Source organism: Sander lucioperca, chromosome 21 (assembly GCF_008315115.2).
Source record: "Sander lucioperca isolate FBNREF2018 chromosome 21, SLUC_FBN_1.2, whole genome shotgun sequence".
Classification (NCBI taxonomy): domain Eukaryota; kingdom Metazoa; phylum Chordata; class Actinopteri; order Perciformes; family Percidae; genus Sander; species Sander lucioperca.
The window spans coordinates 6,244,788-6,387,828 of NC_050193.1; the positions used below are offsets into that span (position 1 = coordinate 6,244,788).

The 143,041-nt window shown below is 41.4% G+C and overlaps 7 protein-coding genes and 2 long non-coding RNA genes across 27 annotated transcripts; 1 reads left to right on the top strand and 8 right to left on the bottom strand.

Annotated features, from left to right (window-relative positions):
• Window positions 1–1,281: 1,281 nt before the first annotated feature.
• pde4a (phosphodiesterase 4A, cAMP-specific) lies at window positions 1,282–52,566 on the bottom strand. 3 transcript variants are annotated; one of them, XM_031312413.2, is made up of 15 exons: window positions 51,350–52,566; window positions 19,382–19,567; window positions 18,891–18,927; window positions 18,671–18,741; window positions 17,825–17,874; window positions 16,199–16,311; window positions 10,920–11,013; window positions 10,656–10,819; window positions 9,874–9,972; window positions 9,613–9,777; window positions 9,353–9,452; window positions 7,793–7,947; window positions 7,554–7,676; window positions 3,302–3,484; window positions 1,282–3,089 (listed from the first exon to the last, which is right to left on the bottom strand). In XM_031312413.2, the coding sequence occupies exons 1-15, from the start codon at window positions 51,643–51,645 to the stop codon at window positions 2,571–2,573; spliced, it is 2,355 nt and encodes a 784-aa protein (XP_031168273.1). In that variant the 5' UTR covers window positions 51,646–52,566; the 3' UTR covers window positions 1,282–2,570. The 3 variants fall into 3 exon arrangements, with proteins under 3 accessions (XP_031168273.1, XP_031168274.1, XP_031168275.1); XM_031312414.2 differs by lacking the exon at window positions 51,350–52,566 and adding an exon at window positions 20,961–21,803; XM_031312415.2 differs by lacking the exons at window positions 16,199–16,311; window positions 17,825–17,874; window positions 18,671–18,741; ... (1 more) ...; window positions 19,382–19,567; window positions 51,350–52,566 and adding an exon at window positions 13,419–15,017.
• On the top strand, window positions 5,300–23,215 carry LOC116059378. Its single transcript, XR_004107293.2, has 3 exons — window positions 5,300–5,487; window positions 21,529–21,532; window positions 23,205–23,215. It is a non-coding gene; the product is annotated as an uncharacterized LOC116059378 (long non-coding RNA).
• Window positions 52,567–62,558: 9,992 nt separating the features above from the next.
• Window positions 62,559–73,512, bottom strand: raver1 (ribonucleoprotein, PTB-binding 1). 10 transcript variants are annotated; one of them, XM_031312814.2, is made up of 15 exons: window positions 73,095–73,511; window positions 72,027–72,093; window positions 70,070–70,539; window positions 68,882–69,073; window positions 68,669–68,789; window positions 68,476–68,576; window positions 68,272–68,343; window positions 67,839–67,917; window positions 67,359–67,561; window positions 67,169–67,250; window positions 66,209–66,351; window positions 65,946–66,020; window positions 65,730–65,864; window positions 65,499–65,564; window positions 62,559–64,396 (listed from the first exon to the last, which is right to left on the bottom strand). In XM_031312814.2, exons 1-15 carry the CDS (start codon window positions 73,419–73,421, stop codon window positions 64,250–64,252), a joined length of 2,280 nt encoding a protein of 759 aa, XP_031168674.1. In that variant the 5' UTR covers window positions 73,422–73,511; the 3' UTR covers window positions 62,559–64,249. The 10 variants fall into 10 exon arrangements, 7 of the variants coding, with proteins under 7 accessions (XP_031168674.1, XP_031168673.1, XP_031168672.1 ...); XM_031312813.2 differs by having other exon boundaries at window positions 65,730–65,867; XM_031312812.2 differs by having other exon boundaries at window positions 67,839–67,920.
• A 1,453-nt stretch (window positions 73,513–74,965) lies between these two features.
• On the bottom strand, window positions 74,966–89,388 carry tyk2 (tyrosine kinase 2). 3 transcript variants are annotated; one of them, XM_031312618.2, is made up of 24 exons: window positions 89,187–89,388; window positions 84,613–84,815; window positions 84,342–84,462; window positions 84,122–84,254; window positions 83,851–84,014; window positions 82,592–82,970; window positions 82,305–82,490; window positions 81,822–81,979; window positions 81,613–81,730; window positions 81,344–81,527; window positions 81,116–81,222; window positions 80,843–81,013; window positions 80,648–80,735; window positions 80,262–80,389; window positions 79,735–79,870; window positions 78,326–78,477; window positions 78,076–78,226; window positions 77,894–77,985; window positions 77,622–77,811; window positions 77,174–77,292; window positions 76,109–76,281; window positions 75,906–76,023; window positions 75,674–75,784; window positions 74,966–75,595 (listed from the first exon to the last, which is right to left on the bottom strand). In XM_031312618.2, exons 2-24 carry the CDS (start codon window positions 84,794–84,796, stop codon window positions 75,452–75,454), a joined length of 3,507 nt encoding a protein of 1,168 aa, XP_031168478.1. In that variant the 5' UTR covers window positions 84,797–84,815; window positions 89,187–89,388; the 3' UTR covers window positions 74,966–75,451. The 3 variants fall into 3 exon arrangements, with proteins under 3 accessions (XP_031168478.1, XP_035852723.1, XP_035852724.1); XM_035996830.1 differs by having other exon boundaries at window positions 77,894–78,226; XM_035996831.1 differs by having other exon boundaries at window positions 77,894–78,226; window positions 84,613–84,839; window positions 89,187–89,353.
• On the bottom strand, window positions 83,320–83,842 carry LOC116059501. Its single transcript, XR_004107318.1, has 2 exons — window positions 83,587–83,842; window positions 83,320–83,544 (listed from the first exon to the last, which is right to left on the bottom strand). It is a non-coding gene; the product is annotated as an uncharacterized LOC116059501 (long non-coding RNA).
• A 1,319-nt stretch (window positions 89,389–90,707) lies between the features above and the next one.
• Window positions 90,708–95,694, bottom strand: LOC116059315 (hsp90 co-chaperone Cdc37). The gene is made up of 8 exons (XM_031312320.2): window positions 95,284–95,694; window positions 94,507–94,788; window positions 93,253–93,358; window positions 93,042–93,157; window positions 92,746–92,868; window positions 91,703–91,885; window positions 91,542–91,613; window positions 90,708–91,333 (listed from the first exon to the last, which is right to left on the bottom strand). The coding sequence occupies exons 1-8, from the start codon at window positions 95,389–95,391 to the stop codon at window positions 91,193–91,195; spliced, it is 1,131 nt and encodes a 376-aa protein (XP_031168180.1). The 5' UTR covers window positions 95,392–95,694; the 3' UTR covers window positions 90,708–91,192.
• A 1,753-nt stretch (window positions 95,695–97,447) lies between these two features.
• Window positions 97,448–98,717, bottom strand: cmc4 (C-x(9)-C motif containing 4 homolog (S. cerevisiae)). Of its 4 annotated transcripts, none has more exons than XM_031312324.2 (4): window positions 98,620–98,717; window positions 98,540–98,575; window positions 98,386–98,452; window positions 97,448–98,288 (listed from the first exon to the last, which is right to left on the bottom strand). In XM_031312324.2, exons 3-4 carry the CDS (start codon window positions 98,441–98,443, stop codon window positions 98,065–98,067), a joined length of 282 nt encoding a protein of 93 aa, XP_031168184.1. In that variant the 5' UTR covers window positions 98,444–98,452; window positions 98,540–98,575; window positions 98,620–98,717; the 3' UTR covers window positions 97,448–98,064. The 4 variants fall into 4 exon arrangements, with proteins under 4 accessions (XP_031168184.1, XP_031168183.1, XP_031168182.1 ...); XM_031312323.2 differs by having other exon boundaries at window positions 98,386–98,444; window positions 98,538–98,575; XM_031312322.2 differs by having other exon boundaries at window positions 98,386–98,444; window positions 98,538–98,632.
• Window positions 98,718–98,945: 228 nt separating this feature from the next.
• Window positions 98,946–106,105, bottom strand: LOC116059630 (hemicentin-1). The gene is made up of 8 exons (XM_035997044.1): window positions 105,700–106,105; window positions 105,060–105,338; window positions 104,614–104,940; window positions 104,202–104,462; window positions 100,304–100,570; window positions 99,881–100,213; window positions 99,536–99,790; window positions 98,946–99,457 (listed from the first exon to the last, which is right to left on the bottom strand). Exons 1-8 carry the CDS (start codon window positions 105,740–105,742, stop codon window positions 99,450–99,452), a joined length of 1,773 nt encoding a protein of 590 aa, XP_035852937.1. The 5' UTR covers window positions 105,743–106,105; the 3' UTR covers window positions 98,946–99,449.
• A 709-nt stretch (window positions 106,106–106,814) lies between these two features.
• LOC116059314 (hemicentin-2-like) lies at window positions 106,815–118,637 on the bottom strand. Of its 3 annotated transcripts, XR_004896148.1 has the most exons (12): window positions 118,393–118,636; window positions 117,008–117,280; window positions 116,607–116,933; window positions 115,717–115,947; window positions 114,806–115,033; window positions 114,445–114,708; window positions 112,263–112,520; window positions 112,003–112,164; window positions 111,117–111,335; window positions 110,674–110,916; window positions 107,937–108,211; window positions 106,815–107,892 (listed from the first exon to the last, which is right to left on the bottom strand). XR_004896148.1 is itself a non-coding variant. In XM_031312319.2 (11 exons), the coding sequence occupies exons 1-11, from the start codon at window positions 118,448–118,450 to the stop codon at window positions 108,009–108,011; spliced, it is 2,454 nt and encodes an 817-aa protein (XP_031168179.1). In that variant the 5' UTR covers window positions 118,451–118,637; the 3' UTR covers window positions 106,815–108,008. The 3 variants fall into 3 exon arrangements, 2 of the variants coding, with proteins under 2 accessions (XP_031168179.1, XP_031168178.1); XM_031312319.2 differs by having other exon boundaries at window positions 106,815–108,211; window positions 111,117–111,323; window positions 118,393–118,637; XM_031312318.2 differs by having other exon boundaries at window positions 106,815–108,211.
• Window positions 118,638–143,041: the final 24,404 nt, after the last annotated feature.

Here is a 143,041-nt window from a genome sequence, read left to right on the forward strand (position 1 = left end):
GGTTATTTGTCAACCATTATGACTTGGATAAATTTATAATTTACAATCCAATATTACAATATATACAAGAATGATAATGCTTATAGCTATATCATCAATACGTGATTCATTTTCCAGACCATCCACCAGAATGATATAAAAATAAACTGTACACAAACTGTTCAAAGAAAACACTACCCATGGTTTTCTTTTCATCATTTAAAAAGAATGGCAGCAATCAATCAATTGAATAATTTTCTTTTAAGAAACAATTGCTACAGTATCGTGTTTGTATGGCAAGTAAATATTAACGTTTTTATAGCTTATGACATAACAAGAAGCCACAAAAACAAAGCAACATATTTAAAGCAAAATGCCGATGCAAATGGGAATCTTTTATTTAAATCACTGCAATAGTAATCCTGGATTCCCATTCCACAAGATGAAAGCCTGTGTGGTGGCCCGGCAGCTCTGCTCCATCCTGCGACAGAGCAGGTCAAACACACAGGCTTGGGTTGCACCGAGCTGTGGTGTCTTCAGATAAGCTCAGTTACTGACCTGCAGAAACTTGCTCTTACCCTTCAAAAGAACCACACTCATGTTGTTTTTAATTATTTTTTTACCCTGTGAAAAACAAACACCTAAACAAACTGTGACTTATTTAAGCTGTGCTGATCGTATCCTGAACAGCATTCAACAACATGGTGATGCCAGTGAGGGACCAGTGACATATATGACAACATCTTTAGCATATACCCTCTGTTTCTGTTACTCACTCACTTACTCATGACCACACAATAAGCCATGCAAACAAATACACGCATCAACTCCATCATGTCAACAAATCAATATCTGGTCAGATTCAAACAAAGGACATCCATATTCATTCTCTTAACTCCCATTCTTACTTCCTCTGCATGCCTCCAGGTAGCTATAAGATAGTCCTTTTTCCGTCCTGATAAAAAACAACACTTTCTTTCTGTTGGTCCGAGCACAGCAACAACATAATAACTAATTGGCAGCAATGTTTCCCTTTTCCCCTCCAAATGCAATGCTGAATACATTGTGTATAGACACACTGATACTCACAGAAATAAGCATACAGACATGATATAAATATACTAGGATATCTATTATATATCTTATAAATCTACGTACTGGCAGGTATGTATCCTGCATCTGATATTAAGGCAAAAAAGCATCAAACATAACAAGGATGATTAGGGACTGCCAGAACACCTTAGGTCACACTTCTTTCTACTGACATTCTGCCACTCTATTCTTATTCATCTATGTTCCTTCAAATCACTTCACCCACTGAAGTTTCTCATCCTTTACTTTGGTGAGAATCATTGTTCATGAGGAGACATAACCACACAGTGCAAGTGGGTGTGAGATGGCGAGTGGAAATTCGTTCTGCTGATAAAATAATGATGTATCCCTTCAACATTTTTAGCAACTGTTAAATAGAAAATAGGCAAAACTTATGCTTCAAAGCATTACATGGCTTATTCTCAGAAAGTTAAAAAAAAAAGCATTCTAATAAGAAAAAACATAAGCTGGAAAGAGTCCACTGGTGGTGTGGTGGTGGTGGTGGTAGTGATTGCTCTGCATCTACAGTTCTGAGTTATTAGATTACCAGAAGAGCAACAAAGGAAGACTTACAGCTTAAAACATATCACCACAGAAAATGTACGTGTGAGATACACACCACAATACCATGAACAGTAAAGAGAGACAATCAAAAATGATAACAAAATCAGACACTCCTGTACCACAATGCATTGCTTCACGACAGCTCCATTCAGGAAGCTGGTGTTTCAGAAAGGCACAGAGCCATCTTGCACCAGTAGCACTCTCCTCGTAAAGGGAAAAAGGGTAAGGGACCTGGCGGCCCCTTCGTCGCAGCATCTTATTTTCCTTCGATATCTTCCTCTCTCCTCCTCAAACTCTGTGGATGTTCTTATTTTTCTTTCCGACAGAAATGGAAAAAAAAAAGTCACTCAGATGTGTAGCTTTTCTGAGGAGAACAATTTCTGTTGAGGTTTTAAGAAACATGAATTACTAATACTGACTGAACACAAGTTAATACTCCATTAAGAGATGGCTTTTTCCAAAGAGATTCATTACTGGTCAACGTCCTCATATACATGCACACATACAAACATACTCTGTGTGTGTGTGTGTGTGTGTGTGTGTGTGTGTGTGTGTGTGTGTGTGTGTGTGTGTGTGTGTGTGTGTGTGTGCGTGTGTGTGTGCGTGTGTGTGTGTGTGTCACTTTCTGTGTGTTTGTGTGTGTGCATCCAGTCTCAGAGTGCTACGCTTTCTGCAGTTGCCCATCACTCATGCTCTCCTAAATTCCTCTTAAGTCTAAAGTTCGTTATGGAATCAGTCGGAGGACTTGTCACCACTCCAAATCTACAGTTGCTGTGTAATTACCTTCTCTTTAGGCAAGTTTAATTTATTCCCTTTTTGAAAAATATATTTAAAGGTCTGTATTGTCATTGCAGTCTTATTTGTTCTTGGTTTGGCCATTGAAAGGATGAACAAGATAATGTGTGCAAGTGAAGAGGGAGATACGGGAGTAAAACTCATGTATCTTCAGCTTGTGAAGAAGAGTCTTCCTCTTCCTCTACAGGACTTGTGTCAGAAAGTCTCTCCTTTTCTGATCTCACCTCTAACTGAGCTTTCAGCTCCTCCTCCTGCTCCTCCTCCACCTCCTCTTCCTCCATTGCCACCTCATCTTCCTCTTCTATTATGTCCTCATTTTCCTCCTCTACCATTATGTCTTCCTCTTCCTCTTTTTTACCCTCTTCTTCCTCCCCCTGACTGCAGTCCTGTGCCACATGGTTCAGCGTAGGCTTGTCCCCCTCATCTCCCTGTTCTCTCTGAGAGCTGTCTTCGAGGGTGAGCTCAAACTGAAACTTGTCCATGCAGGCATTTAGATCCTTATCCTGACACACAGGAGGTGGCGAGGGGCTTTGTGGGATAGTGCTCTGGTACCAGTCCCTGTTGTCCTCCAGAGTGTCCAAGATGTCCTGGGCATCAGGGTGCACAAGGTCCCCCCATGTCTCCCACAGCGGGTGGACAATATAGTCAATAAAGCCCACCTGCGTCCAGAAAGAAAGTATGATGGACATCATATAAATCACAGTGGTGTAATTTCGCAACAAATCTGCATTAAAAATGTATGAGGATGACTGCTGTGATCAGAGATGACAGATTACTCTGCACTTTGCTTATCACCCTTCTGGAAGCATTAACACACAGTTGTGCACAGAATCATATTCATGCATTGTATATTTCAGGGCTGGTCATTTACCTGGCTCTTTTCCACAGATGCAGTGTGTTTGTCGCACATGGGACTGATCTCCATCCCTCGCTCTCTCTCCTTATCTCCCTGCCTGAAGAACTCCTCCATGATTCTCTCCGTCCATTGTCGATACACAGCCAGGGGTTTCGTCGGATTGCTCAGGTCAGCACAGTGCACCATGTTCCTCAACACCTGCACAAACACACAGGCACATGTCACACACTATATTATATACATGCAAAGTTTTAAGCACTGAATTTAGATATGCATAGGGGTCATCTGCCAACAAATGTTTTAGCAGCTGAAAGGAGGTGGTGCACAACCAGCTTTCTAATTATCCTCTTTCATTTTGACTTTATTCTCATTTCCTTTGCTCTTCTATTAATTGCTAGTACAACTCCGAAATCTAGTCCCCCTGCTTAGAAACCTGGAAAGCTTTATCAACTTGTATCCTCTTTTCACCTGCTCCTCCCTTTTCCATTTCCTTTTGCAAAGATTTGTTTTTATTGAAAGATGCTCAGTTGACAGTGGAATTGCAATATGTAAGACACATAAACATTTCCATTTGTGCATGCCCTTTTTCCATTTCTGCTCACGATTTTGTCACCTACCATGTATATCATATTTAAAATGCTCCACTTATGTCAGGGTTCTGGTGTTTGTTTGGTCTTATTTTGGTAGTCTTGTTTTTCTGTTATGTTCTGTTTCCTGTTTTATTTTGTAGTCTGTCTTGTCTCCCTTGTCTTGTCTAGCTTTCTTCCTGTCTTTGTTCGTTTCCCGCCTTTTTTGATTGTTCTGCCCCACCCTGATTTGTTTCACCTGTTGTGTCACCTGTCCAGTGTTAGTCCTCGTTACTTGGTGTATTTAGTTCCTGTTCTGTCTTTGTCTCTTGTCAGATCATTTCACTCTGTCTGCCATGTAATCTGTTTCTGTGTGTTCTGTCCTTGTTAATCCTTGTCAGTGGATTGTTTGCCACTGTTCTGTGTTTTTTCCTGTTCCTGTTTTTGGGATTCTGCTTGTACCTGTTTTTATATTTGCCTGCCAACCTCTGGACTAGTGATGGGCGAATGAAGCCTTGTGAAGCCTCTGAAGCTTCTTCCTGATTGTATCGCAAAATGATCCGAAGCATCAAAGCATCAAAAACAACACAGTGACATCTGGTGGTCAGTCAGCAGAAATGACAGCGGCTATGAACTCGACACATTCGAACGAAGCTACAACATGAACATAGGAGAGACAGAATGGACACATGCATATGGCATGACATGACTGAACTTGAATTAAATGACATGAACAGGACATGACTGAATTAAAAATATAAAGCCTATGTTTGAATATAACATAATATAATAATATAAATTACTGTGATCAGGATTTGAATGTAAGTATGTTTAATTAGGCTAAATATGGATTCAATAAACTGCAGCAACAATTCCATCTTCTACCGCTACGTAGAATTATGTACAGGTGTATGTAAGTAGGCTAATTTCCATTAAAAGGCTAATCAAATAAATTGCAAGCCACACTCATAAACCCCGCGATGTTCCAGTGAATTGTAACGGGCCGTTGGTAAGCACGCAGCGACATGAATCCAGCCAACCCTTCCGGAGTTTCAGTGACGTTCGAAGCTTCGGACGTCATCAGTCACGTGGTTATTTCAATTCGATACAAGCTCCAACACTGCTTCGAACCAGTGTGCTTTGCGGGAGTGATACAAGCTTCGGTGCCTCGGTGTCAAACGTCCCATCACTACTCTGGACGCCTTTTGTAAGTTTTGCCATTAAATTCCTTATTCCATATTACTGCATTTGGGTCCTGCATTTCCTGTATCCCGTGACAGACTGTGACAACTTATTAGTGTATTCAGTCTTAACTTCATTGGCCCTGCTTTCACCTGGTATTAAAATTTATATTTGATTTCACCTGGTATTAAAATCAATTTGAAATTTGATGATTTGGTGTTCGGATCACAAGTGGACAGTGTGAAGTACAGGTGAAAGGACACATTGAGGATGCATTGAGATCCGATCACTCAAACCACATTCGGAAGTGGTCCATGCCACATGTGTCCACATTCGTGAAAACGGGTATGTGTCCTCGGCCACATTAAGGACCGCCTACTCAACTGTGAGCGGAACTACGTACTCATTCAAAGTATTTCTCATGTCACAGAAATCAATGAGAGTGAATCATGTGTTCTGGTGCAGCCTGCTCTTATATCCCCGGCTGTCTGGAGCTCTGTGCCCCACAGTTGCCTGGAAAAGGCAGCCTCTGGTACACAATAAATCTTATTTTAGTTTCATAAAACGTCCTCGAATTCACCAATATGTAAGAAATCATTACAAACATTCCTGCTCTTGTCGTCTCCTTTTGTTAGATTAGTCTCACATTGCCAGACCTATCTCCACAGCGCTGTTTAGAGTAAGCCGGCGAACTGAGTGGTCAAAGCAATGGCTGCGAAACGGTTTCATTTCCTATAAATTCCTTACAATAAAACTATTTAAATGTGTTTATTATAAAGCAGCAAAATAAGGAAATATTGGGTCTTAATCGGCAGTAACAAGAACTTTAGTTAGAAGCTACAAATGTACTGAGAGCTGAACACACACCACAAGTCTTTTAAAAACCTATTTCTCTCCTGCACAGGTCCCGCCGCCCGTCAGTAGATATCCTTATGTCAGCACACGGACAGCGTTTTTTCATTGTTAGTCATGGCACTTTTCTAATTAATGATTTATGAGAGTAACAACTGACATTAAAACCAGGTCAAAACAGGCCCATTCTTTCCTCTTCCTACCAAAAGGTGCAGAAGCTTTTATGTTTTAGCACAGCAACTGTACCTGCACTATTAACCCCATCCTCCTCACTCCCTCTTTTAATGTCAATCATCAATTCTTTTGTGACATTTGGCTATGTGCCTTCAAGTCACCTAGTTTCTCCAATGGTCATGAAGAACTCTTCATCCATCTAATATCAACAACTAACAAACTAGTATTTCTTTAATAATTTCCCAAACTCTTGAATAAAGAATTGTCATAGAAACACAAGTTGTACCCCAGTCAGTCAGGATTTAAGCTGGCATACTTAACCAACACTGCACTCCTCCGTGTTTCTGAGTTTCCTCCTGACCTCAGTTTAGATGGCAACAGCAACCTCCTCCTTTAGAACTCTTATGCCGCTTAGTAAGCCTTGACTCTACTCTACTCTTCTCAACTCACTTATTTTAGTACTTCCTCGGTCAAGGTTCCAAGGGAGCAGAGCCGATACAAGAACGGAATTTTCACGCAGCGAAGCTGTGACTATCAGCTGAGAATCCTGCCTACACTGAGGGAGTACTAATGGAGTACTATCTGCAGTGGAAAACAAAAACAAAGTACATGGTACTAACAAAAGTGAGTTGAGTCAACAGAGCCATACCATGTAATGATAACACAGCTATACAGACACTGGGATCGCTGGGTATGTTTCTCTTCCTGCCTTTCCATGGTCCTCTCAATGAAAACCCAGATTCACTGTATCAAATATTTTACACAAATTAGGTCAAATATATTCATGCATTACTACTAAAACATACTTTAAAGAAGAGACTACATAACCTTTCTTAAGTCGGCTCCATGTTGTCTTAACTATCAACAAACGTTACCAGCACTGGAAACTAGAGGTGTTGAAATTAATCAAATATTCGATGCATCGAATCGTGGACGATGCATCAATAATCGGCCAGGCCATAATCGATTATTTATGTTTACAATTTAATGTATGCTTAACAACCTTTCTGTTTACATATTCTGTTATGTTTTGCACATTCAGGAAGTGCCATGTGGTCAGTGCTGTAGTTTTATGTATCCAATTTATTTAGTATTAGAGCACTGCAGAATGTTGTTTTTGAAGCTCGAAAAGCTACGAATTAAATATCCTATATGGCTTTAATAGAAAAATGTATTTGATGCATCAAGATATCAAATCGAATCACTGACATGATAATCGTAATCGAATCAGGAGATCAGTGAAGATTCACACCTCTACTGGAAACACGGAGAGAATACAAAAGCCCAGACAGACAAATTACAGTTCTGGTTGGTGTCCATGTACACAGTATTACCTCTACATGCCATGACATTTTAAGGAAATTGAGGAAAGGAATTAAATGTCAATGCTTCAGTAAATGCTCAGTTCTTTTGTAACAGGCTCAGAACATCTGCTAAATGGCTAAATTGTTAATTGAAGTTTCTTGTAAATGAACTGGAAGATGACGTCTCACCTGTATCCGGTCAGTGTAATGGTCAAGCAGCAGTACTCCAGAACTTGTCACTTTCTTGGTTTCCACCATAGTCTTAAGGTCTGCCAGCAAACTCATGTGTTTAGACATATCTGTTGCCAAAACCTAGAAAGAAAATTCATATGAATGCATTAGAGAAAACCATAGAACGATGGAGAATAGAAAGGTGGTAGGAGACAAGTGAGAGCTTCATGATACAGAATGAGTGTGTTGACACTTACCATATCAATGACAAGTTTCCTTAGGCTCTGTCTCTGCCTCTTGCTAAGGTTCTGGAAGATGTCACAGTTGTCCTCGTGAAGCAGCTTGAAGCCCACAGCTAGGTGATGGTTCTCCAACACAGACTCATCATTGTACATCAGAGCTAGCTCGGAGTCTGAGGAAAGCACCATACAACACATACGAGTCAAAAACACATACGGTATTTGCATCACCATGTTCCCACCATCAGTGTTAGGATCAGACTGTGGTGGCATTGTGTCAAAATGTACAACAGCTTAGTTGATTTAAAGAAGCACAGTGCAAATAAAGCTTTAGATACAAATATCTCCATTTAGAACAACTAAAAGCACACAAAGCAAAGACTAAACAGATTAATGTAGTAAGAACAACAAGCAAACTGAGGATGACTGCAGTACCAAAGGTAAAAAATATAGGAGAATTTCAACTTAAGTGAATGAATGTATACACAACAGAAACATAACTTAAATAACTACATAGACTAAATCTATGTCTCTAAATGTATTTCCCAAAACTTTGCAGCATAATGATAAGTAATAATTTGATTTAGAAGACAAATACATTTTATCATGAGGAAACAAACAAAACTGTCAAAATGTACATGAAAAACTGACATTTAAAATAAGAGTTTAAAAACAATATTTAAGACCTTTACTGGATCGAAAGAAATTGAATACCAGGTATTATCAGAACAGCTGACCTAGAAAAGTGGAATCTAAGGCTGGAACTAACGATTATTTTCATTGATGATTTAATCTGTCAATTATTTTCTCGATTAATTGATAAGTCTATAAAATGTCAGAAAATGGTGAATCATGCTGATCAGTGTTTTCCAAAGCCCAATATGACATCTTCAAATGTATTGTTTTGTCCACAATTCAAAGATATTCAGTTTGTCATAGAGAAGTGCAGAAACTAGAAAATATTCACATTTAAAGGACAATTCCGGCACAAAATGAACCTAGGGGTTAATAACATATGTGTACCGAGTCGAACGCTCTCTGGGACATGTTTTCATGCTAATCGAATGTGTCTGTAGCTTGAAACTAGCTACCGCAAACCAGGGGTTAGCTGCTAACGCTAGCTTTTGGGGCACAGGGTAAATCATTATTTCTACACCACTAACAAGGCTCAAAATAGCACAACACTTAAACGGTAGCATAATGAGGGTTCCTACATGGAAACCGAAGCATTGAAAACTTTGTAAGTGTACAGACAGTTCATTTCAAAGATAGAACGCCATGCAACCAGTAACATAGCTCAAACACAGCGTTCATGATTCCTAAAATCAGAGACTTTCACGAAGTTGGCAAACGACGAGACCTGTCATTAGTACACTGGTTCTTTTATAGCTTTCCTCCCTTTTTTGGGACTTACTAGTTTTGGTCATATACAACACGTATCAGGGGTATTCAATCCTGAACCAAAAGTAGCTTTTTGTTTGTCCTTGCCATCCTTTGTTTTTCCCATTGTATTTTACATATTGTTTTTTATAATTTATATAGGTTTGCGTGTCATATCTTAATCTTATTTCAACTCACTTGTGTTTATGAGGAATTGGTTGGACACTCCTGGATGGTCCACATCGTGGATGGCAGCGGCAAATAACGCAGCTAGTATCTCTAAATCAGTGAACACAGCCTGTCAGAGAAATAAGAAAAAGACAGAAAAATAAGCAGTTAATGCTGTTTACAAATTGCCTATGACTACTATATTCTATATAGATGGCCTGGTATTTCTGAAAGTCTGTGCATGTGAAGTTAGATGTGTATTGGCAGTATTGACGAGTAGAGGTATTTACATCTAAAGCCGGTGTGGATAGCAATACATGAGTAGACTGAGTGACATCTGCAGCGTGGAGGCTGTTGTGGTAGGCCACATTGGCATGGTAGTGGTCCTCCAGGGTCATCACATAGGTGACAAACGTATCCACAGGGATCCGAAAGGTCTTCAGTAGATCTCTTTCCTACAGCCACAGGGATCATCATAGTCACAGATAAGTAATGCTACATGATAAACTATATAATCCATTGTTAGTTAAAGCTCAGTCTTCCTGTCTCACCTGGAAGATGGCAAACATTATGCAGCTGAGGGGTCGGTTATTAGAGAACTCTGCCACACTAAAGATATTAAGGCCCCATATGTTCAAGTCGTTCAATTCCTAAAGGCACAACAGACCACATTAACACACATCAGTACAACAATCTAGCAGTTTTCCATCTAAATCCACCCATAAAGGTGCATGATACTACAGTTGTGTGTTCTGTAGATTAGATTACAATTAGGTTGCATGAAACTTGCAACATGTTTTGTAGCAACATGTCTTTGTGTTGCTATTGGTTTCTCCTCTACTTCAAAACATTTTTCCACAATGAGAAATAAAAAAAGCACTTGCACAGACTCTGATGGACCAATGCCAAAAAAATGTTTACAGGTAAAGTTTTAAGTTGTGGAAACGTTTTCTGCTTTTAAATTCCTTTGCAGTTGTGATATCACATCATGTGCATTTTCCCTTTAACTGTTCACATAATCAGGTATACAGATGGTCAAAGAAAGCTACGGAAATGTGAACTGAAATGCATGTGTGCATAACAAATTATATTTACGTAAAGAGGTAGACTATGTAGAGAAGAGTGACGGGAAATACGGTTTTCCTTCTTTTGTGTTCTTTTGTTATCTCCTGTGTGGTTTTATATGTGCGTATCTATGCAATAACTTGCTTATCAGCTGCTTTTTCATCCATTTATAAGCTCTTTATGGTCACACAGCTCTTTATGGTCACACAGCAGCAAAAAAACAAATCATGAACACAATAAAAACACAGTAAGATAATGATGTATTTACCCTGGCTAACGCATCCTCGTGTTCAGTCTTCACGCCGAATCGAGGCATGGTGGAGTTTGAAAGGCTGGAACTGTGTGTGAGCTTCTTCACACCGCTGATGTGACACATGGGCTTCTCCCTCTCCCTCAAAGTCGGGGATGGGATCTCCACCTCATTCTGCTTATCTGGGGGGGGGGGGGGGGTCGGGTCAGAGGTCAGCCAGGATGGGTCAAAGCTATAAAGGACTTGCTATCGAGGTTGGTCACAATTGGATGTTTTCTTTACCTAGAAAGGTAGTGGAGATGTATTCTGACACCTGGTTCCCTGAGCGACTCATCTCTGACAAATGGGACAGCTCCCTGTTCAACATCCTCTTGAACTGAGGGGAGGACAGACAGATACAGGAAGTGAGTGATTTGAACACTACAAAGTAGAAGAAAGGGTTACTGACATATCCAACAATGTAGAGCCTTGTAGATTGGTAAACCCTCAGAATTATTACCATTGACCTTTAGATTCCATTTGTACCGATACATGCCAACAAAGCATTCCTCTGAGTCCAATATTAAAAAATAAATGATCACCCTCATTCTGGCTTAATTCACTAAAGGGTGAGAAAATCAATGATGTATCATGCCTCCTTTTTTTGAGAACATACTGTTCAAAACCCCTATATCAGTGTGCTTGCATTTTGATTGCCATGTATTTATACGCTGTAGCAATGTGGCATTTTAATACGTATTCTTCTCCAGACATCTACAGTGGCAATCATGAACAACTTGTCTGCAGGTCCTCGCATTACAGGCACAATAAACGAATGCATTGTCGCTGCAGACAGAAAATACTGAATATTCTCTCAGCTTGAGCATGTGATTATTTTATTTCTATAGATAAAGGTGGTGTTTGGAGGCTTGATAGTTACCTGTTGCACAAGTCATGTGAAGGTACAATACGATACAGACAAGACCCCCTTGGTCTGTGTCCTACCAACTGATCTTTCACACCTAACAGTCTCCATGGCAACCAAAGTGGTTGCCGTGGCAACTGCCTCCTCACAGTCAGTCCTTCAGCTTGATGTGAGAGTGGTGGCTGCTTGGGTGACAAACTGAGGGAGTAGGCAGGTGTCTCTAACCTTTACCAAGGTCACCCCTTAGCTCCTCTGCTGTCTTCCTCTCCACACCTCTCTGTTCCTTAAATCTGCTTCTCCCTCCCTCTCCAGGTAAACAACACTCTCCACTACTGCCCTTGAGTCCCAAAACCCTTCTCTATCACAGGCTCCACTTTGCCTTCCTGCCATTTCCCACAAGCATTCCCTCCATCTTTCACTCTTTTCCTCTCAGTTATCGCTCTTTTTCCACCCAGCCTTGCGCTCATTACATGATAGGCCAAGCAAATAGGTATACTCTGACAACAAAATCATTGAAGCAGTTGGGCAGAATCAGTCACCAGGAGCCAGGGAAGCAAGTCAAGCCCTGTGACACATTTAGGCAACAGGCTCAGCCCAAACCTCCTCTTCTCTTTCTCGCTTTCTCTCGTTCTTTCCTTCCCTAATGCTGTACTGCTGAGTCATAGCTGCCAACCAACACTTCCACGGTGCCAGTCCGAGTGCCAGGACAAACAACACTCTTCCTCTGACACTGACTAATGAAGCAAACATGCAAACTCTGCACAGACATGACCACCAATACACACACACACACACACACACACACACACACACACGCTTATACACTCGCATATGTGAGGGACCCAGGAGGGCTTTATTTTTTCTTACTGTACATGATTAACAATAACAATAACCGAATAACACACGTGCTAAATGTGACCCTTCTCTGAACTAAAACCTGTACCGTTTATTGACTCAGACTGTAAAAATATCGACAGAGAAGAAACTCACGTATCCTAATGTGCCCAATGTCTTTCAACAAAACAATAAAAACAAAACCAGAATTTGTTTTGGTAACACAGTGCTAGGATACCACATCTAATAGAAACCTGACATTCTCAAACAATGTAAAAATATTTTTTTTAATGTATGTAACATGTTGGCACACCTGATGACAAAAGAAATATCTACTGAGTCTTGAAACAATAAGCATTGTCCTTCACTGACAATACGCTTGGCTTCCTTGAGGTCTGTAATGAGGCCAGCCTCAGGGTAGCAGGAGAGAGACACAGAGGGATGTGGGACGCAGGTGTGGAGGATGGAAATGGACATTATGTGACACTGCAATGTACCTGCAGTAAAGACGGCTAGACTACTTATCACAAAGTCCCAAAGCTATTTCTTAGATTTGAAGCATCTCAGTGTATTCTCAAAGGACAGAAATGTAGACCAGATATAGAAGGATGAAGAATGAGAGTGAAATTGTCTTTTTGTTTACAATGCTGCTGCAATGTAGGAACACTGAGCAGAGTTATTAAACTTTCTGCCTTTATCCCTGTTCCCCTTCAGTGGATCATGTATAAAATATGTACAGGAACACACTGCCTTACAGTTACTCACAAAGCCATTGTCAGACCCACAAAACCTTTTTTCACCACGTAAATTCAGTATATAATGTCCCCATGTAGCACCGTATAAGATTCTCCTATATAAACACATAAGATTCACACATTTTTAAACCATAACTGCTGGTTTAAAAAAAGACATAAGAGCATGGAGTAAGCAAATAAGAGTTGTTAATGCATGCTGAGATGCAACAACTTGAAGAGTTCACAGCATCTATCCAAGATGGCCACTGCCAGGCCTTGTTTGCCCTCTGCAAGCTCTCTGAGCCCTACCTGGTCCCACCAGCCGATGAGCCAGGGCCTGGAGCAGGTCTCACAGAACAGGTCCACGAAGGGCGTCCTGCGCTCCGCCGCCGTCCCACTCCCCTCCAGAACCCCTCCAGCAGCTGCACCAAGATCCAGCTCTGCCCCTGCCCTCCCCTGCAGGGGGCTGTAGCTGGAGGAGCGGGGCAGCCTGTAGCCCCCTGGTACAGGCGAGGGGCAGGGGGATGGCACTGGCTCAATGGCCTCTACCACACCCATGTTGAGGGTGACAGGGGGTTTGGGCCGATGGCACAGGCAGGATGTGCGGTAGTGGAGTGGAGTAGGGGCACTGCGGGTGCCCCAGTGGCATGAGGGCGTCGTCAGGTTGTGTGAGGAGATGCCACAGCCAGTCAAGCCGGGACACTCCAGAGTGACGGCTGCCCCGAGAGGGGTCGAAGGAACGGGGGAAGGGGGTGAGGGTAGGGGCTGCTGGTGCAGACTGTCTTTGCCTACATACAGCACCCCGAAGCAGGCCCCCCAGTCAGTCCAGAGTCAGGCTCCAGCCTCAGTGTGGTCCGAAGATGAGGATCCCCCTGATGGGCAGACCAGGAGCCCCCTGGATCCGGCTGCTGTAGAGACTACATCTCATCCCATTTGCTGAGCAGACTGACCCAAATCTACAGTCACTGCAGGGTAGAGGTGGATGGGAGCTGAAAGAGGGAAGATGGAGGGGAAAAGAGAGGGAGCGAGGGACCGTCTGAAGGGCACAGAGAAGAGCCGATGAAGGAGATCAGTGGGAATGGGAGAGAGATGTAAACAAAAAAATTATGTTGCGAGAGCTAAGCTTCTTGACAAACAGTAATAAAAGATTTAGATGATGAAGGGGAGAGAGATTGGAGTGATTATGACGGCAGGACGGAAAGATGACCATAGAAGCGAATGATGGAGGTAAAGGGTAAGGATGACAGCAGGAACATCGGGGAAGGAATAAGGCAGAAACAAATGACAAAAGCAAGAGAAAAACAAGGATGGAGAGGATGAGAGAGGGAGAGAGAGAAAGAGACAGAGAGGGATGCAGCAGGCAGGCCTGAAGCTGACGGCCAGGCTGAAGAATCACACCAGAGCTGTGGTCTGGAAAAACAGGCTCCCTCTCCCTGCGTCGACTGCCCCTCCCCCACGGTACAGATCCAGAGGCCCGGCCCAGTCCTACCGGTGCATCAGCCCGCCTGTGCCGTCTCACACAGATCCCAGCAACACACAGTCAGTCCACAGTCAGTCAGGCTGCCTCCTGATAGCTCCGTATCCCAGTCCCCTGCTCCGTGTCAATCCATGCCTCAGCTGGCAAAATTGCCAGAGGTCTAATCCTGCCGCTTTGGGCTGCTGTTCCTCCTCCAATGCTCTGCCTCTTGCGCCATTTCCCTGGATGCTGTAGACAGCTCTCGCAAGCTAATCAGGCAGTGTGGCTGCAGGCGCATGCATGTGTGTGTGTGTGTGTGTGTGTGTGTGTGTCTGTGCTTGCTTCTGCTTTGAGCCTGAGTGCGCATGTGCGACAAGGCAGCATGTACGTCTGTCGAAAATATGTGTGTGTGCAAGGCTGTGAGTAAGAGTGAGAGACTGAGTGGGAATATTCATGTGTACCTCCATGTTGGCACAGTGCGGAGGATTTCTGTGACTTAGTTGCAGCTCTGAAAAGGCAGTAACATATTCACAGAGACTCTGTTTACCCCAGGAAACTGTATTTGCACACACATACATGATGTGCTTTAAGCACTCTCCTGGTATCTCTCCCTCAGTCCTTTCATCATAAGCCTGACTGATTCTAAACATTAAGAACCTTGGCATTCATGAATAGTGATGTGCAACATGGGAAGAAAATCTGGAATGAAACAAACCATGTACACGATGCTGTCTCTTTAAGACAGAACACTATTAAAGAAGCATCACCTCTATTTCATTGGTTCTTGCCTTAACCACATGGCTTGTGGTCAGAGTGGCAAGCCAATGACTAAAAGGGAAGGGCAGACCCTGCTGCTGTTCGATAGCAACCCATAGCCAAGGTTACAGCAGAGACATCAGCATCAGGGCCCATTCCCCCTCCCTCTCATGTCCTCCATACCCACAGACTGTCATCCTCCCTTCCGTCAATCTTTCCCTCTGCCCCCGTGCCCCCACAAATACAAATGCACACCTAAGAAGTCTGCATACATCGAGCATGTAGATGTGGTAATGCAAATTGCACATCAAAATTTAATGCAACCTGGCTGCATCTCTTGCAGTTGTAACCACAAAAGCTTAACTATACATAATCAGTGTGTTTAGTCTAACAAATGCCATAAAGCCCATAGATGCTACATAGGAAAATGTATGAAGGTTCAATGTGACGGGTGTTAGGGGAGGCTGGACAAGCCAGATGAAGGATTTTACAACCAAATGCAGTGTTCTTAAAAGTATTTTTAATGAGTTAATTTTACAAACTATTCCTGCATATTGTTGTTGTTGTTGTTGCTGTTGCTGTTGTTGTTGTTGTTTTCAGTTCATTTTAATAATTGACCTTGGTGGAGCTGCATTGTTTGTATTTATTTGTAGAATGGAAGCTTGAACAGAAGGTTAGCCATAATGTTTTTTGTACACTGAGTGATACAGCTGCAACTCAATAGTAATCAGTTCTCATGAAGTGATTAAATGTCCTTGTGAACCATGAAATACACAGTTCATAGGTTGTTCCTCAAAAAGCTTGGCACCATACTGAGTTAATGTTCAGGCCGACGGACAGTGAAAGTGAACATGTTTGTGTGTGGACAGGTGTGCACCTTGTTGGAGGCCATCTCGCTGACTGAGCGGTGGGTCTGAATGGTCTCCAGCTGGTCCAGACACCAGTCCAGTTCCTCCAGAGTCTCCCGAGCCATCTGCTGGTATGTCTCCTCTGGGAAAGACAGACAATATACAAACAGTGATGACCTGATAGAATATCCTCTATTTAAAATGGCCTGTGGCTGTAAAGGCCCTGTAGCTCAGCAAGTTAGTTGACACAAATGATAAAACGTGTATGCATTTACATGCTTCAACTAGTAATCCAAATATGTAAAAATAACACTTGACAACAACTGAATCAAAGTTATTTGTGTTTTCTGATGCAGTCACATTGTTTTTAATCAGTATGTTTGTAAACAGAGTAAAACGTCAATATTTTAAATTATGATCAGCTGAACACAGATTCAAAACATATCACTCTAAACTTGATTGACAGCTCTAAATATATGTATTCCCATTAGACAACAATCGTATTTGTGTTTTCTAGGGCTGTAGAAATGATTTCATATCAGTAATATGTATTAACACAGTAAAGTGGGCCTATAAGATAATTTTTGGGCATTTTAGGCCTTCATTTGACAGGACAGCTGAAGACATGAAAGGGGAGAGAGAGGGGGAATGACATGCAGCAAAGGGCCGAGGTCGGAGTCAAACCCGGGGCCGCTGCGTCGAGGAGTAAACCTCTATATATGGGTGCCCGCTCTACCAACTGAGCTATCTGGGCGCCCGAGTGGGCCTATATTTCAATTATGATTAGCTGAGTTACATAAAAAGTACAGGTCATTCAGAAATATTTATAAACTGATTTATTTCTGCTTCCTAAATACTCACAAAATTGTAGAATGCTCCCTTTAAATTTAAATTAAATTTTTTTAAACTTTATTTTATACAAACAGAAATCACCGTACATTTGTGGGAATAGCATCCAGGCAAGAAAGATGTACGTGTGTTCTGTACACTGATTGCACTTTGTATAAACACAGTAAAACAGGGCTAAATTTGAAATTCTGATTTCAGAAATCAACTTAGTAACAAAATATGTATAATGTATACACACATATCTATTGGACAGATTCTGCGATTGTGCCTCTAATATTAATTGTTTAGTTAAAACTAAATGCAAATGTTCATGTCAGACATGTTACAGTTGAAGCATCAAATTCTGCAGTGTAAATTAAAAGAGTTTGTGGTCTTGCAATGCTGGTTGCCCAACATTTTTACTACATTTCTTTACTTTAATTATTTTAACTGCATACAAGGTAAAAGGGAACTGTACAGTGAAAATGAAGCTTTGCATTCATGTCCTTTATACATCTAGGAGTAAAAAGGGATTCAACTCTCTCAGCATCAGCTTTGGGTATTTCATAACACACATATCTTTAGTAGCTTTAGCATCATATGTTGAGTAATTTAAGATCTATACAATCTCATGAAATGTAGCCTATGCAGCACAGTTAATTAAAAAATCAGCCATAATAGCCACATGATGTTCTGTAGTGTTCTGCAGTAATTTTCATTACTGATGATGCATTCGGGGAGTGTTGGAGCCTTAGTGTGTCCATACAGCCGTGTAAGGGGACTGTGGGACTCTTTGGACTAAGAGGTTTAATTAGCTGACAACATACCAGAGAGTGTAGCTTGGGGAACAGTGGGTTGGCTTGTCACTGGTGACCTCCTGTGGACAAACACATCATTACATCAGAGTGAGAACCACACGCTGCTGCCCCCTGCTGGGGTTCAACACACATTCGGCATTACAGGATAAGGCAACAAAGGCTTGGCTCACAGAGGGGGTATACATATTTTTATGTACAGTATGTTATTCATTTATATGCCCCTAAAAAGAGACCAATGGAGGAGTGCATGTCAAGATTAAAATGTCTTTGAATATTGAATAAAACTGCAATGTGGGAATTGTTTAAAGTGCATAAAAATACACTTATATTCAAGTATCCAAAAATAGTCAAAGACAAAGCCTTAGCTCTGCTCTCCTTTCAAGAAGCCTTCGTGGTTTCATAATTGTGTAGTGAGGGAGGCATTTTCAGGGCACAACACTGAATAATTATAGATGCTGATAATTCTGTGGTGCATTGCTTTATATATCATATTGACATGGTGCTAAAAGCATGCCAACTCAAGCTCCTTCTATGTGCTGCATTACAAAGGAGAATAATTTTAGTGTTATTGACTGTCTCCATCGTCTGTGTACAGAGACAGAGTCAGGGACATACATCTGAGGCATGATGTTCTCTGCACTCAGTCCTCAGCCAGCAAGTTGGAGAGATGCCAAATAATGCAGATCATATTTTCCTTGAGCACAGCTTGATAATCACAAACTGGTTAATCATAATGACAAAAGTGTTTCCCCACGGGAGCAAGGAGACATTAGCAAACACACACACTGCAAACTAAGCAGACAGTCGTGACGAGTGTAAGTGGAGGGAAGGGGTGTTTGACAGCATGATACTGACTTGTTAGTGGGTGTTGTGACATTGGCGAGGATGGTGAAGTTGCTTCTTACAGTTCGTAGGCTGGCCAACACCTGGGGGATGGATGGACAGCGTAGGAGGGAGAGAAGGAGGGGGGAGGGAACAGGAAGGAGGGGGACAAGTTCACTGCACTAATTAACCACCTTTTCTAGTCATTTACAGCAATTAAACATGTCAGAAAAGTAGCACAAGGAAAACATACCTGAGCAAAAGGGGTAACGATCATATCTTCGGCGTGCCTGCAGGAAAACAGAAAACAGCAGAATGAGATGAATGTGAGGGGTTTTGGCAGCTGAGGCACTCTTTATTAGTGTTTATATGAGAAGCTGTATCTGTGAGCTGGATGTTTACAATGACCTATGTGGATCTAAACAGAGAACTAGTCCTGAGATACACCAATGGAAGGTTTTGTCTGTGTTAAACTTACTGAAAGACAAGCCAGGAAACAGAGAACAACAGTTAATGTTAGAAGGATTCATCATGATTTTATTAGCATAATCATTGCATAATTATAATCATCTGTTGATTGGGATAATGTGCAGTTACTGTGGTGTGTGTGTGTGTGTGTGTGTGTGTGTGTGTGCGTGCGTGTGTGCATGTGTGCATGTGTGGACACTGCAGGTTTAAGAAACATTTTAAATGCTGTTCATGTTCTTCTATGTGATGGATTCAGGATGATGGCCTCATGCTTACCCCTCACTGTTGATGGAGGAGTTGCGTGACATGGTTTTGGGGGATGTGTCGTAGTCTGAGTCTGAGCGGTACAGGAAGGACTCCCTGCGCTGGCTCTGGGGGAAAGAAGGGTGGAGCACCAACCCAGGACTCGCCTGCGAATCCATGGGACTGCGGCCTGGCGAGGGACCATTCTCTGAATCGAAGCTGAATAGTTTGAGAGGACAGGAAGGAAACTGGTTTTACATTTGTTAGCTACATTTATGTTTGTTTTGCAGCTGCTTCTCTTGTCTCACAGACAAGATGAGCCTTAACATCCAAACACAAGCCACAGAGTCCATCCTCCTGTAGTGTTTCTAGTTTCTGAGAGATGAAGTTGAAGAACGAGAGATGTGACAGATGCTATAGCATGAACCTATGCAGCTTTGACTCTGATGTGCCATTGGATTGGCAGACTGCCACTGGGCTGCCCTGAGAATTACACTTTACTGACAAGTCATTTTATTTTAAGTGAGCAAAATTAGCCACATCAACTGCAGTGTCTCTCTGGGCCCAAGTTGTCTGTCTGAAGATGTGAGTGATAACAGAAAGTGCACTTACACATTTTAAGACTGCTTATACTTATCATCCGGAAACATCAGCAATAAAGAAAAAAAAGACAAAGATATACAGTATAACATCAAACCCAAAAGTATTCTGCCAGCAGATCGCTGATTAACATTAAACCGAAAACACACGGCTGAAACTAATCTCTTTTCAAAGACGAGCATAGCCAAAGGTGACAGGGCAACATGTTTAATAACTGTACTGTTACTAAAGCATTGTCCATAATGTTTTTTTCAGATACCAATTTATCTGACAATATTGAATTTTTTATTAGGCTTGTTATACACTAAAACTGCTACAAGACTTCAGATATACTTCAGATATAAGATATATAATAGTGTGAATCTATCATTGTCTCTTTCAGACTGCAGTCACATGTTGGGATGACAAGAACAGATGGGGAAGCAGGTTGCAGTGTAGCTACAAAATCTATTTTTAATGTTGGATAACTTTTATCTCCACAACACCACCCCACTTCTCCTAAACTTCTCAAACTTTGTCATCAACATAGTTGTGTACGGTTTTCAGTTTGACTTCTAAAATTAAGCGTGAAGTGTGATATTTTTAGAATTTACTTATAAATTGGCCAACTCCTCTTCCCCAGAAGGCTTTGTGAATGTGGCTACAGATCAAATTATCATTAAACAAGTTTCCCCGGTAATGAAAAACACATCAAAAACGTCTGCCAGGGGGACCCTCTGCAAGCTGCACGCGCTAATCCCCGTTTGTTTTTGTTTTTTGCAAACTTTGAGAGTAATTATGAGACATTCTGAATTTTAGCAAATCCCAAAATCTAATCCATCTGACTATGGTTATTAGAGTGTCTGCATGGAATAATTTACTCTGACATCTTCTTTTGGAAGTTGCATTACAAACATCTGTCTATAATGCTCACATCTCATCTGAACTGATGCAGAACAATCACAAATCACTACAGCTTCTTAGAGAGGACTTGGTCAAATTATAGATCAGCAGCTGTGATGCGGAACTGTACCTGCAAATACAGTGAGATGAGCGTCTACGCTCCTGAATACTCCGGTTCAGTTTCATGCGTCGAAACAGAACAGAGCCCCCGTGTCCTCGAGATTGATCGCCCGGTGACACAGGTGAGGTGAGAGAGGGCGCAGGAGGTGGACCCTCAGGACTCTCCCACAACCTCAGCTGTCGTGTCAGCTTCCTGTGACTCATTGCTGCCAGCTCTGGCCCTGGTGGAGCCGACCAGTTAAAGAAAACTCCCCCAGCCTCCACTTAAATCTGTCTGTCTCGCTCTGTTTGGCTGTCTTCCTCCCACGCAGTCCCCCTCGTCGACTTTTTTGTGCGTCGACTCACGTCTCAGGCAGACAGAACCACAGCACCTGAGATGTGCCGTACGTGGTGCAAAGTGTTCTCAATCCAGAGCTGGTATATTAACACAGGCCTGATCGTCCCTTTAGTCCTGCTCTCCCACGTGTCTCATGCCTGAAGAGTCAAAGTGTATCAACATGCATATCCTGCCCTGTGATCCTCATGCCATGGATGCTTGAACTCCATTTTCCCCCTTCTCACATCCTCAGCCTGTGCAGGTTTGTTTGAGGTTTGTCTGTTCCTCCCAGACGAGAGCTCTTCTGATATTTCACCACCTCAGCTCTGTTTGCTGCTGCTGGGACCAGCCAGCCCAAACTGGACCTCTGTCCCCATCTGGCCTCCAGGTTGCTGTGGCTGCCGTCTCACATTCACAAACTCTTGAGACACCCGGGGTGCAAAAACAACTGTGATGATCTTTGTTAATACCCTAATTAGCCAGCCTTTTGCCCTTCACGTTGTATCTGTTACTTTTTATCTCTTCCTCTCCTCCCGCCCCCCCGCCTCCCTCTGCAAACATGTGCTGTCACTGTCCTTATCTTACTGCTCACAGTTCCTCTGCAGCAACAGGAAGGCTGATCAGTAAGAGTAACCTACAACAGGGGCTAGAGTAGCGCAACACACAGAGGCTGTGTAATGAGGATTTGAAGAGAAGATAGAAACAACCCAGAAAGAGGAGGAGAGAGGAGAGAGAAAAAATCAGGGGGAAACAGGTTGACTCAAAGCCCTGTGTAAATGTTTACATGTTCTACCAAAGAGCGTGCAAGGTTTGCACCCAAAACATTTCTTATTTTGACATCAACAGCCTTGCTCACCAACACCACTTTCCATGGACTTTAAATGTAAGAAGACACAGTGCTACCTTAATATTCTCCATGAGCAACAATTAGACCATGAAAAAGCTTCCATACAAGATGCATCAGGTCAACCACAAGTAAATCAGTTAGACAGCCTCAAGCCCGATTTTTTTTGTTTTGTTTTTACACTCAGTCTACATGGTTTCTCAACAACACACTGCAACTCAAAAATGCAGAAATATTTGACTGCAGTGTTAATAAAAACTATGTTGGATCTATACCACTGTCATGTCACTATCATGTTTGCTGGCAGCCCCTGAGGTGTTATTATTATTAGGTGGGTTATTACTTTAATAATAGAAGGTATAGATTACCAGCATTGCCACCAATATATTACTGTAACCCACGAAATTACCAAATTGGCATTTCGAAACAACACTGTTGCCAAGTGTGGCAATTTCCTTTAAAGAGAGAACTAAAGTAGTAGTGAGCAAGGTATACATGAGAATTTCTCAGTAATGATAGCACAGCTTACCACATCACATTCTTGTGGCACTGTCTAATATTCCACATCTTCACATAGTTATTGTAGAGACATGGATATATATATATATATATATATATACTCGTACCACATTGGCCTGTAGTATTTTCTCTACTACTGCAGTACTTTTACAGGGATGTATTTACATGTAGTACCATAATGAAACATGTATCACCTATTGTGTACTACAATATTTAATGATTGTACGAACAATGACACAGTGAAACTATCGGTAGCTTGTGTGTGGGTGATCTAAATTAACGTTTCAATGGTATTTCACAATCAATTAGTTTTTTGAACCAATGATTGTGCAAGTGCAAGATTTATTTAAAGATATGAATGCACAATGCAATGTTTTGAACACTGGACAGTCTGTGTTACAAGTGCTGACCGTTTTGAGTTTTGTGTCTAGAGTTTTGAAAAATGACATCAAGGTTCTGAAGTTAGTAGCAAAGTGATTGTAAAAAACTGTAATGAAGAGAAATGCCTTTTAAGATTTTCTAGTCATTTTAATGCCTGTACTGTAGGTGAAAGTTAGAAAAATCAATAAGAACAGATCATACTTTCCAGCATCACATCTTTATTGCTTGTCTGAGTTGAAAACTTACTCCAAACACTTTTTGATTTTGGTGTGTTGGCTAACCTTTAGTGAGTGTTTGGAATACAGATGGGACATTTTAAATTGTGTGTGTGTGTGTGTGTCTGTGTGTGTGTGTGTGTGTGTGTGTGTGTGTGTGTGTGTGTGTGTGTGTGTGTGTGTGTGTGTGTGAGTGAGAGAGAGAGAGAGAGAAAGAAATATTGTGTCGGCCTGTCTGCTGCATTTGTGTATTTATTTGCGACTATCACAAAACACAAAAACACAAAAAGGAAAGATACTGTATTTAAACTTTGCGTGTCCCAATTTGAATATACACTCTGCACATACCAAATGAGAGCACAAATGAGATGACTTGTAAATAGTGTCTGTTTTTCCCTCAGCCTCTTTCTGCAAGAGCAGCTCTCAAACAAAAAAGCCAAGCAAAACCTGCTGCATGAATTCAATGTTCCACCTTTCAGCAATTCGAGCACAGCAAAGAACACAGTAAAAGATAAGATTCCTTGTCAAGCTGTTTCCTCCTCTTCTCCTGCCTTCCACATTCAGTGTCTTACCCTTTCTTCTGAGTCTCACTTTTCCCTCCCTTCTTTTCCTGGTAGTGAGTAACTATCGTTTATTTAGGACGCAATGGGAATGGATGGTGGCACTTGTCTTGGAAAGTCGATTATATAAAGGCCTCACATACAGCCTGTTTGAACAGTGCCTTTCAAAGACAGACTTTGGAAAAATGTCAAGAATTCTAATTCACATGACACTATTGTAATCCCTGGAGAGCTGATGAGGAGACAATTATTCTATCTACTATTAAATACATGAGTCCCAGCTCAATAATAACTGGTGAAACCTCTCAAAGTGGTGACTCATTCGAACATGCAGACATGCACACACGCACACACACGCACACACACAAACACAAACACACACACACACACACACACACAGACAGGCACACTGGCAAAAACACCCCATGTTGCACTTAAGTGCACACACAAAGATGAGCATTAACTCTGAAGCTCTTTTGTTTTCACTGAAACACTATAAAAAGGCAAACTAGATGCACATGCACACACAGACACACACAGTATGTACACAGGGTGATTATAAGCTGAGCTGTGGGCAGCTCTCTTGGTTTCATTATGTGGAAGCAGAGTCCTTGGAGTGTATCGCTGAGGACAATGACATGATGATCAGAGGTTTCAGAGGGAAGGGGATTTGTGTCAGCTGAGTGACTCCTTCTTATGGAAGATAACAAACTGTCTCTGTCAGGATGGAGAGGAGCACACTAAAGCTGCTGTCTCTCATTCAGCCCTGCTACCTGAACTGCTTCACTCTGTTAACTCACCGGAGCTCTGTGACGCATGCCAGAGACAAACCTATGGTAATTGTTAACAACGCGACTCATTTTGCAAGACAGAGAGATATGGACGCTGACTTGGAAAATGTAAAGCTCATTTATCACATGTGCAGTAGCTGTGTAACATCAAGCTGAATTGGATTTTAAGAAAGAAAACTGACACACATGTATTACTGTGGTACTAATGTGGTTATTAAATTAGAACAGTTTTTTCTCTTCTCTGCACATTTCTGCAACAAAAGGGGGAGCTTGATTTCATGTCATTAATACAGCAGGCTTCAAAGGGCTTTGGAGCTCTGAGTCAATGCAGCGATTAGTTTAATTAAACCTATAAGTCTACATGAGAGTGTAGAGGAGATTCACCTACAGCCCCTCCATTGACCCTCTCTTTCAATCCATTATTCATTAACAGTCATCACAAGGAAGCCCCCGGATGGTAGCATGTTGTGACATCAACATTTTCCAAACAGTCTGGTTGGTGTCAGCTCTCCTTTCCCTCCATCACACTGTATGGTGCTGTTAATCAGGCCACTCTGAGGGGATAAGCCAACTCTCATTAATTTAAAGCAACACTAGAGAACTTGTCCCGCTTCAGTCCCCCTACAGGTTGGAAGCGGAATTGTCCATTACATTACATTATGCAAGTTTGCCAGAACGGGTAGCAGATCTGTAGTTCAAATGAACTGGACAATGTAATGTAATGGACAATTCCGCTTCCAACCTGTAGGGGGACCGAAGCGGGAAAAGTTACATAGTGTTGCTTTAAGCTACTTAAAAAAACAATAACACTCCCAGTCAATCTCTCCCCCCACCCCCTTTTCTTCATCCTCTTCAGTTCACTAAGTTAATGATTAACCAGCCTGAGTCCATCACCCTCTCTCTCACACACACACACACACACACACACACACACACACACACACACACACACCGAGTCCGTACTCTCAGCTCAGTGAAGAATGACAGTTATTTCCTGCCTCCGCTTCCTCCTCTGCCAAGCAAGCACAGATGCTTATTTCCACGTGCAATTTCACCTCCCCCCCCACCCACCCATGAGCTGTGCCTCACCCAGGCATTTAGCACCTGGCTGATTGCTACCAGTGTGGGGGTGGTAGTGGGGGGAGATGAAGGGAACAGAAGCGGCCTCTTGCAAATTGGGAAAGGGTGATACTTTTATAGGCTGACCATATAATCACAGTTGTACTCTATTTCTGCGGTTGAATCATCCACGGATCTATGGAGCGCATTATTTTTTTTTATTATGAAGCACTCTCAGGCTGGGGCATGCTTTTAGGGCAACATGCCCGTAACTGACATGTCTCAAATGACATGTCCAGAGCAGGCTTGCCATCTCTTGCCTCGGCTTGCCCTTTGTGCCTCTCAGGCAATCACAAGAAAGATAGAAAAACAGAGGCACGCTCAAGTCTGCTTACATTTTAATGTTGACATTTACAGTACGATGCACAAGAAGCAGAAGCTCTGAAGGGAACGTGCTGGCACCACGCCACATGGGCAAAAAGAGGGCATCTGGCCACTGTAGCTTCACAGAGCCAGGATGAGAATAATATGACATACATGCAGGAGGGGAAAATACAATAGGCAGCACACTGGAGCAGAAATTAACAGTGTGACAGTGATATGTTGGTCAGTAGTCACACTGTAAAATGTGATTTTCTTTTTACTAACTCAATGGAATTAGATCAAATATTAGTCATCCCAATCACAACCATATCATCTGTGTAACATCAAGCTGAATTGGATTTTAAGAAATAAATCTTACACACATGTATTACTGTGGTACTAATGTGGTTATTGAATCAGAACGATGCATCTTCTTACAGAGAGTCCTTAAAGCCCATGTTGCAGGGTTTATTTTCTAATGAATTTGCACAATTTGCTTGTTGGTAATAAACATTTAAACTGTTACCCAACAACATCAAATACAATGGATATCACAAAACGGAATAAAATACGAAAAAGTAGTACTATTTTACAGCTGTTTGCAATGATTCTCTTTTCCCCCACAATGCATTGCATTACGTCACGTTGGGGAGATGACAGACAAAAGCTTCGTCTCTGTTCACTGTCTATGGTCTCGGTCTCTGCCACTGGTGTTGCAAAATATGGCTTTTGGTCTCGACCGAGTCCATGTGTCTTTATTATGTGTATAATAATATTGGAGGGAAAGTGAAACACAGCTTGAATGGGGATGCTGTTCGGCTTTTCACAAGTTTAGACAGCTAGCTACGCCGACGTTTGCTAACGTTAGCGCAACAGCGTTTGCCTAGACTGCTAGCTAGGTAAATATTACGACTGCCTTCGGAGTTTCCTATATCTGCATCCACGTTGTTAACATAAGACATGTTGTGTTAGTGCTCCTTTTGTACCATAATTTTATTGAATGGAACGTTAAGCTTCGCTCCTACGAGATGGGTGGGTTTTTGTTACATACAAAGCTAACTGGCTATAGTTAGCCTGTATGTATGCTAACGGAATTAGCTAACGTTGTGTAACCAGCCAGCAACTTCGGCAATCGGCAGTAGTTTCGGTGAGCTAACCACGACAGTATTGTCGCCCACAATCAACCTCTGCTGCTAAAAGCAGTCAACCTGCAGTGATGATTGAAATAGAGACGCTTGTGGATGTATTAGCTGTCGTGGTTAGCTCGCTGGAACTACTGCCGAAGCTGCTGGCTGGCTACGCAACGTTAGCTAATTCTGCTAGCATACGCACAGGCTAACTATAGCCAGTTAGCCTTGTGTGTAACGTAACAAATATCCACCCATCTCATAGGAGCGAAGCTTAACATTTCATTCAATACAATTATGGTACAAAAAGAGCACTAACGCCACAGGTCTTATGTTGACAACGGGGACGCAGATATAGGAAACTCCGAAGGCAGTCGTAATATTTACCTAGCCGTCTAGGCTAACGCTGTTGCGCTAACGTTAGCAAAACGTCAGCGTAGCGTTAGCTAGCTGTCTAAACTTGTGAAAAGCCGAACAGCATCCCCATCCAAATAATAAATAAACACTAGGCAAATATGTTGTTACTGGAGTTATTAGGCTACCATCAAAACGTGAGATATCTAATCGAAAATGTGTTTACAATGTCGGGGGATTTCACAGGTGGGACTGACTGGCAAGTTAGCCCATAGCTAGCATGATGCCTTCTATTTCTAGATCTAGCTAGATTACCAGTACTTATCTGAACTAACGACATGATCACCGTCACTAGATATAAAGAAAACATTGACTTTCACTCGGTGCTATTCACTGACAGTAAAAACACCTCTTCCTCATCCCAGTCAGTCACCATAGTTCTAGTACTAGGCTGAGGCACGTCTCCCCAACGTGACGTCATCACCGAATTGCGTTAAAAAACCCACTAAACGACTAAAACGACAAAAACTGGCCTTTAACACTATTTGGAGACATTTTTAACAATGATATACATATGTTGAGTGCTTTATGTACCCATTAATCAACAGTGGTGGTTAACCTGCAACATGGACTTTAAGTGCAGAATAAGCTGGGAAAATTGAACTCAAGCTTCGTGACTTCTTGCAACCTGGCGACTGAAACTCATTAAACTCATCAATTATGTTATCCAAGAAACCGCCCGCTTGGAAGAGAAGGTCTCTGCATATGGGGAGAGGCCATGGCTCTCCTGCCAGGAGCTGTAATATCTCTGCTACCCAATGCTTGGATGACCACCGTGGCGGTATCAGGATTAGCGACAGGCCCAGTCCTCTCACCCTCGTCATGGTGGGGGAGATCAGACTGAGGAGGGGAAACATCATTATCTTACTAGCATATTTCCCAGCATACATTGCATTTGAGTTAAAGCTCTCCAGAAACCTTTAGTTTACTTAACGTAACCCCGGTTCTTTGATAACAGAGTGAGGTGTTTCACTATGGGAATCGCCTCGGCGTGACCAACTATGGAAGCTCCAATGACACCACGTCTGTCCGTGACAGACAGGTCGAACTGTGCTAGGGCCACGCCCCTCATATAATCACAGTCGACCAGCTCCACAAATCATTCCAGATAGGTTTCTTTCCGTGTCTCTGCAAGGAGGGACGTGCTGGTGAAACACCTCACTCTGTTATCAAAGAACGGGGTTACATTAAGTAACCTAAAGTTCTTTTTCTAACTTTGTTTGGTGTTTCACTATGGGAGATCTAGACCACTCTTGGATTGCATGAATCTCCTGAAGCCAAAATCATATTGAACCGAGAGTCACACTGACCCCGGAGCCTCCAGCACAGCCTGTGCCAAGGACGATCTGGAAACATCCAGCCTGTAAAACCTCACAAATTTCTTTTACACAAATTTCTGACACACCCCTGAAAAGGGCCCATGATGTGGCCATGCCCCTTGTGGAATGAGCTCTCAGGCCCTGGGGGGCCTGCAAACTTTTACACTCATAGGCCAATGATATGGCCTCCACAATCCAGTGGGATAGCCTCTGGCGGGACAACGGCTTGCCCTTATGGGGAGTAGCCCAGGACACGAACAGCTGATCCGTTTTTCTGAACCCAGCCGTCCGACTCACATACATGTGCAGAGCCCGGACAGGGCATAACATGTGAAGTCTTTGCTCCTCTCCTGAGGAGAAAGGAAGCGGGTGAAAAGCCAAGAACTCCACCGAGGGACACCTGTAGGCTGACTCCACCACCTTAGGCACAAAGGCTGGGTTGGGCCGCAAAAAGACTTTAGAGAGCCCTGGGGCAAACTGCAGACAGATAGGGTGACTAGACCAAGCCTGTAGGTCACTTACGCGCTTTGCAGTGGTTAAAGCCAAGAGCAAAGCTGTTTTAAGAGAGACAACCTTCATCCCTACTGCCTCCCTAGGCTCAAACGGGTGATGAGAGAGGGCGTCTGACACGACCAACAAATCCCACAAAGGAACCAGGGGCCTGGAAACTGAGAGCTTGCGGCATGCCCCTTTCATAAAACGACAAACTAAGGGATGTTGCCCCGCCGGCTTATCCCCGAAACCCACGTGACAAGCTGAGACAGCAGCTAAGTACACCTTAATTGTTGAAAAAGCCTTCCCTTTATCCATCAGGTACTACAGGAAACACAACAGGTCCAACCACAGAACACTGAAAAGGGATGGTATCCCTATGTTCGCACCACTCCTCAAAAGCCCGCTACTTGACTATAAAGAGAGTGGGTGGATGTGGCCCTTGCACTCTGAATGGTGTCAATGACCTGCTCTGGCAGGACTGATGCATTCAGGTTCCACCTCTCACGGGCCAAGCCCAGAGCGCTATGCGGTCTGGGTGAGGGTGGTAGATCTCCCCGCCCGCTTGGGAGAGAAGGTCTCTGCGTATGGAGAGAGGCCATGGCTCTCCTGCCAGGAGCTGTATTATCTCTGCTACCCAATGCTTGGATGACCACTGTGGCGCTATCAGGATTAGTGATAGGCCCTGTCCTCTCACCCTCGTTATGGTGGGGGAGATCAGACTGAGGGGGGGAAATGCATAGAGTAACGTTTGACCATGGGTGGGCTAGAGCATCCACACACAGTGGTGCATTTACGCCTGACAGAGAGAAGAACACTGGACACTGAAGTTTTCCTGCGAGGCGAAGGCTGCCTGACCGTATCTCTGCCAGATTTGTGAGTGGAGAGTCCACTCTCTCAGATCTCCTGTCCATTCCCCCGTGACAGAAGATCTGTACCCCTGTTTAGAACGCCTGCCACGTGTGTTGTTCGAAGAGACAGCAGTCTCCTGCTGCTCCACAAAATCACTGTGCGAGCTAACTTGTGCAACTGCAGTGAGCGAGTGCCGCCCTGGCGGTTGATGTATGCAACCGCAGTGGAATTGTCTGTTTTCACTAAAACATGACGACCTTGGAGAAAGTGCAGAAAATGTTTCAGAGCCAGAAACCGCCATAAGCTCCAAGACATTTATGTGAGCCTGGGCTAACCTCCGGTTCCATGTGCCATTCACTGTTCTCCCTAACAGCGTCGCTCCCCATTCTGACAGGGACACGTCCGTTGTCATGGTTACTTTGGATGATATCTCCCCTAGCGGGATGCCTGATGCGAGAGCCGGCGTGTCTCTCCATGGGTGGAGGGCTGCTATGCACGCCAGAGTTATTTTCACCCTTCGGTTGAGATGATGGCGTGGACACAGGCGTAATGCTGCAACCCAATGCTTAAAATCCCCATTAAAAGCCCCAAATGTACCACAGACACTACTGATGCCATAATGCCGAGCAGGCGCAGGCATATTCTGAACGACACGGCTTTGCTCAGCCGGAAAAGGGAGAGACATTGTACCAGAGACGCTAATCTTCCCTCCGATAGCGTGACACAGTAGGAGAGGGAGTTTATTTCCGTACATTGCGCAGGTTCTACTCGGCTCTTTGCCCAGTTTATGTTGAACCCCAAATCCCTGAGATGATTTATCACCATAGTGGAATCTCGGACTGCCTGCTCCCGTGAGTGGGAGCAGACCAGATAGTCGTCTATGTACGAAAATATTCTGATACCGCTGTTCCTTAACGGAGACAGCGCTGCCTCCACACACTTGGTGAACACCCTTGGTGCTAAGGACAGCCTGAATGGGATGGCTTGGTATTCGTAGGCTCTGCCCCGATATGCAAACCTAAGAAATTTTCTGTGTGCGGGATAAATGGCGATGTGGAAATATGCATCTGAAAGATCTATTGTCACAAACTGGTCCCCCGGGCGGATTGAACGACAGAGCACTTTGTGTGTTAACATCCTGAACGTGTATTTTCATAGGTGTCTGTTTAACACACAGAGATCTAAAATCGGGCGGGGGGTGTTTTTGGGGCAGGCAGAGGTCAAAGGCAGCACAAGGTCGTTCACCACAAAGATTTTGTCTCAGAGGACCGGGTTAGGTGGGCCGTCCAGCTGATGACCCATCTCCTAGAGGATTGCAGCCTGGTATGCAGCCAGCAGTGTCATTGCATTTAGAGAGCACACTGACTATGCTGCATATCTGTACATCCTCTGAAACATGGAGGCGGTGAGGCGCTCCATTTTGTTATGGAATAGAAATGCTGTGGGAGGCTGAGAGAGAGCGGCAGTTTAGGTGCAGGTGATGAACCACTGAAGGCTCCACCACTGGGGGTTCGGCCAGCCCCAGTGCCCCCATCCCGTGGATCTCAAGCTTAGAGTAACCCTTGGTTGGGAGCTTACTTTTAAACGAGCAGGACCAGTACCGGCTCATTTCCTTCATACAGGCAGGCACTGCCAGCAGAAGCTGTTTCGCATGCTGGGCTGGTGGGAGCCTCTTGCTGCCGTACAGGTCTCTCTCTGCCCCCTCGATGACCTGGGCTGCCGGCCACTGTATCCCCAATTCGGCAGCTGCCCAATTACAGACCTCGTACAAGTTGCTGTCAGCTGGGGGAGCAGCGTTGAATGCACTAGGAGGCCTTGACTGTTGAACGGGGAACGTGGAGTCCTCTTCCTCGTCCTCCAGTCCATCCATGTCGAGGAGATCAGAGATGGCATCGCTCTCTGCGTCCTCACAGCCCAGTACCACTTCGAGGAGGTCCTCGAAAAGTGGATGCATGTCCAGGGACTCCTCGTCCATCATGTCCGCCCAGCTAGGTGTAGCTTGCGGCTGATGGGTACTGTTTGTGGCTTTTGGGGTGGTTCCCAACAGACATGGGTCATGACTTTTGGCCACCACCACCCTCAGTCGCCTTTTCAGTATTTTTTCTGGCATTAACGCACAGTGGGTGCATGACTGAGAGTCAGCCAGCGCTGCCTGAGCGCATTTAGCGCCCATGCAGGCTATGCACGTCGGGTGAGGGTCCCTGCCCAAGATGGATGCCCCACATGACGCGGGGCACAGGCGGGATACAGTCTCACTAGCCTTCGCTTCCGACCCTTTGGCAGGGGCCGCTGCTGTGGACATGGTGACTGGAAAGGAAGAAAAACGGCGTAAATATACAACCTTAGCAGGCGCGTCGTGACAGCTTGTCTGCAAGATTAGCAAACGGGGTTTAGCCCAATCTAACGTTAACCATGTACCGAAAGAGTTAGCCCGTCGTAACACGTTAGCTCACTCCAGGTACCCGATCCGGCTAACAAACGAAAGCTAACCAAACCCAGGGAGGCTCGCTGTAATGCGTTAGCCAGAGGGTAAAAGAGTTACACAGCTAAACAAATACCGACTAGCCGACAGAAGAGCAATTCGCCTTGACGTGGACACTGCTTTCAAACTGTGTAACCACAAGGTAAAAACTTCTTGCGAAGTACAGCAAATCCAGACTAGGTCGGGAACTGTGTTTGGCGACGTAGTCCTTAACGGTCCGTCTGTGAACTGTTTAGCAGATAAGCAACCAAGCTAGCCTAGAAGCGCTAAGGGAGCTTAGTATAGTTTCTTCATGGGAAGAAAGCGAGAATGATTTGTAAGGAGCTGGTCGACTGTGCTTATATGAGGCGTGGCCCTAGCACAGTTCGACCTGTCTGTCACGGACAGACGTGGTGTCATTGGAGCTTCCACAGTTGGTCACACCAAGGCAATTCCCATAGTGAAACACAGAAGAAGTTAGAAAAAGAACCTTCCTTTCCCCAGTTTGAATACAGTTGCATGATGGAGGTTAAGTCTTTTCATGCATGCATGAAAACTCAGATGAGTGAGTCAGAGATATTTTCTCAGATAAAAATAAAACCAGTGCTAACCCCGATGAAAATTCAAATCCACTTCAGCCCCTACCCCCACACTCAGTTTATAAATCAGCAGAGCTGCAGAGAGATCTATATTTCAATACTAATACTGGACTGAATGTCGCTGTGCACAGTATCAGAAAAACTGTACTTATTACCGTTCATGGAGTATTACAACAAAGTCAAATAACCAAGCCAATTAAAACCGAAAAAGTTGTCTTGTCTGCTTCAGGCCTAGCCTCTCCCACCTATCCACCTCTCTGCTGCGCTGTGGTCAGATCACAGAGCTGGGGATTACAGCAGATTATCCTGCCCACAGGATCACCAACCCAACTCCGCCCGGCCGAACACAGAGAGCCGGCCTCAGCCTCTGAAAGTGCAGAACACATATGCCTTTCAGGAAGAACCTGGAGGGATTGGCCGCAATCACACACCTGGCAAATGCCACAGGAAAGGGATTTATTTGATGGTCTACACTAGACAGGATAATCAGCCTTTATTCCGCTCAGCAACAGGCCCTCCACATTATGAAAGGACAGCCACTGCCAGCCCTTTTAATCTATTAATGCACTGTACAAAATAAATTCTACCCGGATTGAGTAGTTCACATTAGACACACAAAGCTCTTAGCGCAGTGTTTTCTTTCACCTGAGGAATTTGGGCTCCGTCACTCTGTGGATTGTCTTACACTCTATATTCTTCGAAACCCACCAGAGGCGTCACCATACATCACCATCAGCAGATCTCTGAATTCCCGCAAACTCACAGGAGTCTCTCCTCAGGTCTCCACTGACTCCTTCTGCCACCGTCGTGTCTGCTTCACGGGTTTGCTCCACTTTCAACTCTGTTTAGATGCAACTTTGTGACATGGCCTACAGCACAGCACATGGCTGTTGTATGTTACATTTCAATTGCAACAATACAGTGGAGTAAGAAAATATTGTAGGCCAATCACACATTTTTTGTTGTGCTGGTTCTGTATCTCGAGCACATAGGATTTGATTTGAAACAGTGAGGTTAAAAACACGGCTCCTAGCTTTAATATCAGGGTGTTTACATAGACATCAGGCAAACGGTGTAGAAAATTGCCTTTTCTTTGGTCAGAGGACAGAAAGTAATTCAACCAGTCAGAATTAACATTCATGTTTTACATTTGGATGCAAACCCTTGCAGATCATAGTGTAAATCTCTGCCAGGCCTGTACTGCAGCCATCTTTACTTCTTGCTTGTTTTGCGGCCTTTTTGCCTTCAATCTGGTCTTCAGGAAGTCAAACACATGCTCAGTTGAACTGAGTTCAGATGACTGTCCTGGCCAGTCAAGATTAGTTCACTATTTGGACATAAACAATCATTGGTTGTCTTGTCTGCATGTTTAGGGTCATTTTCCTGCTGTAGTGTCAGAAAATTAGGTGACTTTGTATGCAAGGAAATCTTAACAGACACTGTCTTGGAGTAAAGCCAAAGAAATGAAAAACCTCTTTCCAACTGCTCTGTGTCTCTGCAAACTATATTTTGCTGTTGTGTGCTGCATTTTTGCAGCATGTATTAGAAACAGGGGGCCACAAGTTCAGCACAGCTTGTATTTATTTCAGTTGCTTTCTCGTTCTGTCTCTCTTGTGTCTTCTATCCATCAGTGTTTCTGCCTGTCAGAGTGTCTTTCTCACTTTCTCTCCTTTCTAAACTGCAAAATGATTAATTACAACTGAGATTGGGCACACCCAACACCAGCAGGAACTCATCTTTCTCCTGCTTCTTCCTCTTCTCTTCACTCTTTATCCTTGCCCCTACAAGTGCTCCCTGCTCTTTTATATGTAAATCCCCCTTGTGATCCCAGAGGCCGTTTACTGTGAAAGGTAAGTATTTAAGAATCACGACTCCCAACAAACATCCAGCTCTTTTTATAACCAGTTTCGATTCCCAAATATCAGGGGGTTAACCAGAGGAACTGTACTCTCAAAAAGCAGTGGTAGGTTTGTGTTACAGGAGCTCCATTGTATTTCTCCACCCCTCTGCTGTTGTAGAGACTGAGCTGGGCTAAACAGATGGATCCACTGACACAGAGAACCATCCTGAGAGATAACAGATGGAGAGACGTGTTCAATTGGTGCTCTGTTTAGTTTCCTTCCACTCTCATCCAGATAAATTAGGAGTTGAGAGACAAACTCCTCGACGCGGAGAGTAACTGTTCTGCAGCAGCGAGAGCAATAGAACGATATGGATTTGCTTTTGATGTTTAATGGAGTTTCTCAGAGAGGAGACTCTAGCAGACAGGCGTGTGATGGAAAAAAGGAATAGGGGTCAACAAGATCAAAGCCAGCTGAATTATGCTCAATGAACAAGATTTTAGTTGCACTGACCAGCATTCCTAAAAAGTGGAAGAGTGCTCTTACAAAACCCAATTAGTGCACATTGTGGAGCAGAAATGATGAGGAAAGAAACGGCTGAGAGAAGCTGGAAATGTGATCGAGCTGGACTATAGAAAGTAGTGATAGCCCTGGCGTCTATACCACCAAATCCATAAACCTCCCTCCCCATGCTGTGGCCCCCCCTCCCTCCCCAACAAGCCCACACAAGGAGTGGTATTTTTAGTGCATCACCCTATCTCTGAGATGGAGCGTGTAACTCCCTCTCTGCAGGCTGGGGCTGCTGGGCCTCTTTTATTTTAATCCAGACTAGAGAGATGAAGCGCGAGAGAGAAAAGTGTGAGTCATCCAGAGCTACCTTTGTGTCACCATCTATCTACTGTATCTATCTATCTATCTATCTATCTAACACTGTGCGTTTCATAGCCTGAAAATCAACATATTTATTCTTTAATTTTAAATTCTGTCATATTTAATCCAATCTTGAAGTGAAATACAGACTAATAAGCAGTCTTGGCATCCAATTCGTTATACATATTCCGCAGCACAAAGATGGTTGGCTGCGTATTACCCTGGAATGATAGATAATTACCGATATAATGTGAGGCAAAAACAAATGCTGGGCAGGGTGCAGCTGAGTGAGAAAGCGTACAAGGTTGATTTGCACACAGTGAAATGGTCCATTTAGCTTGATGCTCTGGCTCTGACTCTGTACTATAATGCATTCATGGCGTGGCTGAACAAAAGTGAGTGCACCGTGGAATTGCTTCCCCCTTGTTCACTTTGTTGTTTTGTCCTTCATATTTAACCCCATGTAAAGCAGTGCTATACAGTAAGAAAGTGGATTAAAAAGTAAGGCACTCTTAAGTTAGTCCCAGCTGATGAATATGACTAGAAAAACAACCAGCACTATGAAGCAAAACCAATTCTACTTTTACAAAAGCCCATAGCTATGGTCATAAGCTTTGGGTAGGGACCGAAAGAATATGATCGCGGATACAAGCAGCCGAGATTAGATTCCCCTGTAGGGTGGCTGGGCTCACACTTAGAGAGCTCAGACGTCCGGATGGAGCTCGGACAAGAGCCACTGTGTCAAAAGGAGCATGGTGAGGTGGTTTGAGCATCTGATTAATATGCTTCCTCCCTTTGGAGGTCTGCAACAGGTAGGAGACCCCGGGGTAGACCCAGAACATGCTGGAGAGATTGTATCTTTCATCTGGCTTGGGAGTGCATTGGGATCTGTTTTCTGTTCTTACAACACTAGAGTTATTTTTTGGTGAGGTTCTATTAATTACTTGTTTAGGGAAAGATCATATAATATTGTCAAGGTTACAACAGTAACTATGTGGGTACGTAAGGAATGATTGTGGTCATGATTACTGTAAAAGAAACCAACGTTAACTGTTAGTAGGTAATGGGCGGTCTCTCATGTTAAAGTCGAAAGTAGAAGTTTTGTTGACCCATGATATTCATGACAGACTACAATCTTAATTACTGCGGCCACTAAAGGGGTTTGTCACTTGATTTGTAAACACAATGTTCTTTTTGGGCATTTGCTGAAACGACTGACTTCCCTTGTTTTTTTTGGGGAAGACAGTCCTGCACATTAACTTAGTCTAGTTAACTAGTCTGCCACTTGGTCCTGGGAAGGTAACACACTGGTGATTTTTTGAGCTTTTAGAGCAACTTACGTGAAATAATGCTCTGAGAGCAGTGAGAGTGAACCAAACCAGGAAACCCAAAACAGTGAGCTGAAAAATGCAATAAAGCAGAGTCAAGAGATAATTTTCAAGCAACCCCTTTCACATCACACAGTCATTTTATTCATTGTTATTCATATTAATTATAGCTGCTTAAATTACTTTATTAGTTTTTGATAACACATACTAAAATGCATAGGAATTTATATAACTAAGGATTATACCCTAAAAAAGTAAATAACAACTCTTTAGCAAAATGAAATGTGTTTAGGTATATTACATCACTGGAGACCAAATATAGCTACCATAGATTTAACAAGGACAATTAGCAAAACTGTACTCCAATTATTGCTGTTATAATAGGCATTAACTAGGAGAATAATGTTAGCAAGAGAACAATAAGAAAATCAGTGATATCATCCTGGAGATAGCAGTTAGATCATTAGTGACGACAGGAAGGCAGGATTATCCATGTGGATTTATTTGTCCTAAAACTGCCCCAGGGCCATTGCCTTGCAGCGGGGCAGCGAATGTGACATCCTTGTCTGATGAGTCATACTGTACAGTATGTCTTTCATTTTTATTCATGTGTCATTTAATTGCTTGCCGTCCCTTGTATTCACTTCCTTTCCTCACATTACGTCACGCCTTTTCAGCATCTGTCTGACTCTATTCTGTCACACTTTAGTGGTCAGACTGGAGAGGTTGCTGTTTTGACTATGCTAAATAAAAGCTAAGAGACATGTCCACGAAACTGTAAAAGATGGATACATTTCGCTTTTAGTTGCGGTACTGTTTATCTGTGCTCCTGTTGTCTTTTTTCATCCCCTTCTTCATTTGTTTTTCTGTTCCATTGACCACTGAAGAATGTGTTCTTATAATGAGTCTTAGAGGTGCAGATGATGTTGATAATGTTGTGTTCTCCTACTAATGGGAACAGAAGCAGGAGATGAATAACAGATTTTGAACAGAAAATTGAGTGAACCTGGGGAGCCAAGTGCTCCCTAACTGATGGAGGAAGAAGCTGTGATTGGGTAATGGGGCCTAAACGGCGTGGTAGCAAAGGCAGTCTGAGTCTAGCAAACCGTTTTCAAAACGTCAGAGTCTGGGAATATGGGCTGTGAAAATCAGCAGTATGTCCAAACAGAATGGATGTCTCCCACTCTGCATGTCCCCAGACACTTTCCGTCTCACAAAAGCTTTCGCACAAGCACATGCTCACATAAAGATGTTCATCCACGCTAGCTGTGCCAGTGCGGCTCTTCAGTGAGGCTCCTTTCACAGATCAGAATTCGACAAAAGTGTTGCACAAGTGGTGTGCACTGCGGTTAACTATCACTTTTCCACTGGCAGCTACAGAAGGCCTCGCATGCATAATATGGAAACTGCTGGAAAAGTCAGGAAGCAAAGTGGGGGGAATTCATGAGGATTTCAAGCCAGCGGTTGCTGGAGCTTTGTGACGGCACAACATTATGGTGACAAACACTTTACCATCATGATGAACACATCTTTAGGAGATGTGCCATGCCCTGCGGGGTGCAAAATGAGGACATTACACACACACACACACACACACACACACACACACACACACACACACACACACACATACACACACACACACACACACACACACACACACACACACACACATCTTTCACATTATTTCTCACTCTTGCTGCCTTCACATAAACACACATACAGTACATGTACACAAACACACACTGACATACTGATGCTCAACCAAATGTAGAAGCTGCCACACTCAATATCTTCCTTATACATATTGAAATACAGAATGGAAACTGAAATAAAGCTCAATAAAACACTGGGGGCTGGTTTGGTTTAATCTCATTACACTGAAAGCCTGAGGCCTCTCTTCCTCTATTTATAGCAACCTGAGAGAGAGGAGGGCCGACATTCATGTACACAACATCACTGGCTTGTGCAACTGCGGCCACGAGTGGCAAGGGACACGACCAATCGCAGACAGGTCTTGCGTCAAATTTGATGTGACAAAATACACAATTGCCTATGATCTGTAAAGACAACTGCGTTCATTATCTATTCTCCAAACACATGCGCGCTTCCTCGTTTGCCACATTTACCTTCTGTTCCTCTCCGCTCTGCTTATCTTCACACCTTCTCCCTGGTGTCGGCGCCCCACCTGTTTGATGCAAAGGAATGGGCTCAGGGGTTGTCTATTAAAGCAGGCAGCATCTATGTGCAGGGGAGCACCCGCTTCTTCGTCTTGTTCTTTTTCTTCTGCATCTTTGATTACACCCATATGTTTCTCTGGTATTTTCTGGTACTCAGACTGAAGATAAGGTTGAAAGTTCGTGGATGGATTCAGCTGGTTTTAGTCACTTTCAAGTATGTGCTTTAAGAATATGCTGATGCAAACATCGAAATGATTAGGTCCTCTTGCTTAGGGACACTTTGAAACTTTTGCTGGGCACTGTCAGTACTTTGGATTGCACCGTCCACCTTTCATGTTCTTCAAAAATGCCAGCAACAACAACAATGAAAAAGCTCGAGAGAAAAGCTGCATGGAGTGAGAGAAGACTCAATTCTGATCTTTTTTAAGGAAACCTTTCACAACAAAACCCCCAATTCACACAAGTAATCACACTATAAGCCCCTTGATACACACACACAACAAAAAGACAGAGAGAACTCGGACTAGGGCCTCACTGGTGTTAATTACTTTGCCTTTGTTGGGGGTAAAATACACTTCCCAGTCTGCGTCAACATCATTAGAAACCCCATATAATGGAGAATGTTACTTCCAGTAAGGAACATGCTGTCTTCACTTAGAGGCTCTTTTTACATAGGAGTACAAAGGACTGATACATGGTGCAACGACAATCACCTGAGACTCAATATGCGCTCAATAGCAGCAAAACCAATGAGCTTGTGGTGGACTACCAGAGGAACAGGACAGAACACAAGCTGTATGACAGTAGACAATGTTTTAAATATGGATGTTGCTGCAAAGAAGCTAAAAATTCCAAAACATGGGTGCTTCACACACATCTTTTACCCAGCAGCATAAAAGAACACACAATCACCACAGTTTGAAGGTGGGCATCCAAGATTACCATACTGTCACCAACTCAGTATCCAACCAAATGTGAAATATGGTCACAATCTCCCCTTCTGCTCCTGAGTTATGGCATTGAATAATGGCCAGAATAGCTTTTTTGCAGAACATTATGATGTTATGATGTCAAAGTCAAGTTCACCTTTTTTTTCAATTTGTCATAATTAGCGTATTAATTCTTGAATTATGTCCCAAAATGTGTTTTTGTGAGGTGACCTTGACCTTTGACCACCAAAATCTAATCAGTTCATTCTTGAGTCCAAATGGACGTTTCTGCAAATTTATTGAAATTCCCTTGAGGCGTTCTTGAGATTCACGAGAATGGGACGCACAGAGAAGTCGAAAACATTATGCCTCCAGCCACCACGGCTGTCACCAGCGCAGAGGCATAAAAACATCCAGATCTCAAACTGAAAAGTAGAGCATCAAATGAAAATGCCATCCTGAACCCTCGGGCCATGCTTCTTCTTTTCCACTCTCTGCCCTCCAACAGCCTGCATGTTGAGTGTTAATGTGTGAACATGAACATGACCTACAAGAAATAGGCTCACTGCTCTGACAAAACAGGTTACGCTCCCACGTTGATCTAGGAGCGCTCAGGAGTTGGAACAGCAGCTCTTTTTCTGTCAGAGGTGTGCATCAACATCACACCACACCTTCATCAGTCGGCTATACATCATAAGCTGCTTCATGCATTATGTAAAGTTCTCAAGTGTGCCCACAAACCTTGTTGCAGTTGCACAGATTGCCAGTGTTTTTTATATCTATAGTCCTCACACAGACCTATTGCATCTGTTTTGTTTTCATGGGTTTCTGAATCATTCTGTGTCAGTGACGATAAAAAATTATTTTGCCCAGACTTAGACAGGAAGCAACAAGCATTATGTATTCCTAAGCAGAAGCCTCAGCTGGCATCAACACATCAACAGCGACATACTGTAAAAATACACTGTAGTGTGCACACAGGTACCAAGCACTGCACCTCGTTACATATTAGTAGGCAATAATACATGAAGCCTTCACAGTGTCACATATTTTGAAAAAATTAATAATTTCAGTAACGGAAAAAGAAAAGTCAACAATTTGGAGTAATTCTCCCAACTCTTATACAAATTGTCTGGATTGTTTCAAGACTGCTTCGTCATAAAGCTAAAAGGAAGCCTTTTATTGACTTATCTGTTATCCTATAATCTCTCACTTAAATGCCGTTTGGACTAAAGTGGCCCGGCTGTTTGAACTGGATCCATCTCTAAATACTTTATCAAGTGTTTGGTGAAATCCAAAGTTATGTATTGGTAGATCTCCTCTTTTTTGGAGGAATTGGTTGAAAAATGGAATTGTCACAATGGGGGATCTGTATCTCTGTGGCATATTGAAATCCCTTGAGGATGTTGTAAAGCAATTTGGAATCCCTAGGTCTCAATTTAAAAAAAATGTTTAGATATTTGCAACTTCGCCATCTGTTGCTGGAGATTTTTGGATCCAGTTCTTCAGCCTCGAAGGCACCAGAATGTTTAAATACGGTGTTATCTACATTTGCTGCGTGGACAAATGTTGTCCACATAGCAATTTAAAAGGAGACTGAATGTGATTTAGAGCCTAATGTTCAATCAGAATTACAACACAGCTATCAATGTTCAGTTCAGTTCAGTTCAATTTTATTTATATAGCACGTTTAAAAACAACCATAGTTGACCAAAGTGCTTAATAAGCTAAAAAAATAAATAAAAAATGACAATATACACAAACAGTAGAAAAAAAGACAAGATGTCAAAGCTCAACTTGAAATGAAAGCCAACGAATAGTAGTGGGTCTTAAGCAAGGACTTGAATGTTTCACCGGTCCGAGCTGTTCTTATATGAATAGGTAAACTATTTCAGAGGTTTGGAGCAGCCACTGCAAAGGCTCGGTCACCTTTATTTTTTAACCTGGATCTGGGAACATCGAGGAGCATCTGATTGGAAGACCTCAGTGCTTTGTAGGGGTGTGCATTGGCACTGCCCTCACAATTCGATTTGATTACGATTCACCAGGTAACGATTCGATTCAATTCGATTCTACGATGCATTGCGATGCATCAAAATTCTACTGCACACAACAAGGCAAATTTTTCATCAGTCATGAGGCAATACAAGCAGTCAGATATTGAACAACAGTTTTGCTATGTGTGTATTTTCACTCTCCTGTATCTTTGACATAAATGCCATTAAATAAAATAAAATTGAATGGTACAGTGTATTGGATATGGCATTTTCAAACCTGAAAAAGAAAACATAAATCACTGCTTTCAGTGCTTTGAATGAGTGATGATTTGTTGTTGTTGAAGCCAACTCAGGATGCCAACGATCAACATGGTTCGTGAAGTTAGTTGTATTGCCAACGTGCTTGATTTTAGTGTGGCAGGTTTTAGTGACATAATCGATTATGGCACTTTGCCGCATCGATGATGAATCGTGCATGCCCGATGCATTGCCGAATTGATTATTGTTGACACCACTAGTGCTTTGACAGGTGTGTGGACATGTAAAAGCTCTGATAAATAAGAACGCGACAACCCATTTAAAATCTTTAAAACAAGCAATACAATTTTAAAATAATTTCTGAAACGGACAGGAAGGCAGTGGAGCGTGGCCAAAACTGGTGTAATATGGTCACGCTTTTTGGTCCCGGTTAAAAGTCGAGCTGCTGCGTTCTGGACTAACTGTAACCGACGAAGGGATGACTGATCCAATCCAACATATAAAGAGTTACAGTAGTCTAATCGAGATGTAATAAATGCATGTATGACTCTTTCGAAGTCTTTGCGTAGCCTTAGCCAAAAGTCTCAGCTGGAAGAAACTGGTTTTAATAACAGAACTAATCTGTTTATCAAATTTAAAAGCACTGTCAAAAATCACACCCAGATTCTTGGTAAAAGAATGAATATGGGAACCTAGAGTACCAAGAGCATCTACACAGGCACTAAAATGTTCAGCACAACCAAACACGACCATTTCAGTCTTATTGTGATTGAGACAGAGAAAATTCTGATCCAACCATATTTTGAGATCTCTCAAGCAGTTAAGCAAAGGCTGAAGTGTGTCCTTATCATTGTTTTTTTACAGGCAAATAGATTTGTACATCGTCTGCAAAACAATGGAACGAAATGTTATGTTTTTTTTTAAAATGTGTGGACTATTGAAGTTTATCTTCATGGAAATGGTCATGAGGCTTCTGGGTATTATTCTATGCTTATGCAGAACCTGGGGGATGGAGCCTGGTCAGCCCTCAAGAAGACATGGGAAAGGGATCTGAGTATTACACTGGATGATGAGGAGTGGGACAGAAATATTAAAGGAATATTAAAACTACAGTCAGAGGGTGCACCTCATTCAATTCAAGATTATGCATTGCTTCTATTGGACTCCCTCCAGATTGTTTAGAATTGGTCTAAAAGACACACTAAATTGTTGGAAATGTAAGACAGAGAACAGCCAATTACTTCATGTCCTATGGTCCTGTGATTAGGGGGTTCAGGCGGGGATGGGAAATGTTCATGTTGTAAAGTGTATGTTTTGTATGTTGTTTCAAAAACAAACATAAACTAAAAAGCGTTGAGCATAAAAAAAAAAAAAAACAGTAATAATATAATATATAATAGTATAACACTCACAGGAGCCAAGTACTTTTACTTTTGATATTTAAAATACATTTTATTGGTTGCATACTTTTACTTAAGTAAAGGATTGAACTGCTTGCAAGATACAAGTTTTTCATCCAACAGCTCAAATGACAATACATATTTGCTGGCTGATTTTGTTTTTTTGCTTTCCAAATCAGCACACTATGAAACATTTAGTGTCACATTAAGTGACATTAAGTGTTATTGTGCAGCATTTTTTTTCCAATCAAGATTACACAACAATGGTGGAGCTGAGTCAGACCAAAGGACAGAAACAAACCATTGCTATATTCCTGTCTCAGACGTACTTTATATCAGTCAACATTGTCTTATCATAGAATGATATATAGGCATATACGAGTATGATTTAGAGAAGAATTATGAACTTCTGAACAAAGCTTTGGTCATACTATCTGGGACTGGGCCACAGTGTGGAAGTCTGTGACATGGTACGCCACTATTAATGCCATCTGTCCCTCTTCTCTAAGCAGGACTGACACTCTTTCATAATCATCCAGTGAATCTGATAATATGCCAGTAATTTTGGGCAACAACACAGTCCTGGGGCAAGAGGTCTGGAAGTGATACCTCAGAAGAGACGTTGGCATCAGCAGGCAGTTGAACGAGCATGCAGTCTTCATCTGTGTCTGCCTGTGCCAAGCATGGTCTCCAGGTGCACTCCTCCATCCCTATTTTTGCTCTGATTCATTGTGAGCTCTTTTTGTGAACTAGGCTCTCTCAGCGCTCCCCTAACGTACCTCACATTAGTCTGATATGGCGCCCTGCTTGACAGGTGTACGCTACATGTTCTTTCTGCTCCACTGTGTGTGTTTGTGTGTGTGTGTGTGTGTGTGTGTGTGTGTGTGTGTGTGTGTGTGTGTGTGTGTGTGTGTGTGTGTGCGTGTGTGTGTGCGTGTGTGTGTGTGCGTGTGTGTGTGTGTGTGTGTGCTGACACACAGCTGACAGAGGGGTTGTCAGTCTCAGTTATTCAGACAGCTCTGTGCTAAGACAGCAGCCTAAAGCACATTTCAGCGGGGTCGTCCTCTCCTCTCAGTGCTTTCACTCTGTGCCACAGATGCAGAGACCGCCAACTGTGTCTGGATTGTGGTCTGTCTCACCTGGTGGGACGCGACATGGACTGAATATCCTTGTTCACATGTCTGCTTTGTAAAGAAATCTCACACAGAACGACCATCATATAACTAAGTATAATAAATTGAATACGCCGCACATTTTGACATTTAAATTCTCCTGAGTCTCAGCAGTTTGAAGTGGATGACTTGATTACACTAAAAAGGTTTTTCCTTTTAGTTCCTCTTAGCACCTATGGGCTTGAAGAATAAATTACTATTACTACTACGAAAAAGCTAAATTTAATTTTGCGACATGAGAAAAATAAATCCAAGGAAAAAGTTAATTCTGAATTCACACAGGATGGTTTTTAGTTTGTATTTTTGTTTTTCCTTCAAATATGCTGCTCTTTGATGCACGGCTCTGTTTGAACTCCCTCTTTAACGGCAGCTGATTGCTAGCCATATAATGAAGGTGTTTGTGTCTAATGTGTCTACTATGCCCTTGAAGTCTGTGATTTTTCAGGTAACAACTGGATCATGAAAAATTAAAAATGACATCAGTGTAAATTACCTTTAAGGAGAAGAATATAGAAAGAGATGAGGCACTGCACACTGTCAGTGGTGGGCAGTTCATTCCACCACTGGGGATATGAAGGTTTAAGATTCTGATAAGGCTTCAAGGGGGGAGAGACTCTGCAAGCAGCTGATGATCTCAATGGACAAGAGAGGGAGAGTGGGATGAAATGATAGATAGATGTATGATAGAGAAACTGTGTGCTTAATGCCGCTGTAAGCAAGAACAAGACTAACAGAGAGAATTTCATAAGCTACAGGGAACCAGTGAGATGGGCCACACAATAGAGAGACAAAGCGGAGAACAGAAATAGAGATGGAATCAATGCTCCCCATTTACACTGGGGTGAAATGAAGCACTGGGAGGATAGAGGATCAAAAAGAGAAAAATGCAGCAATCAAAGGCTGTAATTTTTATGGACAAAAGAGTGATTCAAGAAATATTAAATGGCCAGCATGAGGTTTAGCACAATCACACTAGACATCTTGAGAGAGAGGAAACTGTTGCATAATAAACTGTGGCCAAAAGTTCCATTAAGGGGGTTTAATGGACATGACAAACGTGATGAAAAGGAGTTAAGGACTTGGTGCTGTTTCAGACTAAATGTAAGCAGACTAGCTGCACCAAAACTGGGTGATATTTGTTGGTCACAGGTGGACTTGTTGTGCAACTTGGATTTGTGATGCCATGGCTCATTTTGTTTCTTCTTGCTGGGATCCTTGCCCATCCACACAAAAACAAAAAACAACTGACTTGTGTATCATCGCTTCAAGAGGATTCAGTGTGAAAGTAATTAAAATGCAAAGATGCCAAGGTTTCTAGCCGATTCACGAAGCAAACTGACTGTGCTAAATGTGGTTATGTGGCCTAAGTATCTGAGGAGCCCGTGAATGCCTCCTCCTATCAGACAAACACAAAGAAGGACCTTGGATGAGCTGCATGCATCCCCTTTGAGTGAACAAAATGTCCAGTGTTATTGCACCAAGATCTCAGAGGGGTTTTACCTGAGGTCTCTGGGATCTCCCTGAGCCAACCAATAGCGACCACCGTTCCAGTACATGAACTGTCTCCAGATACTAATTAGCGCCGAGAGTAGTGAAAAAAGCAACGTATTCACAGAAGAGTGCAATCTGTAGCTTAAACAGATGGTTCCACTACACAAATGAGATAAGCGGTGTATTACTTAATGCTATTAAAACACATTTGTTGGGATAATTAATGAATATTCTCTGCATGAGGCTTTTTTGTTTCTAGAGTGAATAAATGTAAATGTATGATCAACAACAAAATACAGCTGTTGTGGTAATTAGCTGGAGCTGTACCTCATTATGAACTAAATTATTATGGCAGCCGGCCAAAGAGCAGCTCCAGCTTACAAACGGCCGTGGATCTCAGCTTGGGGGAGAAAAAAAAATGCATGTGTAAAGAATGCATGAAGTGGTAGGTAGGTGAGTGAGTGAGGGAGGGAGGGAGGCAGGCAGGCTTTGGCTGGAAAGTGTTGCAGAGGACTGAACCAGCTCTGTGCTGTGATTAAACTATCAGCAGACTGCAGTTCTTCAACAGAGGTATGTTAATATTCACTTTCTCACCTTATAAACATACAAGTCATGATGCATATCCAGTGGGATCTACTACATACTGACAAATTATACAGTCAAGCCCATCAAGTGCCTGTAGGCTTTGCCTTTTTTGGGAAAATGAAATATATTCTACAAATGCACAAAACAAGTAACCATAGCAACAGAATTGCGGGAAGAGCTGTTACTCATTCAGTGTCAGTCAGTCATCTTCCTGTTGGAACTTCCTAGAGCATATTGGGGATGGGACCTGATGACTGATACGCTCATATTAGCATCCTCTGATAAAAGGACTGACAAGATGGTCGAACAAAAGACACTGGGGGTGGGAAGAGGAGGCAGACTGACACTCTTGGGGGGAAGCTGATTGCCACTAAGACTGCCATTTTGTGGGATACAACATAGAGGCAAAAATAGACAAGTGAAAACAGTCACAGACAATGATTCTTCAAACAATTATGCTAAACAACACCCAGAATCCCTCTTGATGCTATCCATCCCTCGACTGGTGACTGTTGGGAGGGCTTTGTTTTCAAAAGCAAGTGTATCAATTATAGTAACATGGTGCAATCTGTTTCTCTATGAACCTTTTCCTAAACCATTTCACCAGCATCTCTCAGGCTGATTGATCTTTCGAACCTCCAGATGAGGACTTGCCCGAAGGTCTGCTTCCTCGAGATAAGGTCATCACTGGGTCGATCAGTGCCCAACCAATCAAAGACCAATTACTTTTTCCACTTTCCAACAACAAAGTCAGAGAATACATTTGACCATTTGATATTTATCATTATAATGGCAACAAAAACATTTTTAAAGTTTGTGCTGAGCTAAAAATGTTGAAAATGTATCCTGAATTCCTCTTTCCATTAAAACATCCCAGCATGAGGCTATTCAGCTTCAGTTTTTTCTCAAAACTGTTGATGACCAATGTTTGTTTAGTAACTTGGACCTTTGTCAATCTAAGGGGGCTTTCACACCTACCTTGTTTGGTCCTGACTTTCTGACTTTTCAGTTTGATCCACACCAAAATTACAGGTGTGAAACCTCCCACGGACAACAAACAGCCGAAATTTGGTCCAACTAAAAGAGGTAAACTCGGTCCGGATCAAACTGAACCATGGTCCGGTTCATTTCAAGCATTTTTGGGATGGTTCAGACTTTCAGACCAAATACAGGAAGTTCTGGCAGGCTATCGTCATGTTAAAAGAGAAGCGTAGCTCCTTTAAGGAATAGCTCAGTGCTTAGTGTGTACGTGAGAGAGAGTGATGGGGAATGCGCTCAGACCAGACAGCTGTCGGCTATCAGAGAAGAGAATAAATTAGCAGTTTACTTGTTAAGTGGTAGTATATCTAAAGTGTAGGTTTCAGTTTATCTCTGAATGAATGCTGTAGCTCCTCAAAACCCAAGTAAAGTTCCTGTGTCTTGCTTCTCAACAACGCAACAAAAAAAAAAAGGAGCTGCGGTAACATGGGGAGAGCAGGAGTCAGTTGGAAAAAACTCACAAGAATTCCGACACCAGAGAGAAGATACGAGAGGACGGGGAAGTTCGTCTACAAACCAATCAATTACAACCATCGGGAGATGCGGTTCACATATTTGATGACAACAGAACGTAGTTTTGTCATATATAGTTCATTAGTGCACTTGCATAACTGCAGTGTGAAACCAAAACTAACTGGATCAAATGTATACAATGTAACAAAAACATGAACCTTGGTCCAGACTTTGGTTCGGACTTTCAGGTGTGAAAAGGCCCTAAGAATGATTTAGGGGGCAAGTTCGTATCTGTCTTTTTTTCATATCTTAGGGTTCAGTGAAATGCAGCAGTAGTGAGACCAGATGTGCATGGTGCTGCCGGAACTCAACGCAAGTTAGCCTTGAGCTAAAAACACAGAGCGGCCAGATGTTCATAAAGCTTGATAAATCCAGCGAGGAGATGAAGCATCCAGCTCAAAGCGTCCTTTATTGGGACATAAGTAAGCATGCAGAATATACAGTCGCTCTAATATGTGAAAAGAATGAAAATAATATCAACACAACCGAAATTGCTCTTGCTTCCCACTGATATGAAAACAGATGAATTTAGGGCCTACTGTGATCCATACAGCCTGCAGGTCAGACACTAACCTGTGCACAGCCCATACACGTACACACATTGTGCATGCTGCAATTCGTCACTATTCATGATACACAACATTTATTTACCAGCCCTCATTTCTCTGTGCACCCTCTTGCCGACCAATCTGTAGTACAAACACCCACAGACCATACACATCACCTCTTGGATGTGCCGAGGCACATACACACATGAACACATACACACAGTTGGAGCCAGCTTGGTGTGCTCTAAGAACTGAGCTTGTCGGAATCAAATTACATCTATATTTTTCTTTCTCTCTCTCTCTCTCTCTCTCTCTCTCTCTGCCCTCTCATGGTTTTGCCGCCCACAGAAGGAGAAGGGCAGGCAGAGTCAGTCCCAATCCACTAAAGATTGGACTGCCTCAAAATGTGGACTGAGGACTGAAATACAAATCAGCCCTTCCTCCAGTCAGCTGGAGTTGGCCCTTCTCCCAGGGGCCTGCCGGGGAGGCCGTCTGTGGCATTAAAAAATGAAAGAAAGAAAACAAATAATAACACGATTAAAAAAACAGGACCCCAAAAGTCCCCTTAAGACCCAGCGCACTCTCAGGGATGTGTTATTAGTCTAATAATCACCTGTTTAATGTGTTGCTCTTGTGGAAGGAGCACATTTGGGCTTTGTCTGTGACTGGAAGAGTGTGAGGGGGATAATAAAGGAGTCAGAAACAGTCCAGCATGTAAACTAACTCTTTCACTTGCAGGAACATGTGGGGATTTCAGGTCACATAAAGGACAGAGTGGAAAAGGGAGTGACCTGGAAAACCAGCATTTATAGCCTTGACTTTCTCTCTCTCTGACAATCTCTCCTAGAAGCAGGGATACAAACATACATAATATAACATAAATGAGTCACATAAACAGCCACCCTAACCCCTGCCCATAATGAACAAGTTGTCAATTGTATGTTATATATCTTTAAGATAAACAAGCAAACTAAGCAAACAATAAAAACAACCAGGTGCTGCATTCTAAGGATAAAGGAGGAGGATAAATGGAGCAATTGTTGTGTAAGGACAAAGAATTGGTATCAAAATTGTATCGTTCCATGACTCACTTAATGAAACGCCTTTATCTAATCAGCTTGATTAACATGCATGGTATAATTTGATTTAAGTGCTGGAAGAGTTGTTGGCTGGTGGAGTTTAAGTATCATATAATTCTGCTGTGTCTGATATCCTTTCCCTAATGCGGTGAATTTTTTACTGTCATGTCTGATCAGAGTGCAGCCCATGGTGGGCCAATTACAAGCAGTCAGAATCCATCTGTGTGACAGTCCAGGTAACACTTCATAACTTTTCAACACAACCTCTATACCTCATCCACCACACATAGGAGGTCAGATGTCAGGATCATATTCTTAGAGATCAGTGCCCTGCTAAAGGGCACTTCAGCAGTGTGGTGCATCCTAGTAAACAGGGGGCTTTCACTTTTGGTCATGCCCACTGGGCCCCACACCTCCCTCTGCAAACAAACTGATAAAGGCCTGGATTGGATGGCGATATCTCAGTACTGCACGCTCGAACGCACCTACTAGACCTTTGGTGTCATTAAACCGACAGTGCCTCGTGTCTCTTATCGAATACATGTAACATGTGGACGCTCATAAAAATGTTACTGGTATTTACAGATGCTGCTCATGCGTTTCGAGTGGGCGGACTGGTTTGCGCTTTATACCCATCTGACAGTCTATCCAAAGACGCATAACGCATCAGCACCGAAAACCCACGCGTCCCGCCTCCTGGTAGAAAGCGCTTCATATCAGTTAACCCTTCAGGCACACTGCGTTATTACGCACTCATTAAAATGCACCCCCTCCTTCCCTCTCGTTTACGCATATGCCTTGTGGGTTGTCATGGGCTATTATTGGGATGTTTGGAATGCACACCCCTCTCTCGCCTACCGTTTATTCCCGACACAATTTCCGATCGATGTGTTTGTGGTCCCGTGGAAAGAGGATGGCCAGGACATCCGAGACTTTTTCAGTCCTGGTCGGTCGCTCGTATCCACGGCGTCTGAGCGCTCCATATGTCGGTGGTGATGCCGGTCGGTATCGGAGTACCCCCGGTGTTTGATTTTGATCGGGGTCCGGGGTTGTCTCCAAAGATGCTGCGGAGGCTTCAGAGTCGCCTGTCCTTCCCGGGGAACCGGGAGCGACAGGGACAGGCTCTTCTTCGCGCATGGTGGTGGTTCCATCATAGTGCAAACAAAATTTAAAGATCCCTTTTAAACTTATTGATTAAATGATATGGCTGTATTCGTTTATTTGAAGCACAAAACAAAAGGTTTCATGTCCCTTTCTGCCACTTGATCTCTGAGCGAACAAATCAAAGTGACCAAGTCCAGCACAGCCCAGATCTGAATCTTGTTTTCTGAATAACATCAAAAACGGTCACAGTGGTAATCTGACAAGTCATCCAAAAATCATTAATCTCATTGTTTTCAGTGGTGATCAGTTTTAATTTAGTATAATCGACGCTCCGCCGTGATCCTCACGAGTCCTGGGTTTTGGTGATGAGACACCGGTCCTGCTGCTTCCCCTAAAGTTTGACGTTTCGTCGCCCATGGCGCACAACCGAATGACTATTTATTTGAGAGAATGTATTGCTTTTTATCAGCCACTTATTGCAGAGACACATAGATCGCCGGGGCTCGATTCTATGCGTGTGTGGTGTGGTATTATTGCTGCCCTATGTCTTTCAGATGAGCTGAAATTTCCAAGCAATTTCCATAAAAGTACTCAATCTATCACGGTTCATGTAGAGCTACAGCATCTCTGTGTGCGCCTAGACCGCAGAAGTCTTCAATAATTCCTCCATGGAGATGTTGGATCCAATGATTTTCAGCAAGATGTTGTACTGGACTCAATAACCATCCCTTCTCAAAACATCAGGATGGTGTGAGGAATGGTTGGACATGTCCAAAAACCACATGCGATCCTTTGTTCCTTGCTGTCCAGACTCTCTTCTTCAGGTCTTGTTTTGTCAGAATGCATCATAAAAGGACACAAATTGATATTTGCGGATGTTCAGTCATCATGTTCAGTGATGTGGGCCATTATCTTCCCATTCTCATATTTGCTGGAGTTCGACGACAACAGCTTCACCACAACGCTCTCTCTCTCTCTCTCTCTCTCTCTCTCGCTCTCTCTCGCTCTCTCTCGCTCTCTCTCGCTCTCTCTCGCTCTCTCTCGCTCTCTCTCGCTCTCTCTCTCTCTCTCTCTCTCTCCCTCTCTCCTGGCAAGCCCAGTCTATCTGTGGTTGGGTGGATGTTCTCCTCAGTGATTTGCCAGCACTGGAGGGTTTTGAACCTGTTATGTGCTCATCCATTATGTTTTGCCCCATGCGTGCATTCACTGCACATTTCCTTGACAGAAAATAAACACAGCAAATTGCTCAAATGATGGCAGTTGAAAAAGAGGCTTACAAGATCAGACATGACATCTTATTATTTTGTAGCTGAAATTGTCACTTTGACTTAGACGGTCCATGCTTGAGGAGTACATGTTTATATGTCCCCTGGAGTGACAACACTGACACCTTCCAGTCCGTCCCATTGTGTTGCTGCACCCAGTATTTTTAGATGAGGAACAAAAGTAAACACTATCCCTTTGCTTTGTGAGCTGTGCAGGGCACTCACATTGTTAGGTAAAACTATATATTCCCATCAGGGCCACCACAGCTAATGGTAGCTTACTGTAAACACCTTGGATGAAAGCATCTGACTAGTGACCTTTGTGACAATGAGCTGACTTCTGTCTGTCTGGGACCAATGTTTTACTTCAGTATTTTGGTCTACAGTGCATTTTATTTGATGCTAAATCAGATTTCACTCTTGATCATTAACCTTCTTAATCTTTAACCTTTTGTCCTCCCTGCATTGGAGGGGTTTGTAGCTGAACATGACTAGCAGGTGATCAGTATGAGCGTGCCCACATCTGAGACCATGGTTCATTGCTGAATCATTGTGCCATTTTTAGATGGAACGTAATAGCTCTTCAAGTGGAGGGGATCAGCTTTCCCTGTGTCTTCTACACGGGTGCATTAAATGGAAAATAAATCATCTGTCCTTAGTTAAAGATAGAGCACATTTGCCTAATGCTCTGTAATGGGGTGAAGCACCTGGTTAAAAAAAAGTTGGTAACACTTTACTTGAAGGTATCTACATAAGAGTGACATGACACTGTCATGACATATGAACCCTAACCCTAACTCTAACCCTAACCATCACTTGTCATGACAAAAACCGAATGACACTTGCTGACAGAAGCGTTATGTCATAAACGTTTATGACTTGTTTATAATGTTTATGACACGTTCATGACAGTGTCATGTCACTCTTATGTAGATACCTTCAAGTAAAGTGTAACCAAAAAGTTTCTCAAGACACAGCTGTTGAGCATTGAGAGGAGTTAAGGTTCTTATTGGTAACCTGCCCACCAGGAAACACCAAGGCTGGACTCATTACAGCCTCAGCTGACCTGGGAGCGCCTTCAGATTCCCTAAGAAGAGCTGAGGCTGCTGGGAAACAAGATATCTGGGCTGTTCTGCTTGTTGCCACTCGTGACCCTGACACAGATAAGGAGCTTAAAAAATAGACAGATGGATGTTTGGATGTACTGTAAACTCTTTAAAGTTGCTGCTGCTCTTCTTCCCCTGCCAGCGTAGTCTGAACGCTCTCATGAGTAATGCTCTGAATAGCATGAATGGCAGCACTGACAGCTATAAATTGTTTAAACGTCTTGGGTGCCAATGTGTGATCTAAAGCTCAGAAACAATTTACAGACACTTACATTACGTTTTCACTTAGGGCCATGCATCAAAAAGAATAACATCAAACCAGGAATGTGTCAAATACGTATAAAAATGATGGCACAGACTGTAGTAACTTTGATAAAGCCATAGTGAGGGGCTATGGTGAGTCTTGGTAGAGGTCTGCTACTATCCCACCCACTGGCTCCATCCAATGCTAGCTGGCTGAACTACAGTGCAGGCAGCTCCAACCTCAGGCCTCACACCTCAGGCGAGTGGAGCTCATTAGCCGGAGGCCGCCAGAGACAAACGCTGTGTGTAGCACGCTGCAGCAGGAGAAAAGCTGTGTTGGGGGAGGAGTGGTGCCACTAAGAATTAACTAAAAGTCCACTTTTTTCTTTTTCTACCCTCAGGGGTCCCCTGAAAGCTTTACTTCATTTATCCCCAGTGGTGGCGCCTCTGCTCTGATAGATTGAAACAGGAGGGAAGAACGTGACCAGAAAGAAATGTTGGCCATATCTGGAGACTTCCTATGAACACTAAAAAAACTATTTTGAAAATGTCCAAATATTACCTGTATTCTGACAACAAATCAACATTTTTATCTTGCCAACCCTCACATATGCTATGGTTTTATGGAGAACAAGTGCATAACCATAAACAGACGCTTGGTCTAAAACCACAAAACCAACCATTTTGATTTATGCTGAGCATCACAGCCTGACAGAGCAGTGAGAGTGTTTATAGATTTGTAGTCTGGTTTCTATCCATGCTGCAATTACTGGCTTTAGAAACCGACTGACACTCTTAAAAGTTGTTTTCCTCTTGTCCAAATGCTTTGTCGCTCTATTTTCTTCTGCCTTAACCTAAATTAAATCATTGTTTTATTTTGTGCTCATGTCCAGCTGTCTGTATTTCAGAGCAAGCAGGACAGAAACAGAAATACACTGCTGTTGCATTCTTTTAGATGTAAAGAAATATTGCTTTGAGCTACAATTTTACAACAGAGTGCGTATAGTATAAGGCATTAGACGAAGGTTTTGATAAGACATTAAGCTGCTTTAAATGAAATGGCTGAAAAGTGTGCACAGGTTCAAGTGATATTGTATGTATGTAGCATAAATAGATTTTCTGTGTTCAATCAAATGTGTTCATATAAGGAGTGACAATGTGAACATAGTTTTTGTACCTGCTTAAGTATCTGCATCTGGAGTGAGCATCACTGGATATATCAGTGATCAGATATATCACTGATGGATAAATTAAGCACTAGCAATGCACGTCAGCCATCTATAATGAACAAGAACCCTTGTCTTGCGGACCTAATGGACCTAAAAGTATTCACACATATGTGGTACTTGAACATGAACTGCTTTCCACAAAACTCAAAGTGATTTAAACTAATTTGGAAATTGTGTGGTAACCTTCAGAGAAAAGCAGCAGCAGCATTTTAACTGGAGTTGAGCTGCAGAAGCTTGGCGAAGGCACGTACAGAAGCATTGCAGTAGTTCAGGCACAACACAAGCATTAATCATTTTGTCTGTCTTTAAAAGCCAGGGCCTAATTTTAGAAGTGTTTTCTCAGCTGAATTATAAAAGCACAATTGAACATGCTTTTTTGCTTATAGCATTTAAAAAAAAAAAAAGGTTAAATATGGCAAGCTGAAAACATCAGGTCGATGAGGGGTCTTGCAGCTGCTTTTTGCTCAAGAGTCAGAGTCTTGATTTGTATGTCTGATGTACCGCGAAATACACACAGCCAGCCATGTCTTGTTTTGATGGCTTTGAGGAATATCTGAGGACCCAGACAAGTGCAGGTTGAACACATACAGAAACCTTGACTGTGGGTTTCTTTACAACAAAAACACTCTTTCACTTTCACTAACCAATGTCTCTTCAGAATTCACACAAATGTCACATTGGATTGCAATGTACAACCGATTTAGCTAAAAGCTTCTGGGATTTGAAGGATTCAATACTGATCCTGAATTGGACCTCTTCCTCCTAGACAGTTATGTCTATTTAATTTAAGAAATACATTGTGATAAGTGGTTTTACATCAATATATGATTTATTAGGCTACGCTTGTGACTAAAACAAACACTTTGTTTTACCATCGTCATATTACAGTTACATAATTACATAGCCACAAATAAATACATTACCTCATTGCTATGCATCCTGTTTGAAAAAGAAACATAGTATGGAAAATAAGTTGCGCCTTTCTTTCACTCGCTTACGAAACTAATGCACAAGCTAGCCAGATCAACAACTTTATGACAAGAGCCAGTGGTGCTCATGAAAACACTACCGCTTTTGTCCACAGGGGCCACCAAAATCAGTTTTTTTGTAGTTGCTTTAAAGGTCCAATGTGTAGGAATTTCTCCCATCTAGCGTTGAGATCATATATCGCAATCAACTCTCTCGCACCACGCAGTTCAAAGTACGTATTACAGCTACGGTAGCCTTCACGCTTCAAAAAGTTGGTCTCTTGCTCTTTTTTAATATCCTTTTTCTTTTTCTGGGCGAAGAAATTTCTTCAAACTTGCCGGGGCCTGGAAGCTACGATACCTATTAGAAGCATTAGCAGCACCTGTGAGTTTATCATGTGACAGAGAAAACGCGAAAGGCGGAGCAGTATGTCCTGTATGTCCCTTACCGGCTAACGTATTTCAAGATGGCGCATGAATATGGAGCGTCTACCCCAGTTCATGCGAATGCAAATGTAAAATTTCAAGCCAAAAGGAATACTTGGAATTGATGGTGGTGGTAAATATTCATGAAAAAGGACAAGTTTGTGAACAGGCAACACAGATTTTGATAATGAACAACTAAACACGTTACACACTGGACCTTTAAAAAAAAGGATAAAGAAGTATAAAGAATATATGTTATATTGAATATTGACCTTGAAAATGTGATGACTCTGGGGGTCTGTTCTCACTTTACGTCCTTGCTAACACAGACTAAATCTGCAATTGAATTTCAACTTTAAATGATTATTTTTCTCTCAGGGCAGCTGACGTTCAATACTGTCTCTTTGAGATAAGATTGCCATTTAGTACATGTCCTTAGAAAATGAATAGGGAAGAAATGATAGAGCTGTCTGTTACTGGATGTAAAAAGAATATGTGGAAATAACTGCATTTTCTTATTTGAAGATGATGAAACAATACAACAAAAGTGTTTTATTAAAAGGCTGTTATGGGTTCAGAAAACCCTAAATGAGCAACTCCATGCTGTTTATCAGAACCACAGATTGGAGTATTGTTTATCTGGGAAACACTTGGGCCTTAAAATAGAGACATGAATTTTCAATTGCGTTGGATTTCTCTGTAAGGAATTTCTCTCTGAAGAACAGTGAGAACAATTTCAGCACAATTAAACATATGATTCAGTCGCTTCATCAGAATGCGAATGAGCACACAAAGACTCCAGGAGTTTTAACTCTTGCATGCTAACAAAATAAACTTGACCAAATACGAAGGAAAACAAAAACATGCAGACCAATGGAATGTAACACGGGTAATATTCTCCTGTGAAATGCAAGTACACTTGTATCTCATTCCTTGTGACAAAAATTTAAAATATTACCATAACATTAGCAGTATGTAACTGATCTAATATTTGAACATAGAATGACATTGAAAGGGAAATAAAATGTTAATTTATTTTTATTTTTTTCTGTCTAAAGTACTCCTAGATGACATAGAAAAGGGATATGTCAAATAATTATATATATATATATATATATAAATGATATGGAGGATACCACAGAAGGAAATGACCACAAAGCACAGTACGGACTGGAGTACTCCATTGTGGTGTGGAAAAAAATCTTTCCTCTTGCTTGAGTCAGCTGCACACTTCATTTAGCAAGCATCTTATTTATGTGTTCAACCTCGCCAAATGGCTCTCCACGTTATACATTCATATTGTGAGGAATAATTGAAATGCCAAGCAGTCTTACTACCACACTGTATGTGGATGAGAGGGTTGTGCAGGCCACGGGAAAGTGTGTAAACTGTGTGAAATGCATTCTTGCCATTTTGATTTGAATGTTGGTGGGTAGGAGTGTGTACACCGTAGAAATTTAGCTTCAACTGAACTTGTGAAAAGCTTACAGCCAATCACAGAAGGCAGCAACCCCTGCATATGCAGCAAAAAGACCATCAGCAGCCTGTTTGGCCTCTGGCCCACACTGAGTCTACACATCGGGCATCAGGGAATGCTGGGAAATGGATCCCCTTTCTGCCTGTGGAGGGCCATGAAATATTAATTCACACCTCTTTCCTGACAGTGAGCAATAGTCTGGCAGCTAATGGCCATGTGTGTGTTTACACGTATGTAGGACAAGGGAAAGTCAATGGAAAGCACTTACTGTATGTGGGTTTGTGTGTGTAAGAGAGGGTGAAATATAGGCATGTTTAGATGTGGTTGCAGTAAAATGTAAGTGTTTCAGCAAGCTATTGGGTCATTTATATTAAAGTGTTAAAAAGGATTCCTGAAATAACTTCAGGTTGTCTTTTTCTTTTTCTGTGGAGGTGCAGTGGTGGGGGCGGACTGTCCACGCCATGTGCATGTGCGTGTAAACACTCGCACACTCATGCTGATTCAAAGCTGCATAAATCTTCCACACGTTGAACAACACGATAGTTCAGGAGTGATTCTGGGATGTGCTCACAAGCAACAAGAGTGAGCCACCACATTTCACCTCTTTTTCACTCATTTTTCTCCAAACCAATCAGATCTCGCTGAGATGTCTGTTCACTAGAAGGCAAAGGAGGAGTTAGATGGGAAATGTTGCAACAGGAAGGCAAGGTTTCACTTTGGGGACAATCTAAGGACCAGTGAGACCACAAACGACATACTAACTGGATTTGAAAGCTTCTACAAACTTCTACTAATGCAGTTGTGAAGCTATAATGGCAACTTGAGACGAGAATCAAGTGTCAGACTAAGCGCAAGGTTGTTTTTTTTGCTCCATATGTGCTCCTGCAATGTACTTTCATGGTCACTGGTGGTGTGATATATAGTTATGGTGAAACCAGGGGCACAGTGGAACTTTACAGATGAGTAAAACAAAATTACAGACCTTAAAAGACCCATCAGTCATGTCCATACCCACATTATGCATTTTCAAATATCTAATTAAAGAGTTTGAATTATAAATGTAAAGCATATATTTTGTTTTACAACTGGTCACATTATATCTTTTAACAGTATCAGAACACATTAAAACTTACATTTAGTAATTATCTTGTGTCAGTCGTATTAACCGACCTGTCAATCAATTTGGGAGTGATGGCAGATTGTGCCTTTAAAGACATGCTGTTTTTGAAATAGGAAAGTATAAAAATGTGTTATGTTGTTGTACTAGGTCCATTTTTACATTCACATCATAGGTGCTTTAAGCAATATACAGAGTCCAATGGAAAAAAAAAACCTTTCAATTTCAATTCTTAGATCCAAAATAGAGAAAGCACTGGTCAGAGATAGTGTTCTCACAATATCTCGTAATTCAATAGTGATCATGCAAGAGACAAGTGGCAGCAAAGGAAATAAGAGGGATGAGAGCCGCACTCATAAAAGTGATGCTTCTTGAAGAGGTTTTTGGGTGTTTGGTGGAAAGATTTCAACACTCTCTATATTACTTTGCTGGTGCTTCGCCTTAAATAAAACTCTCAGCCTGACAGTTGAAACCAGGTTCATCTCACTGCTACATTTGCGTGCTGGGGATGTTGAATGAATATTCAAGATTGAATGTAAGCATCTTAATAAATAAAAACTGTATAACGCTTCCAAGAAACAGACACAAATTTAGTTTTTCATTTTAGAAACCAGTTGTATTGTTTCAGCGCATAGGAGCAGTAACACTGTGCTCAGAAACATTGCTTTTATTTCCCCATAACCAGAAATTGTTATCTTATTTTGTCGTGCTAAGGTGATATAGCCTACAATTACACAGAGGATCGACTGGAAATGATGAAAATCAAGAGTGTAACAATACTAAAGCTTAGTTCAAGGGGGATAAAGGTACGTGTTGTGCTTTGGATTTTAAATCCCTACTATAATATAATCTTGTTCGGGTGTATAAACAGGAGCAGCGTTCTGAGTGGTTTCACCCTCCTGAATTAAGCAAAAGGCAGACTTGTAGCTTTCTCCTGGACTATCTAGATGTTCTATGTGCTACTGTTTTATAGACTGTTTGTCACGGGGGGGGAGTGGGCTGTTTTCTATGACTAATCCTGCTATAAACAGCTCTTGTGACATACCCCATTTGGTTAATCTTTGTTGCTCGTATACTGAAACAAAGCTGTAATAAATCATGGCACGTGTGAATTTAGTGTTTTGCACGTAGATCCGTACAGTGAATCTGTATATTTAAATACATTCCTATTCAACACATGGACAATGAAGTGATCGGGAGCAGGTACATTTTAACCACACACATAGGCACAAGAAATATCACTTTCCCTTCATTTGTGTGTTTGTAATTGGTGATAAATGATGGTGCAATGATCTGCCTTCAGAGCTCTTCCTCTTTCCTCTCTGTATTTAGGAAAATCGCAGGCTTCAGCAGCATGCACCAGCAACTGAGCAGGGCGACTGTGTGGGTGGGAAATATGAAAGGCAGAAATCTAAATGTGTCTGACACAGCGTCCACCGAGCCTCGGTGGATCCCTCTGAGAAGTCTGGGTAGACTGGCTGCAGGTATGAGAACATAATTTGAGGGTGCCTGAAGCATTACAGACAAATATCACAGAAATAAACCCAGCGGCTGGGAAAAATACATTAATATAATGCCAGTAGATTTAAAAAGCAACCCCATCATTTCTTCTCAATGTTCTCATTTCCATTGTCCTTTACAGATTGATGATAAAAAAGGAGAATTTCTCCGTTTTATTTCTTATAAGTGACATTCTGATAGACCAAACATACGAGTTTCATGACAAATGTTGGCTACTGCAGTTTCTTGCCCATCAGGGGAAAGCACCATCAGCTCAAGGCTCAGCAGGTCAACATGAATAACAGCTAATCAAAACCTTTCACTCTGATGGCTGCTGAGAGGAAGAGTTCACCGCCTCTTGCCCCCCCCCCCCCAGCACCTCAGTATGAATGGTGCGGCACAGTAATGCAAAGGGTTTAGTATTGCCACACAGCCATTCACCTGGCTAGATGACTAAGCTCAGTTTGACCTGCCATTACCGTCAGGGTCTGCCCAACAGAAAATAAGAGCATAGCTGACATTTCAGTTTATTCTTTAGTTGTTTTTTTTTAATGAAATCTGAATGTCAACATTCTCTATATACAGTCTTATCCGAGTGAAACATTTCACTCACTTCTCAGTTTGACACATTCCTTCAGTTGTTTTTATTTCTCGAGTAGCCTGTTATCAGTCTTTATAGCTGCTGACTGAGATTGTTATTAAATTATTCATTTAAGCAGCACAATGATCCACTCAGCGATAACTTGTTTAACATTCATCCAGGTCACATGCACAACAATACCACTCACAGAACCTACCGAGCCACCCATGGTGTATGAACGGTAACATTTTGTAACTGAAGCATACAAGAAAAGTCAGACTATTAGGTTATTAATTATTAGGCATCACACACAAGTTTTTAGCAACTATTTTTTTTTTTCTCCATATTGGGCAATAAAAGAAAGTCTTGCAAAAGTTTACAAGCAGGATTTTTTTATTAGCAAATGTTTTGATGCATCCTCCCTCGTTTACTTCATGCTCTCTTTCTGCTGCACCCATTCCTCAAGATCCTTCTGCAAGTACTCAGAAGCATTAGTTTCACGGTTGGTTGCCAGGCCAATAAAGCAAAATATCAGCTGGCTGAACGTGCTGTCATCACTTACATAATCAGGCTAAAATTATGTTCATTAACTGCGGGCCTCATTAGTTGGCCTATAACATTTTTTTTTTGCATTACAAAAACAACTAATGCTTTTGTTACTTTTATGCCAGCAGCAGAGGTTCAACTTTACCCTATTAAAAGAGGACATGATAAAAAGACTACGCAAATAAAAGGCAATTTAAAATCATTCTGCTCTCAAGCACATGTTGATTTATTTTGCGTTTTACCATTGATTGTAATTTTACATTTTCAAGTTTTGAAAAGGTTCTCTGAATTTAGCACATCGACAATTTAAGTCTTTTTGCATCCTGGGTTTCAAGTCAAATAAAATCATGCAAATAGGTTAACAGGGCCACTTAACTCAAGAAACAAAGTTTTGGGTAAAAATACAGAAATATTTTCATGTTAACCCCCCAAAAATGTCAAATATATAGATAGCACAGAGCTAAAGTCTAAAGCTAGAGTTTCTTTAAATGACGAGTTAACAACAATGTGTTAAATAACATTTACTTGCTCACATCACACAGAGACAACCATGGCGGTACAGATGAGAAGATGGCAGTTAGAATCAAAATCGATCAAAATGAATGATCATCATACAGTACGGCTGCATCTCTTGGTCCATACACAACATGAGCGGACCGCTGTGGCGCCACTCTTGGTCACACCAGCTGTCAAGCATACAGGCAAACAACAATAACACGAGGAGCAGCAAATTCATTCAAAACACCAGACCAGAGGCAGGTTTGATTAAAGAAAACAAAAAAGATTAAAGAAAACAAAACAAAAAAATTGGACTCAGGAAAATGATCAAGCTTAACTATTTACACAGCAAATAACACAGAAATGGTAAATGTAGATGGAAGCCAACACAGGGCAGGATGATGTCACAGAAAACACTGTTAAGGCTCAAGTGTAGCTGCATTTCCTAGCAGAAGTCAGAGGTAATGGGTTTTCACAATCAAACTGTCAACCAGATAATTATAAAAAAGAAAAAGAAAAACAAGGACAGTCATGTCACTGACCAATCACCTGCCACTAGCTTCCATTAGTACCTCCCCAGACTCGAGAGATGGCACACATCTCATGTCCACTGCCCCATCCACCCACCTAACTCAACCATCGAGGTGTGGTGTTTGGACTTTTAAGACATTCAAAATTTAAACTTAGCAAAACATAACACTCACATAAACACAGAAAATATTCAACTCCTGGACATATGTGTGAGAGTAGACTTGAAAATGGCATCTTATAGGAGGTGAGAACAGATTTGGATCGTGACCTCCCAAGTGCATCACTCAACCAGTGCAGAGAACAGACTCCGTAAACAAGTTGGAGGGTGTGAATCAATAGACAAACAACGTGGAAAAGTTAAAGGCTCGAGAAAATATGCCAGAATGGTAAAAAGCTTCACCGTCAAAATACACAGGCAGGTACATACAGCTGTCATTGGTGGATGGAAAGCTGCATGTTACCCAATGAGGAGAGGCCTGAATGTGGAAATAGTCATACAGCAAAATATACAACCCTGTGGAAACAAAAAAAACACCCATCTCATTACACAAACTACTGAACTTTTTACATGGAATTTAGGAAGGCGATTTAAAAACTAGAGCCTTTCAAGTAAAGCTTGTCTTAATACTATGCAAGTCCCTTTACCTGAAATTGTGGACAGCATCACTTTAGCGGGATGTCAAACATTATAAAAAGCAGCCTATTGCTGCCATTGAAAACTGGCCAAACTATCTGTAGCTCTGCTGATACACCACACTCAACACAGGAATTAAAAAAAAAAAAAAAAAAATGCTTAAAAGAAAGTACTTCCGTTTGCTAATTAACCATTTTTTTTCTCACTGTACAAGTTTTTCAACAGGAAATTAAAAGTCAAAATAAAAATGAGGAAAAAGTAAAAACTTAAATTACCAACACACTAAAATCATATATACACACACACACACAACAGAAAAAAAATACCAAGAATTTCCATGGAGTGACACAACTGTCCAGATAGCAACAGGCTGCACTCCCCCAGCGCCCTCCAGGGGTCACTCACAGGAGTACACAGGAGACAAGTCTAAGGACCACCACGTCATAAAGTTCATTGGAAGAAACCCAGAGGAAATGCCATTGTGTCCTGACTGTTAAATGGCTACTCCTACAGCAAAAAGCCATTCAGCTGTAGTTAGAATATACGCTTTCGCTTAAGGTAGGAGTCTGCATAATGGCCACCAAGGCCCTGGGAGTGCTGGCCCACGTAGCTGCCCTCAGGGCTCGGCTCTGGAGATGGGATCAACCGGGAGAACACACGCTTGTGGCTACCAATGGGAGTCTACAATTGGTTAAAAAAAACAAAAACAAAGTGTTTACAAAATTAAAATATCTTTACATGAATCTAGCATATTATTAGCAAATATAAATCAGCCTATTTGTGAGGAAAAAAAAACAGATGATAGGCGTACTAGCCTATAGGTTTAGTTAAGTTAATAAGGATTCACTGTGCAATGTATCTTTAACATTACTGATTAAATCATGCCAACAAATATTTCAATAGCTAAGTATTCTATGCACTAAAAAGGTAAAGGCTTTAGGACGCCCTACACGTTACTGTAGGCCCAGTTTAATATGCAACTTAATGTTTTACAATATATGTAGTAGGGGTCCCTGCTCCGTCGCACTCAGGTAAGGGGTCCTTGGCTTAAAAAACGTTGAAGACCCCGGGTCTAAAAGTCCAATTATACAACAAGTAGATCCGACCGGACAATCTGGTCAACTAGACATTTCAAAACAGGCTCAAATCAGCATGACAGCACACCCAGAGCCATTTGAGCACACCTGGCGCATCACAAATATTATTTTGCCATTTTCATGGCAACATTGTAACTTCCAGGGCTGAATCAAAAAAAAAAAAAATAAATAACGTTCGCCTACAATATTGATACAACGGATCGTTTTGTTAATTTGATTAATATGGCGGACTTAGTTTTGATGAATGGTTGGAAGAGGATGAGAAGTGAATCATAAGATGAAACAACATTTTTACAACACTCTGGAGTTAACCGTTACTGGAATTGTTTGGATGCCGCTGACCCGGCAATAATGAAGTTTGGATGTATAGTAGCTAAATCTGTAACTGTTGTATAATCGCAATATTACACTCAAGGGTTTTATAGGACCGAGGCACATAGTGTTGTTAAATCAAACCCTCTGGTGTAATACTGGTTTTAAAAAATATATATATATATATATATATATATATATATATATATATATTATATATATATATATATATATATATATATATATATATATTATATATATATATATATATATATATATATATATATATATATATATATATATATATTATATATATATATATATATATATATATATATATATATATATATATATAAAAAACATGTCTAAATTACCTTCACAGCATCCCCCAGGCCTGGGGGGTAGTTGGTGGTGTGGCTCACAGGAGGCATTCCCACAGCCTGAGGACAAACAACCAACTTTCAGTGACCTAGACTTCTGAGGCTCATGCACACACAGCATAACATTAATTACTGCACATGGGATTATTCGTGGAACCTAATCTAACAGTTTGAAAGCAAACCAAAGCTTACTTTAAAAAACAAAGTCCAAAGTGTGAGGCTTACCCTGTTGAGAAGGGTGGTGGGGAGGCTACCGTTACTGGGGGCCTCAGGCCCTGAGCTGAAGTATGAGGACATGGGTTCGCTGGGAGGATAACTGTAGTGTGAAAAACGCTCACTGTAGTCGGGGTGACGAGAGAGCTGCAGAAACAAACTGTTAGTATAGTAATCTAACATTGAAACCATGCTCGCACAGTCTTGAAACGGTTGACTGTACACTACCTGCTGCTGACCAAATCCTGCCAAGGCTCCAGCATCAAGGTTCTCCTGCTGTTCATACAAGTGGGCCAGAGGATCCTGAGGAGAAACACCAGATGGGCATCAGACCCGATCACATCATATATGCTACTAAAAGAGCAGCAATCAGCTGCTCCACTGTAAATGTCATCAGGTCACCATGACATCTAGGAAAGCTGCATCCATTTCTGTCAAACTTTCTAAAATAGGTCTTTTCATTAACAGAGTAGTGGAAACCTGGTGGTTACCTGGTGTAGAGGAGGATATTCTGGGCTGTAGGAATCCTGGTAGCGCAGGTTGTAATTTGGCTGAAAGCTCTGGTGTGTGTGCTGGTTGGACACATTACTTAGTGTAGGCCTCTTCCTATAGGGGTGAGGTCTGCAGCTTCCTCCTGGAGTAGGGGAGGATGGACAGACATTACATGCTGGAATATATTTTAGCATCAGGGTTCTCCAAGATACATTTAAGACCTTTTTAATACCACTTATAATGAACGGCAATGCCAAATCACAGCCATAAGTAAAAGTAAGAAGGATATAATGGAAAGTCAGTGTGGATTGTAAGCCCCTAGAAAAATCATAATTTACCCTCGCAGGTTCACAGGCTGCACTATAGACAATGCAATTTCTTCAGTATTGCTAGAAGTAACCACAGTGGTGTTTTTTAAGCATTGCTGTTTAAGAGCTATACTGTGAACAGAACTGTGCTATAGGCGCCTGCTGCTGGCGGGCTGTTTCTCGCTCTTCATATGGGAGTCCAAAAGACATAAGTCCCATTGTGAAAGATTTTCGGCACAAACCACATTGGGCCTCACGGTTATTGCCTGGAATAGGCTTAACCCACTCATATTGTGGATTCTGCTGACACTTTTAATGGGCATATGTAGGTTTTAACCCTGAGGGAAGGAGCTACATGAGTGAAATGTAACGTAACACACAAACATTGTATAGTTATGACGTTACGGTATTTATTTAATATAATTGTTTTTCTTGTCCTTTAATGAAAGGACCAGGAAGAAAGAAAAAAAAAGCAAACAAAATTTATTTAATCCTTTTTTTTTTTTTTAAATACCTTATTTTGAGAATATTAAATTCAATGCATTAATACTTTTAAGACCCTGTGGGTATTTAGCCAAGTTGATGCAGCAAATAAGAAGAGAATGCAAAGCAGGAAAATCAGAACCCCACAGTGCAAAAAAAGCACCTCACCTGAGGGGAAAACATTGCTGACACCGAGGAAGGCACTCTGGGGATGGTTCACATCTTTGGGAGGATCTCCTAGTATGGATACCTGAAAAGGAGGGTAAAAAAGGTAATTTTTTACCATTTACACTTTGATAGAAAGCTGGACAAGAATACAAGAGGCAGAAAACATTAATGAAATTACTTGGGACCTCACCCCTTGAGCTGTGAGGCCATCTGCCCCCATCATGCCACCCATCAGGGGCATTGAGATGCCCTGCAGAGTGGGAGAGGAAGTCTGGGGGAAGGTACACGCTGCTGTGGGGGACTCCTGCTCTCTTGCTAGGGCTCTGCCAAGTGGCATTTGCTTTAGGGGGGCCAGAGGATCCGTCTGTAGACCAAGACCTGGGACACCACCACCTAGGGGAATTAAATAAGAGGAATGGTTGTAAATTAAAATTATTGTAATCGTCAATGAATGTAAACATACATGTTATATTTTAGAGCTATAGGATTCTACTACATAACATTAAGATGTATGTTGCATTGTGACAATATAATGGCCAAGGTAAAGAAGAAAAACCATGATTAACAGGCAAAGAGGAATACAGATGTTTAGCATCATAACCAAAGGAAAAAAAAAAAACATGCAGTTTGTGGCTCAAGGAGCTACGGCTGGAGTCGGCGGATGCCATACCTTGGGGCAGGTCTCCGAGCAGATGGACTCCCTGCTGGACAGGCAAAGAAGCCAGAGGATTCTCCCCAATGAGTCCTGCCTGCTGGCCAAATGAGAGAGCAGAGTTCAGTGTCACTAGAGGGTCACACAGCCTGGCTGCAACACTTGAGCGGTGGAAAAACTGCTGCACTACACAAGCAAACTTAATCTGCACCAAGGCTTACTCACCACACATGAAATTATGTCCTTGCAGAGTGGGTATTTACACTTTTAGTACACAATGGAGCACACCTACCACATCACTCAGCACCACTCAAAAGTACACCCCACACAGAAAAAAACAAACCTGTTTCCTAGCAAGTTTCTATCACCAAATAAAAAAAAAACAGAATCCATCTAGCTTCACCACCACCTCACACACGGATAGCCAAACACAAACACCATTATCACTCACACAAGGCACTAGAGGGTTTTCTTTATTGTGCAGCACCTGAGCCCAGAGAAGATGATTTCCCAGAAAGGCTTGCTAATAGTAAAGAGGGAAAGAGCAGAGAGTGGGGGGGGGGAAATGGGTGTATGAGTAGGAGAGGATGAGCCAAAAACAGGCTGAGCAGCAAGGAGGCACATGTCAAGAGAAAAGGCAGAAAGGTAGCAGTACCTGCTGTGCCTTGGCCTGGTTCTGAAGGAGCAGCTGGAGCAGAGCGGCGGAGAGAGCGGGGTTGGCCAGCAGGGGCATTGTAGGGGCTGCCCCAAGGAGGCCTGCACACAAAGAGGACATCAGGATCCACAGCACCAAAACAAAACTAACTACGAATTAAGGAATTGATTAAGAGCTAGCGAGAACTCCTCACCTTGCTTGGGTCCCTGTGACAGTGGGTTGAGCAGCATCTTCAGGGTGGCGGGGTTATTGAGGCCTGTAAGTATCTGCATGGCTGTGGGATCAGGGAGGAGACCTTTACCCCTATTCACAGCCTTGAAGGGAGGGGCCACAAGTCAGGCAATCCGCACAAAAGCAAAGAAAACCATCGACATTTAAATACAGTGCATTAATCTGACTTAAATACCATGGTTTGGGCAGCAATCAGAGCAGCCAACATGCTTCTTCCAGGAGGGCCAGGGGCACAGAAGGACACCCTGATGTGTGTCCCGCCCAGCAGTCTGCCATCAGTGAGTCGCTGTGCCTCCTCAGACATCTCAGCTGAGGCAAACTCCAACATCGCAAACCGCCGGAAACTTCCATCTTGTCCCTGAGCCAACTGTAGAGAGGGGCGGGATCAGTTTTTTCACAAGACACACAATTGGCCGAAAGTTCTGCTGCTAATAAATACAGTAACAAGGTATGAGCTGACTGGCTATTTTTTCTTACATACTGCACGTTCAGCACATACGAGTGCATCATCTATCTAAAAGCACATTTATTTTGAAAATGTCCTGTAAAACCAATGAAATGTACCAGAATCACTGCTCAAACAAGAAAAAAAAATGTCTGGGTTATGTTAATTGATAATGGTGTGACTCCCATAACAGCCCCTCATTTAAGCCTCAGCTGATTTAGTGTTCCTCCAAGTCCGAGAAACTTAATATGTTAGATGCAGCAAGAAAAATGACCATAACTGATTAACAGATATTAGAACATAAATTCTTAATTGTGACTCATTTGCAGTGGATGAGTATTTAAATCATCCACTATTTTATTTCCTGTGAGAAAAGTTTGATGTAGCCTCATGAATTAATATCACCAGGTTTCAATAGTTCATAACCAGGTTAGTTGTAATCTTGCTATTAAAATATAAAAAATAAAAAAAAAACAGTACTGGGAAACTAAACTGATCCCATGATCCTTAAATCATCACTACATTTACTACAATCCTAAAAAACTCTAGAACCAGCAGAAAAGTACAACTATGCACGCCGTGCTAAAAAGGACACCCCCTCTCTCGTTCCAGAAAAGCCTGCTGAATGACACCACCTGGGGGAGTCAGGTGGTCATCGCCATAGAAACCAGCAATGCTCATTGCTATAGAAACTTTGAGTTGCCACAGGAAAACTGGGATAAAAGGTTAAAAAATAAATTAAAAGATCAAATATGGAATACAATTTTACAAAAAGTGTTCCTGTCATCTGGAATCCTTCACAACATTAATTATTCTTGGCATAAAATACAATCTGGATAATGTACACTTCTGAAATCCTATTGATTTGTAGCAGTATGCAGCACAAGTAGCAGTGCGTTTGTGTGTGGTGAATTTGACCTGGCAGAAGACTGGCGCATGGGTGTCAGTCAGGGCGTTGCGGAGGTCTTGGGCTGTCAGCAGGTTTGGGGGCAGGCGGTCCACGCACAGGCATTTAGAGTGCAGGAGTGGATACGTGAGGGAGCCCACTTCAGTCCAGTGGACATACAGCATGCGGGAGCCCAGCTGCTTGCCTAATAGCTCCGACTTGGCCCTGGCAGCCGAGTCCTTCTTCATGTACTCCACAAAGCCATAGCCCTTGGAATGCCCTGTTACGGCGCTGTACACCAGAAAGCAGCGCTCCAAGTTACCAAAGGGCCGCACCAACTCCTCAAACTGCTGCTGGGTAAAAGCGCGGGGCAAGTTGGCGATGCACAGCAGAGAGTCTGTTGGCTGCAGCTGCACTGAGATCTCCCTGTCACGTAGCACATGCTGGTGGAAGTCTTTGATGGCACACTGGGCCTGTTCCCCATTCAGCAGTGTCACAAATGCTGAGGGTGATGGGGGACAGAGAGAGGAAGGGAGACAAACAATTCACTGTTAAGTGAGGGAGTGACATTTGCTCAGTTAGCATTAAGAGAAATATTTTTTTATACACAGCAGGGGCAAACCTGGTTAGTGACACCATTTCTCTTTTAGCATGTCTGATAAAAGGCAACACTGGTAGCACAATATCACCATACATCCAGCTTTCATGTCACTGCAACATTTCCCTATTGAGACTACAATGGGTGTCATCATGGTTGACAAGAACCAAAGGCATTTTATCTGACTGAGCATCATGTTGATAGCTAAAAAGTCACATCCAGACCTGCATTACCTTTAATGTTATTGGCACTTTTAGAATATCTACCAATGTGGCAGACTCTTGTAGAGCCCCACAGTTTGCAGCTCCATGTCAACCAAACAACCTGTTACCCATATTTTGAAGGGGAGCATAAAAGATTGCAGTTATTTATAACTGCAACACACATAATATATCTATTTATCTATCTATATTTAATCTTTGTACCAGCCAAATAGATTATGTACAAAAACAATTCTTAATGTTACTCATCTGCCACAACAATTTGGTAGATGCCAGACATACCCTGAATTTACCATCTGGCTGATGCAATTTTCTGGCCATTATTATCAGCCACTAAGCCGCTGTTTGTTTTGTTTTAGTCAGTTCTTGCTGACTAATCGACTTTGATACTTCCAATTGTAAGCTGATCTTTCATGCACTTAGACCATCTTTAAAAAAGCAATTCCCCTGATTTGAGATGCAGGTTACATTTTGGGGCATACATTTTGATTCTCCCCCAACTAAGAATAATTTAACACTAATTTTGTTGTGTTTTAAATTGCAGAAACTGGTTGTCTTGATGCATACAAATTGATGACTTTGTGTTGAGACACTGTGACAAGCAAGTTCCACCGTTTGTCAACAAAATAGATCGGTAACTGACAATATGCATGACAGTCATAAGAACAGCACAAGTATTGAATTACATGTGCTATGTAAATAAAGTTTTGCATGCATGGTTGCTAGCTCTATTTTGGAACATATTGGCATTGTTTCTTCAATTTCCAATTTTGTAAAGCCATTTTGTCCACAGTAGATTAGAACTCACTTGGGGAAAAATACTCACTGGAAAAATGTTAGCTAGCCAGATGACCTTTCTTGCTAGCAAACTAACTAGTAGCTTGCCATCTCTGCTAGTGCTGCCAAGAGTTAGCTCACTGTTGTGTACTATACAGACTACAGTCACACCTCGAATACATACCAGCACAAGTTAAGAACCTTTTCCTTTTTATGAACAAAGCCCTTCAAATTGTGAAGAAATGTGTCCTTAAAGATTTTAGCAAATAGTGAACTGCTCTAAATGCAGACAACCCTTGTTGTTTATGCAAGTATAAAGATTATCTGTGATAGATCATTTACTCCTGTAAACTGAACATGCAATGCCTAACATGGACAAGCAGATAGACCAACCTGTGCCCTTGTATTTGTCAACAAAGCAGTACTTCAAGTCATAGTTGCCCAACAGCTCATGAACCTCCTGTAAATAAGAAAAGAATCATTACATCCAGACATTTACATGACTACAACTTTTCCCAGGTTCTCACACATAACATGTTTGACTTTCTAAGTTGTAGCTTTTGGCCATCATATAGTAGATTGATTAAATGTAGATGTTGGTCATCACATAATTAACTAATTCATGTCCTCTGGTAAACTAGTAACAAGTTGCACCTGTGACGAGGTGATATGTTAATAACCTGAGTCATTGTTATAGGAGAAATTGTTCTGTGCTGCTTTTGACCATTCACAAACGAATGGCGATGCTGTCTAGCATTTTCTGAAATGTTTTGTCTCCACACCTTCCACCTTTTGTTATATTGCAACTCACATCTCGAACTCCCACAACCCCCCCCCCCTGTGAACAATGGTACCGCCCGCAGGCCCACCGCTCCCCACGAGTCAGGCACGTTCCAAAAAAAAAATGTGGCATCATGAGTAAATCACTGGCTGGTCGATGCAACCATACCCCAGCTTTAACAACAGATGGGCTGATGAAAAAGTCCCAGCGCACCTGTAACTCCCATAAAGGGAAGTATTAATCACCGAAAATGTGGCTTGAAAGCTTGAATAGTGAAAGAAAAAAATCTGGAATATCAAATGTTTTCAAATGGTTACCTACGAGGCCAGAATGCCTGGCAGGTCATACAGGCCACAGATGACAATAATTGACAGTTATCTGACCACCTGGCAGTTGTCCTAACAACGCCAAACGAATTAAAACAACACTAATGGTATTCGGTGGCTGCCAATTAGCTAACTGTGTGTTCCCTTTTAAATAAAACCAGTTAGATTCAATAAAGCAAAATATCGCATCAATCAAACTCAAAGACAGCTAACGAGTTAAATGGCTAGCAGGCTAACATAGGTAGCATGGCAAAGCATATTGGAGCTAGGCTAACGTTAGCCAAATGACCCCGTCAATTAATCAATAATCCAATAGTTTGAACCTCCAAATTTGTTAGTACTTTTTATTCATACCTGATTGCTAACGTCGGAGGGTAGATTTTTTATGATGATTTTTCTACGGTTGTAAAACTCCCGGCGAGTTCTCTCTAAGCGGCTCTCAATCTCTTCGGGGCTCAGTGATGTCAAGTCCTCGTCGACCCTCCGCTGACACTCGCGTTCCGAGGTTGAGTCCTCTTCGCCGCGTTCGAGTTCGGGATACCGGCCCGGTTCTCCGGACATCCAGTTTTCGTGATCCGCAGCGAGGTCGTCATTTTCGTGATGTGGACGAGGGGCGAAACTGAGCCCTGTGTCTGTGCTTTCATCCCTGGCAGCTGTGCTAACAGACACGACGGCCGCCATCACTCAGTTTGGTGGAAGTTTTATCGGTCTGCAAACTCACCCCGAGGTCCCCGATTTGAGCAGTTTAAACAATACACACATGGCCTCAGCGCCGCTTCTCATTGGACGATAGAGGACGCATTCTCCATGACTACAACGTAATCGAGGGCGGGGGCGGGGCCACGTTTGCTCCTTGTTTTCTGTTCAAAACTAGATGATTGCTGGATTGCTAGATAGGGATTCCCCTTAAATTGGAATTACACCGATTTCTGCCCAGTAAAAACAAACATTTATAATCAGTTTTAATTTGTCTTAAAAGTCTATGCTATAGTAAGAACAGTCTTGCATTTCTTGGCTGGATCAGATATAAATATTTGCTCTATAAAGATGTTTAAATCATTGTTTAACAATCTTGGATAACATCACGAAAATCGTGACTAATAAATGAATAGGGTCAACACAGGGAAAACGACATGTTAAAGAACATAATAACCTATATCGAATAAAATAAATTAAGTAATCAATTAAGTATTTCTATAGGCCTATATCAGAATCAGGCCCTGACACACTAAGATGTTGCCTGGATAATCTTTTTTTTTTTTTTTTTACTTCTTAATGCCCGCTGGTAAGTGTGTTGGTTGGCTGGTTAGGAGACAGGAAGTCTGTTCCCACAACGCACCATAGTATGCACCAGCTGATGGTTGCAACACTCTAGACTATTCTTTTATACCGGGCGTGATGCAGTGTTACATACCTCATACTAGCCTTTGGTCCTTTAGGCACTTTCCTTCAAACACATGGTGAGACATAGCAACAGGTCTGTTGTGTTTACAGTGGCTGGAAAGCCCCTGGCTAAACAGATGCCCTTCTGTAGTTGTTAATTTGCATTGTACAAGACTGTGGCTGCCCAGACAGCTTTGTAAAGTGAAATATGTAGAACAAATGCCTGCATTAGTGTTGAGGCTCTGTCCATGTATCAGGTTCTACCGAGTATAGGAGACTTGGTCTAAAGGTGTATGCAGAACACTGATTCAAACACCTATTGAATATGAATATTTCCTGCATGCCAGGATAGGAGGTGTCAGATGACTCTTTACTGGTCTGTGAGGAATCTGGGTAATATGGCCTGTCTCATAACCACACAATTCTATGTGGTTAACATGTACATTAGTATAAATTAGTAAAAGCAGTAGTATTCTTTTTTTTTTCTTGCTGTGCAGCAAGCTCATCGGTGCTATATTGCAAACAGCTGGACTGGTGTTGTGTAGAAAGTGGTAATGCTGTTTTCATTTTTCACAAGTTGAACATATTTCCTTTCCTACCTAGTGGCACATGAACAGGAATCTTAATGGCCAAGACAACACAGGGTATTAGGCAAGACTATTCCCTGGGTCCGTGACCCGTCTGAAAACTTTTAGTGTAGAAGTTTGTTATAGTACATCCCTTAGCTTGAGATCAGTGAGTTCTTATGTAAAATATACTTAGCTATACTTTAGAAAATCTGGTAAGAGATCTAAATGGCACATTCTGTAAAATGTTTTTATACACTTTAGGACACATGCATCAATCTGTTTCAGTTTTTAATAAAAGGGCATGTGATAATGCGTTATATTTTGAATTTGTTCTTTTGGTTTATACAAAATTAAACACAAAGTTAACACTCAAAAAAATGTACAAACATTAAACACAAACTAAAATATAGTATTCTCCCAACCTTACAGGCATTAATACTTACTGTGATATATGCAGACCTATTACTTTTAAAAAGACAAAAGCTGACACTCTTCCCAAGGCATCGTCCTTCTTCTTTAAGTTCAACTCATCAGCCAACAATAAAAACACACTTATTGAGTTTATCATTGTGTTAACATCAGACATGAGAGGATAACAGTGTGCTTTTATGAAAATGAAACCTACAGTATAAAGACATATGTAAATGGAGACAGCAGGCATTTCCCAGCGAGAAACACATCACTGGCTACCCTGTAATATATGGTTAGCAATAGTGGCAAAGTGATGACATGTAGACAAGTAGATCTTCAGAGTCCTGATCAGCAAATCTGAGCCGAGGAAAAGTTTATATGAGACTGCCAGTCGTATGTTTGGCGAATAGCCTCAAACTTTTCGATGAGGTATCTGAATGATGGCCGTTGTGCAGGGTCTGCAGCCCAACACTGCTCCATTAACATCTTCATCTGTTGGTAAAAAAAAGGCATTGTGAAAATATCGAGCTACTCATAATACCAATAACATGTCAATTGTGGGCATGTTACCTCATGCGGGCAGTCTTTGGGACGAGGCAATCGCTGCTGTTTCTCCAACTGTTTAATGAGTACCATCACAGTCATCTGTCCCTGGGCTCCGTCCATCATTTCAAAGAACTTCTACAAAAACACAAAAGAGTACATTGTGCATTTAACACAGGGATTCAAAATTGACTTGATTAGGCTCACATGAAAATATATGCATGTTTGAGCTTGTGAAAAAAGGCCAGTGATGACGTACTACTGGAGGACTTTGGCGATGGTCACAGCGGGTCAGGATCTCGTACAACGTAACGCCAAAGGACCAAATGTCAGAGGAAAAGGAAAATTTACTCTCCTTCAAGCACTCAATGGCATACCTATACAGTACAAAAAATACAGTTTAGTGGCCAAAGTGATGGAACAATGCACTGAATAACACTGTAAGGTGCTTCATGAACTCACCAGAACACTGGACTGTCCCCATCCTCACGGACACGGTAGTAGATCTCGCCCTCTGGGATGTACTTTGTCAGGCCAAAGTCTCCAATCTTCACCAAACTCTCATTTTCCACTAAGACATTACGGGCAGCAAGGTCTCGATGGATGTATCGCTTAGAGTGCAAGTACTCCATACCCTTTAAAAGAGAACAGAAATAAAAGATTGATACACTTACTGAGAGGGGGCAAAAACCAAAAGATACAGCAGAGTACAATGTTTTTGAAAAGGAAATGGTTGTCTGTTAAAGCATCCTTTAGTATGTAGTTTTTAGCCATGCTAGCGGCATATATGGCTCTAGGGATGTCAGCGTTTGTCTGTCGGCCTGTCCAGGCTAAAACATCTCAACAACTATTGGACAGATTACCATGAAATCTTGTACAGACATTCATGTTCCCCAGATAACGAATCTTGCTGACTTTGGTGATCCCTTGACTTTCCATTTAACACGCTACACTATGATGGTGAACATGGTATACATTATACCTTCAAAACATCGGCATGTTAGCATTGTCATTGTGAGCATATTAGCATGCTGACATTAGCATTTACAGTACAGCCACACAGAGCAGCCAATGTAGCTGTAGACTCTTAGTCTTCTTTAACAATTTCCACTTTTTTATCAAACTTTAAACCACAAAGTGTATTACACGTTATAAAATAACAAATGTACAATGCCAGGGCTGGCTGGAAATGTACTGACTGGCTGACAAAGATGCAAATGATGTGACAATCAACATCATGCTGAGTGATTGTTTCTTGGTTACTGAGAGAAAACAGTGTCAAATAATACAGGTGCAACTTAACTACTCAACCTAAACAGAATTAATTAATGACATTAAACCTTAATGTGATGGGTTATCTACTTTAGGCAATTCCCAGTGTATGGAACATTTCATATTGTACACAGCCTATTCTGAATAGAGAACATAATCAGACATCTCTACAGTTTGCGCACAGCACGAGGAATGTTGTAAAATCAAGTGGAAACGTAGATGATTAGCACAAACTACAAAACCACCTAAACTCACCTGACAGATCTGCTGAGCAAACATAAGGCACCGGGACATTCCCAGTTTATGTGTGGGAAGGTACTTTTGCAGACTCCCCAGAGGAAGGTACTCCATTATCAGCTGCACCACTTGTCCTCCTGTCAATGGACAATGCAACTGTGATTAACCTCCTATTTCCAATACTTTTCAAAGGCAAGAATAACCTGTTGTGTGATGCTCACTCAGCATGCTGTGTTGAAAGCTCAAATATTGACATACAAGGGAAACAGTGTTGCACTTTGAATAGATTTTCAATATTTACAGAGGAACAGCAGGAACCAAAAATCAATTCCCTGAATCATCTTCTGAGCACTGCAAGCTAAAAGAGAATACTGAGCAAGCAGTCCTTTGCACATGCAGACAGTGTATGTTGCCGTATATTTCAATAACTGTTTTTGAGGCAGACAGATGACAGCTGATGACTCACCTAGTTCAGTGCAACAGCCCTTGTACTTGACAATGTTGCTGTGATAAAGGGACTTGAGGATCTCAATCTCCTTTATCCAACCCTCAGGCACATGGCCGTTGTCCTGTTTCAAAGCCTTCACTGCCACAAGCTCTCCTGTCCCATCGTTGGCCGGGTCGTACAAGTAGAGAGTGACTTTTCCAAAGTGACCCTGGAGACAGAACAATGAGCAGTGGATTACTCTACAACATACAGGAAGAAGAAACTACAGGCGATGTGATATTAGCACTCACCTCTCCTAAATCCCGCATTTTTTTCAGGTAGCGTTTATGGAACACGCTAGGGTCTGTGTCAGGGAGAGTTTCACTGGGGGATATATCAGGATCTGTGTGCCGAAAAACATAAAACACATTATCGAATGCCCCGAGTAGGTTGAAAGAAAAACAAAAAGAAAGGTGAGCAAGTAAAGACCCACTTTTGATCATGATTTCTGTGAGCTCTCTGAGCACAGTGCGGAAGGAAGGCCTCTCCACAGGCTCGTAGGTCAAACACATGCTGATAAAGCTGGCCAGTTCCTGGGAGGATGGTTCAGCTAAACGACCCTTTTGCTGATAAAAGCGCTCTTTCTGTTTGGAGGGGGAGGTTACCATGTTACAATTAGAAGTCAGAAGGATAAAATGGGCAGGCGAAGCTTGTGGCTGTTGGAAGAGAAATAAAGGGCCTACCTCAGACAATGTGCTGCCACTCATTGGAAGATCGCCATTGTTGCAGATTTCGAGCAGCGTGATGCCAAAGCTCCACTGGTCAGAAGCACTGAAAATGGGTGCACCGCTGTCAACACACTCAGGGGCAATCCATGGGATACGCTCAAGACGCTCTGCAGTGCAGAATAGTGATAATTAAAATAACAGACGTGACATATGTCATGTTAAGGTGATTTCAAGCTCCAGGTGCTCTGGTTAAACTTCTTTAAAGAAGAACTTCACTTGTTGCAAATTGTTTCTGTACTTGTATATGAAATGACATTCATTCAATAAAACTACCTACAGAATCTGTGAAGTTGGTTTCCTATGTGATAGCAGCTACAAAAAAAACTGCTACTTTGTGATATCAGATCTTTGTTTTTTTCAGCCCTGTGTGTAATGTGTAATGACAACACAGTGTAAAAATGTAATTTCCCATTCATTAAAGTATGTCTACTTCTTCTTCTTGCTCTTCTTTGCTTTGAGAGTACATTGTTCATAGACGACAGACAAAACTAACCAGGGGGGTTGGAGAAAAAACCCATTGCTGAGCAGTTTGAGAGGGATTCTTTTATTTTGGATAGCCTTAAATGACATGTACTGCATTCTAATACCCATACTACCATACTATTTAGTATGCTATTTAGGATGACCCAATAGATAGTTTGTCAAATGCAGTAAATTAGACTACCTACCAACAATGACACCATTTAAAATTAGGATAAAGGACTATTTGAGTACTGAATGCACATGTGCTGTTACTGAGCGCTGCTGGTGATTATGTTGAGATGATATTAAACTGCCAACTGTCTTTTTCTGTTTCTGTTGTCTGTTTTTCACTGTATATTTTAAATATGGAACTATTATACTGCTGTCTTGGCCAGGACTCCCTTGAAAAAGAGATTCTGAATCTCAATGGGATTATTCCCTGGTAAAATAAAGGTTAATAAAAAAAAATAATTAAAAAAATGCCAAAAACACCAATATGTCCTACTGCATCCGGTCAGATATTGCAGTATGCAAGCCAGGATGTTTTTTTGGTTAATCTGACCCACAATCCTTTGAGCAGCATATATAAGCAAGAGGGTCAAAGTTTAAGGTGCAATGTAATGAAGAAGTTGTATGTCCTAATGGTATGCATACTGCATGCAACAGTACATACTTTGTAAGGGCAGCTGCAGTACATACTAAAAAGTAAAAAAGATAAAGCATGCAACATTGTAAGATAAAACTGCAACAGGAAATAAGTCACAGGAAATGGTCTGGTTGGAGTTTCTTGTTTCCTAAATCTGATTAAAATAAGGCAGAACAGTACAGAAAATACAGACTGAGACTTTCTAATAAAGTGAGGTTAATTAAGAATTTGTGTAAAGAGAGTTTCTGGTACTGACCTTCCCGTGAAAGGACACTCAGGGCAATTCCTGGGTCACTCAGCTTGACAAAAGGAGTAGTGCCATGCTCCAGACCACGCCTTGCCACCAGAATGTTCTTGGCACAGACGTTTCCATGAACCAGCCGTTTGGTCTCCTACAATGATGAAAATGGTGCTGCTATTAACTTTTTGGGATGCATGAGTGTCGTTAAAATAAGTGAAACACAAACTGCTATAAGTCATTAGGAAAAAATGAACTTCACTTGCAGCACTTATCGCAAAGTTTGGTCTGATAATAAGATCATTTCATTTCCTGCCTGCAGCTCAGTGTCAAAACATGGCATTATTAAAAATATTTTAGCAGCTGATTGTAAAGTGTAAGACTCTGGAGATGAATTATACAACACTTGCATTACTTCACTCTCAATTCACTTTTAATGTTCACTTATCTCGCTGTACAGTCATGTAAGTGAATTGTATTGAATATAATATATATACAATATAATAATCTGTGGCATACAAAAACAAAGTAGTGTTTGAACTCACAAGATAATTGAGGGCACTGGCAAGTTGCCTTGCAACAATGAATTTCCACTGAGGAGTCACGGATGCCTTTTCTTTGCGAAGGAAAACATCCAAAGGCCCAAACTCCACAAATTCTTCCACTATGATGTCTGTAAAGGTAGAAACAAGTCTGAGAGGTCCAGTCTCTAGTGTAGCCAAAAGCAAAATGTAAACAAGTAGCATTCTCTCTAAAATAGAACAGGGTGAGTGTGGTTTTGCATTTGCGTCATGACTCAATTAGTCCTGGAATCATGAATTTGACTATAAACACAGATCATGTGCGTGATGGGGAAGTAGCAAACGAGAAGTCACGCACCAGAAAGTAAAACAAGTGAGTTTGTGTAAGTGAACGGTGTTATTGCTCTTACTTTCAGATCCTTTGACTGACACACCATGTACAAACACCAGGTGGCTGTGGGATACCTGGCTCATGAGACTTGCCGTTTCCAAAAAGCCCTATAAAAAGACAAAAGTAAAGAGTTTGGAGGACACTAGATTAGACATGTTAATATGTACATGCTACCACTGTTATTTTTTTGAGTGTTGGTTAGCATTAGGCCTACTATATCAATATCTTTATCGCTTTGGTCTAGAATCTTGAGAACCACGTGGATCCCTTTGCGGCCAGCAAAGTTGTTGTTGCACTCTTCGTCTTCATCGTTTTCGCCTCCACCTCGCACCAGCAGACGTCCTGAGTAGATGTTAGTTCTGGTCCCACGGCCCAAATGCTGTTCCTGCTCATAAACACAACACCCACTGGTCAGTCACAGAGCTGAGAACAACAATGCTAGTCAGCGGAAACAGATATGAAGGTGGAAAGTGGGTCTCTCTGCCACCTGTATGATCTCTTTGTCCTTGATCTGGTGGAAGCGTAGCTGGGTCATGTTCAGGGACAAGGAGTCAATGTGAACACCTTGCCTTATCACTAGAAGGTTGGATAGCTCTACATGACACAAACACACACATAGATAAACTTATGTTAAGACTTAAATATCCCAATAGACGCAGGAGGATTTTGGCATGAAGCAGCAAAACAACAATTGAAATGCCCAATAAACACAAACCTGCTTGTTTTGGCAAACAGCATTTTTTTACAGTAAAGCTGTCCGAACCAGACTTGAGTACAAAGGTCTTGAGGCTTTCTGTGAGCTCCTTCACACTGGAGAATTCTCGATCCCAGCCCTCCAGACAGAACATGGAACCCTTGAGCTGAATCCGAAACTGCTTATGGCTTGGCTTCGATCCGTTCTATGAGCAACAAGCACATGTAAACACATTTTCACGATCACTGCACTGCAATCATTTCCAGAGAGCAGCGTGGGTGTTGACTTACCTCATTTTTGTTCAGGACAGCTAGGATGATGCGGCGGTAGTCAAGAGCACTCCAACGTACGAGGAAAGCTCCCTCCTCTGCTGCCTCCTTTTTCAGCTTCAGCAGCACAAAATCATCACTGGAAATACACCAGAGTTGTGATATAATGCACTGTTTCTCTATTAGCCTGCTTGTGTCTGTATGTGCATGTGTAAGAGGAGAAAACTCACTGCATAGGTCCATGCAGTCCATTTGCTAAACTCAGCACTACCCTTGGGGGAGCCACATCATGACAAAGATAGTGGTGGGCGAATGCAGTCAGCCGGTTGTATCCATCTAGGAGGGAGATGAAGGAACGGGCCTGTTGGCTGGAGTTCATCTGAACCTCCTACATACACAAACAGAAACACCACTAGCTTACAATCAGAGCTCCCACCTACAGACACATACAAATTCAAAAACGTAATAAAATGCCCAAAGCGTACCAAAACCCAAAGCTTTTATAGTCATAAACATATAGCATTGGAGAATATTTGAGAATCTAGTCATACATGCATACTGTACCGTATATTCACTATTTAAAGGCTGAACAATCTGATCAATAGGCTGACTAATATGCAACATAGCAATTGGACTAATGCATCACAAGTACATTTACCAATTAAATGAATGTATTGCAGCTTTTACATAAAAGGGTAAACAAGTACTCTCACCATGCAGTGGTTGTCCTGAGTGCTAATGCACACATTATCCCCAGTGATGGCTATGTGAGTTATTTCAGGGAAATCACAGAAGGCGGTCCATTTATTGGGAGTGTCTGCATTCGATTGGCTGGAGTGTTGTTTTGTTTTCTTCATGTAGTTCATGTAGTCATTCCTGAAGTAAGTGTTTGCCTGCGCCTAGGTAAAGAGACTGGATGAACACAATGTCCGCACTAGCAGAATAGACAACATGCCACAGAATTAGACCACTAGAAGCTTGGAATTGCGTTTTGACAAACCTTCTGACCAGACACCTTCCTCCATTGAATCCCCTTGGTGCCAGACACCATTATCTCATGTGTGGCGGGAACAAGGAAGTCGTCTTTCGAGGCACCCTGCGCATGGGTGGTGTTAGAGTAAGAGCTGCTTCCATCGTCGTCCTTTCTCAGTTCCAGGTGGGATACAGGGAAGGTCTCTGTTCCAAAACGTGGTGCCAAGTGTTCGAGAGTAGAGATGTACTTATACATGATCTCGTGGGCGCCTAGTTGCCCCTTATCCACAGTGTGCTGCTGGAAGGTCCGCACAAACTCTGCAAACACCCGCCGGATCCTGATTTTTGTCAGGAAGTTGTCTTTGGAAATGAGCTTGGCGAAAGACCTTGGAATGCAGTGCAGGAAGCTGAAAGAAAAATAGATCTTTTGATGATTACATTAGACACACACATTACATTAGATTAGAAGCTTTGATGATCCAGAGGAGAAACTGGATTGTCACGGTAGCAAAACAGCATAGAAATAACAGTACAACAAACAACCCAATTATAATGAGACAAATACGTATCTTTCATCAGAACATAGTTAAATGTATATAGACCATTTACCATAATTGTTGACAAATGTACTTTAAAGGCCCCCATAATATGCTAATTTTCAGGTTCATAATTGTATTTTGGGGTTCTACTAGAACATGTTTAACATGCTTTGATGTAAAAAAAAAAAAAAAAAAAAAAAAGAAAAAAACACTTTTTCTCATACTGTCTGTCTGAATATACAGTACTGCTTTCACAGAGACGTGTCTGGATCCTTGAGTGCCAGTGCCATTCAACCGGGTGACTTTTTTTCTGTGCTGACCTGATAGCACAGCAGCCACATTCTGCTTTATGACGAATCATGCACAAGTTAAAGGAGTTGATACGATAACATTTCACTGGTAGATCCTAAATCGGATCTGCTAGAATGGTCAACGTAGTTAGCTTTAGGCACTGGGAGTGAGGATTGGTTAGGGTTAAGGTAACAATACCAGGGTAAGCCAATCAGAGGCAGAATAAGGCGGGCCACGAGGCACGTCCTTTGGCGTCGACACGTCTGGGGGGGTCCAATCTCGTATCTACCCATCTAACCCTAAATAAAAATTGATTGATTGATTGATATTTATATAGCACCTCCACCTGCTTTATAATAAGACATGGAAATATCACTTTTCACAATACGGGACCTTAAAGTACAAAGTTATAATTGCCATTTCACTGTACCATATTCACTCCTTCCAAAGTAATTACCTGACTTTTTCTGCAACATCTTGTAAGGTACAGTCTGTTTGGATTGCCTGGTGTGAGAGTTGAAGCACAGCCATCCCCAAGCTCTCATTTTTGAAGCGGCTTATCTCCTCCTCTGACTCAAGGTCTTCCATCTGTACTACTTCGTTCACAAATTCAGATTTTGCCTTAGAGACACAATCAGGAAAGAGGTTAGGTACTTAATTATTGTGAACACATAAAACAATGTGTGCTCAACTAATAGACAGTAAATCACTGAAATCATTATAAACACCTGGGAGAATAAGTATTCCAAGGATGTGAAGTCAAGCAGAGGGTAACCGCCCTGACTTGTGCCAGATCTTAGAGCATAACGGGATACAGTTGGCTCCTTCTCATTAAGTCCGTGCCAATTCCGAAAGTAAAACCTAGATACAAGGAAACCAGACAATGTGAATATGCCCAGTGTGTTTCATCTGCCTTCCTACTACAGTATTAGAAAAACAAAGACTAACCTCATACAGTAGTGAAGTACGAGGCTGGAGTTCTCTGGACTGAAATCATGGTTTGGACTGTACCAGCAACGTGATTGTGGATTGTACAGAGCAAACAACACATGGCACAGAGGAGTTATCCCTGGGGAATTACACACAGATGTTACACACACACACAAACACACAAACACACACACACACACACACTTGCCACCAGCAGGCTAAAATACCACATGAAAAGAAACTCCATACTTTCATTTGGGTTTGTGTGGGTCTTTTTGGTCACTCTCACCTACAGCCTCTGCAGCTGAGATGCACAGCTCCTCTGCTGTGACTCTTCCACTTGTGTAGGACAAATATCTTTCCCCTTCCTTAGACCAGAATAGGTAAACATGGATGCCCTGACCCTTGGGGGGCTCACACAGGCCCGGGAATACCCCTGGCTTTGTACGCCTGGACCACCGACTTCTGGACATGGTGTGGACAGCCAAATCACTGACACACACACACACACACACACACACACACACACACACACACACACACACACACACACACACACACACACACACGACTGTTAATCAGCTGTTGCATTGGATGGAATCACGTAGGGCCTACGCATCAAAGGGTAACTTCCTCGACTCTATTTTCCTATGTTTTTGTGTCTAAGTGACTGTTCTCTTGTGACTTACGTTCACAAAAGTGCTTGTTTTGCCATTGTCAGGCTCAGATTATTATTCTAAGGCAGTGGTTCCCAACCTGGGGTCCGGGGACCCCTCAGGGGGGCGGCAAAGATCACAGGGGGTGCGCAAGTCTTTATCTGGTTTGATGTTGAGGTAAAAAAAAAAATATTTGCACATGTTAAACAAATTATGATCATACACTACAATATATAATGTATACAAAAGTCTGTATGAAAACTATATATTTTTGTTGTCGCTTAAAATTGTAAGCAGGCTAATTAGTAGGCCAAACCTCCGGGACCTCTTAACCTGTGACCCTTGCTGTCATCAGGTCAGCTGCTAGCTGCTATCATCCTCGTTTTTCCCGCCACGGCATCACTATTTTATGAATGAAACATAGCGGAGAAACGTAAAAGTGCTGATAACTCCTCTGTATCAAAAAAGAAAGTAAGGCTCTATCTGGAGAGTTACCTCAACTTCGGTTTCAGAGGGGGGGCTCAGCTTTTCTTAGACATAAGTAGGGGGGCGCCAAGGAAAAAAGGTTGGGAACCACTGTTCTAAGGAGGTCGACCTTTCTGTTAAAGAGTAAGATCCTTTTTTTAAACATAAAAACATCCACGAAATTGCGTTTGCTAAAGCATGTAAATAAACAGTAATTTTAGCATCGTAAAATACACTTCATTCAAAGTTGACAGAAACCAAATAAAACTATGAAAAGCCATTTTGGGTCGTTTACCAACAATTACAACTCTAGTTTTGGTTGAAGTAAACACATAGTTTACCGATTTGCATGTGAAAATATGTTGGCTCTATACACGCTAAACTAGGGCTGCCACCTCTTAGTCAATTAGTCGATTAGTCGGTCGTTTTGGTCTTAGTCGACTAAGATTTCTTTAGTTGATGAGTCATTTTTTATGCTTATTCATTTCCAAGAAACTTATGAGCACATTTCTGGTAAGCACAAGATTTAAAGTGGTGCTTTTGCAGGAATAATTGTGGAGAAACTCAGTTTTACAGATGGTTCATTAACTACATTTATATTGTGCTTTTCTAGTCTTAATCACCTCTCAAAGAGCACAGCTCTGTCAATTACATCAACTAATCGATTAATCGACAAAATCACATAAGTGTTAGTCGACTAAGAATTTCTTTAGTCGAGGACAGCCCTACGCTAAACAAAGTATTGTTTTTTTAAATGTCTGGTGGGCTTAGCGCTAGCGATCTCAGAGCCGTTTCTGGTCAAACAAAAATGTCTTAAAGAGGTTTTAAAAAGTCCTATCTCTGTATGGATCCTTTCCATACGTTCAGACTGCAGGCAAAAGTGGCTCAAATCTGATTTGTTTGGGGTCAAGTGACCAGAGGCCTGTACTACAAATCAAGATCAACATGCCCCAGATTTCTTTCAGTTACCCGGCTTCACTAACCCTAACAACCGCGGTCCCGCATAACCTGTATCACGACAGTGGTTAACAACTAGTTCAATCAACCCAGGGTTTCCCAATCCAGCGGCAAGCGCGTTCACATAAAAGAGGCGGTGTTTGCACAGCACGACCAATCGCAAACATCTACCAGAGCCGCATATTTTACATAAGAAGAGCAAATTATAATACAACATAAATATGAAGAACACAGACACGGTTTTGCAGGCAAAACGCAATACAGTCGCTGCTTCCTAAAACAGGAGGAAAGCTGGCAAAAAATAGCCGACGCTGTAAATGCGTAAATCACAACGCTTATCAATATCAATCTCTTCTCTCTTCTCTATCAATATCACTTCCCCATCAGTCAGGCATTAGATCTGACCATAATTACACTTGTCCTTTCCATAAACTGTCGTTGCTTTAGCCTATTATTTCAGTTGCAACCCTGGCAGTGGAAGCGATCGTGAGAGCAAATAAAATATATAAAAACATAATTCAAACCGCTTTGGGCATTGGCAACACACGGCTCAAGGTGCCGATCGATGCCGATCGAATGTTGATTGGTCAGTAGGCGGTGCTTTTACACCAGCTGATCTCTAATCTCCAACATAACCAGAGGCCTGTACTACGAATCAAGATCAACATGTCCTGGATTTCTTTCAGTTACCCGGCTTCACCTAACCTAACAACCGCGGTCCCGCATAAGCTGTGTCACGACGCTGGTTATCAACTAGTTCAGTCAACCCAGGTTTTTCCAATCTAGAGACGTGCGCGTTCACATAAAAGAGGCGGTGTTTGCGCACCACGACCAATCGCAAACATCTACCAGAGCTGCATCTTTTAAACAAGAAGAACAAACTATAATTCTACATAAATATGAAGAACACAGACACAGTTTAACAGGCAAAACGCAGGAAAGAAAGCTGGCAAAAAAGCCGACGCTGTTATGCGTAAATCACAACGTTTAGCTTATCAATATTCAGTGTAGTCTACGTGATAGTAAGCTCCAGGATTTCCATATACTCACTTAAAAATGCCCAATGACACGTAACAACATACTTTCCATTATATGTTGAATTGTCATCTGTGCTTTTTTCTTCACATAAGCTCAATGGAGGTATTTCACCATAAATTGGTGCATAAAAGTGTATCGGAATGCAGGAAATGAAGTCGTTGATGCTTAAAACTTTCCTGGGGGAGGACACCCAGACCCCCCACTATGATATGCCCCCCTCCTCCCCCAAAGGCAGATTCTGGCCAATATACAGTACAGTACACCCACTACAATACATTAGACTAAACTGGTCACTTCCCCATCAGTCAGGCACAAGATCTGACCATATATAATTACACTTCTGCTTTCCATAAACTGTCGTTGCTTTAGGCTTTTATTTCAGTTGCAACCCCAGCAGTGGTGCGCGATCGTGAGAGAAAATAAAAAAAAAAACATAAAAACATAATTTAAACCGATGTGCGCATTGGCAACACACGGCTAAAGAAGGCAACAAATAGCCTATATGTAATTCCCTCCGCTGAAAATCTATATCTTTCATAAAAATACCCATCAGGGAATGTTAACGGGGTTGTCGGTCTCTAAATGTTTTAACTTTTATGAGCGCACCTCTCTCTCTCTCCGCGAACCGAGCTCCAGCTGATCTTCTAAGAACGGTGACGCCGTTATCAGTCGAGTATTGATTGGTCAGTGGGCGGTGCTTTTATACCGGTTGATCTCTAATCTCCAACATAACCTGCTCCCGACCAGGTTAGGCGTTCAGCATAAGTTACCACGGCGATTGAACCCGATCACAAGTGATCCACCTTCGTAGTACAGAAAACCCTGGGTTGAGCCTGAAGTTAGCTCGTTAACGCCAAATCTCGCTTCGTAGTACAGGCCTCTGCTCCCGACCAGGTTAGGTGTTCAGCATAAGTTACCACGGCGATGGAACCCGGTGTTGCACCGAAATCTGTGACCCGTCGTGATCTGTGTCCCTCCTGTTAAAAGCGTAGCGCCCCCTTCCGTGGTTAAGGTTAGGGACAGGGGTTTGGTTCAGGTTGAGGTAGGGGGACACCGATCTCGATGGGTCACAGATTTCGGTGTAACACCGGTAACAAGTAATCCACCGTCGTGGTACAGAAAACCATGGGTTGAACCTTAAGTTATAACGCCAAATCTTGCTTCGTAGTAGGCTACAGGCCTCAGGTCAGACTTCTTCAGAAGTAGTGTGAACACTCAAATCTTGCCCAGGTCTGATTTTTTCAAATCAGAAATACAGGCCATAGGAAAATAGTGTCCAGGTTGAAAAAAACTCGAAATTACCTTAAGGTATAAACACAAAAGTAAGAACAATTTTAAAGCGATACCTTGCGCTTTTCTGTAATAACCTATTCGATCTTGTTTTACACGATGATTAGTTTAGAGAACGAAATTGGTAGGTTAATAACTTTTAAGAAAAAATAACTTAAAAAATATGACGTCGGGGTAATCAGATCAATTTGTTCTTCCGGTGATTATTATTCGTCTAACTTGTTTAACGTTAGCCTACATTAGGTTACACAATACTTTACAGCACATCACAACAGGTCTAACGTTGTTTTATTTTATAAATCACACACTGACTGCGTCACCGAATGACTCATAAACACTCGTCATCATACCAAAGACTCTTTGATCATACTGTATATCCATGCCATGACAAGAAATATGTAAACATTATTAGGCATAAAAACGTAACGTGTGTGACGAATAAGTAACGTTATCTTACCATTTAACGGCGAGCTTCTGACGGTGTTACATTAAAACCTAACACTGTGAGATGAACTAGCTAGCTAACAGTCAGGATTCATTTTCTTGTGAAAGCGTATTTCCCCCTTCGCCTACTCTCAGCTTCTCATGAACTGCGAGTCGACAGACCGCTGGTTCCTGAAACTAACATGGTTCCTCCCTCCATCAGGCATGCGCGTACACGCACGTTCACTGATGACTGACCTTTCAAAATAAACGTCTGGAATACAAGTTTAGTGATAGTGATACAGTGATGCCTTAATTGTTTGGTATACTACAAACCGAATTATGCAGCTAACTTAATGCAAGTGGTGGAATAAGTAGCCTACTCAGATGTTTTACATAATTAAAAGTAGCAAATCAAATATTCAATATTATGTTGCAAGTAAAAGTCCTGAATTTAAAATTGTAATTAAATTGTAAAAGTAAAAAGGTATTTACATCAAAATATACTTAGTACCAAAAGTACTCATAATGCAGAATGGCACATTTCAGAATAATGCATCTTATTATTAATTATTGATGCATTAATGTGTGCATCATTTTGCAACTGGTAAAGGTGGAGCACATATGCTTCTAGTTTAGCCTAGAAATCTAGACGCACCCTAGCGGCAGCAAATGTAATTTGCAGCTGGGGTCAACATCTTGATGTGGGTCTGGCTTGTCAGGCTACTTCTAGGTATCTTGAGAACTTACCCAGGGATCAAAAAAGTGTTATATTTTAATCTAAATCTTCACAGTAATGAATAAATAATAAAATATTTTTCCTTTGAATGGAGTAGAAGTATAACATAGCAGAAAAAAGAAATAAGGAAAGTACAAGTACCTGAAAATTGTGCAGTACTTAAGTAAATGCATTTAGTTACTTTCCACCACTGCATCAATGTCATGCATCATTAGTGTGGACTGCAGGGTGTTTTAAGGGACTAAAGAGACTATGGAGTGTTTAGCTTCTATTCTGATATTTTCTAGTGTTTTTAATTTTTGAAAGTAGAAAAACAATAAGTACTACAATATATAATAAAGAAGACATCACTATTAACTCTGACATTTACAAACACACACCCTTTTACAGTGATGGAAAGTAGCCTAACTAAGTACATGACTCAAATACTGTACTTTGTTGAGGCAAATATTATATGTCGCGGGGGCAGCAGCTCCAGCAGGGGATCTGCCACTTTCCCGAGCCACATTAACCAGCTCCGACTGGGGGATCCCGAGGCCTTCCCATGCCAGGGTGGAGATATAATCCCTCCACCATCAAATAACAAAGGTCAAATAATAAACCCTCCACAAACATGCAAAGAGTGAACCGGTTTATTCAATTTTTATGTAATGGTGTGGGCCTTCTGTTGATCACTAAATATCATGATTTTATCATTTCAACTAATTTTCTTCATGTGCATTTGTTGTTTGATGTCAGGTGTTGTCTAATATTGCGCGTGCACCTGCCATTCATAAGTTTCACCGGCACCTCAACACAACAACCACAACACATTGGTCTTAGGTAGTTGGATATAATTCAACCTTTAGTTAAGCAAGTTTGTAGAAAATGTCACTTTGGGGCAATACATTGGTTTCAAGACCTAAAAGTCTAACAAAACGTCTTAAATTTGGAAACGACAAAAAAAAAAAAAAAAAAAAATCCAACAACCCAATTCATTTTATGCACAACCTGATGTATAGAACATTTTTTAACTATACAACAGCACAAATTAAGCAGGTAGGCACTCCCACACAAGTTGCCAGGTGTATACAAATAAATGTAGCTGATAACTAACACAAGCAGCACTTTCTTTTCCAAGCAGGAGTTACTGATGCAACATAGTTGTGCAGATAGGTGAACGCTAATCCCATAAGTCTCAGCTAAATATTTAGAGATGTCATTTCATTGTTCCATGATTGGCAAACTAGTCATACACATAGTGGAGTCGCAATACAGTGGGTAAGTACATTTGCAGAAACAAATCATAGGATCAAAGTTGGTCATTCCGTCTTAGTTTCTCCCTGCTCTTGTTTCACCTCCTCATAGGTAGCATCTTCCTCTTTTTCATCCCCATCATCTGTCTTGGAGTTGGGGACCCAGAGCCCCGAGTCTATGCACCTCTTCATGTGAGCCTTTGCCTCCTAAATTGTGTAAAACAACCACATTTATAAAGTGACCTAAAGTAGGTACAAAAATACACATGTGAATCAGATACTATATAGATACTATAGAACTATAAATGTACATTAACTGAAATATGATTCCTAGCAGACTTTGTTGGTCAAAACACTGTATTACTCTGTTGTTTATTATAAAAATGAAACTGTAGGCTTTAACAAAGAAACCTACCGTTGGGTCCATTTTGCTAATAGCTTCTTGTAACATTTGGATGTTCTTATCATCAAAGCATTTCTGCATCTCCTGCAATTAAGAACATATTTTGTAAGGCATTTTAAACTAGCAAGAGAAGATAAAGGAGAGTGAGGCTTCTTGAAAACTAACAAACTTACAGCTGGCAGAGACTCGTACACTTCAACAGGATCTAGGCCTCCAGGTCCCAGGCGCTTTTGTCGCTCCTCTTCCTCATATTCCTTCATGGCCTTTTCGATGCGGATCTTCGCTCTGCCCCGAACCCGCTCCTTAAATGACTCCAGCTCGTCATTGAAAGCATCCTGGTACTGCTGATCTGCTGTCTGTGAGGGGACACATAATTTGGTGTGTTGGTGGCCATAAAAATCAGCATTTAACATTTCACTTAGTATTTGCATCTATTATGGCATCTCCAACACAGGAATATATTTTAAAAAGACACTTAAATAGTTACTAAACACCCCCTGAAAATCTTGTTTTTGCGGTGGTGGGCACCTGGATAGCTCACCTGGCTGAGCATGCGCCCCATGTACTAAGGCTCAGTCCTTGACACAGCGGCCACAGGTTTAATTCCAACCTGCGTCCCTTTGCTGCATGTCATGCCCCCTCTCTACCCTTTCACATCTTCAGCTGTCCTGTATAATAAAGGTCTAAAATGATCTTTATAAAAAAATAAAAATCTTGTTTTTGCTGAAGTCCAGTGGTTTAACTTCTCACCTTGCTGCAGTGATGTACAGGTGTACTCCAGTACCCCTTGACATCACTGCTGGGTGTGGTCTGAGGTGAAACAAGCTTGACATTTTCAACCAGAGAGGGCTTATTGCCTGCTTTTCAACCAGATGCAATGATGACAGTGACATTCTCAAGATGAAATAAATAACCATGGAGACAGGTGGTCTAGAGCCACAGTCTTCTTTTCCACCTCTGCATGTCTCCTTTTTATTCATTCATTCAACTTAAAACATATTTTTAATATATAAAAAGAACAGCACTATGAAGATGAAGAATTTCATTTCAAACGCTGTAGTTTTTAAACCATCACTGGACTAATTTGCCTATTATTCACGGTTCTTCAGATGAGATCAGATGTCCTCTGTTTCCTAAATAGTTCCTGGAACTTTTGGTCAAAAAGAACTATAAGTTATTTAATTAGATTTTGTAGCATCCAAACACAGTTAGTCACCTTAATCTTGGCAAAAAATTGCCGAAAGCAGCCGCGGGGGTCCACCTTCAGGCTTTTTGCCAACTCTAGAATGAACTGCATGACGATGGTCTGATGAGCCACTTGCTCCATCAATGCGTGTTTCTACAAAAAAAAAAAAAAGGAAGCAGAATAACGAACGTATTTAAACGATCACAGTGGCTTTGTAAAACAAAACAAAAAAGCTGTGGAAACTAAAGAGGATTACTGGCCATTAAACATAATAAGAGTTCCCTCAGAACAAAATGTTGAAAAACAATCTGTTTCGTAGTGTTTACCTCCTCAACCTCAAGGTCAATGCACATGATGACCAGGTAGTTGGCAGTCTCTTCACACACTAGATGAGGGTTGTCGGAGAGGTACTTCTGGCTGTCATCCCAACGTCGCATCATGCCTGTAATAAAGACAGCAATGAAGGACCATCTCTACTTTCTTATAATGCCAATCCCCTGTAACAAGCATGGATGAATGGATATCAATAATCCTCACCAAAATGTTTGATCTGCTTCTCGTTTTTTTCCACAAAGGTTTTATGCTTTTGCTCCTTCTCTTCTTCTGTCTCATCAGTAGATTCGGGTTTGGCATTGACAATGCTCTATGGAGGACAAACAGTGACAGATAATCATCATTATAGACTATGTTTCTGATACCTTGAAAAGAAAATGTCATATCAGACCGCACTGGAAATTAGGGGTGTAAAGATGCACTAATGTGTATTAGAAAATCGCAAGAAGAGTCTGGGATATGTGTACATTACCAAGCCACAGAGGCAACAACTGAAGCAATAAATGGTTTAAGAACATGAGGGTTTTAAGTAAAAAGATTTGGATGGATAACAGCGCCTGGAATCAAAGTAAAAGAAATGTATATGATGTGGTGAAATTAACTTAATAATAATAATAATAATAATAATAATAATAATAACTAAAAATAAATTGCAGTGTTTCAGATTGTTGCAAATGTGTCTATTGTTTTTGTAGCACACTCAATGTACTATTATTCTGCTATTTAGAATGTGTACCTTGCAAGACATCACTTATGAACATTCTATAAATCATAAGACCAAAGACCAAAACCAACAGTCGGTGCATCCTAACAAATATTGGCTCTGTAGCCAAAGCCTGAAATAGTTTATTTCTCTGTGCCATCGAACTCCATCGTTATCCAAAAACTATAAAAAATAAAATAAAAATGGAGCTATACTCTTTCATCTGGGTGGCATATTCCTTCCTTACACTGAACACAGCCAGTGTAGTTTATTCTTCTCAGTAGTGTAAACACAAAACTGCCTCCCTGAGCATGCTTAGTGATGTCTGCCCAACACAAGGCTACTCTCCAGAGATTGTAAATGCAATGATATAAAGTGACCACGTTCATGGTAATGAAGAAATATGTTGATCAATTCAACAGTGTGTCTCATTTATGTGTTTTAGACAAAAATTACCTACACTGGTGTTACCAGGATAGATTCATTTTTGGTTTTGTTCTCTTTAGGGAATTGTCTAACAATAAAAAGATAAAACAATGCTAGTGTTATTCTTTAACATTGATGTGCCTGTTACTATTGTATCATTGCAATCTTCTTAACCACTTTTTGTTAAAATAGGGGCTGGTAAAAAAAAATGCAGGTGAAAAATATGACCATGCCATACCAATTCAAAAACAGGCTCTAAGTCATGTTTTGTTAGGTGTGTCAACTATTGAGCCCCCCCCCCACCCCCCCTTTTACTGTATCTGCCTCACCTTGCTGAAACCCTCCTTGCTGAGCGTATCAACGTTCCATGGCATCTTCTTCTCTTCCCGTACATGTTCCGTGACCTTCTTCTCCCAATCCCGCTCCTCTTTTTTCAGTTTCTTCTCCTCAGCCTGGGCTTTGCTCAGCTCTGCTTTGGCATCATCCGTTGATGAAATGGTCAGCTCTTTTATTTTCTTCTGTGCCTCTGCCAGCTTACGCCGGCATTCGCTGAGTGCCTTGTTCAAGTCTTCACCTTTTTTCTTAAAATCCTCCATTCGTTCCACACGTGCCTGAAGTACAAAAACCACAAGTACAAGGGTTATATGTTCTCTTCAGGGAGGATGGAGGTCCACCATAACAGAAGACTATAATGGACCTCCACCCGCTACCACTTCCTTATTCCACAATGGAGTTAATTACAAAATCAGAATCAGTTTTAATGGCTAAGTGTAAACACATACAAGGAATTTGACTCCAGCTTTTTGTTGCTCTCAAAATACACAGAAATAGACATAAGGCTTAAAACAAGGTAAACATAAACATTTAACTACTATGTACAGATAAAGTATAACATTTCTAAGTTAATACCTACTCGAATATAGCTAATAATTTGCAATTCTATAACGTTACAGCACCAACGTGAGCATAGGAAACATTTAACGGTTAACGTTAACAACTCACGGTTCATACAGTCATAAAAAATACTACTATTCCATTTCTATTCTTACAGTATAATGTCCAGCAATTACACCAAATGTAAACCTTTTTTAAATATGTAAGGTTACCTGGTGTCTCCATCTGAAGAGACTGGGTGTGTCGATGTTCGGGTGGGTGTCATCTTCATCGTCCGACACCTCAATGTGGTCCCACACGCTGTAGTCTATCCTAGACATTATGCCGATAAGAACCTAACGTAAACAGCGTTAGCTTTGGATATGACTCGGCTAGCTAAGTTAGCTAACGTTAACGTTAAGTTAGTGGGCTGAACGAAGCTAACCCGAATCTCCAATCAAGAAAGCAGATAACGCTTAAAAACAGCACTTTTTAGAAATGTGTATTAGTATTCAATGCAGCGGCTGGCTGTGTTTAGCCAAGATAAACTTAGACAGACCTACCTAGCGCGGGTTAGCGAGAAACTGCTACAGATTTCTAGAAAGAATTGCTGCTGCAAATTTCCGTTTGGCGTCAGCACGTGATTGCGTCATACGGACGTACGACATGGACGTACGACGCAGCATAGACAGTATGCGACGCAGTTGTCGTGCCCTTGCCTTGCTTGCGGGGGCGCGCATGCTTTCAGTGTAAGTGGACATAATAAGCTTCGTTAAAATTGTCCATGGAGTCGATTACTTAGTCATCCAATGTACTGTTTGGATGCCAGATCCGAACTTGCTGTAATTCAACCTTTTGTAAGGAATTTGTTCATTCAAACAGCCTACAGTAGGCTGTCTACTACTGCATACCCATAGTGTATAGGCCTACCCTACAAATAAGCTATAGGCCTACTGTTAAATCAAGATCACTGTAATCAGTTTAACACATTACTCGACTCAATTTACTTAATTCGAAATGTACATTAAACTGAAGGCAGTATTGTAAACAATATTGTGTTCATGTAATCCACGTTTCCATTGCAAATGACTAGCCTACCTTTGGGTATTGTTAATGTTTCTGAATTCCCCTTCCTTAGAGTAGGCCTACATAATAATAACAATAATAATCATCATGATAATAATGCATTTGATTTATATAGCGCTTTTCATATAACACATCATCACCTTGTATATGAAGAAGTGTATCATTCCTAGTTTAAGTTATAGGGGGATTCACATTCTTTAGACTGTATTTTCGGTCTGCTACCAAATGTATCCCCTCTCTAAATGCACGTCTGTGCCCTACGATCCAGTGTTTTGTTTTGCATATACTTTATATAGCTTATGCCTAATAACCTTGATGAATATGGCAAAGTGTCTCCTATACTCGCAAAAGTTATAGTGGGATTTACATTCTTTTAGACTGCATTTTCAGTCTGCAAGAATATACCTCCTCCACGTTTGTCATATACATGATTGAGGTCTGCAAACAAAATTGTTTGCAACTTTCCTGACCAAACATCACATTTATTTTATTAATAATTAGGTGATCAAATCAACATTTGTACATTTGTTATCAAAGGCCCAACTGTGTTTTGAATTATCGTAGATGATAAGACCACTGCTAAAGTTTAAGATGTGCTGCACTGGAAATGATGTGAGGTCAATAGACTTAGTGAAGTGTACAAAACTAACAGCCCAGCAAACACATACCCTTTAACCCTAAAGGTTCTCTGAAGGTAATACCTTTAGGGAACCTTCCCAGAATGTTCCCTAAAGGTAAACATTTTTGGAACCTTCAGCTAACCTTCACGTTCTCTTAAAGTAGTTTTTGTTGAAGAACCTTTAGGGAACGTTCCCTAAAGGTTCTCTTAAGGTTACTTTTTTTTTAAAAAATTTTTTACCTTCAGCTAACCTATGAACGTTCCCTAAAGGTTCTGTAAAGGTTAATTTTGTAGAACCGTGAAATAACCTCCAGGGAACGTTCCCTAAAAGTTCTCTTAAGGTTGCATTTTTTACCTTCAACTAACCTTTAGCATGTTCTGACTGCAATTATACTTGTTACTGCGATTTGCAGTAACAAGTATAATCTTTAAAGAGTATGATGTTTTCACTCCTCGATTCGATATCTGACCCAAAAATACACAGATGTAATGGTCTTGTAACAAAAATAAGATGTTTTAACCATCTAAGCATGATGCATGTATAGCTAAATATGGGATGTCTTTATACTCTGAAGAAGCAAAATCATTGTGGGGAGGAAAGAGAAAAGCTGAAATACAGACTAGCTGATGGTGACTGCTTCTCTGTGTGCTTCATTCTACTATGAAAACAAGAATAAAGAGACACTGACACGTTAGGTTTACAAAATATTTTTTATTTTTTTATTTATAAATGTCTGAAACAATTTAATTAGATAACCAGGAACAACATCAGGTCAATAACATAAACAAACATTTACAAACAAGCAGTAACGATTAGATCTACAAGAATGACAAGACACCTCCTCGGAGAGTCAGCGAGGTGTCAATCAAGAACAGTCTGTACACAATCACACTGGGAAGAGGTATCTCTTCATTTACAGTCTATGAGTCTACAGTAATCAGCCAAAATAATTTGAATCCTGTGTGGATTTGCCATGGGTGTGCAGGGCCTTTAACAAGTCACATCTGCAATATGACTGTGCCTCATATTTTGATCTGGGTGTGGACACAATGACATGAAAAGCCAGAGAAAACAATTCCCTTTAATAAATACAATATGTGCCAGCTTACATTATAATGTTCAAGTTTTTGTTGTGTTAGAGAGGTGTGGCAATTTGACTTGACTTAATAACATGAATAAGGGTTACACTCCACTCCATATACTGTATGTGTGCCAGCCTACAAATGTGTCTTTCTGCAATATGTCAAATTGTTTGCTATAAAAAAGATCGTAGGCCTATTCAATTTTAGATAATACAGCTAAATTAACTCAGTCTACTGCACTGTTAGTCAATAAAATATTGATACAATGTTCCTTTCCACCATAATTCCCATCAAAAGCATCCCACAGGGAGCTATGTATATTACTTTTGTTCTCCGTGGTTTTGGAGTCCTTGAACCCGGAGCAGCAGACGGAGTTTCCAGTCTGAGCCTCACAGCACCGCCGCATCTCCCTTATCACATCCTGACACATGCTCTCCACGTATTTGTTAGCTGCAGGAGGGAGACGGAGTTAGCTAGACGACAATGGGGGATTTGCTTTAACAAAAAAAGCCTATAATGGCATTCAAGTGTTTTTAATGTAGCCTACCTTGTAAACACTGTTGAATTGCACATGCTTGCTTTTGACACGGATCTTTCTGCGGCATAGTAGGCCTACCTAAAACGGAACAGGGACACTTTTTAGAAGTTGTCAATATAACGTTATATCAGGCGCACTGCATCACAAAGTACTGACTCCCACCTTTATCAAACAGGACAGTTGGCAAGGACGTCGTTCGCTAGTGTTAACCATAGACAGTAGGCTATATAAGAAGGTGTTAACCTGGTGTTAACCGCTAAGGTAATGTCACTTCCTGCGACTCGTTCTGCCAGGCAATGTTTTGATCGCGTGACTTGTCGATAGCCAATGGAATCATCTCTTTAAAAGTGCAGCAGCGACACCTGCTGGTCAAAGGTGAGTGCACTACAGACAGTCAAATGGCAAATTCCACTTAAGAGATAAAAAGTTGCTTTGAACAGGACTTGTTAAAGGTAAACAAATTGCAGTGCTCTTATAAAATAAGTTAGGTGTAGCCCTCACACCCAGCAGTAACATACTACACTAAAACATATCCTAATAGGTATGATATAAATAAGTGAAAAACAATGTTTTTTCATTTTACTTTTATTCATAAAGATAAGAAAATTAAGAAAAAGAAATCATATTTACAGTTAATGGGCTGCTGATCTTTAACATTCTGTAGTAAATTCCCAGCATACATAATTGATAATGTAGTCATCATTGCTATATCAAGAGTAGCGACACATGTGTAATGTTACAAGATAATTTCATTAATATGAAAACAAGTCTAGCAAAAATATAAATTACACACAGGATATCACATGGAAAGCATACAATATCCTAATCCACCAATCTATTTTACAGAAAACACTTTTTGTTAAAATACTGACAAAAATAAATGACAGTTACCAAACATAACATATTCAAAAATGTTTTAAAGAGATCTAATTCTGCTTGATAGCAAGATCCTCATAAATATTTGTAATGCATTGTCGTTTCCGTCTCCAAAGCAGCAGCAGTCAAATCCTCTTAGTTGGAATCTCCTCGCATGTCCAATGTTGTCATCTGATCCCATCTCAAGATCTCTTGTTTCAAACACCTAAGTAAAAGCAGAAGATGATGCTGATTAGGATGCAGTGTATAGAGACAACATGTGCACTTCAGAGTGCCCTTATACCTTTGGTTTTGGCCTTGACGATGAACTGCTTGCTCTTCTTCTCCAGTGTATTGGAGGCAGAGCAGGTGTAGGTCCCTGGGAGCAGTGAGGGGGAGGTAAGAGCTGCTTCATCCTCCATCCTCTCCTGAATAGGATTGGAGGATTGCCAGCTGTACACAGGTGTGGGGTTTCCTGTGGCAGTGCAGTTCAAGGTAATGTCAGCACCCACTATAAGGTCCAAAACCTCTGGTTCGGGACTGAGGAACATTGGGGGGACTAGAGCAAAGATCACAGGGATTAGATGCACCGTCTTCAATGTATTAAAACACATGAGAGGTCTTTTCAAAGATTAGCTTCTCGACTTACAGTACACAGAGGCATTAAGAGGCTCCGAGGTCACAGTAGGAGGTGGTTGTGGACCCTCTGGTCCGAGCTCCAGCTCTGCGACGCACCTGTACTGCGCTCCATTCTCAGCTTTAGTTGGTGTGACCATGAGGATAGAGGACACTTGGACAGGCGAGGATGATGTGAGGTCAGAGAAGGAGTGGTTATAAACTTCAGTCTGCCCCTTGTACCACCTCAGGGTGAGATACTGAACAGGAGCAATATTCTGAACCTCGCAGAGCAGCTGGTACTCTTTTCCTTCCACCATGGGGCCAGTGTGGTTCACAGGCCTGATGGAGACGCTATCGGGGGTTTCTAAATTAATAATAAGACAAAGTTCATGTCAAACAGATTTATGTGAGTCATCCATTTCTCCACTGTGTATTAGAACAGGAGTTAACTCACTGTAGAGGACAAGGTTGAGCTTCTCCTCACACTGTCTGGGAGCTGTGAAGAACACACCATAACAGATAGGCTCCTCTATCCAATCAATGAGACTGTCCACCTTCCACCGAACAGAAAGGTCCTGTTGAGTGTGTGCAGCACTGATGACCGATTCCCAGCCCAGGACACGTACCGGGCGGGTGGCCTCACAGCTGACTGACACCGGCTCCCCAAAACCCACCACGACCCGGGAGGGCTTGAGGATTAGGGAGCAACCTTCACCTGACACTGAGACACACAGTAGCAGTCATCATCATAGCCAGTGCCATCACCACCACCTTCTTCCACTTGTAGCACTTCAGTGTAGTAGGACTTCATTTTTAGTATATACCAGCAGGCTGTAACTATTATGTAACCATATTACAAAACAGAAAAATCACAAGCAACACATCGGAGAATGGCTAATATTTCTTTAAAATAGCCTACGCCTGTTGATAATGATTAATGTAGCCTATAGCTATCTTGCTTATCATTTATTTCTATGCTATACGTGGCAACAAAATGTGTACTTTGCAGGCCTAATGTGTCCGGTCATTAAGTCATTGCGTTCTTCAAATCAGCAAGTTTTAGAAATGCCAAGGTCTAGATATAAACGGTGGGGTGACCAGGCTTTTGCAGTTGCTGCCCCGAGACTCTGGAACAAGTTACCCCCTGATATTCGCACTATTACAGATGTAGCTCTTTTTAGGTCCAAACTTAAAACGTAGCTTATCTGTTTAGTCTGGCAGTATTAGCAGTGGTGTGACAATTTCATTCTTCTGTTTATTTGTAACCTTTTCTGATTTTACTGTTTTCTATGTTCATTCTTTCTATAATTATAATTACAGAATTACACCTAGTTGGTAGCCCGTTATTTTAGTTGCGGTAGTGTAGTCATCCAAACAAAAAAGGTTACAAGATCATAGGATATTAGGAGGCTCTGAGAACGGTCCTTTTAAAGGAAAAATTAACCAATTGCTTTGACGTCTTGTTGCACTGTCGGTCGTTCTCATATTCATATTATCACCGACGAAAGGTCAAAGTTTGCCTGCTATACCACTATTTTTAATACAATTACCGCACCAAACATAACCCCAATAAGTGAGGGGGAAAAACTCGTTGCCAACAACACCTTACCTGAATAAAACATGCAAAGCGTCAGAATCCATTTAAGAAAGTTCTTTCCCATGTTATTTTCTGCACTGAGCCGTCGATTAAGGGGCGAGTGAGAACAAATTCCAACTTGAACAAACTTGGCAACTCTGCAGGGAACTATGTTGGAACAAAAGGGCCCCCTTCATCCCAGCTGACTTTGGGGGTGGGCAGGGGGGTGGGGGTGGGGGTGGGGGGCGGGGGTTAAAGGGAAAGAGGGAAATTTAACAGGTGGCAGAACTCTGAAAAAAGACAGCCCAATCCTTTTCACTGCACTGATCTCAAAAGCATTTTAGCAGGACATTACAGACATACAAACACCACAGCAACTTTCCCACCAGGAATAATGTAGGGGCACGGTACTACAATGTGGAAATAATATGAGATTAATACATAGGCCTACATTTTAATATCTGGTTTATTATAATGTGTAATGTCTAATGTGGCAAAATAATGTTATAAGTATACCAATACATACATCTCCAATATATGTATAACAATTGAGATGCCTTACAATGTGTGCATAATCAAATTCAAATCATATGCCTTCTGTAGCCCAAACTTTCATTTCTTCTCTAAACTGAAAGAATAACCTTTGACCCATGTAGATATAGACATACATCTGAACTTTATTATACTGAGTCAATTATTTGATGTTTTTTTTCTCTCTCTCTACATTTCAGCGTTAGGTGTGACCATGTTATGCTTCCAAACCAACGATTTAATATGCTGTCTCATTATCTGATCAAGACTGGCTGTGAACAAAAACCTGTTTTAGGTTCTGCTTGCATACTTGTTTCCTATTGCTTCTGAATTCCATGCTTTGTGAAATCCCAGCAGGCAGAAGTATTAGTACAGCATGTAGCTTGTAAGTCTCACACTGTGACCAGAATGCTACACAGCATATCCGCTCTGAGCGCAACTGCAGTGCAAGTGAGCAAGTAATCAGATGCTTTTGGGTGTATTCATGGAGAGCCCAGCTGGGAATCTCAATGTACAGTCACACTTAATGCTTGCTTTACTTTGAATGTGCTGCTCTCTCTCTTCAAGTTCTCTAGAGAAATATGTTAAGCTTGTGTCTCTATAATACAACGTTTTTCTTTAACTCTGTGACAAATTGAGCAATACTTTGCCAGGTTGTTATAGCAACACAGTCAGAGCATACACCCTTTAGTGGAAATGACAGGGACTGAACATAAAGAACATGGTTTCAGACAAAAAGAGGTTTATATTGGCAACAATAGGCAGAATAACAAATGCTTTCCTTTACATTCACTTTGTGCAGGACAAATTAGTATGGGCATGAGAGAGATTGAATGAGAGAGAGAGAGAGAGAAAGAGAGAGAGTGAAACAAAAAAGACACTGGTTATGACTTTTCAATCAGTATTCTGCCTAAGGGTGTCACTGAGAGAGAAGTTAATTTAACAACTTACACAGATTGCTTATGCACACAATACATTAACATGTCAAGTTATTTTTACTTTAAAATACCTTCCCTCACTCTAACTTACCCCTTTTCAGTAAATTCAACCTTTATAATAACAAAATGGAATTTTTCTTTACTTGTACATAGACTACAAATTGTATGTCTAACACATGATTTATTGGCTCATATTCAGGTCATTTTAATAAAGCAACTGATTGTCTTATATGAAATTGTAGGCACATCATAGAAATGGCATGGTCAGATTTTTCAGTATAAAAATAAACATTCCAGAGCCGTACCAGCACATATGTAAAAAAATAATAATTTTAACAGAACATGAAATAAGCACAATTTATTTATACAATAATAATAAAAAACTAGCCCTTTCAGCATTGTGCCCCATGACTTATTAGAAGAGAGAGAACGTTTGTAATAAAAAAAATAGACATTTTCCAGAGGAGTGCAGCTACTGAGTGACCAAAGGCACACCGAAAGGATAAACTTTTTGGCCACTTGGAGGCACAAGAACTCTACATCAAACCCCCTGCCCTGACTTACCTGATAAATGGAGTATGTAGGTTTATCAGAACTGTTGCTACAAATAACTTCCTGCTGATACAAGGTTGGTGAGAGCGGCTCAGACAGCATTCACCTAAGTATCGGCCGGGTTACAGTCAGCTTTTTACATGTGCAGGACACAGACTTCAGACAGGGAAGGTGTTGCTGTGACAGCAGAGCAGAAGGATGAAAGGAGATAGTTGCTGCATGTATACACAGATTTACAGTAACCAGACCACCACAGTGCATGTAAACCTGTTCTCCGATTACCTGCGTACCTTGCCTTCTCTAAGTAGTAACCTGATTTCTTGAGTGTACAACGGCCAAGCACGAGCAAAAGTGCATCAACTAACCATGCAGAACAGACCTAGGCCCTTTAAGAGACACGCTACTGATATGTTTATCCAAGCACAGAAACAAAAACATTTAAGATGTACCATTTTCATTGTAAAGCCATGCAAAATTAAATTTAAAAAAAGTCGGCCTCATACAGGTCCTGATGAGGTGGGCTGTCCTTTGAGATAGCTGCCTTTGCTGAAAGAAAATGTGCCTTCAGGTGTCACGAAAAAAAAGCCGACGATGAAGAGCAGGGCTGCCACACACAGAAATACTCCAACCAAGGCTGCAAAGGTTGTGCGATTTCCTGTAAGAGATGGTAGTTTTTGTTACAGTCTCTCTCTTAGCTCATCTGTTCAGAGTGGAACAAGCTGAAAAAGGTAATGACGTTTGTAACCATATCTTACTTGTAGCTTCGATGACAGTAAAAGTTTTGGTCTTGGTGCCCTGGGTATTAGACGCTGTGCAGGTATAGGTCCCTGAAAGCTGAATGGACGGGGCCAAAATGGGTTGATTCTCATTTTTATTCTTCGTCTGTTGTATTGGGTGTGGAAAATGCCAGCTGTATACGGGCATTGGGTTTCCTGTAGCAGTGCAATTTAAAATGATTGTACTACCAGCACTGAGTTCCAGTGTCTCATTTTCAGGCCTGGTGAAGGTTGGTGAGTCTAAAGAAATACATGAAATTAAAATCCAGACAGAAAGAGAAAAACAAAAGAGAAATTAATTCACAATCAGAGAAAAGCAAAACATACACAATATTATCTTACAAAACCAAAAACTGTGATGGTTAAATTACATTGGCATGAAAAAACATACACAGTACAACCACTTCATGGGACTTTGATTGGATTGTGTGTAGATTTGGTACTGGTGGCGAAAACTTCAGCTGTGCTTCACACCAGATCTGAGTTCCATTATCACTTCTTTGGGCAGTCAGATTCAAGACGGATGACGTATTGACTGGAGATGGACTGGTCTTGTCAAATTCCTCAGTATAGATTATCTTATTTCCTTTGTGCCAGTTCACAGAGAGGTTTCTTACTGGTGCAACATTAACAATGTCACACTGCATGTGATACTTTTCGCCCTCTACCATCGGGCCCATTTGACTTGGCTGAGACATGGACACACTGTCCGGTATTTCTGTATTAAGAAAAATGAAACGTGTCAAAATGTTTATCAAAAACTATCCAACATCCGAAGAATCTAATGATCAAAAATTATAAGGGGCCCGCTTGGCAACTTCAGATAAAGTTACTTACTGTAAACAGTGACTGATAGGGTTTCTGCACACTGATGATTGTCAAGGAGATTGATGAAGCAGAGTGGTGTAAGGTCCCAGTCTTTCACAGAGTCTATTTCTAAGGAAACAGACGAGACCCCATCTTGACGTCCTATGCCTGTGCCGTATGTAGACTCCCAGCCCATTGACTGTAACTGGTTGGATGGTGAGCTGCAGTTGACCGAGAAGGGATCTCCAAATCTCACCACAACTCTAGAAGGGCTCATATTGACTGGACAGGAGGACCTCACAGGCTTTCCTACAAGTACACAGTATGTATTATAGCTTACATTACAAGCAGCCATGTACAAAACAGTGTTTATTAAGCAGCATTAAAGCATTGTCTGGGTTTTGATCAACCAAAGGCTCATGACATGGGACACAAAAGCAGTACATACCGTAACACTTCAATGATCTCCCATGATGACAGATTATATAACTAACCTTGGCAACAATGTAAATGCATGTAAAAACTTGTGAGAATCAGTTTATAGGAGCATGGATCAAAACATGGGCGTAGGCCAGCCTGAAGAGTCTACGCTGTAATGTTTAGACACGTTTTAATGGGACTTGTAGCTAACGTTAATTAATACAAAACAAACTCGACAGAAAATAGTTACCTGTACACGCTATTAAGCCGCTTAATATGAAGAACCACTTCATGGTTTCGCCGGTGTGCTAACCAGAAACACTTTTACGACTAAATGAAATACAAAAAAAGATTTATTTCCAAATCCGTGTGTCCCTCGTCGTAGCTGTCTACTTTCTCTTTCACCTGGGATCATAGAAAGTCGCGAACACTACCCCTGTGATGTGATGCATTAACGTGTTCCTCGTAAACGCCTACTGCTAGACTGTAGTACGTCGTTCGGAAGTTTTTGCCAGACCACACTTCACAGCGCTGGTCGGAAGTAAACAGTATTGGAAAGTAGCGTGTCTGAACCATGGATGTATTAAGAAAACTTGACTGAACTTGAGCAAGGGTGGCTTGAAGAAATAGTTCGACATTCTGGGAAATTGCTTTCTTGTCAAGAGTTAGATGAGAATAACACTCATCTTTGAATGGTGGTTAGCTGGAGCCACAAGGCTAGTCGATTGGCTTAGTTAGCATACACACTGGAAAAGGGGATAGTTGCTAAGCAACCAGCGGGGACGATAGCGAATTCGTGTAGCCTATTTCCCAAACTGGCGAACTGTTGAACGTTTTCACCGTTTAGCAATTACATTCATTTTACATCATCAATATTACCATACCCCCCACGCCCAAAACGACACATCCAGCATTTCAGGAAACCCCCTTATTCCCAAGTAGGCGGTAGGAAGTATTTCTTTCCGACTATTTCCGACAGCACCTGAAGACAGTACATATTCAGTTCAGCTCGCTAGGCTAGTTGCAGCACCCTCAGCACCCTCAAAACATACTTAAAACCTATTTTATACAGTATATGCGCAAAACGTAAGGATTATAGTGACTTTGTGTGTGTAGCCCAATCGCCAAACAGACCCATAGTTTTTAGGATTTCTACAGATTTGTTTCTGAAAAATCCAACCCGTCTGCTGGATAGTGCTGGCGCTACCCCTGCATCCCTTGTTCCTCCTTCAAAAACATCAATTCTAAGTTTGGGCTTTGTCAAAGGCCTGTGCTATGAGGTGGATTTACCAGACTTGAAGAAAGTAGCAGCCTTATAAAATACAATATTATTATTGTTTGAAAACACAACAAAATGAGACTTCTGTTTTTAATCACACATTTCTGCATGTCAGATACATTCAAGCATGTAGGGTTTCAATAATTTCAATCAAATTGAAAAGCCAAATTTTTTTAATATAAAATACACATTTACATCAGTCACAAATATGTACAGCGCTGTTCACAAATGTATTATGTCTTAATGTCCTTAACATTGCAGATAGGACAACTCTTCTAACATTTGCAACGTTTACAAACCTGTCTGCAGTTATTTTCAATACTAGATTGTTCTATATCTTTGTGGTTTCTCGTAAATAAATATGTTTTTCATTTACATAAAATATGATCCTGATATACATTTCTGATAGGCATTAGGCTATAATGTCTGCAGTCATTCATACACAAGCATACAACTGTGGAACAAGACAATTTGTCCCATAAGGCCTGAAAAAGTTTGGCACAACAAAGCTCAAGGCACAGAAAGTGCTACAAACTCAGAATGAAGTGCAGAGTGGCTTACAAAGAATAGTGAAGGGACAAATGGGCTCAATGAAAATCATGCACAAGCAATAGTGTCCACAAATTGAGCAGAGCTGGTTTCCTTTTTCACAGTTTCAATGTCACACCTTCAGAGAGTCCAGACATAGTGCACTCCTGTTAGTGTTACTGTTAAAACCACAGCAGTTTCAGGGTCATCACTTCTTATATGCATGCTAAAATCCCATTTGGTTTGTAAAGATAATTACATACAGACATCTGTGTTTGAGTTTGGGGGCATAATGATAAAAAATATATATAGTAAAAAAGCATTAGTGAAACCGAGGTCAACAAAAAAAACATTCATTATCATATCAAAATCCCCTTTGTGCTCATGAACAATATCACAACAGTTTTTCTGGCAAGTCCGTGCCAAACGTTTGAGTCCTTGCTCCTCTTTATTATGTCCAGTGAAAACAGGTAAAATCCAGTAGTTAATATAAAATCCTACATCTCAGGCCAAGGTTGCTAATTTTTATAATTAGATTTTCCCTTGAAGGGTAAAATACTATTTTATGTGGGAAAATGGATGTAAGGATAACAGTGTGTGAACCACATTATTTCTATGGTGTCAACAGTCCAGTGTGAGCCTGCTGGCCGAGTGGTATTCAGGCTTTCAAACACTGCAGTTTCTGGTGGCAGAGAGATGCAGCTCATTCAGAGTGGTCAGCTATCCATTCTGTGCTATTCACAAATGTACTGTTAAGACAGTTTGGTCATAGGAAACTGCATGTCCCAGCCGTTGTGGGCTACATTGCCACTGTGGGTGTCGAGTTTGGGGTTTTTAAGACTGTAGCGGCGCATCCTGGTGTTCTTGTAGTAGATTGAATAGATGAAGAGGAAGAAGATGGAGATGGCAACTACTGTGACAGCCACAAATCCAGCTATTAGGGGAAGGTAGTCCTCTGTAATGAAATCAACCAGGTAACATATTAATGTTTAAGAATTTCCAAATAAACTGCTATAAAGACAAGTGTCTCCATTTCTACCATGCTTCACTACATTTATGTGAACCTTTATTCCTAAAATTCTATTTGTTTTTTTTTATTTTCTACTGCATTATCAATAAAGATGCACTTCACTATTTGGATGCAGATGAACAAATGAAAATCAGGAAAAAGTTGCTAATTCTCTAATTCTTAGGCTCAGACAGGAAGATACAGTAGGCTAATTGTATTTGTATAATGAAAACATGGAAGCCCTTCTGATTATAACATCTGGCAAAAAAAAAACAAGCCATTGTTTAAAAGGCTTAACATGGAGAAGCACGTGACCGGCACCTGCTATGGTTGCAATAGACTGAGCTCCGACACTTGCCTCCATATTTCATTAAATAACCTGGTCTATTACTTTTTCTTCGATGCCAAATCGTTTTGTCTGTTCTCACGGTGACTCGGTGAAACGCCTGCAGGCACGAAAAAGCGGGTCTCGTTGTCGCCTGGGCTGTCTACTCGTTCAGAGAAATTCGCTAGCATGTCGGTGGCTAATGGAGTGGTGGCTAACGGAGTGGTGGCTAACGGAGCAGCTGATATGGACACGTTCTCTAACATGGAGGAATTAATCGACCGGGTTTTGGAGAAGCAGCTACGTGCGCTTAAATCAGTGATATATAGCACAGTGAAGGGAGTGTTAGCCAAAATTAATGCCTCGCAGCAACACATTGGGGCAGAACCTGAGATGCAGGAAATCATGGTATGTCAGCTGGACCAATCTGACTGCGTCACATTCAAGACCCAGCGGCTTCGGACGCCTGAAGGGATACAACACGACCTGCACGCTGAACGCAACTGGGAGTGACCCACGGAGGGAGAGAGTTCACCTTCGCTGCAGCCGCGGACCCGGGTGTTTTCTGGCCGGAATTAGAAGAGGACGCGCTACATCCACGGATCGCCCCGCGCCGCGAGGAACCGGAGGACAGCCTGGGCCGCGACTGGAGGACTCAGCACCTGTGGACTAACGGTATTTGGGCTACTGTACCGAGTTTGACTGGAGGACGCTGTGTGTAAGTTTTGAAACCAACCGTTGAAGGGACATCTAACCAGACTTTAAGAAATGATGAATGCTGGCTACTCAGTCTACAATCTATATTTTTGAGGACACTTAATCAGGCTGAAAAAAAGGTAACAGGATAAATCCTGAGGATGCGCTATGCAAGTTTCATAACTAAGCTTTAAAGGGACAGTTAACCAGACTGAAAATACATGATGAATACTGGCTGGTCAGTTTGCAGTCTGTTTGTTGACATTTAAGCTAGACTGAAAAAACATGAGGGATACGGTCTGTTCAGCTCATAATCTGCTTATTGCTCCAACTAGATTGGTCTGTTTTTCACATAAAAACAGACCATAATAGTCCAGAAATTGTTCTAAGGTGTTTATAATATTGTTCATGTTTAACATAAGAATTCACTTATACTAGTTCTGGAATAAAATATTCCAGAACTCTTGATATAAATCAATATAAATCAATATTATCTGATGTGATAGGATGTCGAATTCCTACTGACCCGATTGTTTTGTTACTTAATGATGACTCTAAATTACATCTGCTTGGGAGACAGAAGAAAATTTGGTTAGCTGGCTCAACCGCGACCAAGAAAATGATAGCTCAGCGCTGGCTCCCCCCCACTCGCTTTGTATAAAACAGTGGTTAGCGTATTTTCAGGACATAGTTATGCTTGAGCTCTCTACAGCAAGGATTAACAAAGTCAAATCATCAACTATAGACCTATGGAAAAGCGCAGCAGCACAAATATCAGACCTAATGACCTCAGCATCACAAGAAGTAGAGGAGAGTGACTAGGCAAGGTGTGATTTTTGTTTTTGGGTTTTGTTTCTTTTTCTTGTTTATTCGTTTGTTTTGCTTTCCTCGAGACCGCAGAGGGTAGGTGAGGGATTTTGTTCTTGTTCAATTGTATTTGTCTGTTCAAAAATATAAAAAACACTAAAAAGTTGATCTTGAAAAGGCTTTCTCAACAAAACTTACCTTAACCTCCAACCACTCCACCAGCCTTCTGCCTTTTTGTTTCTGTCATTGTACGCAAACCACCCAAAGAAATCGGTGCCATTTTGAAATAAATTTGTATGGCTGGATAGAAACCCCCTTGAAGTTATTTGTGTTTTGCTCTGCTGCTTAAGGTTATTTCTAGTTACAAAATGTAAATTGCATATATTTAGGCTGTCCAAAGCATGATTATATCTATAATTTGCAGATGCAAAGTAAATTACATGAAAAATGATTGTATAGTTTGTTTATAGCTTAAATCCCCTTGCAAGAGATTTGTTTTTACTTACTACACTTTACAGAAAGACATACATATTTTCTTCAAAGAAGTATACAATGTCGTTTAGATTAAGAGTGTTGTTACCTTTTAAAATCACTTTGACCTCATGAGAGATGGAATCAACTACATTGGTGGCGCTGCAATTGTAGATGCCTGCATCAAACACAGTGAGTGTGTTTCCAGACACACGGGCCATTAAGTCTGAGCTGTAGAGCCACTGGATTTTCGGAGGTGGGTGGCCGTCAGCTTCACAAACAAGCTCCTCAGGATAATCTTTGAACACTGGGATCGTCTTTGGAAGCTTTGTGGTATTAATGCTGGGCTTATCTGTTGAGAAATAAAGGCCAATAAAACAGTAAGAATATGTACGTTTACAATTTCTTACTGTAAGGAAAACCACAAGCTCTTGCATATTATTGTATTGAAAATCTAAATGAGTATATAATTGCCATAAAATGTCCATCATCAATTCATCATAGAGTGTTGTTTTAATGATAACTGAGCAGCAAATGTAAGTGTGACCTCACAGTAGACGGTGATGTTAAGAGGACTGGACATCATGTTTGGAGGAGGCTGCGGTCCCTCAGGTCCAAGATCCAACTGTGCGTCACATCTGAACTCTGCTCCGTTGTGGTTTCTGTTCAGAGTGATGCTGATGGTAGACGACACGTTCAGCGGGGATCGGACAACACTGATGTTACAATTTGTGTTGCTCTCAGGCAGGCAGCCAGTCACTCGCATTGAGCCTGAGGGAAAAATATAAGTAGGAAAAAGACAAATGGAGATTTTGTTTAATTCATGCTGCCTGATGTTTGATTTTACAATTACACACTGGTGGACTAAACACTAAAACCTGTTTACATCACACAATGCATTTCTTGTCCTTAATAATTTACAAAAACTGATTTGCTGATTTTTAGAGTATCTTGAAATGAGTTAAACAGTGATAAAAATAAGAGATACGCTGGCGAGAACTCAGTACGGTCAATCTTTTGGATGTGGCATCATGTCTGTGATGAAAACATTATCACCAACAAACATCCCTCACAGTACACAGGACTTATGAAAACCACTGTCTAGTAATCATGCTTGTTTAATGAGCAATACCTGATTAAAAAGGAAATTAAGCGTTGCAACATTAGGATAACTAATGAATGAATATAAATGTTGACTTCAAATGTTTGCACTTCATCTTAACCTACAGTTTATCATCTCAATGAATGCACTTTGGGGCTGTGCATAATTGTTCCTCCTAATGAATGCTGAATAATGAATGAATGCTGAATGAATAATTATTTAATGTTGGCACATGTCTGTTGATGCTGCTGTATTGCTTTGAGCTACACTAGCACTGATAGATTTACTTGGCCTCGCCGAAAAGGAGGGGAAATTGTTTTAAGAAAGATTCCTCACCTTTGATAAGTGGTTCGAAGGTTTCATTCCCTCGGTACCACCGCACATCGAGGTTTCCTGCAGGAGCAACGTTGGTAATGTCACACTGCAGCTGCAACTCTCTGCCCTCCACCACTGCGCTCAAGTTATTTATGGGTCGAATGGAGATACTGTCTGGTGTTTCTGTAGATATCAATACAAAATATTCAGGATAGTTCCAAAATTTGAGAAACAAGTTTAAAGTTGATGACAGTGAAAGTACAAAAGTTAGAAATACATACTGTAGAGGGTGAAGTTTAAATGTTTCTGGCATGTTCCTATTACTGTAAAATTTGCGGTACAAACAGGCCTTAGGTCCCAGTCTTTATAGGTGTCAACAGACCAACTTGTGCCCTTATTTTGGAAACCCTGCCAGTATATTTCATTGACATGTTTGGAGCTGGTGGGTGTTGGTTTGCATGTCGCGTTCTGGCTTCTGCTTTGGTATTGTATCACCATCCTGTCTGGAGTTATTTCGATGGGGCATTCTTGCCTGGCACCTGTGGAACGTAGAGTGGGGGCAAGAAATGTTATTCCAAGTCCAAGCCTATACAAATACGTTATATTAACACAACTTTTCCATTTGAAATGGTATGGACAAGTCTGTAGAACAAAAGCTGTGTCTCGGGAGGCAACAGGAAAAGGCTCAGGAAGGATATACCCCTCCCTTAGGAAAGTCTGCACTTGCTGCCCAACATTCTTTGTGCTGGACTTGACCAAATATCAATATCCCAGTTAAATGCGTCACATTCAACCCAGCCCATTTTCAACTATTATAACAGTAAGCCTTATTTAGAAATATACTATTTTAACAGAAAACTATAATAAACTATGCAGAATGTGAGCGGGTGCTTAAAATATTAGATTAGATTACGTTACGTTACTAATAATCAGACACACATTCAACCACCAAAGTTTCTTTCCCACTTGTACTCAGATTCTCAAACACACAATTATCATTTGTCCCCATTCAAAGCGTTATTCAGTCTCTTAACATGCTTTTTTAAACTTCAGTGTTGCTTTAAGTTAGCTCCTCATCACTCAGCACGCTACATAAATAGACCAAAACAATCCCGTGTTTTGTTCCATACGTCTATTATTAGCCTAAACAAGCCATTTCAATCGACACAAAAGAAAACATGAGACCTAAAACTTCGCTCTCAACTTACTCGGTCCTGTCCCGTTAGAAAGCGACAGTAGCTCTAAAGTCAAAAGGACTGAAAGGATACGAAGATAATTTAAATCATCCATTGGAATTAAGTGTCTCCAACTTATCGACCTTCTTCTGACTGTTACACTCACTGACTGAGCGCTTCTGAGGTTTATCCTGCTTCCCCTTAGCTACTTGTTGACTTTTTTGGAGAAAGCTAAGCTAAGCTACGGCTGCATGCACTGCACAGCTCCCAGCTCTGGCTCTACATCACCCGGAGAGGAAGCTGCCTGGGAAAGAGCACTCCCCCCCAACACTGGGCACATAGCCCTCACACCCACTGTGTCTATTAATGTAACTGTCTAGCTGAGCCAGTTGGCTACAGACGTTATCCATGGCACTAATGGCTTGGTTGCAGCAGAGACGGTTAGAGAATCTTTGGTTGTAGCGTTTTGATTAATTTAAATTGTTTGCCCGACATTGACAGACAGACAGATAGGCTATGTATCAATGCACACTTCAGAGAAAAAGAGAATAGTCTACTTTGGTAATTATAGCACAAAGATTTACAGTAACCGTAGCTAAACGACTGTAAATATTACAAAATAAGTGTGTAGCGGCTCTGTAGGATGTTCACAGGAGGATGTTACTCTCTTTTAGCTTGCAGTGCTCAGTGGATAATTCAGGGAATGGATTTTTGGTTCTTGTTGTTCCTCTGTAAATAATGGGAGAAGTGCAACACTGTTTCCCTTGATGTCAATATTTTTGAGCTTTTAACACACAGCATGCTGAGCGCCACACAGCCCCTTGAGCAGCAGGATAGGCAACAGATCTCTAAAATGTCAGAAAATGGTGAAAAATATCAGTGTTTCCCAAAAGCCCAAGATGACGTCCTCAAATGTCTTGTTTTGTCCACAACTCAAAGATATTCCGTTTACTGTCACAGAGGAGAGAATAAACTAGAAAATATTTACATTTAAGGAGCTGGAATCAAAGAATTTTTACTTTTGTCTTAAAAGATTACTCAAACCAACTAATCGATTATCAAAATAGTTGGCGATTAATTTAAGCGTTGACAACTAATCAAGTAATCTTTGCAGCTCTAATAAGGAGTGAGTACTTACATCACACATACTATATTGCACATAACAAACCACAGCACTGTATCTCTCTGATTAGATTAGAGGGAGATTACCAATGATAGGCATGTTCTTTAAATGATTGCATTATGCCACTGTTTACTTTAAAGTGGTAGATACATTTGTTGACCCTACCTTTTACAGTAACTCTGGCTGTTTTAGAGACATTTCCTCTGTCATTCCAAGCATGACATGTGTAGGAGCCCATGTTGTATACAGTAGCATTGTGGATGTGCAGACGGGACACTCCATCTTCATTTTCCTCTATCACATTGGCAGTCCGGTAATAATTCCAGAAATATTTTGGTCGTGGGTTTCCCACGGAGAAGCACTTCAGCCACACAGTGGAACCAACGTCAACTTCAGAGTCTTCAAGCTCAACTATCTGTGATGGTGGGTCTAGAGACAAAAATCAAAACAATATAAGTAAGGGAAAAAGCAGATGACATCTTGACTCATGACTCATGCTGATAGTAGATATTTAAGATTAACTTACATATGACATTAATCTCGACTGTGAGGTTGACACTTGACAGATTGCTTGAAGCTGTGATCAAGTACTGCCCTGAATCTCTTCTTGTTAGGTTCTCTGGAAGTTCCACCTCCTCTCCATCTTTGGACCAGATGATCTCGGGTTTAGGATAGCCCTCAACAATGCAGGTGAGGTTGTAAGGAGCTCCCTCCAGTGCAGTGTAATTGTTTGGACACATTAACTCAGGTCCATCTGAAAGCAGAAATACTTGACAATTCATCAACTAGCCAGTGGTGGATTGTAACAAAGTAGAATAACTCAAGTACTGTACTTAAGTAGAATATTGAGATATTTATACTTTACTTGAATATTGCTATATCATGTTGCTTTAAATTTCTACTCCTGTGCATTTTAGAGGCAAATATTGTAATTTGTTTACTTTACTAGATTCATCAGGCAGCTGTTACTTTAAGATTTTACATACAAAACATATGATCAATTTATATAAAATTATTTATAGATTAAACCACCTAACATTATATAAAATTGCTAAAATTAGCTTCACCTCAACCAACTACAACAGCAAAATTCTGCTTACATATATAATGGATAAGTAATAATAATACACTTTGGGCGTTGTGCACAAGGAGCTTTACTTTAAGTGTATTTTGCTGACAATACTTCTGTGCTGTTAATTAAGTGACATTTCAAACTCAGGATGTTTACTCTAATGAAGTAATTTTATTTTTAAGTATTGTATTTTTACTTAAGTAAAAGAAGAACTTATTTCACCAGAAAGTCTACTGGAGCATCCTCAGCAGCTAGCCTCAAGCTTTATTTGTGCATCAAGCAATTTGCAGAAGAGACATTACAGAAGAAATCCTGACGATATGACAAAAGTGAAAGTCTCTGTGTAAAATATATGTGACACTTACACAATACAAGAACCCGGAGATCCTTTCGGATAAAGCTAGCGCCTTCAGCTTCAATGGTGTACAGGCCTGTATCCTTTCTGCTCAGAGGGACGGTCTGGTTCATGAGCTCTCCATCTTTCAGCCATGTCTCACTGGGGGTGGGATGTCCTGTCACAGGGCAATGCTTCTTCAATGTTTCTCCTTCCAGTAACTCCAGTTTGTCCAGTAAAAAACATTGTACATCTGGTCCAACTAAACAGAAGCAAACACAGCAACCATTTATATTTTACTGTTATTTAACAGATGTAAAGCAGCTGAGACACAAATGAGGCACGAGAACGGACTGAAATATTGGTGCTTTCTTCTTTTACACATGTATGGTCTTGTTATGCCAACATAATTTACAGCTGCACTACCTGAAACATTTGTATAACTCATTATAGTATAGTGAAAATTAGAGCTGCAACTAACGATTATTTTCATCATCAATTAATCGTTTTGTCTATAATATTTTTTTTTTAAACTGTAAAAAAAAAAATGCATGTCACAATTTTCTAGAGCTCAAGGTGACATCATCAAATGTCTTGTTTTGTCCACAAACTGTCCAACACCAAAACATATTCAGTTTATTTAGTAAGAGAAGAAATAGCAGCAAATCATCACAATTTAATAGCTCAAACTTTCAAATGTTTGGCATTTCGTCTTGACAAATGACTTACATGTTTAGTCGATTATCAAAATTGTTGCTGATAAGTTTTCTGTCGATTGACTAAACGCTTAATCGAAAAAGCTTCGCAGCTCCAGTGAAAATAGTATAGAGAAATTGAAATCCAAACTCCAACACAACAGACATTAAAATTGTGACGTTTGGATGAACATTTCAGATTGGTGAGTACACATTATATACTTACAGTAAACTGTAATATTATGCTCTTGTGAAGATGTATAAAGTTGTGGACCTATTGGCCACAGGTCCAAATGTGCCTCGCATCTGAACGTGACTCTGTTGTCTTGTCTGGACGGTGTAAAGCTGAAGACAGATGACTGATTCACTGGTTCCTTACGGGGATTGTCAAAAGTGTCTGCATAGACCATCTCACCTCCTTTGTACCACCTTACAGTGAGATTTTGAACAGGTGCTATATTGTGGATGTCACATGTGAAGTTATATTTCTTCCCTTCATCCATCACATGAACTTGGGCACTGCTGGAGCGGATACTGATGCTTTCTGGGAATGCTGGAGCAAAGGTAAAGGTTATCAGACATAGTCATAGAGTCATTCTGATTCTGTGCAAAATAAGCAATACTTACTGTAAAGGACAACTGTTAGGTTCTTAGAGCACTGTTGGAATTGACTATTCTGTAATATGTTGATGAAGCATGAGGGAAAGACGGTCCATTCTGTTAGGTTCTCCACAGTCCAGACCAGATGGGTGGCCTTCATTACACTTATGCCTCCTTGTGTAGCCTCCCAGCCCATTCCTTCAGGGCTCTCCAATGTGCTGCAGTTGACTGAGACTGAGTCTCCATATCTCACCACAACACTGGGGGGACTCAACTCAATGGGACAGGAGGCATGTACACCTACAGCATGGGAGTATATGACGTGTCACATTTGCATAATTGCCACATGAGAAACATTTCATTGCAACTTTTGCCTTTTATGTATCGTCAGTAAGGGATATTAAAATATATTTAACACATGCCTCGCACTTGGGTTTTGAGTGCATGCCCACTGTATATAAAGACTCATGGAAGCTGTATGTGGTGGAAAAAATACTTTTAGGTATAAAAATATATGTTTCTGGAGTGTCGGGGCTAACTGACCCTGTCTTCTCCTTTACTTTGTCATCAAATTAAAGATGTCCCGACCTATCTAATCAGACAGATTACAAGACGTTGTATTTCAGTTTCTTGACGCAGGCTGGAGACAGGCATTGTGTTGTTTAGACTAGATAACTAAGAAGAGGCACAACACCTCCATCTGTGACCTTGATTCTTTGATATAATTGAAGTTGGAAAGATTGTTGTTTTTTTTTTTAAACAAACTCAATGCCACCACTGTTGTGTTGGGCCTCAGGTTTCCTGGTACTGTACTGTAAATAAATCCATTCATTGCAAGACAAGGAGAAACTAATGAGAGCCATGCAGTGTTTTTCAATTTTGTTTAACAAAAGTATAAAACGTGTATATCTGATTATATATATTTGGCAATATCTATTGATGTGACTTTTTTTTATCTGGCTACTGCTTTGAAAGAATCCCAATGGTGACATAATTACACAAAAAAAGGGAATTAAGTAGGGGCTGATGATCATTTCAACCAATATACCTTTTGTTTTCCCCTGACACCTGCTGGACTCAAAGGTTAATGTTCTCTTTATATTTATTGAGAGAGTCTTAGATTTAAACACATTATTTCCTTACGTTTGCTCTATACCGCTCTCTTCTGGTTATAATAAAGTTCTGCACCGAAGGGCACGTCACAATATACCTGCTGCTATTTTATTGTTAATGATGGTTGATTAAGCTGAAGCTCATAGAGTTTTTACATGTCCATGTAATTCATATGGAGTTCGTAGTTTATCATTAAAACATGATCTCTGTAAAAATGACAATACACAAATATAGATTATAGCCTAGGCTACATTATAAAATAAAAAGCCTGCAGAGCATAATTTGATATGAGCGCCTACCTGTCGCACTGAGCAGGATCCCCACGAAGAGTCGAACAAATAATGTACTTTCACTCATTGGATTTGTTTACTCATTGGATTTAAACAATGACCCGTCTGTCGTTTATTCCAGCTCTGCTCGGCTTCCCTTCTGGGGCTGCACTGTTCGGATCCCTAGTAAACCAATGAAGTGCATTCAGAGAAGGAGAGACAGAAATGCAGCCAACACACTGGTACTGTAGGCATGCAGTATCTCTCTCTCTCTCTCTCTCTCTCTCTCTCTCTCTCTCTCTCTCTCTCTCTCTCTCTCTCTCTCTGTACAGTCGCTGGTGATTTGTGTGTGGGATTTTTTCTGTTATTCATGAGTAAGGCGATGTTACATAGCCTGTTAGTTCTGCTGGGATATGTTTTTTTTTTTTTTTTTAGCTCATTTACATAGAATCGTGTTTGTATGTTTGCTCGGCTACACATTAAACAAAATACATGGTAAGACACTATGTGTGTAACACCTTTCAATAACAAAGCAATTCAAAGTGCATGAAACATAATAGGCCACAGAAGATAGTTCATGTTGAGCTATACTTTACACTCTCTCTGTACTCAATAATAGCTCTGCAAATCAGTCTGCAAACAGGTTAAAAAAACAAACATTTGTGTTTAATGATCATATAACTTTGAGCTAAATTCGCATATTGACGTCTTTTTTAATGGTTTTCAAATTATTCTAATTGAACAGTCCACTTTGTTTACTACTGCTGTGTTTACAGATATCACAAATATAAACAAAGAAACAAATAATAATGCATATAGAAAATTGGACCAATCTCAAACATATCTCACTGGATGGAGATATGTTTGTATGGAAAGGTTCTGAAATATATATATATATATATATATATATATATATATATATATATATATACAGTTGTGTTCTGAATAATAGCAGTGTGTTTAAAAAAAGTGAATAATGCTCAAAATCCTTAGAATAGCTTTTAATTCCATAATATCAATGCATTGGGAACACTGCACATTCAATTCCAAATCAAAACATGACCAAAATTGATCAAGTTTGTGTTATACCTTTACAGAAAGTGAAGAAAAAAGAATATTAGGCTGTTCCAAAAAATAGCAGTATTTGCATTTTTCTTTACAAACTCAAACATTTACTGTATGAACTGAAAAATGTCTCAAGGGTTTGCTTTACTTTGAATCACTGCACTAATATTTAGTTGCATAACCATTATTTCTGAGAACTGCTTCACATCTGTGTTGCATAGAGTCGACCAACTTCTGGCACCTGTGAACAGGTATTCCAGCCCAGGACGATTGAACTACATTCCACAATTCGTCTGCATTACTGGGGTTTGCCTCAGAAGTTTTCTATGGGATTGAGGTCTGGGGATTGGGCTGGCCACTCCATAACATCAATCTTGTTCATCTGGAACCAAGACTTTGCTCGCTTACTGGTGTGTTTTGGGTCATTGTCTTGTTGAAAGACCCATTTCAAAGGCATTTCCTCTTCAGCATAATGCAACATGACCTCTTCAAGTATTTTGATGTATTGAAACTGATCCATGATCCCTGGTATGTGATAAATAGGCCCAACACCACAGCATGAGAAACATCCCCATAACATGATTTTTGCACCACCATGCTTTACTGTCTTCACAGTGTACTGTGGCTTGAATTCAGTGCATGGGGGTCGTCGGACAAACTGTCTGTGGCCCCTAGACCCAAAAAGAACAATTTTGCTCTCATCAGTCCACAGAATGTTGCCCCATTTCTCCTTTGGCCAGTCAATGTGTCCTTTGGCAAATTTCAACCTATTCACTACATGTCTTTTTTTCAGCAATGGGACTTTGCGGGGGCTTCTAGCTGATAGCTTTGCTTCACATAGCCTTCTTCTGATCATAACAGTACTCACAGGTAACTTTAAGTCTTCTTTGATTTTCCTGGAGCTGATCATTGGTTGAGCCTTTGCCATTTTGGCTATTCTTCGATCCATTCAAATGGTAGTTGAGCGTTTTTTCCCACGTCGTTCAGGCTTTGGATGCCATTTCAAGGCATTTGAAATCATTTTGGCTGAGCAGCCTATAATGTTCTGCACTTCTTTATATGTTTTCCCCTCTCCAATCAACTTTTTAATCAAAGTCTGCTGTTCCTCAGAGCAATGTCTGGAACGACCCATTTTGCTGAGTATTTCAGTGTGAAATGCACTATAACCAGCATGCACATTTGCTTCCTTCCTTCCTTAAATATGGGCCATAATTGACACCTGTTTCTTCACAGAATCAATCACCTCACTAATTGAACACAACACTGCTATTATTTTGAACATGCCCCTTTCAATTACAGATTCAATTACACAGAATGAGCAGCATGCATGTCATGACTGTTGGGTCTGTTGGTTTTCTAGGACTCTACAACACTTATTAGTAAATTATTTGCCATGTAGAAATATCACTTCTACCAAAACATTTGGTTTATGAGGTTAGTGATGTTGGACTGCTATTATTTTGAACACAACTGTATATATGCTACATATAACATATATGTAAATATATGGAAACAGAACAAATGAAACAAGATTAATAAAAGAAAGTACTTAATGTACTCTGCTCCATAAAACTATACTTACTTTAAGTTACATGAGTTCATAAAGTTTGATGCACTGCTACAGTTTAAACTATAGTCAGCAGTAGAGGACACAACCCTGTGCTTCACTGAGTACTCCAATTTACTGCATACAATACTTTAAGTTAAAATGACATTTTTAGGCTACCATGCAATTGAAACAGATATTTGAGCACTGCTTTACTACTAGAAAATAAAAAAGCCATACTAGTAAGGAAGAAATTTGATGGCAGTGATGGTATCATGCTCCTTTTGTCAATCTAAAACCGTCAAAAATGTTTGTATGCATGCTGGAAAGCTTCAATATGCCCACACGTCTTAAGGTCACCAGCGCAGAGATTCACACCCACATTTAGAGACGGATTGAGTGTTTGCAGCTCTACCAGCACTATTGTTTTCATATTTTAGACCATTTTAGAATGTTCTTAGACCAAAATCAGACCTTTTTCTATCACACACGAATCATTTTTGATGTAATAATTATTTATATGTGTGTGTATATATGGTATATGTGTGTGTGTGTGTGTTCTTACTAAGATCCATTATCAGTATCAATAATAGGGCTTTGTAATAAAATAAAAATGTTTTATTTTCCCAAGAACAATTTTCTTGTCAATATGGCATCTTTCCCAAATATGCAAATGTGATTTGTGGATTTTCCACACTACAGCATGTAGTCACATCCTGTATTCAGTTGTTTCAGATTTCAGAAGTAGGCTACGACATTTCCAGGATAAGCAGGATATGAGCTCCCTGAATGGACAAATGCTCCTCTAATGGGCTGATGGAATGGATGTAGGAATGCTAATGTTGAGGGAGACAACTCTCCAGCAATTAATAACAAATCTGGATGGCTGACACAGATTTAGGAAGGAAGCCATAAAGCACGTTGTGTATTCGCAACCTCCCTGAGCCCTTGTGACCTGCAGAAATGATGAATAGGAACCAGTACAATGTGTTTGTAGTTGGAATAGGGAAAGAGAGAATGCTGATTATAAACAGCTGCCCACAGTAAGACATCTTTAATCCAGTTGGGGTCAAAGGTTGTTTGAGCGGTTCATAAGATGGGAGAAGAAGGGGAGGATAGAAGAAGATATTAAACAGGGGAGGCCATGAAAAGCAAACAGAGGGTTCCAGTTAAGAAAATAAGCATTGAGATTCCGGTCATGTTGCTGAAGCACTCCGTAGCCTATCCACAAAAACTAAACACAGGCAGGGAATGGACACATGCCAATAGTAAGCTTTGATCTTTGACAAGGGGTTGTTGTTTCCCAGCAACAAAGCCAGCCAAAGAGTGCTGTCAAACAGAACTGAGATGTTCAAATGTGTGTTTAACTCTACTAATGTTATCAAGTGATCACTATCAGCTTTATTTTCCTGTTTTCAGCATGCAATCTCAAAGAGTCTCGTCGGCCACCTCTAAAGTGCTTCCAGCTCATTTGGATTTGGACTGTGCTCAGATATTTTCACAAGTGAGTCACAGAAGAGTTAATGGTGTGAAAAATGGCAGCTCTAGTAGTGTTCAGTTTTCTCACAATAAAGGGTTTCTTTTACTTGGTAATGGTGTGACAATGTTGATCCATTTCCAGCAGCATAGTAGGTCATTTTAGGTTAGGGCTAGGGTTAGGGTCAGGTCTGCCCTACTGTGATTGAATAAAAGATAGGGAAGAAAGAGGAAAAGAAACACCCCAACACTTACCGTAACTTAACTGATTCTTGGTAAACGTGGTGCTGGTTACTCATCTGCATGCTCTTTGTGGAAATGCCAGGGCACAAGAACAGTGAGTGAATGTGTGTGTGTGTGTGTGTGTGTGTGTGTGGGGGGGGGGGGGTTATATACAAGTAAACTACATGAAGGATCTAAAGGAATCCAGGAGACAACATTACCTCTTTAAACTTTTTCCTGTGACAAAGAGGAAATCGCTGTGAAAATATGACAATGAAAAGGACAAGTAAAAACCCCTGACTACATGTAAAAGTGCAGAGCCAGTACCACCCAGAGACTAATTACTTGTCGGGACACTGATAAGGCGACCTTGTACAGCTTCAGTGACCAGATGCTTTTTTCTCACCCTCTCTATATCTGTTTTGTAATGTTCAACCAGTAGATTTGTGAAAAAAGAGAACAGCACGAGAGACATTCACTATGCAACAATATAAGTGTTGTCCATTTACTCACTGAAGCAAAGCTTACTGTAATGTGATCATGGAAAATGCATGAGTCTAACAGAGGTCCCTCTGTCTCTGCAGATTCTTTGTGTCTCTGCTGGCATTTTGCAGCCATTTTATTTATCTTGTGCAAGAGAATGGATGTCAGCATCAGGATGGTTGGACAGACTCTGGAGACAGGATTTCATAAAACATGTTTTAACATGTTAAAACACTTAGGAAATCCTACTTATTGCTGTCCTCCACACCGCGTAATTTTATCTTTCCTGCTGGGAAAACAGCATGATAAAAACAGCACATGCTTTGTACTTTCCAAAGAGGATCTCTTACTCATTCAATAAAGATAATACACCTCCCAACTTTGTCAGAAGCCCAAAGGAATTTCAGAGTAAAACTAAAACTTGTATTCCAGATCCAGTATACTGTTACACAATTAAGTCATCTGTATTCATATTGAAACTTAGTTTGAATTTAGTTTCAACAGACTTTTCTTGATTTCTATGCAGGCCTCACACTGCACTAACTGAGAGTTAAGAATCTGCATACCACAACATTGAGTAAGATGAATTCCCCTGCCAAGGGTTACAAACTGAGCAAAGGTCCGCAAGGGATTTCTGGAATGCATGTGTGCTTTTTGGAAGGATACTGTAAATATGCACAGTATATCTGATCTCATGCAAACAGAGAGTTCACAGAGTTTGCAATATCCCAGATGCAAGCCTACACTTCATCACTTCATATCTGCATTCAAAACCTTTATTTTAGAAAATTGTAATGTCTGTATTATTACAACACGCGTCTTAACCTTCATTTTACCAAATTTACTTCATGCTGGCAGCAATATACATCATTTATACAATTGAAAAACACTTTTGGCTAGAGAACAAACACTGATAGTAATGCTAGAATTGAATGTTTGTCCTAAATCTTGTGCCAATCCATTAAAGATGTATGTAACTTTTATGTTAACATATCTAAAATGGCTAGACCCATTTTATATTTTTTGTTGAGTTGTGTACTTACATCATCCCAAATGTTTCCAACAATATTCAAACCAGGCCCCCTGGAAGTGCGTTGGGCTTTTAACGCAAATTAAATATATAGTGGCCAAACAATGGAATTACAACTCCCGGCCCATCACGTGATGCCCTCTAGCCCAAAAAGAGTTTTCCCCATTTACATGGTGAACGAGATGTCTGTAAATCAGTGGATACATTTTTTTTAGCATCACAACCCCAAGAAATGACTCCTTTCACTATTAGAATTTGATCTATCTGGTCCAGTAACTTTTGAAAGTCTAGAGGAGCAGCATGATTAAATTATTAAATAGCCTACTCGTTAACGGATCACTAAACTGGAAGTAGCTGGCTCGGCCATCGGAGGTCTCTAGTTCACCTGCTCAGTGCCAGGGTCTGTCATTTATTTGCCTATCATCATGTCATATCCTCTTTGTGCATGCGTCAACGTTGTGGTTGTCTGCCAGAAGCTGTCATAAATGTACTTTTTATTCAATTTTAAGCCACATTTTTACAATACACTTTTTAGATATTGGTTGTTTTAAATTATATTTTAACCGGATGAAGGATTTTAGTCATCGGACGTCTAAATCTATAAGAAACAAACGTTAGCGGCGGCTAGGCTCCAGCCTCTCTGATTTTTTTGTTTTTACTGGTTTAAATCCCAGGTAGGTTTGTTTTGGAGAGGAGGAGACCTCTGTGAATAATTTGGCTGAGCACTGAAGGAATCCTAACCAGGAGAAACTGATTGCACTGCTATTGTTTTGATTAAAAGACATCTAGCAGCAGAAAATTACATATTGTACCTTGAAGTAGATGTTGAGATATTTCATAGGTGACAACTAAGTGACAACTTTGACCTGCTGGTGGTGCTACAGACAAAATCAGTAGGATTCATCGTCAGGGGACCATGAATGTCTGCACAGAATTTCGTGCCAAGCTTTCCAGGGCTCCTATTATCAGCACAAATGACTGACTATAATTTGCTGGCCTTCTCTTGTGTATATTTAGACATGTCCTCACAAAGTTCTCTGTGCCAAAACAAACTTGGTCAGTCAATTAACTTGAAAAAGCACAACACATGATTACATAGTTATGGAAATGAAAAGGGTAAGTGTAATATATGCCGGAACCAGATAACAAACAGGAAATATCCAATTTCCCTTAGACAATTCTAAAGAGTCCACAAAAGACAGGAAGTGTTTAAAATATGTGTGACAGTTGGATCCATGCAAAGATTGTGACAGAATAAAAGACTCTTCCAGATCTCATTTCTTATCAGGACCTCCTGTTCTGCTTACTGCACACAACGTGTAGCGGATGCTCTTCCTCTTTAAAATCTATGTCTCCTCTGTCCTCAGTTCCTGAATGTCCTGTATCAATTTACTTGATATAAACAAACTGTCAGCCTGTTACACTATTTCACCCTCACATTCACCTTTGCTTATTGACAAATACATCATGAGGTTTGAGCGTGAATTGAGTAGATTTGGATGCCTGCCTACCATTGTGAAGTAAGCATACAGTTCCTGGCATAAATCCAATCTCTTGTCTTGAGTTTTCTGCAATGTACCCACCCCTCTTCCACTCCTGTTTTACTTTCAGTCTGTTCCTTTCTCTTGTATCTTTTTGAATGCAACAGTTCTTTTCAGTTGGAAATGAAGGAGTGTTAGTCTTGATGGCTATTGGGATTCTTAGCTGAGCCTTTCACAGTAATTACATTGTTTTGTTACATTGTTTCGTAAAGGGAGGCTCACTCCTGTCCAGCTGAGTCATAGGATAAGGCCTCTCCAAAAACAATCAGCCCCTTCCAGGCACCCCTTTGTTGAACTCTGTACAGACAACAATCACATTCATCCAGAAACTCTCGGTTGGCAGGGGATGATGATTTGGAGGATCTGCCAAATAGGCCCCTGATTATAACCATAGAAGAAAAGAGAAGATATGACAAGACACATTTTAGATTTGCACGATGCTGCACAAATTCCAGAGAATTGGACTTGAGAAATTGACTGTTTGTCAGTCCCTTGACTCATTTTGTAGGAAATCAGTATCTTTTTTCTCCCCGCCTCCTTTACAGTGATTCCAGAGAAGCTAGACAAAATTGGCTCTACTTAAAAACACTTCAGCAAGACAGATGCATGCTGACAGTAGGTTTTCAGGTCCTCTGGTTGAGGGAGGGTCTAACTACCATATCTGGCCTGAGGGTCCCAAGAGAGGATCTTTGCTCAGCAACATAAGGCTTGACATCATAGCCATTTGGTAATGTTTAGGGGCTGCATGATGGGAACAGACAAAGAGCTTAGACAGAAGCTCATTGGTTTCTTCTAACTAGACATTTCTTTTTATTTTCAAAGAAACCTAAAACAGAAACATAGTCAATAAGTGATAAGTGGATTTGCAAAAGCCTCAATTTGATTAGCTTTATCTGTAGAGGATATACAAACTGGGTTTAGGAGAGGCATGTGCTGTGTAAAGAAATTGTCAACGATGATGTCATGCATTTTGGGAGCCATAAACTGTAAATGTTTCCAGTTGAACGGCAAAGACCCTCCTACATCATCTGGGTGAGATTGCTCCAAGTAGAAGTCCTCCAAACCCTTTGCATGATATCCTCCAAACCTACCAACGACATCTGTTCATGACGTTAAATGCTCCCACAGGGAGGAGAGAGAATGTTTTCTCTGATAGCTCTGAGTTCTGTCCAGGGGGTTACATTACACCGCTGAAGCCACTGCATGGACGTCACTGATCTCTGGCTCCCCCACGTGTTCAACCAAGTGATCCTAAAGTAAATCACAGTGTACAAATGTCTTCACATCGAGATAAACACTTAAGATTTTTTGATGCATGCAAAACAAAATAAAGTTTTCAATTGGCAATACTTTCCCCTTGTTTTACAGTTTTTGTTTTTAAACTCACAACACTGACACTGCACCTGATTACTATTAGTCACCGCTAGATGGCAGCACAGTGTCAAATCAAACATCAAAACTTCGCCACACTCTCTTTAACCTTCATAGAAATTTGATCTCTCTGGTGCAGAGATTTGTGGGGCAGACAAGGCTTTTGGTAAAGGTGGAGGAGGGGCTGCTGCAAACAGTTGGATATCATATGGATTTGGGAAACCTCAGCAGTGGCAACCACAGCGACCACATACACTCACTCTGAGGCCATAACAAAGCTGCTGGGACAACCTAATTAGCAAGGTCAAAGCCAACTAAGTTACAAAGTGGGACTCCTGTTTGTCAGATTTCATTTGAATTCATCATTATTTGTTACGAGTAGGAGAGTGCTCAGAGGCCTCCATGTTCTTTTTATCTTAACCGTAAGGAGAAGATACATTTTTCTTGTTGTCATCAAAACTGCTAATGTTACAAGTCAACCTTTAACCACACATTTGGCAGGAAAAGTGATTCAACAGCTAATTTTATGACATGTCACGTCGATCCGTGAACTTAGGTCAAAGATGAAAGGTTCTGCAAACTTCGGTTTGACTTCTTGTCCTGTTTTTTCTTCAAACAACGGACATATATTTGATTCCCTTTAGTACATCATGCACTGTGTTTCTGAGTGTTACACATCACCTTGTAAAAAATACAGTGGAATGTGAATGTCAGATTTAAAATGGACATCCTATTTAGCAACAAAGTGGTTTTATAACATCCCTGAAAATCGTATGCATACCATTGCATTTACTTAAGTGTGGGAATGAATACTGTTAGCTTTAAGGAAGATGCATGTGAAAGATAAATGTTCTTTAACATCCTACACATGACTTACGCAACTCTCTTCATGGCACCTGTAAGGATTTCAGAACATTTTCTTTTTGTATGATCTTCCTTCATTCTGTGGCGACCAGCTGTGCCTCAGCCGGTGGTGTAGCCGTTACAGAGATTATTGGTTGTATTGTGGTGGGATAAACCACAAAACGGACAATTTCTCAGACCTTTGAAATGGTAACACGGTAATCCTCTGTTTGTAAGAACTTTAAACACGGAGATTGGCTGTCTTTCTGTGGTTTAATTTTAACTTGTTTGTTTTGGGCTGTCTCCAACATGTGCTGCAGATGGACACTTTCTCACAGAGCTCCTCGGCCTGGAGCTTTTTCCTACTCTCTCCAGCTCACTCTCTCTTCTTGGGTTTTGAGTCTGGGGCTCACCCATGGCCTTAGTTGATCCATTGAGCCAGTCAAAATGTTATTATATCATTTAGCTTTTTGTCCATTTGCCCCAGCCATGCTAGTAGATATCGAGTAGTCTGCCTTCATTGTGCTGCAAGTTGCCAAAAAGCAGAAACACCCCCAAAACCATCTTTGGAAGCAATCCTGTCACTGACGGTTGCATTTTATCATCCAGCCACCACAAAACAGCTCCATCACTGGCTTTAAAGAAGAGATTAGCATTTTTAAAAACATGGCCCAAGGGACTGTAGCCGTCTACCATGTCCCAGGGCATTTTAGTGTCCATACTGAGAAACAGATAAGGCCCTATGATTGGCCGATTATAGCTCAGCCTGCAACATGGTATGGAGCATAAATCTGAGACTGTGACACAAGATCATTTAGTGAGGGTCACAAAGAGGGAAGATGGTAACACAAGCTAGCTCTTGAGAGTAGTCATTGATTTTTTTTTTTTTTTTTACGCTACAAGCTAATAGGACTAGACTGAGAAAAGGAAAGAAGAGAAACACTGGTAGGATTGTTATAAGTTGATGAGGAGCAGCTGTCACATGATACCCACATGCCCAACCCATGGATGCAGACAAATGAAACCTAATAGCATTTACCACCACTACCCATCTGGATCAAGAAAAGCTGCAGAGGACTTTGTTATGCTGTTTGTGAGCGCACCTTCTTTTTATCAAATGTTACCAGGATGTATTTTTAAACCACACCCATGTTCCTCATGCAGCTTGTCATTTGAGACCCTGCTGATCAGCGTAAAGAGAAGACAGAAAACAGTTACACTGTGAAAAGGAAAGGATGCCGAGGTCCTTTTATAGGCTCGGTAGGAGCCTGAGAGGTCTTGTGAACCCCCGCCCCCCTTCAGAAGCCTCCTGGGCACCATTAACACCATGAGAGAGGGGCACTGACTTCCAAGGTTTGGTGGGGCTGGAGAGTACAGCATCTCAACATCTGGAAGGCATTATACTGCCTAAGGTTGAAACACAGGGAGATGGTGACGGGGGAGTGAGAGTGTGTGTGTATATGTTTTGACCAAGCTGTGTGTGTTTTACAGAGAATGACTTAATTGCATTGTTTTGTGAGAGTTAGGGAATGAAACCGTGACCTCTTGAGAAATACTTAGAGTTGAATGAGGGTGACATCGGGAAGTCAAAACAGAGATGAAGGCAGATAGTGAAATACAGTGTACTCTTTTTTGTGTGTGTTGGAGGGGTGGTGTATGGGTGCTAATGCACGCAGCCTGTATGGCTCTTTGTTCATGCAACTTGTTTGAAGACTGGGTCTTTCACTGGGCGGCAGGATGTAGAGCTCTGGACCCTTGGCAACAGTGCAGCTCCATCTGAGCCTGGCCTAAAACAAGATGGCTTTGTATGTGCGATCCCCATCCTGCTCCTCCCTTCCTTCCCCTAACCCCTACCTATAGGGCCACAGCCTCAGGCACTTGCGCACCAGGTGCGCCCCGTCGTTGGCTTCACAGCAGCTCAGGTCCTGCTGCTTATAGAGAGCAGAAGTTACCTCATATTGTAACCTGACCTTCACTGGCACCAAAGGCAGCCCGCTCTTTAATCAAGAGTGCTCTTACATCATCCGAGAGCCAGCGAGAGGCAGGCCAGCTGACAGGGAGCAGCATGCAATACCACAAGTTAGATGTTCCTTTTACCATATTGTAAGTACTTTGTTGTGACAGCATGACTGTTGTAAACGCTCAACAGACAATCATCTGGCTTGTCGAAGGCTTCATTTTGTTGGTCATAAAAGAGGCCAGCCTCATGCCTCAGCCTCTGGCATATGGACTCCTGATCTCTATCTGAACCCACGGATTAATAATTAAAGTCAGATTTTAGGTACATGCACTGCCTCTACTAACTGGGATTAATGAAAAACAGAGGGTTTTGTCAGACAGGAATATTCTTAGCCAATTTTGTGAGATTTTCCTGGCTGTGTACCTTTCAACACCCCCACCCCCTTAGTCAATTTTTTTAAAGAGAGAGCTCAGTCCTCTCCATGACATGAACACATGCTGTGCTCCGCCAAGTGCCTCAGGCTCACTAGAGACAGGCACTGGACAGACCTTTTCCCCTTACTCCTCCTCTGCCTCCCCCACATCAACCTGTCATCTGCCCCTCAATTCCTGCTTCATGTCCCATTCCTCTTTTTCGTCCCTCCTCCCTCTCCCGCAGTGCCCTGCCGTCAGTCGGCTGTTATTGAGCAGGCATTTCACAAACACTCCCACTGTGACCAGTGACCTCATCACCGAGCAGGAAGTCAGAGGGTTCAAGTTCCTCCTGTGAGAGTAATCCCACACATCTCTGCGTACTTGATTCAGGAGAGGGGAGCACGGGGGGGGGGGGATGGAGTCCCCACGCTTACTAGTTTCCCACTATCAGACCATGCCACATCATCATGGTCATCACATTACCATAGACTTTGGCTCAAGCTACTCTGGCAGGAGAACAATCTCAGTGGAAAACTAGCTAGAGATTCCAGGTGTCTCTACTTCCTTGCAACCTCTATGGTTACAACGTGGCAGTGGAACAATGTGGAGGAAGAGTTAAGATTAGAAAAGAAAGGAAAGAAGAGGAAGAAGCTTTTAACAAAATGACAAAAGATCTTTTCTATTTGTGTATATGACCATTATTAGACAAAGACTGCTCTTTTCCCTCATACATCAGGGAATAATCATTAATTTGAAACTTCAGGGACACACAAACTGATGGTTGGTTTTTCCCTTTAGTGGGTCAATGGCCTTGACTGTTTGTCAGTCCCTTCCTGCCAAAGTTCTGTTGCCTTAACAAATGACATCAGTGGGAATATAAACCAACGCTGATTCAACTCCTGGCTGGAAACAGCCACCTGGTCTTATCAAGGCTAGTTCATGTTATATCTTTGTGGCTATGTTGCAAGATTAAAATATGTTTTATTAAAGTTGTAAAAACAGGCAAAGCCACATTTTATTACATGCATAACAACTAAAACCCAAAGCAGTTGTTCTCGGTCATGTCATCTTTCTGCTGGATATTTTGTTCAGAGAGTTTTTTGTGCTACAGTATTGATCCATTTCATCCATCAGAACTGTGGCGTGTGAGCACATGTTTAAAGTGGATCAATGGAGCACCAATTAAATGTAACCTGGAGCTATATTGTGCAAACACAAAGGCTCAGAAATGCAAGCTCCCAAAAGCACAAGCAGGTTATACATTAGTCCGCATAATCATGACCAAGCACTCAAAGTTGTAAACACATCTTGAGAATCATTTCTTTCACATCCCAAACACACCTCCCACTCCTAACCTCTTTCAGGGAGCCAGAAGTGAGTGAGTTGCAACACGTTTGTTATCGGCAGGTCTCAATTTGTGCTGATTCTGCAGAAGAACACTTAAGTTCCAGAGGGTTGCGTCTGGGCTTGGCCACTCCCGGCATGCACGGCACAAAGACACAAGCACTGCCAGAAAGCCCATAGCAAAGGAAAGACAACAGACTGACAACCACAGAGGAGCACACAAAATCGAATGTAAGGTGTTTGTGTGTGTGCGTGCATGCATGCGTGCGTGCGTGCATGCGTGCATGCGTGCATGCGTGCGTGCGTGCGTGCAGGATGGGGGTGGTAATGTAAAATGACTGTGAGCTAGGCAGCAGTTCAGCTCATCACAGATCTTTGCCTTCGGGAACATTGAAGGGTTTGTGCCCAGATGTGTGGGAGGGGGACAGAGCTGAACAGTCATATCTAGTGTTTGTGAGTTCTTGTTCCAACTCTTCAGACATGGTGTTTTCTCCTCAATAAATCTGCCGTACTTCCAGGCACTTGGCGTCAGTGACCTGATCACAGATTCCAGCATGCACAAATAATGATATTTTCTGGTCTTGAACACACTCCAGGTTTGTATGGTAAAAAGAAGAGTAACAGAAGGAAACATTGACATGTATTTTCAACTCTGACTTATCATTCAGGAAAAAGAATGCAGTGATAAAAAGTGATGCAATTTAAACAGCCCCACATGTCCGTGAGGCCCAGTGTCACCAGGCCGTATCACAATCAGCCCTCTCTGCATCAGATGTGCAGTCAATGTGGAGGCTCTATGTGTGTTAAGAGCCTTTTCTCCCCTCCTGCTGACTCTGTGCCAATATTCATACTTTAGTGAAACAGAACATTCAGATAGAGACAGCAGTGAGACTGGGAGGACATTCACTGATAAACTCTGAACCCTGACAATGAGAACATTCAGACTTTGTAGCCAGGGATGAGCTGCTCACCATGGAGCCTTCAGCCCTGAAGCACAGATTAGATCTAATTATGCTGTTCGGAAAATGTACCTTACTGTCGTATGAAACTGGGTCAACAAATACTTTCAGTCAGAAATGGTCAGACAAGAAATGGTCGTCAGTACTGATATGAGTCAATGGGAAGCTTTGTGTGTAGTACATATGTGATAAATACATAGAGGGAAAGAGAGAGAGGCGGAGTGATAGCATGTGAAAGTGAGAGAAAGTGTGGCTGTGTAGATAAGGTGCTCGAGGGTCAAGGAGGTCAGCGCTGATGTAGGAACGTAGAACGTCATGAACTGTTGCTCTATGGGAAAACTGGGGAATATTTTCAGGTCTGTTTGGGATAATTGAAGTGCGTCGTTCAGCTGGAGTGTGTGACGGTGGAGCGCTGGTCATACGGGAGGGGGGCACAAGAAGAGAAGGGAAGGGGATTTGGTCCTTGAGCAGGTCTGGTTCCCATTAGACCAGAGGCCCGGGGTTGGTTTGTTTGTACAGGCAGAACGTCCCAAAGGAGAACAGCCTGATGTTGCTCCTCCCAACCGAGCCGGCATAGAGGGAGTATCAGCTGCAGTGCTTCAATCTTTTGCCCCTCCTGTCCCCATCCTCTTTCTGCATCCCTCCTTCCCACCCACCCACCCTTCTGGAACAAAGTCCAAACGGGTCTTCTAAACTGTTTACGGATGTTCTATGTTTACGTGCTATTCATGAGAGCTGTGCCGAGAGTTCCTGTCAGAGCCCTTGGCCCTACTGTCCCAAAAGCCGAGCCATGTGATGTCATTCATATGTGAACCTAACCCTGTGTATTAATCAGCCTGCATGTGTCTAATGGGCATGCAGAGACAGGTCTATCACTCACATGGGTTGGGCTACAGTCACATGCTCCTTTTAGGCATAAACACAGCACAATCAATAAAAAGCTTTTCCATTGGTAAACAATCCATTTGTAACACATTTTTATTTTTCCATTAGAGTGTGTTGTGTCATGGAACATTTTCCTAAGATACATTTTGCAGCTCTGTCCCTATTTGTATGAATTTTGCAACATTACCAAACCTCCCCCTGAAGGTTTTTTTTTTGTTGTTTGCCGCTGTGCTCACTATAAAAACACAGTTAAGAGATAGAAGTCAGTCAGACTTTTCTGGCACCGCTGTGGATTGCGGGCAATAAAGGCCTAACGACAGCATGACCAAATGCAGAAACACCAACAGGTAAATAAAGCAGGGAGACTGATTGAAGCAGCATGACTTTGACGCCACTGTGGTGTAACAGACAAGGTCGTAAAGATCTGAGCGCACAGTAAGTGATTCAAAGTGAAACAGAGACCTGTTGAGGTTGTGGTTAAATGGTGAGGAAGTTCTCATCTGCTACTCTATGCAATATAAAAACAGTCAGAGAAGGGGGGTTGGAGCTAAAGGGGGTCGGGGAAAGGGAAGGGGATAATGTTTCTCTCTCTGTGCCTTGCAGGGAGCGGCTGGGGAGTGGAACTGTGATTTATGGAAGCCAGAACTTCACTACATCTTTTCGCAGAATTCAGGGCTCTTCTGAGGGGACGGGGACAGGGACGGGGGGGGGACGGGGTCGGCTGGCTGAGGAAGGGGTTAGGGGGCAAGAGCAAGAGAGGTCTGAGGCCAGGATAAGAGTAATATTTCACTGAGGCCGTTAAATCAATTCACCTCCAGAAGGAGCCAAGCTAGAGTCCTAATGAACATTCTGTCTTTTCCTTTTGCAAGTTGCTTTGACTTAAAGCCTCTCCAGGTCCCTAGAGGTCAAAGGGCTGTTTCTCTAAGTTTGAAAGCTAAAATCGGCGCAAATCATTAGGTGACATTAACCCCAAGTACAAAGTTGAAGAAGAACTGAAGGAGTTTTCTAGAACAGTAATGAAAGTCCCTGTCAGTGCAAGGGCCTTCCTGCTTTTTTTCCACTGGGAGCAGTGTGAATATATTTGAGCCAGCACCCTTTAGCCAACTCAAATCATGGGTGCCATATTGGATACCATCGTCAGATGACTCTACAGTGTAACCCTATGGGGCGAATTTCCTGTCTTGAAATAAATCGCTTATTTTCACCATAAACAGGCATATACATGTTATTATCAACGTTTGTCAATATTTAAAAGGCCCTTACGGAAATATTCCAGTGTATATTTACCTTCTATATCGTAAATGGGCCTCTAAAAAATGCCCATTGTAGTGAGTGACCACGTGTGTGTATTTCCACTGACTGCGGAACGTCTGCATCCCTACTCCGTCCCAGTTTCGTCAGTCCGCAACCCTCCGGAGCAGATACGCAGAGCTTCTATTTTTGACGGACGACGGAGAGCTCCGTAGCAATTCAGCACAATTCAGATTGTGCGGGACAGGAAGTCGAGCACAGAAACAAAATAAAACATCTGGTTACTTTTCAAAATAAAATACACCGTGCTCATGGCGGGTCATATTTTCCTGCACTACACCTTGAAAACATAGCACAGAGTTGTTTCCCCTCTACTCCTCTGGATGGAAACAAACGGTTGTTGGTTTTGTAGTTCTGTTTATAGAAACTACATCCTGTTATATCGCGCGAACATACATGAACTCGCGAGATCTTGTGGTCGGCTGGGCGCAGCCGTTACGCAACAAATAAATCCGGACCTGGTAGGTATTGACGGATGGCGGAGCCCCATGGGCGGAGCACGCAGCCGTTCCGCAGCGGAGCCGGTCTGCAGACGTTCTGCATCCTGTGGAAATCCACGGTTAGCTAGCTGTCTAAACATCCTTGTCCAAGCTGTGTTTCACTTTCCCTCCAATATTATTATAAACATAATAAAGATACCTGGACTCGGTTGAGACCAAAAGCCATATGACTTTGGCAAGATTACAAGCATTTAGGTACATGGAGTGCTAGCAAAAAAGCTAACGCTAGTATAAGGCATGGCTAACTTCAAACTTCATTCATTTCTAAAGCAGTGTTAGAACTTTTTTGACAGCATGGTACACATTAACAATGGTATTACTATATTTGTCCTATGTAATTTGTTATATCAAAGAGAGAAACTGACATTTACCTCACACAATAATGAACAGCTCCCATACTTTTCGCCTTTTTGGTTCACGGGGGAATCTTTTGCCGCTTCCCTGTCTTTCATTGCAGCCAAATGCGCAACAGTTGGGCATTTTTTCAGTGATTTATGTCATTTTTTAAATAATTTCTAAAAATGTTCCACTATTCCCTGCACTATGTCAATGGAATGTTGGTATCCAACATGGAGTCCACGAAAAACGTGACCACCTCGGAACCCATCGCATAACGGGATAGCTCAGAATATTCGATTCCCTAGTTGGCCAAACTCTCTATATAAAGGACGCTGATTGGAGCAGAGTCAGTAAAAAAAATTAGATCACCATCATTTAAAAAGTGACACTTTGACTATAAATGAAAATTCAATACGGTATTTTTAAAAGGATTATAAAAGCCATACGTCTTGGACTGAATTAGTATTCAAATATATGAAACTGATTGTGTGTGTGTGTGTGTGTGTGTGTGTGTGTGTGTGTGTGTGTGTGTGTGTGTGTGTATACATCAGAGAACAATCTTGGGTTTGGTTTAGTAACACCATTCAAATGTAGTAAAAGCTGTTGTTCTGTTGCAGCTTTACCACAAGGAGGAATGTCTAAATCAATCTGTTTTAGGTTAGTGAGATTACTGCCAGTCATAGTAGAATTTGTGTGAGCTGTTAATTAAAGCCACATTTATTTTTTGTTATCCAGCAGCGATATTCTTCAGTTTTATGGAGCATTCTCAGTGGGAGCTGCAAAGTTGCCAAATTCGGCATTTTAGGATTGAACACTTGACACTCTCGTACACATGCACATCCCTGACTTTGTTTTTCCCATCACCCACCCCCAACTGCCTGAAGGAATGATTCTTTATATGTTCTTTACAGCAGATGCTATCCCTATCAAACCTGCAGACTGCAATGCAGACTTTAAGCTCTAATGCCATGATTCACAAATCTACAAGCACAATCAGCCCAGCTGGCAAGCATACAGCATGAGCTAACAGTCATCATCGTATAAAACCCTCACTCACAGATGTGTGTATCCAGGGCCGACAGATCAACTGACATTGGGGCTCCTCCAAATGTATTCAGTGAGAAATCTAATAGAGGGTGGCGCGCTTTAGTCATCATGGCTCATCATGGACTTCAGCAGGGAAAAAGTGACGACTGGGTGTCATTAGCAAGCATAGTAATTATTTAGTGATGGGATATATCGTGTGTGGTATGGGTTGCCAGCTCTTGAGCAAGTCTGTGGATTATGGAGCTGCAGTTAATTATCTTTTAAAGTATTGTTTATATTGTGTTTCTACAGAAGTGCTTTTAATGTGTATGAAAGGATTGCAATTTGGTTCCTTGTGTATTGTATCTGGTAACTTTCCTTTAATTGTCGAGGGTATTACAGATTTGGTGCTGGGTGATAAGTATTTTTCAACGTGATTGGGTGTGGCCAGTGAGGTCATTGTGTAATTACAGTACAGCTGTATCAATATTACCGATCTCTCTAGGATGTCATTTTCCTTCTCGACCTTCTACCCTGATCCCCCTTACAGAAAGCATTGGGAACGTTGCACTTTTTAAAGTAACACCTTTTCTTTGTTACTTGCCCTGAAAAGCACTTTCAAGTGCCGACCAAAAACAATGTGACGTATCAACAGGAGTGATTCCAATAAATGTCCTAAATTCATCTGGACTGAATTGTATTGTCCAGTTTGTGATTTAAATTTCTATTTGGAGCTTTATGGTAATGTTCAAACCTTGACTATATGCAGGACTTTTAATTTGACAGTGCAGTTCTGTAACAGGATTGCCAATAGTTAAAAAAGTGACAGAAGCACATGCATTAGATGAGTGTATACCTGTTTGTTTTTGTACTACTGTACTATTGTTTCCACAAAGAGCCTGTAATACCGAGTGGTTCAATGATTGTGTAAAGGTCTTCTTGCTCTTCCTGCTTTCTTTTGCACCAGTTAAAAAATCCAACCATTTAATACATTAATAGAGAGATAGGGTTCACACTGGAGCCTTATCACTGTCATCTTCCACACACAGAGGGGTCAGAGGTAATGTAAAGCAGAACAGAGTGGCTGTGCTTGATAAAATGTTATTTACAAGAGAAGAAAGGGGAAGAAATCATCTTCCATGACATGCAATGTATTGACAATTATCATTCATTACACATATGATCTGAACCTGAACAGAAACTTTTCATCATGGTGCTTCAATTCCATATGCTAACTTGAGTTAAAGTCAAACAGAGGTGGGCTGTTCCTGCTTTGTGGAGTAGGAATTTGTCAGCACGACCTTGGTGGAGTGAGATCTGAGCAAATGAAGGTTTTCCAGCTGCAGCCAGTAATAAACACTGGGGAAGAAAGTGAGATGATGACGGGAAGAATGTGTGCAGTGTGCTGATCAAAGCGGCACTTCCCGGGTGGTGTGTGGAGCTTGACCACAGGGGAGGCAACAGTGTGCTGTCAATAAACCTGGGCAGGTTTTTCTCCAGTTCAAAGGTGACTTAGAGTGACACAATAAAAGAATACACTATAAAACAATAATACTGTACATTATTATTAATCATTTACATTGAAAAATAGACTCATAAAGCATTACTGTATCAATAAGTGGGAAAGGGTGAATTGTCATTCTCTTAACAAATAAAATTACATATTTGCAAATTCAAATCTCAGTCTGGTCCCTGCAGAAACTTTGGTCTCTGATTCCATGTCCATGGGACTATCTGGGCCACATCCAGGCCGGGTCTGGGTCATGCTCAGTGTGTGTTTGTGTGTTTTATCAGCTTTGACAGACAGAAGTGCTTCAGGCTATATCAGATTAGTGTGAGATTTAGACCCCTGCTGCCCTCCTGCCATCTCTCCTCACACTCTTTGTCTTTTTTTTCCTATACATTTTACCACTTTGACGAGATAACTTGGTTTAAAAGTAATGGCTTGCTTGGCCCTGATCCTTTTTATCTGATGACCCCAATCATTGACCCCGGCAGTCAAGTGCCAGCTTCCCTTTGGGAAACAGAAGATAAGTTCTCGTAGAGGAAAGAAATGTGCACCTTTTGACGCTTGTATTAGCAGAAACATTCTTTTGTAGACACACTTTTACAAACAAGTAGGTTCTGCCTCAAGCAAAAATACACAGAGATCAACCCATTAAGCCAGGCCTCCCTGTCTCAGCCGTACACCAAGCAAGTTTCTCCAGGAAAGATTCCAATAGGTGCATGCTTGACTTGGTTACTGAAAGCTTATTTTACCCTCTATTGACCAACTTCACTTCACTTCCTTTCCCCTCTACTTATACACATCCATCCCTTTTCTATTTCCTTTTTAAACTCCTTTACTACACCGCTCCGTCGGCTCCTTCTTTCCCCGTAAAATCTTCAGAAACGTTCTGCATGAGCAGACAGAGAAGGACTGTTTTTTTCCCCTCTGTTGTACGTGTGTTGAGTTATTGCTGTGCAACATCTGTGCACTAATTCTCTCCCTTACCTCGACAGGCACGTAGCCCTCTCTGAAACTCAACAGCACTGAGGTCAAAGAATGAGAGCAGATGTTATATAGCTATTAAAGATATGACAGAATAGCAAACAGCATCTCATGACCATCTCTGTGGGAATGTAAACTGAGCAAACATGACTGATTCTTGCTAATGAAGCACACTTGGTTCCTGGTTCCACACACACACACACACACACACACAAACCTATGACTAACCTTTTGAACTTACTTTCTGGTCAATGAATTAGCAAGAAATGTCAGGGTTAGGTTTCTTTTGCTAATGCGCGAGGAGCCTCTGATGGCTGCCATATGGTTTCAGGTCAAAACAACAGATTTGTAGTAGTGCCTTTTGTGATGCCAGATTTAATGACAGGGATCCTATCTGTGGCTCTGCTAAATGCTAAACTGAGATCTTCATGTATCTGGGCCTCAAGACACTTCTCCAACCACCAAATGACAGTTTGACCACAGAGCTGACAGTAGTTGCATAACTGCTCCCGTAACTGCTTCTGATACAAACACACACACACACACACACACACACACACACACACACACACACACACACACACAGTTATAATCTTAATGGAAAAGACTATAATAATGAATGTTTTGCTAAGGGTACTTCAGCAAGGCTCTATAAACACTGCCCTAATCTGCAGGAAGCCACAAAAGTCCGCTCACACTCTTCTCCTCACTGGACCAGAGGACAGTGAACAGACAGACATCCAATACTAATACTCAAGCATGGTAACCAGTACACAGACTGGTACAGAAGTGGACCACGGGAACAGTCTTTTCAGGCCTGACTGTAAAAAGGCAACTGTGTACTCCTGTGAGACGCCTCAGTGGAGGGGTGGAGCGATAAAATTTGTAGAAGCACCAGAGAGACATTCTGAGAAATTTGGTGAGAAAAATGTATAAATATGTTTTTTTTTGTGGACACCCAGGATAAAATGCAACAAAGAAAGATACAAATAATGACAGTTAAATCACAAAAGATTTAAAAGATCACAAATATATTGGCTGTCATGACACACAAGGCCTATATTTCCTCTGTGTGTGAGTAGATAAAGTATGAATGTGATGCAGACTGTATTCCTGAACAGTGAGCAGATCAAATGCACAAAAAGAATTTGCGTTCTTTTGTGCAGGAGAAAAAAAAGTTGTGAGATGCTCTAGAGATAAGCGGTAGGATAACACTGCAGGTCTCAGGGGAGGGAATGCAGGGTGGATGGATTTCTTCTAAACCTGTGAACAGCAGAGACATGTGGTACAGCCAGCACTTAAGCCCACTGTTTGGAGTGCAGGCAGAGATAAGCCACCCTGACTCCAGGCAGCACTTGCTGTATGCTGTTGAGAGGGGAAACCAAACCTCCACTGCCACAAGCGCTGCTGTCTGTATCAATTAAGTATATGCACAGTGCCCTAGATTAATGATTCTCATTGAGGATGCAGTAGAAGAAGCAACCCTTAACACCTAGTGCAAAAATAGTGTTTGGTGTGAATCTAAGTTTAAAGAATATCTGTCACCAGAATGCATTTAGTCACGCTGTACAGAATAGGGGTGAGAACAGCTTCTTGGATGCAAGCTGTGTACGTTTCCTCTCCTTTGACGTGAGCTTGCATCACTCTGGACTAACTCAGACAACTTTGATGCACATGCCCTGAAAAACGTTCGCAGTCCTAAAAATACATTTCTAACTTTTGTCTAAGCATCTGAGCGGAAAAAGAGGAAGGTTTCCTCAGAGACTTGATGTCTAGGAGACTTGATTTGGAAGAGGAAGCGATATTTCCCCTACGACCCGCTTTCTATGTGTAGTTTCTGTTTCAAAATCAAAACAGTTTATTATCATCAGACATGTTTTTTTCTGGATTAGTTGGTGTAATTCATCAACACACTTATTACATTAAAGAAATTAGGTGCAAACAGTGGTTTGTTGGGGCATGTAGTGGTTGCCCCTTTTTATATACATAGCTGCATCTGTCATTCAGCTTTTTCCACTATAGAAATTTGGATAAACAAGGGAAGGAAAGTCCCCCATCCCATACACCACCAAGCCTGAGAACAGTTTGACTTTACTGTTAATGACATCCCTAGTGTAATCCCGTGTCTAAAAGAAGGAACATAGAATATTTAGCAGCTCTTCTAAGACAATTTTGCCTTATTGGGTCTTGAGTTCTTTGAAAAAAGGTCTACAGAGATGAGTAAGACAAGCAATACGAGTTCTCTTGTAGGTCTGATCTACTTTCTGTTTCTGCACTCATTTCAATCTCTGAACCAAAACCTGCTTACCCACTTCTGGTAAGTTCAATAGGTCAGGTGACCACAACGTGTCTGAATGCTTCTAGTAAATGAGGCAGATTTGCAGTCTGTGTATTGTAAAGTTGATGATAACATCTCTAAAGGAAAAAAGTGGAAAATTTGCTTCCGCTCTCTTTTGGTCGAGAATTAGATGAGAAGATAATGCTGTCATGTTTGTATAAATGTAGCAACCGGTTAGCTTAGTACAAAAACTGGGAACAGGGGGAAAGTCTGTCCACCAGAACCTCTGCCTACCAAAACCTCTAAAGCTTGTTAACTAACATGTTATATCTAGTTTATTGCACATCTTGAATAATCGATTCTGATTGATTGGTCAATTACTGCATTTTTACGGTTACTCTGTTACTCTCTGAAGGACCATTTTTAAATCAATAGTGTTAAATTATTGATTTTATTAAGTAAGTAGTAAGGGTCCTGTATCACCCTGTCAGGGTTTAATTCGCAATAATGACCCACTTGCTCTACATTATCCCTTAGTTATCTAATCGGTACAAAAACCCAAGGGTAAAACAATAATTCACCATTTCACACGGGGACTATGTCTTTGTTGGGAACAGTTACCAGGCAAGTGGAGACTCAAGGAATAGAGAAATAGTTTAGCACATAACTCTTTGCAAAAAAATTTTGACACTTCAGTTTATGCACAGAATAAACAGATACGATGTGTTAAAGAGTGGTATCTCTCATCTCATCTAACTCTCTGCAAGAAAAAAAACCCATCCAAAATGTCTAGTTATTCCTTTAACATTGCTTCTTATTATTGTGGAGACAATCTTGCAACAAAAATGCAATTTAAATACATAATAAGGCCCAACTTTCTACCCAAATAATTCCTGTGACAAACAAAGCAGTGGCTCATGAAACAATACTCTCCCAGAAGAGTTTATTTTGAGGTGCATTTTGGGGTGCACATCCACCAGCACATGAAGTAATCTTCCTTGGGAGTACGGGGGTAGAGCGGGTACAGGAGGTTGCTAATAACAGCTGCCAGATGTGCAGAGTCCCCCGAGCCCATGCATGCACATTCTCACAGACAATGGAATGCTTATGAGGAGCCCCAACAGGAAGTGAGGTCAGGGCTCTTGACCCCTCCCCTAAAAGCTTAGTGAGAGACACAGCAGTGGGGCAGCTTTTAAAAGTGTCCCATCACAAACTCACTGACAGTGAGAGTCCATAAAGCCTTTCTACTTCACATCCATTATTACACACTGCTCATTCAACCTGCCAGCACTTCAGCTGAGAATACAGAAAATGTGCAACCAATCTTTGAAGTTGCACCGTTAAACTATTAGAGTTGTGTCCATCTCCAACAGAATTATTGCAAAGTTGATGATTTTCCCAAGTTCTTCTTTTTTTCTTTAGCGTGAGTACGTTCCACATACCAGCTGCTGCGGGGGCGGCAGGGATGAGTGTGGTGAGAGTGGATTGCACAATCTAAAATCTTTTCTCCCCCAGTAAACCAAGTTTTTGAAACTGTTTAGTGGAGACCAGACCAAGACTCATTTGCTGGCGTATTTCCGTTGGGCATGTTTCATT

Excerpts from the sequence above, each read along its gene's own strand:
- pde4a (XM_031312413.2), bottom strand. The coding sequence starts at position 51,645 with ATGATGGAACCACCACCATGCGCGAAGAAGAGCCTGTCCCTGTCGCTC. Across the intron at positions 18,928-19,381 it reads TCCTCCATCAACAGTGAGGG|GCACGCCGAAGATATGATCG; the intron begins GTAAGCATGAGG and ends GTTTTCCTGCAG. Across the intron at positions 9,453-9,612 it reads TATCCACACCGGCTTTAGAT|GCTGTGTTCACTGATTTAGA; the intron begins GTAAATACCTCT and ends TTTCTCTGACAG.
- raver1 (XM_031312811.2), bottom strand. The coding sequence starts at position 73,421 with ATGGCGGCCGTCGTGTCTGTTAGCACAGCTGCCAGGGATGAAAGCACA. Across the intron at positions 68,344-68,475 it reads ACCAGGCCAAGGCACAGCAG|CAAGCCTTTCTGGGAAATCA; the intron begins GTACTGCTACCT and ends CTTTACTATTAG. Across the intron at positions 65,868-65,945 it reads CAGGATTTGGTCAGCAGCAG|CAGCTCTCTCGTCACCCCGA; the intron begins GTAGTGTACAGT and ends AGTTTGTTTCTG.
- tyk2 (XM_035996830.1), bottom strand. The coding sequence starts at position 84,796 with ATGTCCAGAAGTCGGTGGTCCAGGCGTACAAAGCCAGGGGTATTCCCG. Across the intron at positions 79,871-80,261 it reads CCAGTGCCCTCAATTATCTT|GAGACCAAACGGCTGGTTCA; the intron begins GTGAGTTCAAAC and ends TCATCATTGTAG. Across the intron at positions 78,478-79,734 it reads GAGTGTCCTTTCACGGGAAG|AGCGTCTTGAGCGTATCCCA; the intron begins GTCAGTACCAGA and ends TCTGCACTGCAG.
- LOC116059315 (XM_031312320.2), bottom strand. The coding sequence starts at position 95,391 with ATGTCTAGGATAGACTACAGCGTGTGGGACCACATTGAGGTGTCGGAC. Across the intron at positions 91,886-92,745 it reads AATTTTTTGCCAAGATTAAG|ACAGCAGATCAGCAGTACCA; the intron begins GTGACTAACTGT and ends GTCCCCTCACAG. Across the intron at positions 91,614-91,702 it reads TGTACGAGTCTCTGCCAGCT|GAGATGCAGAAATGCTTTGA; the intron begins GTAAGTTTGTTA and ends TCTTAATTGCAG.
- cmc4 (XM_031312324.2), bottom strand. The coding sequence starts at position 98,443 with ATGCCGCAGAAAGATCCGTGTCAAAAGCAAGCATGTGCAATTCAACAG. Across the intron at positions 98,289-98,385 it reads AATTCAACAGTGTTTACAAG|CTAACAAATACGTGGAGAGC; the intron begins GTAGGCTACATT and ends TCCCTCCTGCAG.
- LOC116059630 (XM_035997044.1), bottom strand. The coding sequence starts at position 105,742 with ATGAAGTGGTTCTTCATATTAAGCGGCTTAATAGCGTGTACAG. Across the intron at positions 104,463-104,613 it reads CCATGAAGTGGTTGTACTGT|ACTCACCAACCTTCACCAGG; the intron begins GTATGTTTTTTC and ends GTATTTCTTTAG. Across the intron at positions 99,791-99,880 it reads TCTTAATGCCTCTGTGTACT|TCCCCCCAATGTTCCTCAGT; the intron begins GTAAGTCGAGAA and ends TCTTTGCTCTAG.
- LOC116059314 (XM_031312318.2), bottom strand. The coding sequence starts at position 118,450 with ATGAGTGAAAGTACATTATTTGTTCGACTCTTCGTGGGGATCCTGCTC. Across the intron at positions 117,281-118,392 it reads GATCCTGCTCAGTGCGACAG|GTGTACATGCCTCCTGTCCC; the intron begins GTAGGCGCTCAT and ends CCCATGCTGTAG. Across the intron at positions 115,034-115,716 it reads TCTCCGGGTTCTTGTATTGT|ATGGACCTGAGTTAATGTGT; the intron begins GTAAGTGTCACA and ends TTCTGCTTTCAG.